General features: G+C 41.5%; 1 protein-coding gene and 1 pseudogene across 3 annotated transcripts; both read left to right on the top strand.

The window, feature by feature from the left end:
* The first annotated feature begins 959 nt into the window (after nucleotides 1-959).
* Nucleotides 960-72,638, top strand: LOC117347223 (next to BRCA1 gene 1 protein-like). Of its 3 annotated transcripts, XM_033917843.1 has the most exons (22): nucleotides 1,277-1,344; nucleotides 5,277-5,374; nucleotides 7,959-8,021; nucleotides 8,786-8,804; nucleotides 13,671-13,693; nucleotides 18,654-18,872; nucleotides 21,559-21,633; nucleotides 29,787-30,004; nucleotides 30,271-30,438; nucleotides 38,412-38,621; nucleotides 46,203-46,362; nucleotides 53,641-53,928; nucleotides 55,769-55,918; nucleotides 56,055-56,130; nucleotides 56,705-56,815; nucleotides 57,057-57,203; nucleotides 57,668-57,817; nucleotides 63,357-63,729; nucleotides 65,084-65,178; nucleotides 65,785-65,839; nucleotides 67,248-67,350; nucleotides 72,222-72,638. In XM_033917843.1, the coding sequence occupies exons 3-22, from the start codon at nucleotides 8,001-8,003 to the stop codon at nucleotides 72,399-72,401; spliced, it is 2,841 nt and encodes a 946-aa protein (XP_033773734.1). In that variant the 5' UTR covers nucleotides 1,277-1,344; nucleotides 5,277-5,374; nucleotides 7,959-8,000; the 3' UTR covers nucleotides 72,402-72,638. The 3 variants fall into 3 exon arrangements, with proteins under 3 accessions (XP_033773733.1, XP_033773735.1, XP_033773734.1); XM_033917842.1 differs by lacking the exon at nucleotides 5,277-5,374 and having other exon boundaries at nucleotides 960-1,344; XM_033917844.1 differs by lacking the exons at nucleotides 5,277-5,374; nucleotides 38,412-38,621 and having other exon boundaries at nucleotides 960-1,344.
* Nucleotides 28,201-28,353, top strand: LOC117347924 (annotated as a pseudogene).
* Nucleotides 72,639-114,573: the final 41,935 nt, after the last annotated feature.

Below are 114,573 nucleotides of genomic sequence, written 5' to 3'. Positions count from 1 at the left end.
CTTCCTAGCATTGGTTCTGAATCTGTCCCCTCTTAATTTTTCCGAATGCCCTCTCGTTCTTAATGCATGATATTTTGAAGTTAATTTGAGCCGGATTAGGCAACCAGTGAAGGCTTTTATAATAAGCCGATATGGAGTCAGATTTTCTTAACCGGACCCAGAGCCATTTAGGGACAGTGAAATTGCTTTGAATATCAACCCCCCCCCCCATTTAGGGACAGTGAAATTGCTTTGAATATCAACCCCCCCCCCATTTAGGGACAGTGAAATTGCTTTGAATATCAACCCCCCCCCTCCCATTTAGGGACAGTGAAATTGCTTTGAATATCAACCCCCCCCTCCCATTTAGGGACACTGAAATTGCTTTGAATATCAAATCCCCCCTCCCATTTAGGGACAGTGAAATTGCTTTGAATATCAAACCCCCCCCCCCCATTTAGGGACACTGAAATTGCTTTGAATATCAAACCCCCCCCATTTAGGGACACTGAAATTGCTTTGAATATCAAACCCCCCCCCTCCCATTTAGGGACAGTGAAATTGCTTTGAATATCAAATCCCCCCTCCCATTTAGGGACAGTGAAATTGCTTTGAATATCAAACCCTCCCCCCCCCATTTAGGGACACTGAAATTGCTTTGAATATTAACCCCCCCCCCCCATCCCATTTAGGGACACTGAAATTGCTTTGAATATCAACAACTCTTCCCTCCCCAAGACAATCCTCTCTGGTGCTTATAATCTTTATAAAACCACGAGCTTTGGAAATGCTTAAAAATCACTGAACTTGGCCCCGAAAGTTAAAGAAAAAAGCAAAACCCAGGATTTCAAATTGAAAGGCGCATTTCCCTCTTCAAGCTCCTCCATCTCGCTCCGACCGCCGCAATGCTAACGGCTTTGGCATCCCTGAGGCAATAAGCCCCGCCCCCCGGTCGCGCTCCTCCGCAGTGTTTCCGTCCACAGGAATTTGCGTCATTGGAGGCGGGGCGTCAGAGGGGAAGGCTGCGGGCCGGAGCGCTGCACGGGAGGCGAGAGGAAAGCGCCAAATGCAGGCTCTAAGGAGCCGGCAAGAGGGCGCGAGCGCGTGAGGGGAGGGCTGTGCGTCGGCTGAGCTGGAATAGGCCTACGGCGGCCGAGAAGGCCTCGGGGAATCGGCGTTCGCGACGCGGAAGTGCCGCCGTTGTTTATCAACTGGAAGTGCAAACGGGACAAGAGCTGCTTTCTGTCGCTCCAGCTCCGCACTATGGAGGCGCAGGTGAATCTGAGCGTGAATTTCAACGGGGAAACGCAGAATTTCTGCGTGGCCGATTCACAGAAGACAACCTGGGCGGATGTCGAAGCCATGGTAAGAAACTTGGTTGCCCTTATGAGCTCGTTTAGTTGTAACAGTTGAAACAGCAAAAACATTCTCGAGAGGTTTCTTAAACAACCCCAAATCCAAGAAAACATAGGTCAGTTGTTTACCATTCTGAACCAGGATAGAAAGTGGTCTATTAAAGCTAGGTGAATAAATGAGTTCTAGTTAAAAAAAAAAAAAAGATTTCATAAGACATAGGGGCCTTTTATCAAGCTGCAGTAGGGGTTTAACACGCGTAATACTGCGCAAGCCGCTAACGCCTGCATTGAGCAGGCCGCGGGGGTTAGCGCATGATGAAATGTCTGACACGCTAACCCTGCTAGCGCGGCTTGATAAAAGGAGCCCATAGTTGTACAGTACAGTCTCTCCTTGTTATTATTCATGGAAAAGACTGCAAAATCACAAATGATGAAATGTAGTGCTTATGGGAAAATAATAATAATAATAATTTTATTCTTATATACCGCCATGCCCATCGAGTTCTAGGCGGTTCACAACAATTACATTAGGATCCGCATTGACATGCCGATTTACAAACAATGTATTGGATTTACAACAGCTTCCGCCGAACATGGCTGAAGAAGCGGAAGAGGGAAGGAGAGAAGGAGGAAAGCGGTCAATAGAGGGGGGGGGGCAGGGCCAAACGGGCTGATTTACCACAATTTATTGGATTTACAACAACTTTAGCCGAACTTGGCTGATGAGGAAGGAGGCGGAAGTCAGCGATCAATAAAGGGGGGAAAAGGGTCGAACGTGTGGCCGGGTGATTCCGGGGAGGGGGCGTTATGGGGCTTGTTTGTTGAATAAATAAGTTTTGAGTGTTTTTCTGAAGTCGAGGTAGGTGGGAGCCTCAAGAATCATTTGGGCGATCCATGGGTTCATCTTGGCTGCTTGGAAGGCGAAGGTTAGGTTCTAGCAGTACATTTTGCACCTCAAAACTGTGTAAAGTGAATAATGGCTCCTATAGGATAAATAGGGTTAGGTTCCTGTATGGGACAGCATTTGAAAAAAAACCCAGTAAAACGTTTAGAATGTTGCAAACATATTTTTTTATTTGCAGTATTGCTTATAGAAATAACATTATTAAACAAAATAATTGCACAGAACAGTGCTAGAAAATAAATGTATGACAACCATAGTAAGCAATAACATGTAAATAAAATAAATATATATAAGAACTACATCGTAAATAAAAGCTAATAAAAGCAGGCTTAAAACACATTCAAATGCCAATGTTAAAAAATGGACAATGGTATCGAAGAAAAACAAGGAAAAAACAGGCGTAAATGGAAATGTGACATTTAAAGAAACAATATTAAACCTAACATGATGTCTAAATAAACTGCAGCATGACTGTAAGAAACCATGAAGAATCCAGGTTTAGCATTAAGAAACATTAAAATACATTATAAAAGGCTTTAAACATAATAGGCATATGGAACCTTTGGGAATGGTACATAAATGAATAAAGTCCCATCATAAAAATTTCAGAGCCAATATTGACCTAAAAAAAATCATAAATCACATTGTGAGTGGTAATTTATAGAACACCATGAAATAAAAAGATGTGAGAGGGCAGTTGTGGCTGCTACAGAAAGTGACTCACTCCAATAAAGAAGAGCGACCAGGATGATAAAAAATAATAATAATAACTTTATTCTTCTATACTGCCATAGTCGTGAGACTTCTAGGCGGTTCACATTGAAGAGAGCTGGACAGTCAGCGAGTTACAATATGCAGAAGTCAGAGAATTACAGAATCTTAAAAAGGCAGTGAAATATAATATACAGATTGTTAGCAAATGTTAGAAGTTTTAGACTTATATGTAGGAATGGACATATTTAGTGTTTGGTGTAGATACTTTTTCGGTGATATTTCTGTCGAGGGGATGGAACTCTTCTCGTATGAGGAAAGACTAAAAAGGTTAAAGCTCTTCAGCTTGGAAAAAAGATGGCTGAGGGGGAGATATGATTGAAGTCTACAAAATCCTGAGTGGAGTAGAATGGGTACAAGTGGATCAATTTTGCACTCCCATGAAAAATTACAAAGACTAGGGAACACTCTATGAAATACATTTAAAGCCAATAGGAGGACATTTTTTTTCACTCAGAGAATAGTTAAGCTCTGGTATGAGCGGACAGCGTAGCTGGTTTTAAGAAAGGTTTGGACAAATTCCTGGAGCCACTGCTTGCCCTGGATCAGTAACATGGAATGTTGGTACTCTTTGGATTTTTGTCAGGTACTGGTGACCTGGATTGACCACTGTAAGAACGGGCTACTGGGCTTGAAAGACCATTGGTCTGACCCAGTAAGGCTATTCTTATGTTTAGTGAATCTGTGAGGCAGATCTCTTTTCTCTTTGTTCCAGCTGAGTTTCTGTGCTGAAGCAGTCGGGCACCACATGGCACAGTGAATAAAGCTATATAGCCTATGGAGAAAATCAGAGTGGGGAGTGTCTTAAAAATTTGCATCCAGCGCCTAGGTTCCCTTCCTCTAAAACCCCTTTCCCTGTGTTTTTTGTCCATTGTGAGGTCTCCACAGGCTATTTGTGGTGTGACTTTCTTAATTTGGATCCTTTTTCCATTTTTTAAAGGATGGGTTTTTTTTGGCTCTAATAACCTCTTTCATGTCATTCTTTAACCATGTTGACTGGCGTTTGCTGCTCTTTCCATCTTTGTTAATACATGGGATATATTGAGTCTGGACTTCAACATGGTATTTCTAAACATCCATGTCTGATTTAAAGTTCTAGGGCGACTTTTAATCACGCGCTACCTCCACGCTAGCCGAAAAACTATCGCCTGCTCAAGAGGAGGCGGTAGCGGCTAGCATGTCCAGCGGATTAGTAAACCGCTACCGCTGCTTCGTAAAAGGAGCCCCTAATCTTTTTGGCTGATCCTTTTAGTTTCTTTTTAACCATTTTCCTCATTTTATTAGAGTTGCCGTTTTGAAAATTAAATGCTGCTACAATAGATTTCCTTTATCGCTTCACTTACGATATATCTTTTAAATTTATTTATGAATTTTCAACTCTTTACAAGAATACTCTTGCTTTAGAAAAACAGAAAAAAACCCATAATAGATTTATGAAAAAGGCAAAACAAAGGACCTATTATCTTCCTTAGACAACAAATATAAGGGCAGTGGATTTAAAAGGATAAAGAGATCCTAGATATTAGCTAAAAAATTTGATCATGTTATGATCACCAGTTCCCAATGGACCCAACACCGTTTCCATTTATACTATGTTCTGCGTTCCACTATGAACTAGACTGGTAATTGGGCGCTAAAAGTTGTAATTACTTCAAAATCAGTAAACAACTGATAACTGCAGTTTATTGTACAGTTTTCCAGGGCTTATGGTTTCTTGACCAGCGTTTCTAAGAACATGTTATGCACGTTGCCTTGGGTGTCCCTAGATGTGACACCCCTTTTTGTTAGTGCAGGCTGTGGCTCCTTATAGTCTTCAAGTTAGTTTAAGTTTAATAAAGGTTTGATTATAATCGTATTATAAAAAAAAAAAAAATTCAAAGCGATGTACAAAATTAAAATTAAATAGTATATGAGAAAACAATATGCTACGATGGACAAAAGACTTAAGAATAGACAAATCCTTTATCACAGGAAACATTAGGATAGTGGGAAGAACTACAATAAGTTTGGATAGGAAACATAAAGGGAAAAAAACCCACTAGGTTAGATCATATCTAAAATTAATGGTCTCGTAGCTTTTTATGTATCGAATGTGTCCTTGCTTTCTTTCAGGTTTTTACTGTTTGGTAACCTGCTTCAGTTGTTCATGATTGTTATGAAATTTCATGTTCTGAGCAGATTAGACTTGTTTGTCGGGGACTTTCCCTGTACCCTTCCTTGTCTGTATCCTCTACAAATATGACTGTCTGTTTTTGCATGAACTGGAGACAAGAGGACAGTCCTTTCAAGCAGTCTCGTGACATGGGATGCGTAACCCACTTGTCCAGGAATAAGAGTGGATTTAAAAGAAGGAAAATTAGCAAAGGTAAGAAACTAATCTTTCATTAGTACTTCAGCATTAGAGAGACATATACTCCCCAGTGATTGTTCATGGTTCTTACATAAGGGTATGGAGGAGGCTGGCAAGAGTTCTAACACCAAAATCCACTAATTAAAATGATACAATAGTGAATAAAATCCTTAGAACATGTTCCTTTATTTTTCAAGCTCATGCTTCCCATCATATATACTATTTTTTGCTCTTTGATTTATTCTAAAATAGCATAAATTTGTACAAATTCAGTAGACATTCTTACTCTGAGGTTGGCAACCAAACTTGAAAGATTAAAAAGACAAACCCTTCCTTTCCTCCAAATATGTCACCAGGATTGCAAGGGCTGCACATCAGCACTCATCCATATCCAGTGCCTTGTCTTAAATTCTGTTACCTCCTGCTCCGGGCTCGTCATCTTCAGAGGAAAAAGGAAGGCTAAGCATCGTTGCAAAGTCTCCTGCAACTGCCAGTCGGCAAGAAGAGGCTTCAGCTTTATTTTCTGGATGGGAATAGCAAGCGCCCGACTTGTGTAATTGTCCTGACAGATGACGTGCTTCTGAGCGGAGGTGCTCCCTGAATGACCCATTCTTTGATAGCAGACAATGTCCTCCTTCCACTGCTCTTTGATTTATAGTGTAAATTCAACCTTGTCATGTGATTTTTGCCCAACCCGTCTTCTCTCTTTTGACTCACATTGTTATTTGCCTGCTAAGAATCGGGTGCCATCCCTCTGTACATAAAGTCAGCTGCAGATCTTGTTTTCCTGGTGCCTTTTTTTCCTCTTCCCATCCCCCTCCTGCGCTCCTGTAATGAAATTGACCTTTGGAGTCAGGTGTTTGTAGAGCATGTGGATGTTATGAAAGCATTTCTTAACTGATTTCTGCCAAAATGTCTTCTGTTCATTTGGCTCAGATTTCTTCTGTAACATCTGATATTACACGTCTGCACATATGTAGATTCTTACATTGAGATGTGGTTTGAACGTGTTACATAAGATGTGTAACTTCAGTGTTAATCCAAAAGGAAAACAGAGTGTGGAAAAACACAATGCTCTTGACTTTCCTTTATTTCTTAAAGATATCTTCGGAAAATGGTAAAATTAGATGACATCAAACTTGAAAAAACTACTATGACCCGACACGGGCCGTGTTTCGGCTGACAAGCCTTCTTCAAGGGTCCTAAAGTTACTCTGCATCAGTCACATTTAGCCAGGTGCCTGAACTCCCATTGCAAAATAGCTCTGAGTATCACATGGAAGGGGCAGTGGTGGTTAATAAAAAATTTTAATATTTATACACCACCTATAGCCTAAGCAGTTTACATTATTTCTCCCTATCTCTCCTGGAGGGCTCACAATCTGACTAACGTACCTGGAGCGATGGAATGCTAAGTGAATTTGAATTTTGAAAAAGTTTTTTTTCTGTCTTTAGATATTTCTAGTTGAAATGTTTATATAATGAGGCAAAATGTTGTGTGATCATGGCACTGAGGTACCCCCCCTTTTCAAACCCAGCAAGCACCCAAAAAGAGGGATAAAAAACCTCAGACTAATGTAGCAGTATAGAACCAAAAGGTACAAATCAAAACTGCTTTAAATACTTTCACTGGCAAAAAACTCCCTCACAGAACAGCTTAGAAAAGGGCATGTGGGTTTGAAGAGGGGGGAGTACCTCGGTGCCTTGATCACACAACATTTTCACTCATTATATGAACATACATAGTAACATAGTAGATGACAGCAGATAAAGACCCGAATGGTCCATCCAGTCTACCCAAATTGATTCAATTTAAATTTTTAAATTTTTTTCTTCTTAGCTCTTTGTGAGCAAGAATCCAAAGCTCTACCTGGTACTGTGCTTGGGTTGCAACTGCCGAAATCTCCATCAAAACCTACTCCAGCCCATCTGCACCCTTCTAGCCATTGAAGTCCTCCCCAGCCCATCCTCTCCCAAATGGCCATATACAGACACAGGCTGTGCAAGTCTGCCCAGTACTGGCCTTAGTTCAATACTGGAAACCCGGATTTCCCGTATCCCCCGATGTGATTTGCAAGAAGGTATGAATCCAACTTGCGCTTGAAACCCAGAACAGTAGTCTCTGCCACAACCTCCTCTGGGAGAGCATTCCAAGCACCCACCACTCGTTGTGTGAAGCAGAACTTCCCGACATTTGTCCTGAACCTGCTGCCGCTCAGTTTCAGGCTATGACCTCTTGTCCATGTCACATCTGAAAATGTCAGTAATGCTGTTTCCTGGTCAATTTTATCAAATCCTTTTAATATTTTAAAATTTTAAAATGCTATTCTCAGCCAGATCTGTCCCATGTAAAAAGCAGGTACAAAACCCATGGGCCAGTTAGATTTGTGGGCAGTTTTCTTAGGAAAAAGTGTGCACTACGGATTTCCTTTTGAAAATTCGTACAAAGTCTATGAGTGCAAAGCATCGTTGGCTTTTCAACTTGGGCGGGCTATTGTAAAAATTGCTTCGTAGACATTTCTTTTTCAAATGGTGTGAGGAAAACTGGATTGCATGGCTTCTCCCTCTTTCTCACCATGTCTTTGCTTTTTGTCTTTCAGGTGATCGTTTCATTTGATCTGAACAACATTCAGATAAAGTATATGGATGAGGAAAATGAAGAGGTGAGTTGGTTGAGTTTGTGTTGCTTCGAGGATGCTGGTGCTCTGCCATTTCCTGCCCCACTGGCACCTTTGGTGATGTTTCTGCTATTTGCTACTATCATTGGAATTCTTATTCCTTTTATTCAGTGTTCATAGCAACCCAACAGGTTGTTCTGGACATGATGAGCCCAAGAATTTTGTTGTGTTCCAAGCAATGGTAACATGTTCACTCAGGTGAACTCCCAGGTGGTTTCTAGTTCGTTCATGTCTTGACTCTGGCACCTGTTCCCTGAACTTAGCTGGGGTTGGCAGTGGCAGGAAGTTTTAGAAGCTTGAGCCCAAAAGTTAGGTCAGAATATTCCAGTTGTGATTAAAAGCTAAAACTATTGGCATTTTGGTGACTTCACTTCTGTGTTATATCTTGTTGTCCTCCTTCCTGCTGAATTGATTTGAATTTGGATTTCAGATTGAATTACTTGCCTTTTCCTAGTGCATGCTCAAGGCACTTTACAAATAGGTATAGAGGCTTATTTATTTTAAATAATTTCCTTGCTGAGGCGGACGTACGGTTGTTTGTAGCTGAGTCAGAGGAGGGTGAAGTGACTTTCACGAGATAAAGCAGGCTTTGAACCCCAGTTTCCATGGTTCCCAGTGTAATGCTCTAACCATTGGGCTGTCCTCCACTCTGTTTACCAAAAAGACAGTTAAAAGAATAGCTCTTTTGAAAGTGAAATTCGGAAATCCAAGACTAATGATATTTACTATTGTTTTGCTTTTTATTACAGGTGTCTGTGAATAGCCAAGGTAAGGTGATGTGAGTTTGGAGGAGTGATAATAAACAGTAACATGGTTATTTGCGGTTGCCTCTGTCTCTCTTAGCAGAGAAGGGGTTTGTGTGCTCTTTCACTGGCTCATTGATTTCCTTTTCGAGTCTGCAATTTCTGCTCATTCCTTTTGGGCTTTCTGCTGAATGGTAACTATGGCTGGAATCCCACACCAGGAACCTTCATTCATAACTATCTACCTGGGCCAGTGATTGTCAGTGCAAGGCCCATGGGCTGGTGATCCCTTCCCCCCCTGACCATTAGTGCATCTTCCCACCGTCCTCCTTTCTTGGGAGGGGGGAGTTGTTCTTGTTTTTGCAAGTGGTCTCATAGCAGTATTGCAGAGAGCTCTAAATCCTACCCCACGCCTTTCAGTATCACTCACTAGGAACAGAGCATTGCAGCATAAAGACAGGTTGCGGTGGGAGCCTATATCCCTGTGGTGGTGCTGTTTCTGTGTTTTCTAGTGGCAAGATCAAGTGCAGAGATCTGTCCACAGCCTTGTCGTTAGGACCATTAGCAGAACGCATGAATTGTTACCGGAGGCTGATTCTCAGTGGGAAAGCCAATGCCACTGTGTGCTTGCAGGTAAGCTGTTAGCCCTGTGCTTCCACAGATTGCCCCCACCATTCTGGCTACCTGCATAATTTAAAATGTATTTGAGGCCGATAGGGTTCTGTGATTATGGGGATTAATCTTCAACAGGCTCTCGGTTGTGTGCATAGTTATGGCTGGGCCCAGGTTTCCATCTTTTCTGGAGGGTCCAGCAGGGAGTGATCCATCTCTGGAACTCCAAGGTCAAGGGAAAAGACACAAGTTTTAAAAGTTTGTGCTGCAAATACTGAGAAACTAATATGTTTTAATGTTCATGTTTAAATGTTAATTGAACATTGAATTTAGGATGATTGTAATATGTGCTAATTTCAGTTTTAAGTGTATAGTTGTGGTTTAATCATTAGCTATTGGACGGGTGGGACTTATGAAATAGCAGATTAAAAATAAAATTGGTAAAGATATGGAGAGAATGTAAGGAAGGAGAGATGATGATGAGATGCAAAAAGATGATTTGAAGGGGAGGAATGAAGGAATAGGGTTTGGATAATTTCCTAAAAGAAAAGTCTGTAAGCCATCATTAAGATGGACTTGGGAGAATCCACTGCTTATTTCTAGGATAATCAGCATAAAATCTGCTTTAATCTTTTGGAATCTTTCCATGTACTCATGACCTGATTTGGCCACTGTTGGAAACACGATATTCACTTCTCCATTCTTTACCTATACTTAAGTTGCTGTATAGTCTTTGTATTGTCCAAATGTATTCCACTGTGAATGTTCGCTTGTAACCCATTCTGAGCTACTGGGAGGACGGGATAGAAATAGAAATCGAATTAAAGAAATAAATTCAGTCAGTCACAATATGGACTACTCTTATGTTTTTTGTAGGGTTGAGGTTTGAGAGAGAGGGGTGGCACAAGGTAATGTGTGTTCTGAGACCAGAATCTGAATATCAAGTTACACTGTTGTAATGACTCCCTTCCCCTTTCACCAAGGCTATGAACCCTACCTGCCTTTTTGACATCACTGGTCCTCTGCGTCATTGGTTCACAGCACTGCCAGTGAGACACTGAGCTAGCCTCCATAGGCTCATTTCTGACCAGCATGCACGCTGCAACATATTTCTGGCACCCATCCTTTGACTATTTCTGTTATCTCTCACCTTGATATTGGTATCAAAACTCAACTGAATAAATTGATTTGTCCATGGAACAGAAATAAATTCTTGTGCATTATGTTTAAACTAGGAGAAAACTGGATTCTCTGAGGACAAACAGGCATAATATTCTCACATGTGGGTGATGTCATCCACAGAATCTGGTATGGACACTAGCAAGTGCACTGTCACTTTAAATTTTTTGGGCAGTGCCCTCCTGTCTGTTGTCAGCTCGCGGGACCATCAGTTCTTCATTTTCTGTGGAGCTGAGAAGCTGCATCTTCAGTTTGTTTATTTATTTATTGAGGACTTTCTATACCACCTTTAACTACATAGCAGAGCAAGGCAGTGCACATTTTATAACAAAAGTATTCAAAAAATACAATTGCAAATTGGACTCAAGTTCACTCATAATCAACAGGCTAAGCTAAAAAGCAAAAGTAACGGGACTGATTGCAACCGAAACCCATGAGATCTAGAATGCTTGTTGTAAATAACTAGGTTGTAACTGCAATTTTGAAATGTTTTTAACAGGGATTCATTACAGATATACAATGGCAGAGGGTTACATAATGCTGGGCCAAATTCCAAATCGGCATTGCATGGGGGAGGTAGGACTAAACAATGATTGTCTAGAGAGTGGAGATTACGGAACTGTATATATAGAATGGTCAGACAATGGCAATATTCTGGTAGGCCATATAAGGCCTTAAAGGTGAGAAAAAGGATCATAAATTGAATTCTTTCCTTTATGGAAGCCAATGTTTTTCTTTTAATAAGGGAGAGACATAACTTGAATCTGTTAACTCGGCATAACAAATGGATGGTGCAAATTTGAAAGATCTGTAGTTTATGCAGTAGGGCATGAGAGATGCCAGCATAGACTATATTACAACAGTCAAGTTCAGTTGTAAAAAGAGAGAGTATAAAGGTGGAAAAAGTAACTGGATTAAACAGATCTCTAACCGTACGTAAGTGCCATAAGTTGGTAAAACAAGATTTACTTACCAATGAAACTTGTAGCCCTAAGAATAGTACAGCAAGATAATGAAAAGTGTTGACGGGGCTAACTTTGGATCCTAGTAATGAAAGATCACACACTGGGTATTGTAGATGGCCAGAAAGCCAACATGCCACAGTTTTGTCTGGATTTAAGAGTAATGTTCAAACAGCCAGCCAGAAATTTTATCAAGGAATTCCTGGAGTGGTTGAGAATTAGAATTAGTAGATGTAGTAGGACAGAGAAGAATATTATCGGCGTACATGTGAAATGAAAGGATATCAAATTCCTGTATAAGCAGGGCTAGAGGGCTAAGTAACATTGAACAGCATAAGCAAAAGTATCAACCCCTTAGGGACGCTATATTGGAGATGTCTAATTGATAAGAAATGAGACCTAGAGGGGGTTTGGACCCTTGTAGACCATTCTGAGCTACTGGGAGGACGGGATAAAAATATAAATAAATAAAATGATATTTGTCAGGGATGCAAGGCTAAAGTCTGTCTTTTTTTTTTTAACAATCTTTATTTATAAATAAAACGTACAAAATAGAACAAGACAGGTACAAGTAACCAATGTTGTTAATAATAGCAATCCTATTGTTCCACATTATCTCTTAATAACATAAGAATAGCCTTACTGGGTCATACCAATGGTCTATAAAGCCCACTAGCCCATTCTCACGGTGGCCAATCCAGGTCACTGGTACCTTGCCAAAACCCAAGGAGTAGCAACATTCCATGTTACCGATCCAGGGCAAGAAGTGGCTTCCCCCCATGTCTTTCTCAATAACAGACTGGACTTTTCCTCCAGGAACTTGTCTAAACCTTTCTTAAAACCAGCTACGCTATCCATTCTTACCACATCCTCTGGTAACGCGTTCCAGAACTTAACTATTCTCTGAGTGAAAAAAAAATTTTTTAAATGGGCTTTTAGCTGCACACATTGGCCTGCAAATGTGCTCCCTAGAACGCACTAAACCTCTTAGAGAATCTTCCGAGCTCTTTGTAGCTTTTGACCCTGACTTGGGGCTTCTGTTTCCAAGAGAAACATCTTCACTTAGCAGGCAGATTATATCTCCTTCGCATATACTCTAATAGCCCACGATATATGAGCTCTGGTTGCTTTGTTAGCTCATTTCCGTTCATTGAGGACATTTGCAAAGCAGCCATTTGGTCTTCAAGCCATACCTTTACTTCTCACTACTGTTTGGAGCAAAGCTCCAGAAGAGACAGTCAATTTGGACAAGCAGTTCTGTATGTTATTTTTACTTCCTGAGTACCAAATTTTCTTCCTACCCACTTGGGTTTCACCATGTTGAGGTATATACATCTTTTATCCTCGTCCAAAGTCATGATCTTGGCAGCTTAGGAATCCCATACATGAGAATATTGTGCCTTCTTGTCCTCGGAGAAAGCAGGCATATGTTCTCTTAGGATAGCAGGCATATATTCTCACAACCTGCCCACTTTCTAGTTGACTTCTTAGCTTTTTTACTGAATTGTTGGTCCCACAAGCTGGCGTCAGATGGGAAGGCGCTGGCACCTGAGCTGTATGGAAGCTGCTAAAAAATTTTAAGTGACAGTTCACTTGGCAGAGTTCATATAAGTTCAGTGGATGACATCACCTACATGTGAGAATATGTGTCTGCTGTCCTTGGAGAACACCTGCTACAGGTATCGTTTTGCTTTCTCTACAAGCAGTGAAACTTTTATTGGGCTTGCATAGCACATATCCACAAATGGCAATCTGCATGACCTGTCCAAACCCCATGTGAAGTGATCTACCTGGTCTTGGAAGCTCATGTTCATTGTTTATGAATAATGTCAGCCAAATAAATGGAATTGTAGTCTGTGTAGAGTCGGATTGAGTTTTCTTGAGTCCCCAAGGCTCCCAGTGTCATCTCCTTAATCACCAGTTCATGGATGACAAAAGTGATTCTTTGCTGCTCTCTAGAAACTTCCAGCTTGCCTTCATTATTGTATACTAACTCCTGGCACTGTATGTAAAGTTCTTCAGTCTCATCATGAATGAACTGTGTTTTCAGTAGTCTGTTAAAACATGTTTCTCTTTATTCCTGCTACTATGTCCTGGTTGATGAATAGAAGTACTGATCCATTTCTTTTTCATTTCAGAGGAATATGAAGAAGCTCTTAAGGTATTGGCTTTTCACTGTCTGAACCTTATATATTTGGTTTTTTTTTTTTTACATACTGTCTTTCTGGTGAAAAACCCAACTTGAGCACTATGATTAAAGACCTGTATGTGAATATCACAGATTTGCCTTGCTTTATTCCTTCCTTTCTTCCCCATGGGGCACACACTTCTTCGGTCTCTCCGTCCCTAATTACCTCTCCCATTACTCTTATTCTCCAGACCTCTGACCCTATGTACAATTGCCCATATTTGGGCCATGTCACATGCTCGTCCCTCACGTGACATCCTTGGGCTAGTCTTTTAAACAATAACCCTTATGGTTAGTTATGCTGAGCCATCAGTATCGAGTACTGTCCCAGGAATGCCCCCTCCCTTCTTATGCTGTAGGCATCCAGTGTTAAACAAATTCCCTCTACTGGAATTATGTTATTACAAGTTTATTAAAAATTTGATTGAACGCCTATCTTGGATTCTAGGCGTTTTACATTAATAAAAATGGGTTACAAAATTTATAATTTATAAACAAGGGCAATACAAGATACCCAGACTTGACACACAGTTAAGCAAAATGGATGAGGGAGAACTACAATATAGCAAAGGAAAGAAAACATCTAATATTTTTTTTCAATATTTTATTCAATTCTCACAACCATACTTTATTAATGGATCCTTGTACTTATACGTATATGTTATATTACCTTTTTCTTAAAAGACATGTTAACACCTTTATGACATTCTGCAATAATTAACACCATTAGAAATAGGGAGTATTCCAGTTTAATTCTACATCTGGTTACTTTTGCAAGACATGGAGCCTCGGTCATGGGGCAAGATATCGGTGCTGGAATCAATGGCACTATCCATAAATTTAATCTCCTGTCCTCTTGATTCACACAAAGTCTAATTAGGGAATTATCTGTTTTTACTGATTGCTATAAGCATAGTCTGCCTTTGGATTGCCTAGTGTGGTGCAGTGTTATGTTTCAAAAGATCAGCCTTTAAGTTCCCATTTGGATAGAAATCATGTCAGATACCAGCCTGTTGACATGGATGCTCTCTATCAGGATAAGCTTTAGCCCAAGTACCAGTAAATTAAATATGCTACCAACCCTCTATCAGGATAAGGCAGCATAAGGAACTTTGGTCTTGATTCATAGTATCATTCAACTATGTGGAGCCTTCTGCAATTCCGCTAAGGGCCTTCTACTTTCCTCATCACAAAAGAGCACTACTACTATTAATTATTTCTATAGCGCTACCAGACGCACGCAACACTGCACAAAGTCACAAAGAAGAAGAAAACAGTCCCTGATTGAAAGAGCATACAATCTAAACAGCCAAGACAGACAAACAGGATGTCATGGATACATTTAAGGGGAACGATTAATCAGCTGGCTGGGTTGTAGGGCAGAGGAGTAGGGTTAAGGATTGAAAACTATATCAAAAAGGTGGGTTTTCAGTCTGCTTTTAAACAAGGGAAGAGGAGGGGTTTGACGGACAAGCTCGGATAATTTATTCTAGGCAGCTAGATGAAAGGAACAAAGTCTTGAATTGGCAGTGGAGGAGAAGGGTAAAGCTAAGAGCAGCTTATCTGAGGAATGGAGTTCTCTAGGAGGTGTATAAGGAGAAAGACGTGAGAGATATTGAGGGGCAGCAGAATGAACACACTTTTAGGTCAACAATAAGATTTTGAACTGTATGCGATGGCAGATAGGGAGCCAGTGAAGTGACTTAGGGGTGACATAAAACGTAGTGAGGTTGGTCATGCAGCAGTGTTTTGCACAGATTGCAAAAGGGAGAGGTGACACTGCGGAATACCAGTTAAAAGTAGATTGCAGTTATCTAAGTGTGAGTTTACGAGAGCGTGAACAAGGGTTCGGGTAGTGTGCTCAGAGAGGAAGGTGCGAATCTTGGTGATATTGAAGAGATAGAAGCAACCGGTCTTAGCAGCTTGTTGGATATGCGTAGAAAATGAGAGGTCAGAATCGAAGACCACTCCAAGGTTGCGAGTAGAGGAGACTGGAACAATGACAGTATTATTTACTGAGATGGAGAAAGGAGGAGGAGGAGCAGAGGGTTTAGGAGGAAAGAGTGCAGCTCAGTCTTGGACATGTTTAGTTTCAGATGACAGCAGGATATCCAGGCAGCAATGTCAGCCAAACAGGCAGAGACTTTTTCTTGGACTTTAGGTGAAATTTCGGGTGTAAAGCGGTAGATGTAGGAGTCATCGGCATATAGGTGATACTGGAAGCCTTGGGAGGAGATCAGGGCACCGAGGGAAGAGGTGGAGAGAAGAGGTCCTAAGACAGAACCCTGGGGTACGCCAACTGCTAGCGGGGTAGCAGCAGAAGAGGACCCACCAACACATACACTAAAGGTGTTTTGGGAAAGGTAGGAAGCAAACCAGAAAAGGATTGATTCATGGAATTCAAACAAGAACAGTGTATCGAGGAGTAAGCTGTGATTAACAGTACCAAAGGCAGCAGACAGGTCAAGAAGGATGAGGATAGAGTAAAGGCCCTTCTGGCCATGTACAAGTCACTGCAGACCTTAGAGCACTGAGCGCTTTTTCTTCCCAAGAACTTACTGCAGTGGCTTAAGTCAATAGTTAAGGAGGTATGAGAAGCTTTTCTTCCGTTTGCAGCATTTATTGCCAAAATACAAAATATTGAATCAGAATTTGTTTCAGCATACACCTCGGTCCATAGGAATGTTGCCTGTTTCCTTGACGACAAGGGCCAACAACAAGGCTTAGTACTTCATTTACCGGAATTAGATTGTTTCCAAAGATCTGGAACTGTTTCTGCAGCCCTGGCTACATGGAGAACTGTGGTATGTATTCCAGTTACCTCCAATGTTAGTTTGGATGCCCTAGAGGTTTACATCTCTCTCTGCCAGTTTTCTGATGGCACCAAACTAAGCTGAGAAGCTTTGGTTAGTTGACTTATTTGTCTAAGACATTTCAGCATCCTTAGATTTCCCAGTAAAAGAGAAATTGCTGCTCCATTTTTCTCTTATGTCCTAAGTCTTGAGCAGCTGCGCTTCTGGCACTGAAGTTTTTGAGGAGCACGACTTTGCGTCCCCTCTTTAGCATACTTGAGAGCTTGGTGAAACTTGACAAGTGGTATACAGTGCAGAGGAGGCAGTTCACCCTTTGCTGAATCTTTCTTTTTTTTTTTAATAATTTTTTATTAGATTTTAAAATTAAATTTTACAACACTTTCAAAGTATCATCATCGGAAAATAAGAACAAATATTAAGCGTATACAGAAAGATCTCTCCAAACTAAAGTAGATAATACCAAAATAATCGACTCTTCTTATACAGTATATCATGCATGAAGTAAAATCCAAAAATAAAATGGTCAAACATAAGAAAGGAAGACTAATAAATAAATGAAAGACTAATAACTAAATAAACATAATCTAGAAAAGTCAAGAAGAGGAAGTGAATCTTGCACATACATCTCTTTCTTCAGGTTCAAATTGCATGTTAGGCAGCGGTAGGTACTCTACTGCTGCTTAACTTAATTGTTTTAATTGGCTTTAATCGGTGCAGTAATTGACTGTGTTGTTTAATACCAATTAAAAACTTATTTTAAAAAAGTAGGCACCGGTAATGCATCAACAACAGGACATCTAATGGCACCTTATGCCTAAGTGGGCATGGTTAAGGGTGATGTAGGACTTAAGCGGTCATTAAGCACTAAAGAACTTAGATGCCTGCAATGTAGGCCAGTAAAACGCTGGCCTACATTGCAGGCGTCTAAGATTTTTTTCTTGGGCGTCCTTAGCTGTGATTCTGTTAATGGCGCCTAAGCATGATTGACACACAGCCGGCATCCAGTTTTTTAGACGCCACTGATTTAGGTGTTGTTTACAGAATCAGGCCCTAGATGTCCTGTGCATTTCTCTTGTCCTTATTGGAGTTTGATTCTGCTGTTTAAGGCACTGGGATGTCTGTCTTTTGACCGCCTTAAGGAGCATCTTGGAAGAATTTTGCCCTTATGTAGATATTCTTGGTTTCTGTCTCTTCTAAGATAATTTTGAGCTACCTTTCTCTGGTCTGCAAAAGCAAGAATGCACTGTATTTTCTTCCAAAGGTGGTTTCCTCATTTCAAGTAGATAAAAATCTTTACTTTTGCTCATTACGTACTTTATATTGAAGTGACCAACCAGTTTCTAAGGTTGTGGAGATTAAAATCAATTTTTGCAGGTTTCAGGTAAGGTGAACCAGTTTTAAAACTATTATTGCTTGGTAACTGTGCTCTATTGGTGTTTTGTTGCAACTGTAAACTGGTGATTTGAGTTCCACCCATCTTGGGAACTGGTTTGATACATCACACAAGTTCTAGACTGGTCTGGTGAGGACACTAAGAAAAGAGAAATTAGGTCTTGCCTGCTAGTTTTCTTTTCTTTATTAGTAACAGACCATTCTAGAGGCCCTCCCTAATATATTTCCAGTTATTAAACCACTGTAGTATACTTTAATATTGTTCCTTTCATTCTTTTATAATCAAACTGTCTTTTCAGGCTCAACGTTCTGTTTTCTTGAACAATTTTAATCTTTTTTTTTTTTTTTTTAAACCATCTCTGTTATAAGTATTAGTACACCAACTCAAGTGAAATGAAAAATAGATGGTCCAGTGCTTTGTCATTCATAATACTGAACATCTATATTTGCATCTTATTGGGTGAAGCATGCAGGACCTTTTTATTTTTTAAAATCTGTTTACATATGTTGGTTGAGCATAAACCACAGGTTCTGGGATAAGAAAAGAAAGAAAATTAGCAGGTAAGATCTAATTTCTCCATTTTATTGTCATTTTTTTCCTAAAGACACAGTATCAAGTCTCATCCCCAGCTATCCCCTGCTCCTTGTTGTAATTCAGTCAAGCACTGTGCCTTTGCAAACGTTAGTAGTGTCTGTTGTGGAGTGTTACAGGTTTGTCTCTGTCCTAGGTTGCCAACAAGCAGGGGAACCAACTGCAAATTAATGTATATGAGGGGAGCCATTCAAGAGCTGAAGCACAGCATCCCACTCGCAGGCAGGTGTACAACAAAGCAAAATCAGAGAAGATACCAGCAATAAAGAATGGGAAGAAACCCCTTGCGCACTATTCCAACCTCGCAAAATCCTTGAGACAAGGTGGAAGGATTGAAATGGCATCTCCAAGCAAGGTATTCTGCAGTGGAAATCTGTGTGATGTCTTTGAAACCATGATGAGTAAAGCCTTAAATGTGATTTCTCTCTGGTTTTAATTTATGTGGAATTAGAAGGAACTCATTAAGGGAGAAAAATGGCAGTCTTCATCCTGCTTGGAAAGTAGAGAACAAACAGCGAAGGAGACTTCTGGTGTTCAGTGCCTTTTATTGTGTATTAATAATAATAATAATAATTTTATTCTTATATACCGCCATACCCAACGAGTTCTAGGCGGTTTACATCAATTAGGTTAGGATCCGCATTGACATACAGATTTACAACAATATATCAGGCTTAAAACATAATTAGCCGAGTTTGGCAGATGAAGAAGGAGGAGGGTAGAAGAGAGGGGGGAAAGAAGTGATCAAGAAGGAGGAGCTGAGCCGGGCAAAGGTCAGGCGATTACCGGAAGGGGGCAGTTAGGGGTCTTATTTGCTGAATAGGTGGGTTTTGAGTAGTTTTCTAAAGCCGAGGTAGGTGGGGGCCTCCAGTATCATTTGGGCTAGCCATGGGTTCAGCTTGGCTGCTTGGAAGGCGAAAGTTTTGTCTAGGAATCTTTTGAGGTGACACAGCTTTAGCGAAGGGAAGGCGAACAGCTGAATTCTGCGGGATTTCTTGTAGGAGCAGTAGAGGTTAAAGTGGGGATTGATGTATCTTGGTGAATAGCCATTTACCGATTTGTAACAGAAGCATGCGAACTTGAAGAGCACTCTGGATTCGAAAGGCAGCCAGTGGAGTTGGTGGTAGAACGGGGTGATATGTTCCCATTTCTTTAGGCCATAGATGAGGCGAACGGCGGTGTTCTGGATCATTTTTAGTCTCCTGGTAATTTTCTTCGTGGAGTTCAGGTAGATAATATTGCAGTAGTCTAGGATGCTTAGAATGGAGGCTTGCACTAGAAGGCGGAACGAGGTGTCATCGAAGTATTTTTTTATAGTGCGGAGTTTCCAGAGTGCCGAGAAGCATTTCTTGACTATGAGGTCGGTGTGATATTCTAGGGATAAATTTTTGTTAAATGTGACTCCCAAGATTTTTAAGGTATGTTCGAGGGGGAAAGTCATTCCTTTCAGTTGTATTGTAGTGTCCCTGATTTTATCTTTGGGGGTGGCTAGAACAAATTTTGTTTTATCAGGGTTTAGTTTCAGTCTGAATGATAGCATCCAGAGTTAAATCTGGTTGAGGATGTATTCGAGTAATTCTGGTAAAAAACTGGTTAGAGGGATGGCTATTGTGATGTCATCTGCGTAGATGAAAAATTTCAGCTTGAGGGTATGTAGGAGGTTACCTAGGGAGGCCAGGTAGATATTGAACAGAGTGGGGGATAGGGGGGAGCCCTGCGGGACACCGCAGATGTTGTCCCAGCTATAAGAGAAAGAGTTATTCTTGAGTACCTTGTAGGATCTATTTATTAGGAACCCCTGAAACCAGTTGAGGACCTGATCGGAGATGCCAATGTGTGCCAGGCATTCCAGGAGAATGGTGTGGTCGACCAGGTCAAAGGCACTGCTCAAATCTAGTTGTATGATTAAGGCACTAGAGCCTTGACTAAAGAGCGTGTGGAGATGGTCAAGAAGGGCGGCTATGATGGTTTCAGTGCTGTGATCCGCGCGGAAGCCAGATTGGTTGTCGCTTAGGATGTTGAATTTCTCTAGGTATGCGGAGAACTCAGCTTGTACCATCCCTTCTGCTATTTTGGTGAATAAGGGGATGCTTGCAATCGGTCTGTAGTTTGATGGGGAATTTGGTGATTCTTTTGTGTTTTTTATGATAGGGGTAATCATAATGTGGCCTTGCTCTGGCGGGAAGTTTCCTGTGGACAGTAGGGAGTTAACCCATCTCATCATGTTTGTTTTGAAGAGGCTCGGGGCGGTTTTCATGATATTTGGTGGGCATGTGTCCAATTTGCAGAAGGAGTGGGTGTATTTGTTGTAGTAAGTATTAAAGGTTTGCCAGTCTATTGTTGAGAATTGTTTCCAGCTTAGGTCGGTTTTGGATCCTGGGTCTGGGTTAGGTAAACCAGGGTCTGGGAGAATGGGAGACTCGACACGATCGTGTTTCGGCCCAAATGGGCCTGCCTCAGGAGTCTATATAAACATGTATGAAGATAAACATAAATATAATAAAAATTTAATATAAAAATAAATAAATAACTGGACTAAAGTGTCATGATCCATGGGGTATATAAATTTTACAGCAACAGTGAAAAAACTTTAAAAACAGAAACATAACTAAATAACAACACAAATAGATCAGTCTGACACTTAAAAGTGAATAAAATTGTTTGCGTACATACTGTGACTGATATAAAATGAAGGTATATAGACTCCATTTGAGAAAAATGACCATTTTACCCTACCAAAACTAAATTTTGCCACCTATCCTGTGACTCTTTAATTTTCTCAGGAGCTTCTCACAAGGAACTTTGTCAAAATCTTGGTTTTTATTTGTCTGGGGGAGGAACAAAATTCTTTGCATCTACTCTTTATAGCCCACCTTTCCTTTATTTTTCAGTGGGACAAACATAATTTTCATTCAGGGGATGCAATCGGCATTTTTATTTTTGCCACCATCACCATTCAGACAATTTGTGGTATTTGAGTGGATGACTACTAAGAAATTTCATCTGTTTTTAAGAGTTGACTTTTTTTTCTCTCTCTACAGGACAAGCCAGTTATGGACCGGGATAACCACCCTAGTGAAAAGCCCCCTGATTGGTTCACCAGTTACATGACAAAGGTAGGTTGTCTTAGTTCTTTGTAAAATAGACTGGTTATTGTTGCTAACTGCTGTTCTCTCCCATTTGAAAAGTTTTTATTAAGGAGAAGAGAGCTTGGAAACTATGGGAAATTGGCATGTATGAGCCTTCTCTCACCTACCCCTACCCTACTCCCCCTGCTCATATGCTCTTCTTTCTTCCCCTTCCCTCTCACTAATACCAAAAGAGCAGTTTTTATCTCCTCTGCTGCTGGTTTCAGTCTGAACTCCAAATATTCAATACTAGCAGGTCTTGTAGGATTGCAAGGCTCCATACATTCAGATTTTAGATCAAAGTCACAAGGAGGAGCTAGATACAAGTAAGAAGTGCTACTTTATTATTCCTGATGACAAGAGATAAGGAGAACATCAAAACCTGGTCAGCCACTTCAGTGATGGAGGAATCTTCAGTGGCAATGCTGGCCCTGGAAAAGGCCACTCGGTATCACCTTTTTGAAAAATAAATGGGAAATGAGGAGATATTAGGATGAGGTTGGTGAAGGGATGGATGGGTTTTCAACTTAGTTTCTTGACCTCATGAGCAGACACATTCTGTTGTAAGACTTTATAGCATGTCATATTTTCTCAGCATTGCATGACATGTTTTCTTTTTTCTAATGTGACAATAAGGATCAAAAAAAGCTTAATATAGATAGATAGAAGGGAAATTTGATTGAATATTGATTGCCTAGAGGGGAGGAGAATGTTCGGGTTACAGTTCCAATGTGTATCCTTAAGCAGCCATTATATTGGGTGGGAAAGGGAGGGAAAATGAGAGTATTTACTAAAATGATTAAGGAAAAAATATACAAGGGATTAGATATTTTAGGGGTAAATATGTGTGTCGTGAAAAACATTTTTTGGATTCTAAAAATGAAAGAAGAGGAGAGAAAGATTATAATGAGAAATATTAAAATGTATAATGTCTTTTAAAATATATTCTATTAATGTCAATGGCCTAAATCACGTAATCAAAAGGAAAAAAGTATTAACATTTCTAAAAAAGCAAAATGCGGATATTTACTGTCTACAGGAGACCCATCTTAGTATAAAGGAATCACAGAAACTATCGGGAGGGTGGGTAAAGGAATGTTTTTTTGCTCCAGCAGAGGGTAAAAAAGCAGGGGTAGCAATACTTATAAATAAAAAATGTATGGCCAAGATTAAGGTAAAAAATTCAGATCCACATGGAAGATGGATACATATTGATATAGGTATGGGAAATGATACCCTGACGTTGTTCAATATATATGCCCCTAATTCGAATCAATCAGAATTTTTTAAAAAATTACAGAATATGTTGTTACCACTGGCTGCTTCTAATTTAGTAGTGGCTGGAGATTTTAATGCTGTAATGGATCCATTATTGGATAAAAAACCAGGTAAAAATATAAAATCTTTAGGTTTAGATAATTTGGTTCAATCATGTGATTTGAAAGATATATGGCGTATTCTTCATTTTAATGATCAGGAATTTTCATTTTGTTCACAGGTTCATAAATCATTTTCAAGAATAGATTATATTTTTGTTTCAACAAATAAAGTGCAACAGGTGATTAAAGCTTCCATAGATCCTATTATTATTTCGGATCATGCGGGAGTATGGATAGAATTACAATTAGATCAATTAGAGAATGGTAGACCTCTTTGGAGATTTGATAATGCATTGCTTGTGGATGACAAATTTTTGGAAAATTTTAAAACACAAATTAACGATTTCTTTCAAATAAATTTAATGGAGGATACATCTATAGAGAACGTATGGGATGCATTTAAAGCAACTATGAGGGGTAATATTATATCATATTCAGCTTTTATTAGGAAACAGATTAAAATACAATATATAGAATTAGAAAAAGAAATAAAAATATTAGAAGCTAAATTGGTAAGTAAATGGGAATATGAAGTTTTGCAAGCTCTTTTGAAAGCAAAAGGTAAATATAATGAATTAACTTCAAAAATGATAAGAAGAGATTTGTTTTCCAAACAAACAATGTATTATGGAAATTCTAATAAGGCGGGGAGATTATTGGCAAATTATCTTAAAGCAAAAAAAAGAAGAACTAATATTAATGGAATAAAAGACGATAACGGGATAATAACAAATCAAACAAATATAATATTAAAACAATTTTTAAAATTTTATAAGGACCTGTATTCTTCTGAACCTTATTTGGAGAGACAAAAAGATGGAAAAAAATTTTTAGATTTAATTAATGGACCTAAGGTTCCTGATCATATAAAACGGAGTTTAGATGAACCTATATCATTAAAAGAATTAGAAACAGCATTGAGATCTCTTAGAGTTGGATCCGCTCCAGGTGGTGATGGTTATACAGTAGAATTTTATAAAACATTTCAAAATATCCTTTCCCCACATCTACTAAATTTATATCAGACACAACTTATAAAAGGTAATATTAAAGGTACTATGGCTGAATCAATAATAATTGTTTTGCCTAAGCCAAATAAAGATCCTACTTTGGTTTCGGACTACAGGCCTATATCTTTGATAAATGTTGATAATAAACTTTTGGCAAAAATTTTGGCTTTGAGATTAGCCAAAGCTCTCCCACATATTATAGACATGCATCAAACGGGTTTCGTTACTAAAAGACATTCTTCTAATAACTCTAGACTATTATTTCACATGCTAAACTTATCAAAAAAAATGGATGAACCGGCTTTTTCAGTTTCATTAGATGCTGAAAAAGCATTTGATAGGGTAGAATGGAATTTTATGTATCAGGCTTTAGAATGGTTTGGTATAGGTTCCGGATTTATACAAATGGTAAAAACATTGTATAGCTTCCCGATTGCAAGACTAAATATTAATAATAAGATATCTGATGGTTTTCAATTGCAGAGGGGAGTTAAACAAGGTTGTCCTTTATCTCCTTTGTTATTTGATGTTGTATTAGAACCCTTATTGTTAGCAATACAGCAAACAAGGGAGATACAAGGTATTCCATATTCAGATATGGAATATAAAATTTCGGCTTATGCTGATGATATTTTACTTTATTTGAGAAATCCAGAGTCAACCTTATCTTCTTTATTGGAATTAATTGATAAGTTTGGTAAATTCTCAGGATATAAAATTAATTGGAATAAGTCTGAAATTATACCCTTGAATGTTCATTGTGTAAAAGGATTATTTGATACTTTTCCATTCATATGGAAAGAAGAAGGATTTAAATATCTTGGCATACAAGTTAAAAATACAATTGAAGATACTGTAAAAGAGAATGAAAAATATGTATTAAAAAAAGTTACGGAGTTATGTGAACAATGGAACCCATTACATATTTCTTGGTGGGGAAGAGTTCAAACTATTAAAATGATGATATTACCTGTAGTTTGCTACCAAATGAGTATGATACCTATGTATTTTCAGGGGTCCTTTTATAAAAAGCTTAATAGCATTTTAACAAAATTTCTTTGGCTTGGTAAAACACCTAGAATAGCTTTAGTAACTTTGCAAAAATCAATTAAGGAGGGAGGGGTAAATTTTCCAAATTTCTATAGGTACCATCAAGCCTATATTCTACGTCAGGGTATGTATTGGATCCTCCCAGAACTTATGGATAATGCACCGGATTGGTTATATTTGGAATGGCGCCTTATGTTTCCCCTAAATTTAGTTCATCTGCCAAGTATTAACATACCTAGAAGATACAGAGAAAATAAAATATTAATGGATACTTGGAAAACGTTAAGATTTATTGATAAATTAACACCTATCCCAATAAACAAATCAACTAATCAATCTATATGGATAAACTCCAAGATCAAAATTGGCGGAGCTCAAATCCTTTGGAAGAACTGGATTATTGCAGGCATTAGATCTCTAGACGATGTTATTTCAGAAGGTAAACTGCTGGATTTTTCACAATTGCAAAATAGATTTGGTTTTAATAAAACACAAAGTTTTAAATGGTTGCAATTGAAGCAGGCCATTCAGGTTGGGTTCCCTGAATGGAAAACATTATCAATATAGTTTAAAGTTCTTATGTTTTCAAGCAGACTTCCTAGGACATCAAGCCGCATTGTGGTATAAATTAATATCTGGATATTTGAACAAAAAACCAAAAAATGGTCTAAGAGATATTTGGAGCATTGAGATTGGACATCAGATTAATGCATCTCAATGGCCACTAATTTGGTCTTGGAGAATGGGATGTACAGTGTCAGCATCTATGAGACAAACTTGGTTCTTCTTATTACATAGAGCTTTTTGGACCCCTACACGTTTGCAAAAATTAGACAGTTCTAAGTCAAATAAATGCTGGCACTGTAATCTAGAACCAGGGACACTAGATCATTTATTGTATCATTGTCCCTATATTAAAACTTTTTGGAATTCAATTTGGCCACAAATTAATAAATTGATGGAAAATCATATTGCAATATCATATGACACAATATTATTTGGAATGATGATGAGGAAAAAAAGTCAAATTTCACCAGAAAATAACAAGCTTTTATTAATTATGACAGGGGTTGCCATTCAGCATATAACTAATAACTGGAAGAATTACAACAACCTAAATTATACATTTTGGTGGAATACAATATGTCATATATTCAAAATGGAAAGAACAATAGCAATACAAAGGGGGACATATACTAAATTTATAAAAATATGGGGGCCATTGGCAAAATACTGTAATGAATAAATAGTAGAATTTTTCTTCTTCTTTTCTTCTTTTAGGGATCTTTTTTATGACACACATAGAGGGGGGGTAAAGAAAATAATTTCTACATAATATGTTATAATATATTATATAATATGCAATGTATGAATGAAAAGTAATAGAAGGGTGGGGGGAGGGAGAAGGGATAAAATATATTTAGAATATATTGTATTAGATATAAAATGTTATTGAATATTCATCAATTGTATTCTAACATGTTGTACACTTTCTATAAAATTTGAAAATTAAAAATATTATATATTAAAGTAATAAAAGGGTGGGGGGAGGGTGAGGGGGAAAATCAAATTTAGATATATAATGTATTAGATATAAAAGTGATACTATGTATTTATCAATTGTATTTTAATATTTTGTACACTTTATGTAAAATTTGAAAATAAAAAATAATGGAAAAAAAAAAGGATCAAAAAACAAGTTCTATGTGATACCTTTTAACTGGGCTACAGTTTTCAAGTGTTATCCTCTCCATCAGGTCAGCAAAGAAGGAATGGAAAAGGTCAAAAACAGATGAAAACTGGAAAAAGCACAAACAACATCAAAGCAGGTGCCATAAGGCGGTAAGAGGGGCCAAAAGAGACCAAAAGGAAAAAATAGCCAAGGAGGCAAAAAACTTCAAGCAGTTCTTTCGATTATATTAAGGGGAAACAACCCGCGAAGGAAGCGGTGGGGCCGTTGGATGACCATGGAATAAAGGGAGTGCTAAAGGAGGACAAAGTCATAGCTGACAAACTGAACACATTTTTTGCGTCTGTATTTACTGAAGAGGAAGTACACAACATACCGGAAGCCGACAGGCTATACGCAGGAAATGAAGATGGGAAACCGACAGGGTTGATGGTCAGTCTAGAAGAGGTATGCAGGCAGATTGATAGGCTTAAAAACTATAAATCCCCTGGACCGGATAGCATCCATACGAGGGTAATCAAGGAACTGAAAGGGGCTATAGCTGAATTGCTTCAACTAATAGTCAATCTGTCGATCAAATCAGGAAGGATTCCGGAAGACTGGAAAGTGGCGAATGTTACGCCGATCTTCAAGAAAGCTTCGAAGGGAGATCCGGGAAACTACAGACCAGTGAGTGTGACCTCGCTACCCGGAAAGATGGTAGAGGCGCTGATAAAGGACCGTATCATTGATCACCTTGATGGACACAATCTGAGGACCAGCCAGCACGGCTTCAGCAAAGAAAGATCTTGCTTGACGAACTTGCTGCACTTCTTTGAGAGAGTAAACAGGCAGATAAACAAGGGTGACCCGGTCGACATTGTATATCTGGATTTTCAGAAGGCGTTCGACAAGGTTCTGCATGAATGACTACTTCAAAAAATTGCGAGCCATGGAATCAAGGGTGAAATACGTGGATTAAAAACTGGCTGGCGGATAGGAAACAGAGAGAGGGAGTAAATGGACAATACTGGGACTGGAAAAGCGTCACATCAGGGTTCGGTGCTTGGACCCGTGCTCTTCGACATATTTATAAACGACCTGGAAATTGGTACGACGAGTGATGTGATTAAATTTGAAGACGATACGAAGTTATTCAGAGTAGTGAAGATGCAGGAGAATTGCGAAGACCTGCAACTTGACATAAACATGCTAGAGAAATGGGCTGCGACATGGCAAATGAGGTTTAACGTAGATAAGTGTAAGGTGATGCATGTCGGTAACAAAAATCTTATACACGAATACAGGATGTCTGGTGCAATACTTGGAGAGACCCCCAGGAAAGAGACTTGGGAGTACTGGTCGACAAGTCAATGAATCCGTCCCCAAGCCGACTTGCCACCAATTCCTCCTTCCCCAGTCCGCCACCACCCTCCGCCAGCTCCATTTAATTGCGCAGTGGCAGTATCGTAGCCAATGAGGTTTATCCGAGGCGTGATTATTGCTAATTGAAAACTTTTCCCAATACCCCGCCGTGACGACTTGAAATATAGTCGAAAAAAAAAAAAAAAAAAAGAACATAAGAATAGCCTTATTGGGTCAGACCAAAGGTCCATCAAGCCCAGTAACCCATTCTCAAGGTGGCCAATCCAGGTCACTAGTACCTGGCCAAAACCCAAAGAGTAACAACATTCCATGCTACCAATCCAGTGGCTTGTTCCATGTCTTTCTCAATAACAGACTATATGGACTTTTTCTCCAGGAATTTGTCCAAACCTTTCTTAAAACCAGCTACGCTATCCGCTCTTACCATAACCTCTGGCAACGCGTTCCAGAGCTTAACTATTCTCTGAGTGAAAAAAAAAAATGTCCCCCTATTGGTTTTAAATGTATTTCCTTGTAACTTCATCGAGTGTCCCCTAGTCTTTGTCATTTTTGACAGAGTGAAAAATCGATCCACTTGTACCCGTTCTACTCCACTCAGGATTTTGTGGGCTTCAATCCTATCTTCCCTCAGCCGTCTCTTTTCCAAGCTGAAGAGCCCTAACCATTTTAGTCTTTCCTCATACGAGAGGAGTTCCATCCCCTTTATCATCTTGGTCGCTCTTCTTTGAACCTTTTCTAGCGCCACTATATCTTTCTTGAGATAAGGAGACCAGAATTGAATGCAACTGTCCAGGTGAGGTTGCACCATGGAGCGATACAGGGGCATTATAACATCCTTCGTCTTGTTAACCATCCCTTTTTTAATAATTCCTAGCATCTTGTTTGCTGTTTTGTCCGCTGCTATACATTGGGCAGAAGGTTTCATCTTATTGTCTACAATGATGCCCAGATCCTTTTCTTGGGTGCTAACCCCTAAGGTGGACCCTAGCATCCGTTAACCAAATATATTTTTTGAAAAGTGCTTTTGGAGGTGAACTTTGATGCTGTTATTTATGGAAAAAACAGTTTTTTAACTGAAGATATCACATATCATTTTCTCTGTTTGGTTTTCAGACTCTGGAATAATGTCATAATTGCACAGAGGGGTATGTGTGTGTAGAGGAGGAGAGGTGTAGAACAGAGGTACTGGGGAATAGCATTATTAAAACAGGTTGAAGGGATAAAACACCCTGGAATCTTTTTTTTATTTTAAGAAAGAGTGGGTTCACTTTCAGAAAAGATTATCAGTAAGGCCCTCTTTTAAATTGCATTGGAGACCACGTAATGCAGGATCTGTAGTGTCACAAAACTGCAATTTAGGGAAAACTGTACTGATCAACTGTTTTTCTTTATTTCTTCTGCACATCCCAAACTCTTTTGAAGTTCATTCTGCAAATTACCTAACATCCTTGTTATATAATATTTGCAGTGATAATAAAACTGTGAAATAATATTAAATGAGTGAGGTTGGTTAAACTGTTGAATGAACAGAAATATTTTGTTTTTGAGAACTTGAAACACTTGAGAGGATGCGTGGGGAATGAAGTGAAATGTTTTTGTGTTCTATCTTTGGCTTATTTCTTGATCCTCTCACTTCCTTGTTATCAGTTTTGGGAGGAGGTGATGCAGGACACAGTGGAAAAACTGGTTGGGAGATTCAGCAAAGTGCCCGACTTCCAGAATCGGCCAGAGGATACGTCCAGCAGCACTACATTAGTGTCCGTTCAGGCTCCAGACTCCCGGTCCATACAGAGCAACCCCTACGACTGGCTTCTAGTCTGCAGTAACTGTCAAAAACCAGTGATTGGAATACGCTACCAGTGCAGGTATGCATGGGCGTGTTGTAAGGGGCTCTTTTCACAGATAAAAAAAACAACAGAAACACGAGTGACTGATCTATAACCTCTATTTCCCATCAAATTCAGGTCCTGTGTCACTGGGTGTTTGGGTCAGCCACATAAAAATAGCTGAAAATACTTAGTTAATTCACTGGAATAATTGATCAGTGTATTAAGGAACCTTACACATTATTTGTTGGGAATATCTTTAGAGAATGTAGAACTGATATTTTTTTAAATATTTCTCCCGTCAGCATGTGTCCTATGTACAATATCTGTGAGACATGTGAAGGTGGAGTTTATGCCCATGACTTGAACCACAGCTTCCTGAAGCTGCGCAGACCTCTGCAGAGCACATCCAGTTCCTGCAGTCTCAGGCAGTGTCCTGCTCCCCGTCCTCCATCAAACCTGGAGCAAGTCAGGTAAGTGGCAAGAGCATCTTTTCTGCTGTGCTCAGGTGGGTGACTCAACACTGTGCTGAGTTTTCAAAAACCTATAAGGCTGGGAAGGACACTAGCTGAAGTCTGGGGCCCTATAGTATTTATGAAAAGTTTGTGAAAAAGAACAGCAAATGATGCCCTGAAACATGAAATTTAGTGGGTGCTAGCCTCCAGTATTAATTTACAAGGCAGTCTGTTAAAGAATGGTTTATGACCCCGAGATTCCATTCAGCTACTTTCCAGTGGCTTTGGGAAATCATAGAGGAAAGGATAGGATGTGATGACAGAGAAGAACCACTTGACCCATCCAGTCGGCTCATTCTCCTTACCTTCTGTTATACTTGATCACCAGCTTTTCTTGTCCTAACCCCACTTCCTTCCTCTTTCTGTACTTGTCTCAGGCTTTTTTGAGCTCCTGTGTTTTTTTTTGCTTTCCCATCACGTTTTCCATATGTTTATTGCCCTTTTCCAGAAATAGATTTTCTTGTTTTTCACATTAATTTCCAGATTTCACAACTTAGAGAACTTTTCTGTGGACACATAGGTCTTCACCTCAACTGTTCATCTCTTTTGATCCTAATAGATTGTAACCAAATGAACTATTTCCACGTGTTTAGCGGCCTGCATTTCCTTCTGGTATGCTTGGGCTGGGCTGGGCTGCACCTCGAGGGACGTGTCATTGCACACAAGGTCCGAGCTATGGCAGCATCAGTGGCTTTTTTGCATTCCACTTCCATTGAAGATATCTGCAAAGCAGCTACTTGTGCTCAATTCACATCTCACTACTGTCTAGAATCCTATTCCAGATGAGATAGTCATTTCGGCCAAGCGGTTTTGCAGAATTTATTTTCTTCCTAAAGGCCAACTCTCCCACCAATACCGTTCAGTAAGCTAGGGAGTCCCATATGCTGCCTGCTTGTCCAAGGATAAAGCACAGTTACTTTACCGTAAAAGGTGTTATCTGGGGACAGCAGGCAGATATTCTCACATCCGTCCCACCTCCCCTGGTTGGCTTCTTAGCTTGCTTACGGAACTGAGCAGACGTCTGATGGGAAGGCACTTATGCATGAGCAATGTGGGCAGTCTCAAAACTTTTTAAGAAGTTAGTGATGAGGGGCGTGGCTTCGCGGGGTACTGGGATGGTCGGGTGAATGAGTGGCTCCGCGGTGAAAGGCTAATTTTGTTAATATAAGTTAATTAAAATTTGTGTAAGTCATGTTGAAAGATTGGATTTATTGTTAAAATGGCTTCGGGCAAACATAATAAAAGCAGTTCTGTGGGATTAGGTGCGGGAAGTGTAAAGAGGTTGAAGCTGGAATCGGTCTCCCCGTCAACGGTCCCTTTGCCATCGAAGGAAATTGAAAATAGAGATTTAATGAAAGAGCTGAAGAAAATTAAAGAAATTGTGCTAGATAGTGCTAAGAACATAAAGGAGGTTAAAGAGGAAGTGGAGAATCTGACAAAAAGAATGTAGGCGGTTGATTTTAAGATGGAGCAGTTAGAGAAGCGCGCTGAAAAGTCAGAGGCAGAATTGATGACATATAAAAAGGATCATAAAGAAATAGACATATTAAGAAAACAAACTGGAGGATTTGTCGAACCAAGAAAGGCGAAATAATTTACATTTGATTGGGATGCCAGAAGGTGTTGAAAAGAACGATCCTATAGCGTTTTTGATGAACTTCATACCAAAAATTTACCGTTGAAAAGTTCTTTTCCGTTAGAAATTGAAAGGATGTACCGGATCCCATCAAAAAGATCAAATAATCAAAAGGGTCCCCATCCACTGATTTTCAAGCTGCTTCGGCACCAGCAGGTCGCAGAAATTATAAAATTAGCTAAAGATAACAAAAATCTCAAGTGCCAGGATTCAAAAATCTTTATAGTTCCAGACTTCGCAAAAGCTACTGCTTATAGAAGGAAGCAGCTTTTGGATTTGCATCCTCAGCTAAGAGCATTAGGTGCAAGGTATATGGTCTAGTATACCCGGCAACTATGAGGGTGACCTATAAAAACAAAACTTTTAATTTTGAAAAGGCAGTTAAATTGAAGGAATTTTTAGATCAATATGATCTGCCTATGGATTCTTGAAGGATATCTTGGTATCTGTATTTCTTTTTCTTTTTATTATTGTTTCTGTTTATTTATTTTGTATCGATACCTTTAAACATTTTTCTCTGAGGAATTGATTATAACAAGATTAATAATCCTTCAACATTGAATCGATATAGTTAATTTTGAAAAGGGCTCAACATTCTGGCAAAGACACATGCTCATTTATAACAGTTGTTTGCTGCAGTGATATACTGGAAAGTTAGTCATTCTTTGGTTCCTGTTTCTATTATAAAAAGGTCGGTGGAAGTTTAAAAGGATAAACAATAATGGAAGATTTGTGAAAGGATATGGCAATATGGAGAGAGATGTGAGGCATGATGTGCAGTACTGAGACTGTGAGGGTCACTTGTATGATACGGCTAGATCCTCACTTTGCCTTATACTTTAAATCTGACCTTTGCCCAATTTAAAGAATGGTGCTGCATAGGAAATTAAATGGAGTTCTGTGGATGCTGCACCTTGGATTTAAAAGAACTTGAAGATAGTTTTCAGAAGATCGGATGAATCGCTGCATTGAGAGTGCCTGGAGATGTTGAAAATGGAAGGTTATTATATGCTACGCTTTGGAAAAGTTTGCTGGCTTGCTATATTCTATGTGTAGCATAATTAATTTTTTGGTGTTCTGTCAAAATACTGGCAAAGAGTGATTTTGTCATATACCATATTATGAATCTTCCATGGTGGTATGAGCCTGAAGTTTCATAGAAAATGGGGTATTTTGGTTGAAAAAAAAAAAAAAGTATAAATAAATAAAACAACATTACATTAGTCACATGTTGAAAGTGAAAGAATGTAATGGCTTTGTGTTTATTTAAGATTACATGGTATCATTATAATAGAATATAGATTCTTTAATTGCCTTTGTAACAAAATTTATTTTCAAAATTTATTTTGTGATGAGCTCGACATGTTTTTATTTTGGGGTATAATCTCTTACTTGTTTTCAAGTCTATGTGTGGAAGGATGTCTTGTAGTCTGAGTGAATGTGGAAGTAAGCATTATGAGGGGTAGTATGTTGGATTTTGTATGTTAATGAGTGGTGATTTGAGTGCATGGTGATTGGAGTATGTTGTTTTTGGAATGGAAGGGGTAAAGGGGAATATTTATAGGGTTTAATTTCGCTAATTGAGTCATTCTTATGTTCTTATGGAGATTTAACTATATTGTTAAATAGAAGAAGAATATTCTTTGTATGAATATAGCAAATATCTTCTTATGTTAATCATTAGGGAAAAAAAGTGGAAAACTACTGATTGAGAATAGAATTTAAGTGATTTTTGGTTAATAAATGACTTACATTATATTATTTAGGATGATTAATGTATTTATGAGAATTATTATGAGCTTGGCCTGGAGGGAGTTTTTCATTCACCTGATCTAGTATGTGCGTTTCAAAGTTGGCACTGTTATATTGCCGGGGGGGGGGGGGGAGTGGGTTGGGGGAGTAGTGGAAGGGTTTTTGGAAAAGGGGTGGGGATTAATTTAGATTTTCAGAGTGGGGGAAAAGATTATTTAATAATTATTATGTGGATATATGTAATTATTATGTTTCATTTTGTATAATGGATTTCAAAATTTTTTCTTTAAATGTTAATGGCCTTAATCATCCGATAAAAAGAAAAAAGACACTATTATATTTAAAACAGCAGAATGCGGATGTTTGTTTTATACAGGAGACTCACCTTACTGGAGATGAATCAAAGAAATTAATTGGTAATTGGGTGAAGGATTGTTTCTTTGCACCTGCGGTAGGGAAGAAAGCTGGTGTAGCTATTCTGATTAACAAAAAGTGCTCTGCAGTGTTTAATATGGTGGCTGCAGATCAACTAGGAAGATGGGTGCATGTGAACTGTGGCGCTTTTTAATGTGTATGCCCCTAATTCGAATCAAATTGAATTTTTTAAAACTCTGCAACAAATAGTTCTACCACTGGCTGCTAGTAATTTGATAGTGGCAGGAGATTTTAATGCTGTTATGGACCCTTTATTAGATTAAAAAAAAACCTAGTAAAATTTTAAAGTCATTAGGTTTGGATAATTTTGTAAATTCCTGTAATTTAAAGGATATTTGGCGAATTCTTCATTTTAGTGATTGAGAATTTTCATTTTGTTCACATGTTCATAAATCTTTTTCTAGAATTGATTATATTTTCATTTCAGATAAGTTAGTACAAAATGTTATTCAAGCTTCTATAGATCCAATAATTTTATCAGATCATGGTGGTATGTGGATTAGCTTAAATTTTACTGATCAAGATAATGTTAGGCCTGTTTGGAGGTTTGATAATGCACTGCTTGCATACCCAAAATTTTGTGAAGATTTTCAACTAAAAATTAATGAAGATTTTCAAATTAGCAGTACAGGAGAAGTCTCTATAGAAACCTTGTGGGATGCCTTTAAGGCAACCATGAGAGGACAAATTATATCATTCTCAGCTTATACTAAAAAACAACTAAAAAAGCAATTTTTCAAGTTAGAGCAAGAAATTAAGTTCTTGGAGTCAAAATTGATTGGAAAATGGGAAAATTCTACATTGCAAGCTCTTTTAAAAGTTAAGTGTAAGTATAATAAGATTTCTTCTAAATTGGTTAGGAAAGATATTCTTTGTCAGCAAGCTTTGTATTATGGTAATTCAAATAAGGCGGGAAGATTATTGGCTAATTATCTTAAAGTAAAAAAAAGGAAGACGAAAATAAGTGCAATTAAAGATGAAAAAGGAGATACTCATTTTCAAATTGGACCTATTTTAAAGCAGTTTTTAAAATTTTATAAAGACCTGTATTCTTCTGAGCCTTATTTAGATAAAGAAAAGGATGGTTTAGAGTTTTTAAATTTTATTGAAGGACCGAAGGTTCCTGATCATATAAAAAGAAGTCTGGAAGTACCGATATCACTAAAAGAATTACAAACAGCATTGAAATATCTTAGAGTAGGGACCGCTCCAGGTGGTGATGGTTTTACGGTAGAGTTTTATAAAGCATTTCAAATTACCCTATTACCTCATTTATTAAATTTGTATCAGAATCAACTAAATAAAGGTTGTATTTCAGGCACTATGGAAGAATCGTTGACCATTGTCTTGCCAAAGCCAAATAAAGATCCCATGTTGGTTTCAAACTACAGGCCTATTTCTTTGATTAATGTTGATGGTAAATTATTGGCCAAACTTTTGGCCATGCGCTTGGCAAAGGCTCTTCCTTATATAGTTGGTATGCACCAAACAGGGTTTGTTGCTCAGAGACACTCTTCCAATAATACTAGATAGAGCACTGTGTACCCCTGTTCGTTTACAAAAATTGGACTGCTCTAAGTCTAATAGATGTTGGCATTGTCATCTTGAGGCTGGAACTTTAGATCATTTATTATTTTACTGTCCTTTTATTAATGCTTTTTGGAAATCGATCTGGGATCAAATAAATTGTACGCTAGAGAATCCTGTAGCATTGTCATATGACACAATTTTATTTGGCATGTCTATGAGAGCTAAAAGTCAGTTATCCTCTAATAATAATAAACTTTTAATGATTTTAACAGGAGTTGCTATTCAACAAATAACTTATAACTGGAAAGATTGTAAAAGATTAAATTATTGTTTTTGGTGGAATTCGGTGTGTCACGTGTATAAAATGGAAAGAACATTAGCTGTTAAAAAATGATATTTTAATAAATTTAAGGATGTATGGGGGCCATTAATAAATTATAATGAATAATTAGTATTTTCCCCCAATTAATATATGTGTTTGGGTGGGAGGGTGGGTTTTTAGTTTTCAATGATAAATAAAAATGAATGATATAGTTATTATACTATGTGATATTTATCTATAAAATATGTTTCATGTGGGATGGGTTGGGGTAAATTCTTTTTGTGTGAAAATTGTAGAATTTCAAGTGGAATTGTATATTAGTTAATGGATTTTTGAACACTTGCTGTAAAATTTAAAATGAATAAAGATTTATTAAAAAAAAAAAAAAAAAATTAGTGACAGTACACTTTTAGCTCTGTCCATACTGGGCTCCGTGGATGGCATCACCCACATGTCTGCTGTCCCCGGATAACATCTGTTATGGTAAGTATGTATATCTCTCTCACATATTTGCTTTCTTATACAGTCCTATTTTGCTGATTTTTGATGATTCAGTTATTAGTACACTTCCCCCTCCGTATTCGTGGGGGTTAGGGGCAGAGCTGGCCTGCGAATATTGAATATTCGCAAATAACTTTTGGGCCGGCTGTGACCCACCTCCGCCTCCCTCCTGCCTCCCTCCCAGCATCCCAGACCTTACCTGGTGGTCTAGCGGGGCAGGAGCGATCTTCCTACGCTCCTGCCCCATGCAGATCACTCATAGCAAATGGCTGCCGTGAGTTCCTGTAGTCTCTTGACTCCCCACAGCCATTTGCTATACCAGGTAAGGTCTGGGATGCCGGGAGGAAGGTCCGGAATGCAGCTTTATTTTAAAAAATTTTGTTTTAAAATCGCAAATAACCGAATCCGCGGATACTGAAACCGCGGATTCGGAGGGCTCACTGTACTCCTTTTTTTTTTAAATCAGTAAATAATCATGTTTTACTTAATTTTATTTTTGTTTTTCTGCTTTTTATTCAGAGGCTACTGTTTTTAGCAGCTGTTTTTTTTCTACTGTGTTCTCATCTTGCACATTGTGCTACATGAGATATACAAGTGTTCTGTATGTCACTATATTTAATATAGTTTTTTATTTGAAAGATTTAGGTTATTTGGCAATTTATGATTGTATATGAGTTCACGTTCTCATATATTTTTTATATATAACTTTTTTATATGTTTTATTATATCTTTTATGTATTTTATTATATATCTTTGTTTTTGCTTATTTACTTATGTTTGTTATTTACACCATTGATTTTATGGACATATGATTGATAGGTTTATTTTATGTTTGTTGGAATAATTTGTTTTTAAATTCCCGATAGAGGCCTAACAGCTGAAACATGGCTCGTGCTGAGTTTAATTAAAGACTTTTGTATGTTTGGCTCCTTAAGAATTATTCCTGGCCATTAGTGGGCTGTCCTCTCTGCTGTTTTGTTATGTTGTAAAAATATTGCTACCATGTTAGGTGAAAAATTGCAAAGAGATGGAAAATATGCTTGACTTCTGGCATTCCTTTATTAGGGAGGGCATTTTAGGATGCCTACTAACTTAGTAAACTTATGGGCATTAAATATAGGTGAGTAGCAAAATTTGAATTCTATGTCCCTTTCTTAACCTGGTATGAGCAAACTGGATCATGTTAGACTTTTCTGTTATGGACAGGAGGTGTTTGGTTATGCAACATTACAAGAAAAAATATCAATCAGCTATTTTAGTCTTTATATTTGTTACTATGTTCAGTGTTGTTTGCATACCCCTCAATAAAATTATGTCATTATAAAAGGTTCCTTGAGAGAACCTTTTCTTTTCAAGCGGCCAAATTGAATTTATGGCTAGCCAAAATTGTGTTAGAAGCTTCTTCTTATCTCAATTTTAGAAAACAGGTTAAAAACTCAATTATTTAACAGGTTGGGTTTTTAATGTATCTTATTCTTTTAACGTTTACTTTATTTTAACATTGTTGTATTCTTCCTATAATGCATGTATTTCTTTTTATATTGTATGCACTTAATCTGTCGAATTTCAAACGATTTGCATTGTTTGTATTATGCTTAACTGTTGTGAACCGCCTAGAACTCACGGGTATGGCGGTATATAAAAATAAATTATTATTATTTTTAATATTTGTGTGGTTCAATATTTTCTAGTTGTCCATGTATATTTTAATATTTTTCTTACCTTTCCTCCCTCTCCTCTGCCTTTTGATCACAGGCTTCAGAAACAGATGGACAAATCATTCCTGAAAGCTGAAAAGCAGAGGCTGCGAGCGGAGAAGAAACAACACAAGGCAGAAGTGAAAGAGCTGAAGAAACAGCTGAAACTGCACCGAAAGATGCGCCTCTGGGACTCCTTTAACTGCCCGGAGCAAGCATTAGAACTGGCTGCAGCCAAACCTGAGAACCAGCAGCCTGCAATGCTGGCGTAAGGACCAAAAGGATGGAAGCCACAGACATGCATGCATATGTTTGGGTACTTTATGGTGGCTTTACAGAAAGATGTAGCCCATAACATGTGAATCTGGGTTGCCCTTTGCAGTCATAAGAACATAAGGATAGCCATATTGGGTCAGACAGTGATCCCATCTAGCCCAGTATCTGTTTCCACAGTGGCCAATCCAAGTCACAAGTACCTGGCAGAAACCTAAATAGTAGCAACATTCCATGCTTCCCCCATGTCTTTCTCACTAGCAGAGTATGGACTTTTCCTCTAGGAGTGTGACTAAACTTTTTTTAAACCCTGCTACACTAACCACTGTTACCACCAGGGCTGTGGAGTCGGTAGATAAATGTTCCGACTCCTCAGTTTTTTGTACCTCCGACTCCTCGACTCTGACTCCACAGCACTGGTTAATTTTCAGATCGTTAAAATGGAATGTCAAGTTGAGAGAAATGAGCATTTTCGACACCACCTTCTTTTTGCTTTTAATCAAGGTTCTAAGGCCGCAGAAGCTGCTCGCAACATTTGTGCTGTGTATATAGTGGGTGCTATAGCTGAAAGAATCGCTCGTGATTGGTATGCCAAGTTCAAAAATGGAGTCGGTAGATAAATGTTCCGACTCCGACTTCTCAGTTTTTTGTACTTCTGACTCCGACTCCAGGTACCCGAAATTTCCTCCGACTCCGACTCCTCGACTCCGACTCCACAGCCCTGGTTACCACATCATCTTCTGTTACCACTGCTCTTGACAACGAGTTCCAGAGCTTAACTATATGTTCAGTGAAAAAATATATCCACCTATTTGTTTTCAAGGTATTTCCATATAACTTCACTGAGTATCCCCTAGTCTTTGTAATCTTCCCAAGAGTAAAAATTGATTCACTTTTACTTGTTCTACACCACTCAGGATTTTGTAGACCTTGATCATATCTCCCCTAAGCCTTCTCTTATCTAGCCTGAAGAGCCCTAACCTCTTTAGCCTTTCTTCATATGAGAGGAGTTCCATCCCCTTTATCATTTTGGTCGCTCTTTGAACCGTTTCTAATTCCACTATTTTTGAGATCCAGCAAACAGATCTGAACACAGTACTCAAGGGAAGGTTGCACCATGGAGTGATATAGAGGCATTATAATATTTTTGGTCTTATTTACCATCCCTTTCCTAAAAATTTATTTGCTTTTTTGGCTGCAAACTGGGCAGAAGATTTTTGTATATTGTCTATGATGAGAGAATGACACGGTGACAAATTTGTCCCCGTAGGAACTCAATTTCCCCGTCCCCATGAGTTTTGTGGCTATCCCCACCCCATTCCTGTAAGCTCTGCCTTAACCGCAGAAACCTCGAACATGTATGATATTAAAGTGTTTGAGGCTTGTGCAGATGAGGATGGAGCTTGCAGGAATGGGGTAGGGACAGGAAAAGAACTCACTGGGACAGGAAAATGAGTTCCTGCAGGGACGGGAAAAAATTTGTCCCCGTGTCATTCTCTGTCTATGATGACTCTTGGATGCTGACACCGAATGTGGGACGCTAGCATCTGGTAACTATGATTTCGATTGTTCTTCTCAAAATGAATCGTAGGTTCAACAAGCAGTTTTGCAAGTACTAACTTGGTACTGTGGAAATTTCCTCACTAGAGCCTCAGTCTTCTCTTTTTGAAGACCACCAATTGATTTGTTGATCACAGTCTGCAGAACAGAATGAAAGCTAGGGCTCTTCAGCTTGAGTATAGTAAACAGAATTAGAATAAATTAGGATGAGTGTAACTAGAATTATCTAGGATGAGAGTAAAAAGGACGAATAAAGTACACATTGCTAGAGCTATTTAGGATGCATGTAAATATAGATTATTTAGTTGTAACAGTTAACCTATTTAGAAGAGTGTAAATATAGCATATTTAGAATGGTTAACTAATCTTGTGTGAACATACAATACATACATATATAATAGTGTAATAATGCAAATGCAAACATGATACACTAGCCAAGCAGCTAGAAGGCTGGCAACAGTCTGTATTTAAAATCCATTATAGAAGTCTTTGAAAACCGCTCTGAACTGACTCCAGTCATTAGTAGTGATATAGAAGCTTCCAATAAAGACAAACAGGGGGATGCACAAAACTTACTGATCGCCTTATTGATCAGATTGGATTCCCAAACTGATGCACAAAACTGCTGTCTGAGCGTTTTTCCTCTTGATCGCCCATTTTCCTGTCAATCCAATCCATGCAGATTAGTAAAGCCCCATGCAAAATAGCCAAGCAATTGATGCACTAACATTGCTTGTTTTGATTTTTAATGTAAAGTTGTAATTCCTGGTGATGGCTATAGATTCCTGGTGAAAGGGGCTATAGATGAACTGCTTCAACTAATAGCCAATCTATTGATCAAATCAGGAAGGATTCCGGAAGACTAGAAAGTAGCGAATGGTACGCTGATCTCCAAGAAAGGTTCGAAGGGAGATCCGGGAAATTACAGACTGGTGAGTCTGACCTCGGTAACGGGAAAGATGGTAGAGGCGCTGATAAAGGACCACATCATTGATCACCTTGACAGACATAATCTGATGAGGACCAGCCAGCCCGGCTTCAGCAAAGGAAGATCTTGCTTGACGAACTTGTTGCACTTCTTTGAGGGAGTAAACAGGCAGATAGACAAAGGTGACCCGGTCGACATTGTATATCTGGATTTTCAGAAGGCGTTCGACTTGAATGACTACTTTGAAAAATTGCGAGCCTTGGAATTGAGGGTGAAATACTCACGTGGATTAAAAACTGGCTGGTAGATAGGAAACAGAGAGTGGGGGTAAATGGACAATGCTTGGACTGGAAAAGCATCATGAGTGGAGTGCCACAGGATTCGGTGCTTGGACCTGTGCTCTTCAACATATTTATAAACGACCTGGAAATTAGTACAAGTGAGTGATTAAGTTTGCAGACGATATAAAGTTATTCAGAGTAGTGAAGACGCAGGAGGATTACGAAGACCTGCAATGGGACATAAGCACACTTGAGAAATAGGCCGTGACATGGCAAATGAGGTTTAACATGGGTAAGTGTAAGGTGATGCATGTCGGTAACAAAAATCTTATACACGTATATAGGATGTCCAGTGCAGTACTTGGAGAGACCCCCCAGGAAAGAGACTTGGGAGTACTGGTCGACAAGTCAATGAAGCCATCCGCGCAATGTGCGGCAGCGGCGAAAAGGGCAAACAAAATGCTAGGAATGATTAAGAAGGGGATCACGAACAGATTGGAGAAGGTTATCATGCCGCTGTAACGGGCCATGGTACGCCCTCACCTTGAATACTGCATCCAGCACTGGTCGCTGTACATAAAGGACACAGTACTACTCGAAAAGGTCCAGAGAAGAACAACTAAATTGGTTAAGGGGGCTGGAGGATTTGCTGTACAGTGAGAGATTAGAGAAACTTTTCCCTTGAAAAGAGGAGACAGAGGGGAAATGATCGAAACATTCAAGATAATGAAGGGAATAGACTTAGTAGATAAAGAGAGATTGTTCACCCTCTCCAAGGTAGAGAGAACGAGAGGGCACACTAAAGTTAAAAGGGGCTAGATTTCGTACGAACATAAGGAAGTTCTTCTTCACCCAGAGAGTGGTAAAAAACTGGAACGCTCTTCCGGAGGCTGTTATAGGGGAAAACACCCTCCAGGGATTGAAGACAAAGTTAGATAAATTCCTGCTGAACCAGAACATATGCAGGTAGGGCTAGACTCTGTTAGGGCACTGTTCTTTGACCTAAGGGCTGCTGTGGGAGCGGACTGCTGGGCACAATGGATCACTGGTCTGACCCAGCAGCAGCAATTCTTATGTTCTTATGTTGAGCTCTTATTGAGGTATATTAGCAATTCATAAATATTAATGTAATGAATGGGTAGATGTAATTGCATATTTACGTTTTCCAAAAACTACTAGGATTAGGGGGCATGCAATGAAGCTATTAAGTAGTAAATTTAAAACAAATTGAAAGACATGTTTGTTCACTCTTTGCATAATTAGACTTGAATTTATTGTCAGAGAATATGGTAAAAGCAGTTAGCAGGGTTTAAAAAAAGGATTAGGTAATTTCCTAAAAGAAGTATCCACAGGCCATTCTATTGGAGCACAGACATTAAGGAACTAGCACAGGTGACCTTTGGAAGGAATGCTGACCTAGTGCCTAACCCTCAGTAAGCCTGGTTCTAAGAGAGAGATTGTAGAGGCTCAACAACCTGTGAACTACTGTATGGGAAAGGTAAACTTGAGTTTCAGTAGGTTATATCATTGTAGTTCTTTTTTAGCTCAGCAAAATCAGGCAATAATGTAGCCTTTGAGATCTGTTAGGGTTTAATACAAAACAGTGTTTTAGTCTAGACTAGTGTTTTAGGTTGCATTTCAGGGTATAATATCAGATTAGGGCACATATAGCTATTGAGGAAAGGCTCTAGTGTTCATTTAATTTCCTCTCACCCACCCCAACGCAGAGCTGCTTTTTTTTTTTTAATTCTTTATTCATTTTAAAACACATTCAATAAGTGAAAACAGAATGAATTAATCATTTTACACTGTAGACATCGGGAACTCACGACAGCCATTTTGATGACGGTTCTGCACAGGGCAGGAGGGAGGAAGATCGCTCCTGCTCCACATCACCGCTAGACCACCAGGTAAGGTTGGGGAGGTGGGGGTGGGTCAGAGCCGGCCCCAAAAATTATTCACGATTTTCCCTATTCGTGGGCCGGCTCTGCCCCTAACCCTCACAAATATTGAGGGTCTGCTGTACTTCTGCGCCACATTATGGCTGGGAAACATCATATCACCAAAGCTGCTGCTCAGGTTACAACTTTTGTCTCTGTGCAGACAGAAAATGTTACCCAGGCAGAGGGAGTAGTTCCGTGTACAAGCCTTCTTGAGCTTGAATCCCTCATGAAGGAAGTAAAAGAACTGAGAGAGAAAGTGACCAGAGTGAGAAGCATCCGTGAGAATGAGAGGTACATTGATGAAATGGTTCATGAGGCGTCAAAAGATTTCCAGCAGTGGGGAAGAAGAGGCTGTGCTGAGGGAAGACAGCTGGACTCAGATTACAGATTCTCACTGCAAGCTTGGTACTGTGACTCCCTCCACCTTTGCACTGAAGAATTGATATGCTGTCCTGGAAGTTGAGGAGATGACAGCATCCCAAGGAGAAGGAAGGACCAAAGCTTGAAATCCCCAAAATTACTGGATCCTGTGACCACAAAGAGGCATAAGGTAGTGGTGGTTGGTGATTCCCTTCTTAGGGGTACAGAAGCATCCATTTGTAGACCAGACATGATGTCATAAGAGGTATGCTATCTGCCTGGTGCCAAAATCCAAGATGTTACAGAGAGCTTGCCAAGACTCATCAAGCCTGATGCTGCTCAACCACATTGGCACTAACGATACTGCCAGGTACCCCTGCAAATGTATCAAAAGTGACTTTGTAGCTCTGGGAGAGAGGGTGAAGAAGGTGGTATTCTTATCCATCCTCCCTGTTGAGGGTAAAGGCCAATGCAGACAAGCTTGAATCCTGGAAATAAATGCATGGCTACGTGGATGGTGTTGTCTACCTGGACCATGGGATGCTAGGATGCATAGGGAGAGATATGGCCAGTAGAAAAAAAGGAGGTATTGATGCCCCTTTATAAGACTCTGGTGAGATCTCATTTAGAATATTGTGTACAATTCTGGAGGCCGCACCTTCAAAATATATAAAAAGGATGGTGTCGGTCCAGAGGAAGGCTACTAAAATGGTGTGTAGTCTTTGTCATAAGGTGTTTGGGGACAGACTTAAAGATCTCAATCTGTATACTTTGGAGGAAAGGCGGGAGAGGGGAGATATGATAGAGACGTTTAAATACCTACGTGATACAAATGCACATGAGCCGAGTCTCTTTCATTTGAAAGGATGCTCTGGAGTGAGAGGGCATAGGATGAAGTTAAGAGGTGAAAGCTCAGGAATAATCAAAGGAAATACTTTTTTACAGAAACGGTGCTAGATTCATGGAAGTCTCCTGGAAGAGGTGATGGAGACAGAGGCTGTGTCTGAATTCAAGAAAGCCTGGGATAGGCACATAGAATCTCTTAGAGAGAGGAAGAGATAATGGTTACTGCGGATGGGCAGACTGGATGAGCCATTTGGTCTTTATCTGCCATCATGTTTCTCTGTTTCTGTGTGTCCAACTAGGATTGACAGGTGTGCGATTTAGTGTAACTGTAGTGGGCTTGCCTGGTGGTTCAGTGCTGTGCTGTGCATTGCCATGCAAAGAATTCAATTCATTTCCTGGACTGAGTTAGCTGCTACGCAGATCGGCTGAGATTTGCGATGCTGCATTCATAGGTCCTGGTGAGGAGTTGTGTTTGTTGTTAAGGGTGACACCTAGTGTCTAGATTCAGAAGCCAGGTACCTAACTCCCAAAGTCAGGACCATGGGTCTGCAACATCCAGACAAGGAAGATTGGAAGGAACGACCTGATAAAATTGGAGCAAAATCCCCAGGTGTTTATGAATAAGGCAGAACCTTAACCTTGATTCTATTGACATGGAAGAAACAAGAGAAAGGAGGAACTATCAGGTTAGAGGTAGGGAAGCAAAACTGCAATTTTGTGTCTCGACTATTGCAACGCCTAGTCAAAGGCATAACCCAAAAGGAAATAAGATGCTTGTAATTTGTACAAAATACTTCAATTAAAGTTATAGCTAATTTGATCAAATGACTCCATTATTAATTAAAGCTCACTGGCTTCCGATAGAACACAGAATTATCTACAAAATTCTATTACTAACATTTAAAACGCGTGCCGCCAATCTCCCTGATTTCATAAACTTCTGCCTCCCCTCCCCCCAAAAGGTCCCTCCGTTCTACCTTCCAAAACTTGCTCTCAATTCCATCCCTAAGGCACATCAATACGATGCATACAACACCTTCCCTCTGGAACTCCATACCAAATCATCTATGGGAAGAAACTTCAGTAACTTGTTCCAAATCCAAACTAAAAATCTTTCTGTTTAAAGACGCTTTCAATCTATAATCATTCTTTTCAGGACACTACCTTTTTAATTTTAACTTTCCCAGATTTGTATTTCTCTTGACGTCCTTTCCTGTAGTTCATGGATTTCTCGCCTCTTCCCTTTTGTTCCAGTTCATCTACATATCTAGTTTGTCTCTCGTTTAGGTGATCTTCTAAGTTTTGTACCAATTATTGTATTTTATTTCTTCCTTTATTTTTTACTATCATCTTATATACACCACCTAGAAGTCTGAATAGGCGGTATAGCAAATTTTAATAGAACTTGATATTGAAACTTAGAATATAAAGTAGCTATAATTGTGTCTTTTATGAAATATATTATTGTTCTGTCAAAATTCATATGGTTACAGAATTATACCAAAAATGGGGGGAAATACAAGGTGGAATCACTCTTTCATGACTACTGTGAGCACTGATTAATGGGAAATTTGGGGGATCTTTGAGCTATCATTACTTTTTAGACTGCTGAGTAGTAGAGAGTAACCTTGCTCTTTTCTACTTTGCCATTTCTCTAGGCACCCCCTAGAGCCCTCAACTCCCATCATCCCCACACTAGGGGCGGTGTTTGTGGATGAGAACTTGCCTGATGGGACCCACCTGCAGCCAGGCACAAAGTTCATCAAGCACTGGCGGATGAAGAACACGGGCAACGTGACCTGGAGCTCTGACACCAAGGTAAAAAATGGGCAGCATATTACGCACACACCAGCCAACAAAGTGGGGCAGTGACAGCATAAATCTCCCATTTCAGTGGGGTTTGAAGTAAGATGTAATGGCCATAATAATTCATTAGCATCACCAATAGATCAGCCCAGATCTGGGACTAAAGGAAAGAAAATGATTAGGTAATACTGTTTCTCCTTCATTAGCATCCATATCAGAACAGAGGTGTCCAACCTGCGGACCAAGGGCCGCATGTGGCCCAGTGAAGTATTTTGTGCGGCCCTGGTCGAGGGTGATGCAGTGTTTTTCACTGCTGCCCCCGGGTGTTTACCATCTTGCCGGCTCCCTCCTCTGTCTTGCCCTGTGGACCAGCAGAAAATTTCTGCGGACCGGTGGTTGAAGAACACTGATATAGATTATTACTAAAATAGGATAAAGGAGTCCAAACACAGGTCTACCCTGTGGTAATTATATCAGTCTGATTCCCAGACTGGAATTAAAAAAAAGCATATTGACACTCAAGGTCATGTCAGCTGATTTGAGAACAGAGCCAGCAGGGGCAGGAGCAACTGAGGATCATTCTTGCCTTGACTATACTCTCTAGACCACAAGGGGATTGTAAGATAGGTCCGAGGGGGGGGGGGGGGGGCCTTACAGTTGGGCAGAGGAGAAAGGCGACTTCTGTTCGGAGGGGAGGGAGACAAACAGGACAAAGCACAGAATTTGGCTTCCACTGAAAACACATGGTTGGTTTCTACCAAAACTAGACAGAGAAAGGATTTTGGGCCAGTTTCAGCACCCAAAACTTGTTTCAGTAGCTAACCAGTCATTTTCAACAGGTTAATTAGTTATCTAGCGCTGAAACTCTGGCTAGCATTCCAGAAGCATTTCAGGGATGTGTCCGATATTAGGCCCTGATTTTCATCACTAACATAAATAGGTCCATATAAATAACAGTCCTGTCAAGTTTTGTTTTTTTCAAATTGTTTTTATTAGGTGTTTATATACCACCTATCAAGATTTATCTAAGCGGGTTTTTTTTTTTACAATCAGGTACTCAAACCACTAGCCGATAGTGCTGAATATTGCCTAGCCAACATTTAGAAAAATCCAGATACTCAATGCTGGTAACTGGAAATGGCCTGACTCTGAATATATGTAGTCGGCGTCCTATAAGCACTGTACCAGCTAAATATTTGCCCCATTGTATTTATCTTTACCATTGCAATGGGAAGATTGTTGCTTCCTAATTTTTTGGGAGTGTTGCCTCTGTGTATAGGGCATTTTCTCTCTCATAGCCTAAGGCTCCTTTAATTGGGGTGGGGGAAGAATAATGAACCATATTTTATCGGGAAACTGTTAACTCAAAAAATGATGGCACTGCAATCTTCCCACTTAATTCCCCCCCCCCCCCCCGATATCCACTGTCATTGCCGTTTCCTACTCAGTCCCCCCTCAAAGACCAACGTTACTGCTACCCTCCACTCCAACACCCCCCAAGGACCACCATCTTGGCTAAATCCTTCACTCCTAACCCCCCCCAGATCACTGGTGTTGCTCTCCTCCCTACTGCACCCAAGACAATTGGCGCTGCTGTCCAACTTCTTCCCCTCCACCAAATGGCACTGTATTTGCACGGATGCTAAAGGTCCCGCCCTGGCTCAGCATAAAACATCAGCATCTTTCAGCTCTAGCACGCATATGGTAAGCGCAGTACTATTGGGGGGAGGGAGGAGATGGACAGTAGCACCGATCATCTTGAGTGTAGTAGGGAGGAGAGGAGCGTCAGTGACTTTGAGGGGGGTTAGAGTACAGGATAGGAGTGCTGGTGGTCTTCGGGGGCGGGGGGGGAGATGAGCAGGAGGACAGCAATGACAATGGTCTTCAGGGGTACTCAAATATAAATAAAGAGTTTGGCTTTGGTGCAGCGTTTGCTTTCAGGTAACAGTTTAGCGACGGCGCTCCCCTCAGTTATGGCAGGAAGTGCGTCCATTTTGCCCACAGCCTCAGGTGACCTTCCTCCTGTCTTGGAATGATAGGAACACATCTTAATGTGTCTTCTGCTCCTACTATGATTTCTGGCTTGCTGTCGGGGTTGTTCAGCCCTGATTTTATGTGGGTCATGTGCAAGGCTTATTTACAGGTGGCTGGGGGTCCTGCTGGGTGGTTTTTCCTTCCATGGCCACCCCTGTTCAGTCTCTTGCTATGGCTGCCTCCTTCCAGCCCTCTCAGCCGTTGTCCAAGCAGCCGCGGGTATCTTGGGACAAGGATTCCTTTTTGGCTGATCCATTTTCTCTGGATGAGGACATGGATCTTGGGGTGGATTTTTCAGATCCATTAGGGGGTTCAGATGTTTTGGATGGAGATTTTTCAGAGGCGCCGGTTGGTGAGGATGTGTCTGTTGTGCGCATTTTTCACTGGGAAAAGTTGCAGGAGCTCATACTTTAAGTGTCTTCTGTTTTACACTTTGAAGAGGAAGCTAAGGACCTCCCTCGTGTGGTGGACACTCTTCCTAGAGGTTATCCAGTCAGCATCTCACTCTTTCCCCATGCATCAGGATATTTGGGATATAGTGCACGCTCAGTGGAAAGTTCCGGATGCCACGGTTTTCATTTGCCATAGTTCATGGCCAGACTCTACCCCATTCCTGATGGTGATAGAGAATCTTTAATTCTGTACCACCTGGTAGACTGGTATAGTCCTTACAAATGGTCTCTTAGGAGCATAAGTTGGAGACCATTCTTAAGCAGAATTTTGATGCCTCTGCCTTGGGGATCCAGGTGGCTATTTGTGTGTGTGGAGGGGGGCTGGTGGCTCGCGCCATGTTTTGGTGGGCCAAGCGTGTCCTGCATCGTGAGTCTGATGACTGGTCCTTGGTGGATCAGGAGGTGGCAAAGATTGAGATGGCTGCCTCGTTCCTCTTGAATGCTCTCTATGACTTGGTGCGGACATCTGCCAAGTCTATGGCTTTTGGAAAGGATTTAGATAAGTTGGTTCAGACTCTTGACGGACTCTAAAGTGCCCCACCTGCCTGAGGACCGTGCCCGCCCGACATCTCGGGGAGTACTACCCGGGGGCGTCTGCAGGAGTTCTGCAAATACCACCCTGGGTGTGGGGCTGCTACTTTCCAGGCTTCGGGGTTTTCTCGGGGTCATTTTTATCAGTGCATGCAGTCCTTTCGGGGGGCTGGACTCCCTTCGCCGGTTCCCCCTCTTCCTGTCCTGCTCAATGACTCCTTGCCGGCACTCCCTTTAGTTACGGTGGGTGCCCAGCTGGGTGAGTTTTTTCCCAAGTGGGCCAAGATCACGTCCGAGGATGGTGCGGGTCGATTATGCTCTGGAGTTTGCCTGCTCTCTGCCAGATCATTTTCTAGCCTCTCTGTGTCAGGCGGCATGGAAGACGCAGGCCTTTCGCAAGACCCTTCAACACTTGCTGGACCTCAAAGCAGTTTTCCAGTACCCCCTCAGGGGTGCGGCAGAGAGTGGGGGGGGTGAATGGACAATATTCGGACTGGAAAAGCATCAAGCGTCACGAGTGGAGTGTTACAGGGTTTGATGCTTGGGCCTGTGCTCTTCAACATATTTATAAACGACCTAGAACTTGGTACGATGAGTGAGGTGATTAAATTCATGGACAATACAAAGTTATTTAGAGTAGTAAAGACAGAAGGATCGCAAAGACCTACAAAGAGACATAAATGCGCTCAATGAATGGGCCGCAAAATGGTAAATGAAGTTCAATGTGGATAAGTGCAAGATGATACATGTCGGTTACAAAAATCGTATGCACAAATACAGGATGTCCGGAGCTATACTCAGAGAGAGCCCCCAGGAAAGAGATTTGGGAGTACTTGTAGACAAGTCAATGAAACCGTCCGCGCAATGTGTGGCAGCGGCGAAAAGAGCTAACAGAATACTAGGAATGATTAAGAAGGGGATCACAAACAGATCTGAAAAGATTATCATGCCTTTATACGGGGCCATGGTACGCCCCCACATGGAATACTGCGCCCAACACTGGTTGCCGTACATGAAAAAAGACATAGTACTACTGAAAAGGGTCCAGAGAAGAGCAATAAAAATGGTTATGGGACTGGGGGAGTTGCTGTACAATGAGAGTCTAGAGAAACTGAGCTTCTCCCTTGAGAAGAGAAGACTGAGAGAAAAGGACTTGGGGGTACTGGTGGACAAGACAATGAAGCCGTCGGCACAGTGCACAGCGGCCTCTAAGAAGATGAACAGGATGCTAGGTATTATCAAGAAAGGTATTACAGCCAGAACGAAAGAAGTTATCCTGCCGTTGTATCGGGCGATGGTGCGCCCGCATCTGGAGTATTGCGTCCAATATTGGTCGCTGTACCTTAAGAAGGATATGGCGATACTCGAGAGGGTCCAGAAAAGAGCTACACGATTGATAAAAGGTATGGAAAACCTTTCATATGCTGAAAGATTAGAGAAACAGGCTCTTTTCCCTGGAAAAGTGGAGACTTAGAGGGGACATGATAGAGACTTACAAGATCATGAAGGGCATAGAGAAAGTGGAGAGGGACAGATTCTTCAAACTTTCGAAAACTACAAGAACGAGAGGGCATTTGGAAAAATTAAAAGGGGACAGATTCAGAACCAATGCCAGGAAGTTCTTCTTCACCCAACGGGTGGTGGACACTTGGAATGCGCTTCCAGAGGATGTGATAGGACAAAGTACGGTATTGGGATTCAAGAAGGGATTAGATAATTTCCTGAAGGAAAAGTGGATAGAAGGGTATAGATAGAGGATTACTATACAGGTCCTGGACCTGATGGGCCGCCGCATGAGCAGACTGCTGGGCATGATGGACCTCTGGTCTGACCTAGCAGAGGCACTGCTTATGTTCTTATGAGAGACTGTTCACCCTCTCCAAGGTGAAGAGAACTAGAGGGCACTCGCTGAAGTTAGAAGGGAAAAGATTCCGTACAAACATAAGGAAGTTTTTCTTCACCCAAAGAGTGATAGAAACCTGGAATGCTCTTCCGGAGGCTGTTATAGGGGAAAACAACCTTCAGGGATTCAAGACAAGGTTGGATAAGTTCCTACTGGAACAGAGCATATGCAAGTAAGTCTAAACTCTATTGGGGCACTGGCCTTTGACCTAAGGGCTGCCGCATGAGCGGACTTCTGGGCACGATGGACCACTGGTCTGACCCAGCAGCGGCAATTCTTATGTTCTTATGCTCTGCTGCAGGCTTTGCCAATGGATGCCCTGCTGTATGTCTTTCCTCCGTGGCCTCTGGTGGGCAGAGTTCTTCTTTGGATTGCCTGGCATGCAGGCCGCGTGATTCTCATGTCTCCAGACGGGCCCAGACGCCCGTGGTACGCGGATCTGGTTCATCTGCTAGTGGCAGATCCTCTCCCGCTGCCCCTCTCGCCCGATCTTCTGACTCGGGGTTCAATTCCAGTGTTTGATTCCTGGTCCCTTTTGTCTTATGGCTTGGCTCTTGACAGGGCTCGCCTAAAGAAGAAGGGATATTCGGATAAGGTGATCTCCACTCTCTTAGGGTCTCAGAGACTTTCCATCTTTCAGGCTTATGTCTGCATTTGGTATCTTTTTGAGGACTGTTCTGCATGTGGTGTGGTTCCCCTTTGAGCTGCTTTGCCTCATATCCTGGAGTTTCTGTAGGATGGCCTGGAGCGAGGCCTTGCCTGGTCTTCACTTCGGGTGCAGATTGCTGCGTTGTCTTCCTTTCACAGTCTGTATGCGTTTGGCCTCTTCCCCAGATGTGATTCAATTCTTAAGAGCTACAAAATTGCTGTGGCCTCTAATTTGGCTGTCGTTTCCTGCTTGGGATCTCAATCTAGTTATCTCCATGCTAGTTCGTCCTCCATTTGAGCCTCTTGGCACCTGTACATTGAAATACCTTACTCTTGAGGCGTTTTTCTTGATGGCCATTACTTCCGTGAGATGCATTTCAGAACTGCAGGCCTTTTTGTGTGGGTCATGGGAGTGGGTCATGCTGCGGCCGGTTACTTTCTTTCTTCCAAAGGTGGTCTCGCCGTTTCATGTCAATCAGTCTGTGGTCCTCCTGGTCTTGGGTAGTCGGGAGGGCTTATTGGAGCAGAGACAGTTGCGCAAGGTTCATAGGGTCTTTCACTCTTACGTTCAGTGGATCCAGGAGTTTCGTAAGTCGGACCATCTTTTTGTCCTCTTTTTGGGTCCATGCAAGGAGGACGGTTCTTACAAGGCTACCATTGCGTGCTGGATCAAGGAGACTATCGCTTCAGCGTACCTTCTCCAAAAGAAGCCTGTTCCGGAATTTCTTAAAGCTCATTTCACTCGGGGTCAAGCAGCTTTTTGGGCTGCATTTTCTCTTGTACCTCCAGTAGATATCTGTAAAACTGCGGTTTGGTCTGATCTCCATTCATTTGTTCGACACTACCATGTGGATATTCAGGCATGCCGGGACACAGTGTTTGGTGAGCGTGTTCTTGTGACAGTCCTTCAGGGTTCCCACCCATGATGGGTACTATTTTGGTACGTCTGATCTGTTTCCGTGCCGGTCTTGAGGGACACTAAAGAAGGAGAAATTAGGTCCTTACCTGCTACTTTTCTTTTAGTCCCTCCAGACCAGCACAGATCCCGCCCTGTGATTTTTGTTTGGTGTTTTTGCAACGAGTATGGGGGTTTTCTGTGGGTTTGTTTGGTTTGGGGGGGAGTTTAAAGAGCAGCATTTGGTTCGGCTTGTTTATCTGGTGAACTGTGGGGCGTTCTGAAAAGTTCTTGTTTTAATCTGTATCCAACAGTGTTTCCTGATCTAATTTTGGACTATTCCTTTGTATTCTCCATGTAAGTGTGGAGTTGTTCATGCTTGTTCAACCTAGTTGTTTTTGCTTGGTTATTTGTAAAGACTGAGTGTAAGAGGGACTACAGAGCCCACTTGTACTGTAGTCAAAAGTTAGTGTTTCAGTCTCCACCTGCTGGCAGAGAACTGTAAACCCATCCGTTTCTGTGCTGGTCTGGAAGGACTAAAAGAAAGAAAATGAGCAGGTAAGGATCTAATTTCTCCTTGGCAAGCAATGGAAGGTTCTCAGTACATTGCAGGAGGGATGTGCACAGGATCAAAAAGATTTATTTAACTCTTTAACATTCCTGTCTTTTTTTTTTTTTTTTGTTTAGTGTAACATATATGTTTTTGTTTAGTGTAACATATATGCTTGATTGTGTGTTTGAAAAAAAACACTGAACACAAATCCCATTATCAGTGTCTGAATTCAGTTTTGTAGTGTTTGCCTTCTGTATTTTTTTATTTACTGCAGCTGAAATTTATGTGGGGGAATTTGACGCTGGCTTCCTCTGCTAGAAAGGACGTGTGTGTCCCATCTCTGCACCCCGGGCAAGTGGGTATCCTGTCGGTGGAGTTCATCGCACCTGCCCTTGAAGGGACCTACACGTCCCACTGGCGTCTTGCACACATGGGGGAACAGTTTGGCCCCCGCATCTGGTGTAGCATCGTTGTGGATTCTTTTCCTTCGGACCGTCTGGAATTGAATGAAGAATCTTTGTTTAATTCAAGGAAAACAGACAACACATCTTGCAATCAAACTGTAAGCATTGCCTTTGTATCTCCTTGTAACATTCTATTACCACTAATCCCAGAGTGTGGTGGTGTCCATTGGTATTTTTATATAGCACCTTTAAATCAGAGTTGTTTACAATTAAATTGCATACCAAGAAATTAAAACTGAATTGCATACCTGAGACTTTGGGAGACTGAGGCCCAGATTCTCAAAACTTTAACGCCTTCGCTAAACTGTTTACCGATGATTTAGCCTATATGCATTTTAGCAGCGGATTTTCAAAGCGGATTATCTCTTGTCAATAGCGAGCTTTCTAGCAGTCACCGACAATGACATGCAAATGGGCTCTTCAACATTGAAATGAGCCCTCCAGTGCGTTCTTAAAAAATGCCGAGCCATTTTCAAAAAGTGGCATCGGCTTTTGGTGACAAAAATAAGTGACTGGTCCAGGGGTGCTGGTACAGGCATGACAGTGTCAGAGACTGCTAGAAAGCTGGGGAGAGATGCTCATTCCCCTTGCATCACAACACCCCTCCCCAAGCAGCGGCAGCGAACATCCCTCCCATGCAATGGCAGCGACACCACCCCTGCAGCGGGAGAGATGCCAATTCTCTCCAGTTGCCAAGAAATGCCTGCCACCGCCTGACTGAATGCATCTCCCACAGCGGAAGAGATGCCAACTCTTTCCCACTGCCAAGTGACCCCCCCCTGTATACAACACCTCCTTCCCCCATCCCCCGCCTCTAACATTGTGGGAGGGATGTGCACAGGATCAAAAAGATCTCTTTAACCCCTTACCTCTAAGTAGATGACTTGAGGGATGTGAATTCCCTCTCAGCTGACGTCTGTCATCCAAAATGGGCCTTCCCCTCCCCGGTGCATCTTGGGATGCACCAGAGAGGGGCCTGAGGCTCTGATTGTCCTAAGTTGTTTACAGCCCCTCCCATGGGAGGGGCCTTATACAACCTGGGCCAATCAGAGCCTCAGGCCCCTCCCCGGATGCACCATGAAGGGCTTTAGACTCTGATTGGCCCAGATGCCTATAAGAGGTGCCTTAAGCGTCCGGGATGCACCGGGGAGGGCAAGGCCCATTTTGGACGATGCAGGCCAACTGGGATTAGGGAATCCGCGTTCCTTAGGTCATCTACTTAGAGGTAAGGAAGGGTGAATGGGCATCAGAGGCGGGGGGGAGGTGTTGTATGGCAGGGGGGTCACATGGCAGCAGGAGAGAGAGGGCATCTCTCCCGCTGCAGGGGGTGCATGCGGCAGGCTGATGGCAGGCATTTTTTGGCAGCGGGAGAGAATCAGCATCTCTTCGCTTCCGGGGGGAGGAGGGGGTGGAGAGTTGTTAGTTGGCAGTGGGAGAGATTGAACATCTCTCCGGCTGTTATGTTTTTGGCTTGGGTTTTTTTTTTAACGCTTTTTTTCTGCACATGTGTCCATTGCTTTTACCAGCGTTGGGCACATGCAAATTTAGTGAATCTTCGCTGCCACCCGCCAACCTCATTTGCATGCGTTATTTTTTTGAGAATGTCTCGCTTTTTTCAATTCGCTATCAAAACGGCTGTATTAGCAGACCGTCGCTTTTTAGTGCATTTTTTTTTTTTTTTTTTAGAATCTTGGCCTGAGTGCCTTCAAAAGTTAGGAATATGGGTATCAGCAGCTAGATCTTATTCCAGATTTCTTGGTTCCTAGTTTAATTCATATTAACAGTTCACTTATTCTTTCTCAGACTAAGCTTCCTAAATTTTTTAATGTAACTAGGCTTCCTTTTGAAATATCCAAGCATTGGTGGTACATGTTCAGCTGAAGTATCCATGATGTGATCCTGCCAGTCATCCTGTTTTTCTTTTTGAATCTGATACAGGAGGCTTCTGAGTCCGAAGCAGGAAAGCAGCCAGTGGATGATGGAATCAATGGGCTGAAGCTGCCCTTGGCACCCATCCCCTTTAAGATTAACGATATTCTTAGTGATGTGGAGATGTATATCCCATCGGTAGATCTGCTTACTGCTCAGGTATGAGATAGCTTTCTGTTTCACCTTCCCTGAATGCGCTGACATGGGAATATTTTATAGGCTTTGTAATAAATGTGTATGTCTGTGTGGGTTTTTTTTTTTCTTTTAGCTGTGATCTGTGTCTTTGTTTTTTTAGGACTTGCTTTCATTTGAGCTGCTGGACATCAACATTGTTCAGGAATTGGAGCGGGTGCCTCACAACACACCCGTTGGTAAGAAAGAACTTGCACCCTTGGCACCAGATGTTACTCTTGCTGGCTCTGCACCACCTACCTCCCACTCCATGCATAAACCCAGTCCAGCTCTTGTATTCTGTGTTCTAATGCTGATATTCAAACAGAGATAAGAGGATATCCCAACTAAGGAGTGACATGGTTTAATGATTGCTCTAAGAACTGGAATAGATATTTATTTCTGAATAAATGTGATTGCGGCCTGTTCAAAAAGGACTTTCTTCTGTTATGCTGTGGAAAAAATCTCTATAATGAATAAGGTGTTAAAATTACATTGAAAAATTGTTTACCATATTATGTACTAGTTTATTGACAGCAGCCTGATGTGGTGACTTGTTACATTTGCTGAGGCAGGAAATGGGATTTTTTAAAATTTTGCTTCTAAATAACAACAAAACCAATTTCTAGACCGCATAACCTCACAGTTCTATGTGGTTTACAAAAGACTAGAAAATATAACAATTGGGAATGAGGATGAGCAGTTTGTTGCTGACAGTTGCTATAGGACTTCTCCCATCCTTCCTGCCCTTTTAACGCTTTTTCCTTTCTTTAGATATGACTCCTTGTATATCCCCTCTACCACATGACAGTCCTGTGATTGAAAAGTCGGAGCTGAATCAGATTGAAGAGGAGACTGAGGGACCTGGGTTTAAACCTCTGTCTGGTAAGGAGGTGCCTTGTCAGGTGTATGGGAATGTATAAGCTAAGCCAGTCCTGATTTTTCTCTATTCCATGTCGGTCCTGCTTATCTTACAGATATCTGTATGGAAATCTCAACTGTATCACTCTTGGAGAGATTTCCTCCTTTAAATATATAAATCCATCCCGTGATATTTTAGAAGGAGAAGAACTGCCCTTCCTCTGAAGTAAAATTCATGGGGGGGGGGCATAATTTGCTTTTGCAGATTTTCCTGTAGCCAAAGCAGCCGTACAGGAAGAGGGGGAGGAGGACATCAGCAGCACCCAGTTTGTGTGTGAAACCGTGATCCGTTCCCTGACTCTAGATGCAGCACCTGATCACAAACCCCCGCAGAAGATTAAGTGCCAGCAGAGTGAGTATTAACACAGTCGTGTGGCCCCCATTTCTTCCCTGAGCTGGAAGGTGTCCTCCTCTGACTGAGATTAGGCCAGTCTACAAAGTACAATAGAGGTGAGGGACATCTCGGGAATGTATTTAAACTTCACCCCTTTTAGTTTGGCCAAATTGCCTTACTTTCTTTGTAGTTCTGTTGTATTCTTTCTGCATGGGATCTCAGTATATATAATTTTTTGTCCTTTTTATTGTCCTCCAGCTTTGATGCTCTCTTCCAATCCAGATGGCATACCCAGGTGACTCAGAATCCCCCTGACCTCCCAGGATATGCCATTCACCCTGTCCATTGGCTGGAAAAGGCCCTTTTGCTTTCCTCACAAGGTCTAGGTGCCTTCCCTCCAAATGCAAATCCCTCCTCCCCACCCACAATCAGTCACAGGAAACTAAAGGGAATAGTTGGAAACCATTGTGTTTCTCTCTCAGACTCCCTGGAGACATCCGAGAGCATCAGCTGTAACGTAAAGCGTGAAGACGTCTCAAGCACTAGACCTCACCCAGTTCTGGAATGGGCAAAGACACACAATGCTGAGACCTGTGTCCATGGCTCAGAAGGAGAGGAGTTGGGTGCATCAGGTAATAGCCCCAGGGAAGATTAATCTAATGCACAATTTATGAATCACACTATACCAACAGGGTTCAAGGCAATTTGCATCTAAGAAGCCATACAGTCTACAGGAAAATACAGAGGCAATAAGAATTATACCGAATCTTAGAAAAAAGTTTTCAGTTTTTTATAAAACCTTTTGTAATGAACTTCAGTCCTTATTTGAACAGGTAAGTTATTCCAGATTGTAATAACAGCATAAACAAATGAGGAGTTAAACTATTATTTATAGAAGTGGTTCCCAACCCTGTCCTGGAGGACCACCAGGCCAATCGGATTTCCAGGCTAGCCCTAATGAATATGCATGGAGCAGATTGACTTCCATGATATGCAAATCTCTCTCATGCATATTCATTAGGGCTAGCCTGAAAACCTGATTGGCCTGGTGGTCCTCCAGGACAGGGTTGGGAACCACTGGTTTATACCATATTCCTCTATTCTGAGGATAATGTCTAATAAAGTGCCACATGGTCTAGTGGAAGAATAATGCAAATGATCTGAAGAATCAGTTTGTAATATACTATGAACTATACAAGCAGATTTAAACTTAATTTGTCTCTCAACCGTAATCAATGAAAATTATTTTATGCTGTATCTTTGTAGACCAAATATTAACCTCACCGCAGTATATTTGAGCAACTGCAGTTTTTTAACCAATTTTGATGTTGAGTTCAAATATAATGAATTACAGTGATCGAGTTGAGGCAACACTAACATCAGGACCAAAACTGTAAAATGATGTTCCAAAAAACAAGTATCACTAATCTGAGTTTCCTTATAATATATAAAGTCTTCCTCCATAAATGGGAAATTTGATCTTCAAGTGTAAGAGAGGAGTCTAAAAGAATACATTTATCTACTTGCAAAGTAAAACCTGATTGTAAACTGATAGATGAAGGAACAGAAAAAGAGTTACGAAACCAAAAGAACCTTTGTCTTACTCGCATTTAATTTCAGCTTATTAGTAAAAGCCCAATCCACAACGCCTCCGATCAAAACATTTGGTTGTAACTTACATAAAGCTTAAAAATTCCCCGCAAAGATCTTACACTGGTAGAGGTCACGAGACTAGAGAGAGGTGGAGGAAAGGAAAAATGAAATGTTTAATGCTTCCTGCTATGAGTTGGAGACATGGCTCTGAAGTTATCAAAGTAAGAACCTAATCTTTCCTTAACTGCATAAGACTGTCCACCTATTAGCCAGTTTTGACTTGGGCGCTAACTGCAAATATTCAGCAGCATTAACCAGTTAAATGCCACTGAATATCCTGAACAAGTGATTTAAGCACCAAGAACTTTGATATGACAATAGTTTTAAAATGCAGGCTATAGTTGTTAAAGAACATAATGAATCTTTCCTTTTCATCCTAACAAGACCAGTCTAGACAAATTGGTTATGCTCTTGAGCTAGCAAATGGAGATAGAGAAATCGAAACAACTTAGTTGTGCTTAAGCAGCAAATCCAGTAGTGAAGTGAGAGATTAGAGAAACTGGGCTTCTTCTCCCTTGAAAAGAGGAGACTGAGAGGGGACATGATCGAAACATTCAAGATAATGAAGGGAATAGACTTAGTAGATAAAGACAGGTTGTTCATCCTCTCCAAGTAGAGAGAACGAGAGGGAACTCTCTAAAGTTAAAAGGGGATAGATTCCGTACAAACATAAGGCAGTTCTTCTTCACCCAGAGAGTGGTAGAAATCTGGAACGCTCTTCCAGAATCTGTTATAGGGGAAAACACTCTCCAGGGATTCAAGGCAAGGTTGGACAAGTTCCTGCTGAACCGGAACAAACGCAGGTAGGGCTTGTCTCAGTTAGGACACTGGTCTTTGACCTAAGGGCCGCCGCGTGAGCGGACTGCTGGGCTCTGACCTAGCAGCGGCAATTCTTATGTTCTTATGCAGGCAGACTTCTGCGGTCTGTGTCACAATTATGACTAGATAGCTATGGTTGGGCTGGAGCAGGCATTGAGGGCAACTCCTGTAGTTGAAAATTAAGTTTGCGCTGGACAGACTTATACAGCCTATGTCATGAAAATGGCAAGGACAGCTCAAGACTAAGTATGCAAATGTTGGGCAGACTGGATGGATCGTATAGGTCTTTATATACTGACACTTGCTGTTTTACTGTGTTAGTATCCAGTCTGCCCATCCAAGCCAACTACTATCCTTTCCTTTCCCTTAGAGATCCTATGTACTTGTCCCAAACTTTCTTGAATTTAGATACAATTTTTGTCTTCACCAGGAGGCCATTCCACAAAATCACCATCCTCTCCATGAAGAAGTATTTAATCAGATTACGTCTGAGTCTATCCCTCATTTCAAAGATTTATTTCAATTGAAAGAGGGTTGTCTTATGCCACATAGGTATGTAAACATCTCTGTCTTCTATTTGGATGAACTTGACCTCAGAAGCTTCACTTTGGAACAACGAGAGAAGCTTAATAGACCTGTACAAGAGGGACAGGTAAAGTTGGCTATTGCACAGAGTTCTACTTTGAAAGCTCCAGGCTTGGATGGCTATTGAGCTGAGTTCTATAGACTTCTGAAATATGAAATTGTGCAACTGATTACTAACATTTTTAATGTGATGATCGACACTGAAGCCATGCTGGAACATCTTAACATAGTTCCGTTAAATAGTTCTTCCGAAGTCGTGAAGGGACCCTACCTGTCCAGAATCTTATCGGCCCATTTCTTTGCTTAACTTTGAAGTCAAGCTGTTGGCTAAAATATTGGCCAACCGCTCGGCAAGAATTATTCCACAACTCCTCCATGATTCTCAGGTTGGATTCATTCGAGGCTGCTCTGTGGCCAAAAACTTAAGGAAAATCCTGATTTCCCTCGAGTATTGTTCTAGGGAAGGCGCGCCTTCTCTACTCATCAAATTTGATGCTGAGAAGACATTCGGTTGGGTTCACTGGGATTTCTTGTTTGCTACTCTGATTTGATTAAATACGGATTTACACGCCACTTTGTCTTGGCCATTCATGCACTCTGTGTGTCACCACAAGCACTTCTCTGGGTTAATGATTGTAGATCTTCTTTATTTGAGATCTTTTGGGAAACCAGACAGTGATGTCCCCTTTCTCCTTTACTGTTTATTTTCACTTTAGATCCTCTTATTAGAGATGTCCACGCCAATCCTGACATTAAAGGACATTACTGGCCCAAATTACTGAGCCTCGCTGGTCCCTGGAGGCCTTATTGGAAAATATAACAGATTATAGTGATTTTGCAGGCTTTTGTTTGAACTTTGATAAGCCTGAAGCCTTGCCCTTATCGTTAGAGCTGCAAAATCAGTGGGGTGCCTCTTTTTCGCTTTGCTGGGCATCAGATTCTTTTCGGTATCTTGGAGTATATCTTCAGGTTTCTATGTCTCCTCTATATTTGGTTACTGTTCCTAGCCTTCTCACACAAACACAAATCCAACTTGAAGCTTTGCAGAACTTGCCTCTGACTCTTTTAGGGTGTGTGACTTTGGTTCGTATGGTGATCTTTCCTCAATGGCTCTATGTTCTGCAGACACTTCCCCTGAAATTGTTGAAGAAGGATCTCCACTGCTTAGATCGCCTGTTGACACGGTTTTGCTGGAATCGCTGCAAACCACAGTTCTGCTATGCTTATTTGGTGGGGGATGGGTACAGGGTAGCTTGGGTCTCCCCAATTTTGAACTTTATAATGAGGCTTGTTTATTGAGACATTTAAAGGACTAGCTGTTGGGACTCTATCGGTATATACCCTCCCCTTACGAATTGGCTTTTTATGCTCCTCATTCTTCACATAGCTTATTACATCTGTCGAGTTTCACCCTCCCTTCTCATCTGTATCCTAGTGTTTTATTGAAATCCATGCATGTAGTTTGGGGAAACCTAGTGCACTGCTTAGGGAGGGGATCCTAGAGTCACTAATCAATTGCCCTTGAGAGGGAATCCAGCTTTTCCATCACGGCAAGAAAATCTTACTTTTTCGGATTGGGAGAGACATGGCTTCTATTTGGTGGAACATTTTCTGACTGCAGAGGGCAGTTTGAGACCTTTGGCAGAGTTTGAAGATCAACTAGGGGCTCGCTGAGGGGACACCTTTGCCTATTGTCAAGTTAAACATTATATTTGGGGAAGGGTCTCCATGACTTCCTCGCAGGGTTGTGCTGGCTAATTCCTCAGTGTCGGCATTGCATAAGGCCCTTTCTCACTTTGAGCACCCTAAAGATACTTCAAGTTTCAAGTTTATTTAAATTTGATAAATCGCTTATTGCATACTAAGTGAGTAACAATAAAATGTAAGATAGATCTAGAGTTCGTAGTACATCTTATAAGGGGTTAAAAAAAAATCAAAATAACAGACTTACAAAACAGACAAACTCAGATACATAAGGGAAGGAAGAAGTTACAAATTGCTATTTATTCAGTTGAGGAGAAAAAGAAAAGCCAAATAGGGAGGGATGGAATGGGAGGGATGGGAAAAGGAATTGCACAAGGACTTGGGTCACAGGGATATCTTGCATGCTATCAAAGGAACACCTAAATTGGTCACAAGAGTGGAGTTCCGGGTATGTTATGCTCGGATGATATTTAGGGCCTACATTACACAGGTACTACTGCATAAACTTGGGGGTTTTGACTTTCCTCTTTGTCTTAAATGTGGTAGAGAACCTAATGCCTTTGCCCATTCCTTTTAGGATTGTTGGGTTGTGCGTTCCTTTTGGTCCTCTATAGCACAATACCTGCGGGGCTTACTGTATGTACACTTGTGGGCACTGGGGAACAATCGGAGCTCAATATGCCTAAGACTTTTTAGGGCATGCATAAGAGGGGCTTGTTGTTGTGTCATAAGGTATGTTTCTTGGCCCGCAAATGTATATTGCAGTCTTGGACTTCCTCGGACCCTCCATCTATTTGGAGGTGGCGGGCGTTAGTCCACACTTTGGCTGCTTGGGTGGCCCAAGAGGTGACAGGACATGCAAAAAGGCATAAGCAGGTCTTGTCAGATAGATTTGATAAATTTCTTTGACCTGGTCACCAGAGAGTTTATGTTCATTGTAATTTGTGGGGTAGAGGTGGCAGCTCTTTCAATTTTCCCCAAGCTACCATTTTACTACTCTGGGGCACTGAATTTTCTCTTTGGTTCTTAGTATAATGAATATTTCCTTTGGATAGTCCACCTTAACTTTGTTATAGGAATACTGGTGGACTGTAGCTGCACAATGTCTCTGTCTCCATCTGCTGGATGATGGGCATAACATGTATTTTGGACTAATCTGGTTGGACTCAAAGAAAGAAAATTAGTAAGTAAGAACAATTTTTCCTTTCCTTGCTTCTATGTTTACTGACATCATATTTTCTGGCCATAGTCTGTGTTACTGAGAGATATTTCTTTTTCTGCAAACCAGTCCCATCCTGGGGCAGATTTGCTGAAATAATACTTCTGACGGTATTTTGGTTGGCAGGGATGCTGGTTTTACTTACAGGAAAATCCAGTTGCTGAGGTGTTTCATATGGTTTCTTTAACTAGGTGAGAACATAAACCTCTTAGCCTTGAAGACGTCTGAACATGGTGTAGAACTGGGACAAGAAGAGGATGAGGACAACGTGAAGGACGAAGTTCAAAGCCAAGGATCTTCTGCCTCTTCCGAGGATTACGTCATCATCCTTCCGGAGTGCTTTGACACCAGCCGCCCCTTGGGCGAATCTATGTACAGCTCTGCCCTGTCTGAGGCAGGCACAGTAGAAGCGGGACAGGCTGTGGAAGGTGCTAAGGTCACTGCAGCAGTAGCAGGCAGCCGGCCTGAGGCTCACAGCATCAATGATATCCTCATGACTTCTCAGACCTTGGATCAAGTGCCTCTCACACCAGAGGTGGTCACCCCATCACCTCAGCTACAGCAGTAAGTTTTCCTCTGCCTGCTGCTTATGAAGGGCAAGTCCATTCCTTCACTGTCACGTGTCCTTTTCATACACACAGAACACATTCAAAGCCAGAAAGCCCAAATTAGCCAGTATCCCACGAGAAATGTCTGTCTGAACATAGAAATACAGACCCAAAAATCAAATCCTCCCAGCCTAACGTCCAGGAAGGAGCATCCCCAAGCGGGCTGCAGGAACTATCCCCAATACCATAGCCCATACCAAAAACAACCCCTCTCCCCTCGTACCCCCCTTCCATCCCATCCCATTGGCTCTGGCTGTTGGAGGAGTGACTAATGCAAGCATCTAAATGTTGTCTCTCCCTTTAAAAGAGAGACTTCTGATAACTGTATTGGTAAACATTTTCTTAGTCAAAATCCTTTCCACCTTTACCTAAAAAGACCCCAGCAACACAAAGAAATCTCCATCATCCTAAAATTTCTTTGGCTACTTCAGCATATACAGTACAGATTAGTGGCTGTGTCCTGCATTGTGCATAGGTTGAAGTACATATGGAATTGATCTATAACACCTACACAGGTCTTTAAAGCTTCCTGCATTCTGTAGGCAATAGTTCTGTCCTCGGTATTTGGCCGACACCCAGTTGCATCAAACTTGTATCACTTAATATCATATTGAAAGTTAAATGTCTTCAGATTAGCTGAGAATTGTATCTGACTTGCAGCTCAGTCAATAGTCTGTGTATAACAAAAAGCAAGCACTGGGGCTAATGTCGGGGGAGGGAGATAACAAGGGCAATTTGCTGGGACCTACCCTCCACAAGAACACACATAGGTGTTTTGCTGTTGGCCTGAAAAAAAAAATGCAACCTAGCAAAGGACTTTAGATGGCAGCAAAATCCAGAAAAGTCAACACAAAGCCCATCAGAGGACAGCGCTCATAGACTCTGCAGCAATCTTGTCCTCATCTCCAGGATGACTTCCTGTTACTATGAATACTGATGTGAGAGGCAGGGCCTGTGAACAAGTGTTACCCCAATCCCCACACTGACTTTTTTTGGTATCACTTCCACGGGTTTAATGACCTCTGCCAGGCCTGGGACCTTCAAAATGAGGGTACAAGAGAAGGAAAGGGATTGTGTAGAAGGAGAAGAGAGTTCAAGAGCTGAGGTCAAAATGGAGAAGGGAGATGAGGTAGAGGAGGCAGTGGCAGTCTCGCCCTGTGAGAGGGGGAAGAGAGAGGACCCAGATGAGCTCAGTGCCTTTCAAGTGCATTCATCTGATCAGTATCATGCATGAAGCAAATGCAAAATAAGTGTCCCTTTCTATTCTTGAGTAGCTCTTGCCAGGTCTTGACATGTTTCTCTTTCTGAAGGAACTTGACGCCTCTTCTGGATTTCCCTCCTTCTGAACCAGAATTGCCAGTTGTGGAAGAGATCCAACCTTGTGCTGGGCAGCTGCCAAAAGAAGGTAGAAGCTTCTATTTGGAGTTCCTGAAAAGATTTTTGGTATAGGGGGTCTTGGCCACATTGCAGGGCAGTAGGGGAGATCCATGCGACATGGAGTCTCTTGCAGCAGAAGAGAGTGCTGAAGGATTTTGGCCTGTGGAAGAAGCTTCCTTCCCAACTGCTGGCCAGAAGGATACCAGTTCTTTGGTGATGCCACTATAGCCGACACTAAGGTCACTATCTGGCAAAATAAGGCCCAGTTTGGTTGGAAAGAAGCCATCAGAGTGGAGGAATAGCCTAATGGTAACCCTGGTTCAAATCTCCCTTTGGCTCTGTGATTTTGATTGGAAAAAGGCAGATGTCTCTCTCCACAAAAGTAGTTGGGAATTACAGGCCAGTAATGAATGTTTGCAACTCTGCTCTATGTTCATGGTGGAAGAATCGGCGTGAGTCCTTATAATAGCTATTTTGATACTTTTGAACAGATGGATATTTATTTTGGCTAAACAAACATTCTTGGAAAAGAAGTGATAGATTTTAAGGCCATATATATATATTTATTAAATTTTTTTGACATTGGAGGTGTGTTGACTTGTTTGCCAAGACTAACCTTTTATTTCTTTCATAGACTCCAATAGGGAGGAAGATCATGGATCAGAACAGACCTGCTTTGAACATTCAAGGTAACTTTTTTTTTTTTTCTCTTGAGTTTTATATCCGTTGTCTCCAGAACTTGTAATAAAAGAACAGTAGGATTTTTGCCTCCCCAAATAAAATATGAATTGGGTAAAAAGGGCTGGGACTGGTTCTCTATACTGTGATGCCCCCTAATATCTTGCCCAGATTGACTGAAATATTAGGTAGATCTGTGGACCAACATAATTCTTAACAACCTGACCTTATCATTCCCAGCTCTGAAAGATATAAAATGTAAGACATCTCACAGTAAATCATTCAGCGACCAAAAAGCAAGTTACTCCTGACGGAATTCTGTGCTACTGTGCAATGCAGAATTTGTGCAGAATTCCCCAGGGTCTGCATAGAATTTGGTATCAGAACGCACTCCTTTTCTGAATCGTACCAGCAACAAATTTGAGCAGCTTGTTTTGACATTGCTGGCTTCCCTCTACCGCAATGTCACTTTGTCTTTCTTTGGCAGAATCACGGTAGAGGGTAGCCTGCAGAGCTGGCGAAAGACTGCCATTGATTGGAAACGGCATCACTGAGGTAGTGGACATTGGGGAGAGAGTGAGAGATGCTGACTGGGGAGGATGGGGTGTGAGAGATGCCGACTGGGGGGAAGGGACCGGGGGGGAGGAGAATAGGGGAGATAGCGTGAGAGATGCAGACTTCAGAGGCACAGGGAGATGCACAGAAACAGAGAGAACAGATGGGGACTGAGTGTAGAGACAGGGACACTGAAGCAATGCTGGCCACAAAGAGGGACAGACATGGAAAAGAATACTTGATGGAAAGAGTGCATTGAGACGGGTATAGAAGGATTGCTAGACACAGAGACATTGCTTGAAAAGGGATGATTCTGAGAGAGGGATTTAATTTACTTGAAACACTTTTTTATTGTTATAAACAGGAAGTACAAAACAACATGACAGTCTTGTAACAAAATATGTAATCATGCATACAAGTAAGCTGTGCTTTCATGGTATATAGTCATGAAACCCTCCAACAACCTTCCAATGTCACTAGGACATCCCCTAATAATCTTCTATCTAATACAAAACAATCCCCCTATCCTTATACTCCCCCCCCCCAAATGAACAGGAAAACAGAAAAGATTTCTGCAGTAGGCAGAGGATTTGTTTATTTTATCCATTCTAGTTTTCCGATACTCTATGTACTAACACTAGGGACCCCTGAGGAAGTAGTGTTTCTTCGAAACACGGACCATGTTGGGTCTGGTCCACATGACTATTAGGGCCAGTTGTTTTGGATATCTTTTTATGTGGTTTGTGTACTTGTTTTAAGATTTTTGGTTTTGTCATCTCAATACATTTCTGCACCCTGTACATTTTCTTGCAGTATTGGTTTTGTTTTCCTTGTGTGTTCATGCATTCTAAATAACTTCAACAGGCCCCAAGGGAACAGCCTTGCCGGAGGCCTGGTGAAAGGGGCCTTATCTGTCGCTACCTCTGCCTACAAAGCATTATTCGCTGGACCACCAGTGACAGCTCAGGTAAGCTGGTCTAATTCTGAGGCCAGTAATGAGCTATTCTTTTAGCATAGTGGTTTACTTTAGCTTTTCACTCTTGATGCAATAAGGATTTTAATGCAAATCTGTAGTAAAACCTTTGCTTTAGAGTAGCAGGGTTAGCATGAATCCAGAATTGTTCTCAAAGTAAAAATAAAAAAAGGCTAAAAGCTACATTTTGATGGTTTGGTTTGTTTTTTTCAAACTCATTAGTACACAATTTTTACTTCAACCCTGGATTGACTTAAAGATCCTACACAGGAGCAGCAGAATTATCTAAGATGAATGCAGTTCTTCATCTCAGAGCAGTGATTCTCAAACTGGGTTTCTGGGAACATTAGGGTTCCTCCAACTCTCTTCAGGGGTTCTTCCAGAAATTAGATTCTTAAATTCATATAAACAATATGTTTATATAACTTGAGGGTTCCTCAATGTATGAAAAATAATTTTAGGGTTTTTTCCTTTCAAGCAGGGATTTGGATCAACACCTTAAGCGACCTAATCCTGAACGCACCAACATACCATTCATTCAGAAAATCACAAAAAAACCACTTATTCGACAAATTTATCTGATCCTTCAATTCCGCCCATCTCTTACTTCTTCCTTCCCTACCACCCCATTCACTCAACTGTCTTCCATATCTTCCCAAATCTAACTGATGTAACCTCGCTGTCCTTACACCATCTCTTGTTCTTGTTGTATACCATCTTGAACTGAAAAGGTATGATGGGATATAAATAAAGTTATTAGTAGTAGTAAAAAGTTTGGTAATCACTACCTCAGAGGATTTATGGCCCAGATAAGCCTGGTGGCCACTGCAGCCCTGAGATTATATGGTCCAGGGTCTCTGGCATAGGAAGGCCCATGAGCAGAGAGCCTCTTTCTGCAGTATTCCCTACACCAGTTATCTACCTGGTCTGGGGAGGCATCCAGCAGCATCCTTCTTGTCCTACCACCATCTGAAAATTAATGGTGCCTCATCCCTGATGATTCATCACAGATCACAGACCCCCACAAAGGACCAAGTTCCTTCCTAGACCAGAAGTGTCATTGGTGCAGAGGTGTTTGGCACCATAGAGGCTCTTTGATTCCCTGGCTGAGGGTGCCTGAGACCAATAGCCATGGAACCACCATGGATTTGTTTTTACTCATCCTACAAGACCAGTCCAAAAAAAAGGTTTATCACCTTGCCAACGGACAAGAGAGACAGAATACAGCTTTTTTTGACATCAGTACTGATAATAGCTTTGCCTACAGGATATTTCTTGATGTTCTCTACCTCAAGCAGCCAGTTGATATATTCTGCACTTTTTTTTTAAGCAAGATTGAAGCGCCTAGGAATTGCAGGTCAAGCAACCTGCAGACCATGTCTCCTGGTCAAGGGAACTGCTGAGGCTTTCGGGTTAGTGGGTTCCCTGTTCCTCTGCTTGAGCATGTCCATGTGCTCCATCTATTCACTCCTCTACCTCTCTGAATAGTGGTCATTTATCATCCCCCCAACAAGTCCTCTTCCTCACCAAATTTGACTCCTGGCTTGCTGGCTTCCTTGATTCATTTTCTCCCTCACTCCTTGGGGATTTTAACATTCATGCTGACGATTCCTCAGACACTTATGCCTCTAAGTTTCTTGCCTTAACCTCCTCATTCGACCTCTAACTGTGCTCCACTACCCCCACTCACCGGTATGACCGCTGCTTTGATCTTGTCTTCTCCAACTGCTCTCTCTCTAACTTCTCTACCTCACTGCTCCCCATCTCTGATCATCATCTGATAACCTTCACAATTACTCAACCAGATCCAGTCACCACCAACAGGTGTGGCTCTAAGCTCAGGAAAGGAGATTAGTGTGGAGGTGGGGCAGGACCATGTGCCCTCTTTTTCACTTATACAAATATGTATACATACTTGTATGTATGTGGTGATGGGTCTATTCTGCTGAACTGGATTAAATTTGCAGAGAGTGAAAATTGATTTAGAGAGAACTTCCTGCCTTATTATTGCTGTCTAATAGGAGAGATCGATAGGAAGAGGGGAGTTAGAAGGCACAAGTGAGTGATCAGGTGATCTTTCTACCAAAGTCTAACAAGTTCTTGTTCCCTTACAACTAGCACTTCTGTCACAGTTCCATAAGCCCCTGCTCCGTGTGTATCCTTTTGAGAAATATGGATGTCATCAATACAGAGAAAAGAAAATGAAGAATTCATTTGGATTGAATCTGGAAATCCCTCAGAGCAGTGGTTGTTAAACCTAAGACAGGTTTAACAACCACTGCTCTGAGGGATTTCCAGATTCAATCCAAATGAATTCTTCATTTTCTTTTCTCTGTATTGATGACATCCATATTTCCTCAGTCAGTTGGGTTCTTGAGATATTCTTAATGGATATGCATGAGATAGATTCACATATAATAGGAAGTGACAGGCATGTAAATCTGCCTCATGCATATTCATAAGGGATATCTTGAAAACCTGACTGACTGGGAGTCCCCAGGATTGTGTCTGCACACTAGGCAATTTGCTTATTCAGAACACTAGCCGGATTCTCTTTAGCCTGCTATACTCTTACTCCTTGGTCTCCTAACCATCATCTCCCAACCTTATAAAAATACCTAGACCAGTGCGTCTCAACCCAGTCCTCAGGACACACCCAGCCAATCAAGTTTTCAGGATATGCATATGAGAGATTTGCATGCCAAGGAGGCAGTGCATCCAAATGTATCTCAATCTTATTCAATTGTGAATATCTTGAAAACCCAACTGACTGGTTGTGTCCCGAGGACTGGGTTGAAGAGCACATATTAGTGTGCTGGGTATAGAGCAGCATTCTGATTTATTTACGATCAGAAGCAGCAATAGATAAGCTTCCTTCTCTGTGCTCCTTGTTTGTAACCAGTCGTGTCCTTAAATTTACTCTGGATAGAAATTGAAATAAATAAAACCTTTAGACTAGAGAGCTGCACGGGAACGGGGATGACGGGAATCCCGCGGGACCCCCCCTTTGGGTCACGGGGATCCTGTGGGGACGCCCCCTAGGGTCGCGGGGATCCCGTGGGGACGCCCCCTAGGGTCGCGGGGTTCCTGCGGGGTTGGATCGCAGTGCACTCGAGCCGCGAGGGTAGTCTCCTTCTCCTTACCTGCCCTGTCGCAGCACACAGCCGACCGGAAATCTTCCCGATGTCAGCGCTGACGTCGGAGGGAGGGCTTAAGCAAAGCCCTCCCTTCCTCCGACGTCAGCGCTGACATCAGGAAGACTTCCGGTCGGCTGTGTGCGGCAGGACAGGTAGGGAGAAGGCAATGGCGTACGAAAGAGGGGGGAAGGGGCGGTCCGCCCCGGAGAATGTGCACAGCCAGTCAGGTCCCCCGATCGACCGACAACAGGCCCGGCCGACAAATCTCCCTGCCCTGTAGCCGCTAATCTAAATTACCTCTTACAGCAGCTTCACTACTCCAGCTGCTGTAAGAAGGTAATTTAGATTTGCGGCTACAGGACAGGGAGATTTGTCCGACCGGGCCTGTTCTGTTGTCGGTCGGGTGCAAAAGCGCCACAAAGGTGGAGGCAGGGAGGGAGGAAAGGTGGAGTGGAGAAGAAAAGACGCTTAAGGGGGGAGAAGGCCGCTGAAAGCACTGGGGAAGACAAAGGGGTGGAAAAGAACGCTGAAAGGACATGGGGTAAACGGGAGGAGGGGGGGGAAGGACCCTGAAAGCACTGGGGAAGACAAAGGGGTGGAGAATGCCACTGAAAGGACATGGGGAAAACAGGGGTGGAGAAGGCCGCTGGAAGGACATGGGGAAGACAGAGGGGGGGAGAAGGACGCTGAAAGGACATGGGGAAGGCAGAGGGGGGAGAAGGATGCTGCCTCCCAGGACATGGGAAAGATGGTGGGGGAGAAGGACACTGAAAGGAAATGGGGAAGAGGGAATGGGAAGAAGACGCTGGCAGGGAAGAAGACAGAGGTGCCAGACTATGGGGGGAGCGGAGGGAAAAAGATGGGTGCCAGACCAATTTGGGAGGGGGGAGAAAGGGAGAGGCACAGTAACAGAGCAAATGGAAGACACAGAGAGAAGAGAGGCAGTGGATGGAAGGAATTGAATGAGAACATGAAGAAAGCAGAAACCAGGCAATAAAGGTAGGAAAAAAAATTCTTTTTTTTTTTTTGCTTAAGGATAAAGTAGTATATTAGTTGTGTTGATAAAAATTTATAAACATTAGAGGCTCTGGTAGAAACCCGTTTACAAAGTATGTATTCTTCCCAATTAATATTTCCAAATTAATAAAGTCTTTTTGCTTATTTTTAAATGGGTTTCTACCAGAGCCTTTAATTCAGTAGCATAATTAAATGAAATAACTATTTCTGTAGTTTATAGGGACGGGCGGGGACGTAGGGGATTCCTCGCGGGGACGTAGGGGATTCCTCGCGGGGCGGGTGGGGACGGAGGGGATTCCTCGCGGGGACGGAGGGATTCCTCGTGGGGACGGGTGGGACTTTGGCAGGGACGGGTGGGATTTCTGTCCCCGCGCAACTCTCTACTTTAGATCACATTTCTAAGATGCAATAAAGTATTTTGGATGCCATTCCAGATGTAGGAGGCTAGGGTTATGAACTGTCTCCTTTTTGGCAGGACTGGCTCATCCAGTCCTGGTTTTACCTTCCCCCTGCACATACATGGCCTATAATGTTGGAACATTCCTTGGAGAAATCAAAACTACACTGGGAGCATATGCAGGGGGTAAAACTAAGACAGATAGCTGTTGTTTGACTCTACAAAATGGCCTTTGTAAATCTGGATTTTAAATAATTTTTGAAGAAACGTTTTACCAGCACTGGGTTTTTAAAGGATTCTCTTGTCCTGTATAGGTCCAACCTGCAGGTTCAGAAGACCAGGCGGCCACAATGCTCTCTGTCCTCTTCGAAATGGGGTTCTGCGACCGGCAGCTGAACCTGCAACTGCTCAAGAAACATAACTACAACCTGATGGACGTAGTGACAGAGCTGATCCAAATTAATGATAATGACTGGTACGCCACAAGATACTGACCAGGGAGCCAACAGGCCCAAGCCATCATTAAACAGTTGAGCAAGAAAACAGAATGACTTTTTTATTCTGCTAATTGAGGCTTGGGGGAGGGGGGATATCCCATAACTTTGATCTCCTTCACTTTCTGTCCTTCTACCCCACCTCCTCTTCCATTCCCTCTTTCTGAGAAGTTTGATAACTGTGTTTGCTGGATCTTAGCAAGCCCTGCAGTTTTATGAATCCCCCTCAATCCTACAGAATCAAAGCAAATTGAAAATGAGATGGATGCAGCTGAAAAGTGAGGATGCCTGGAAACCGTCCCCGCTCTTTCGGTAGGAGACTAGGAACTGGGAAGTTGGAGCCTTTGTTGGGGTGGGGAAGTGTTTGATCACCACTGGATTTGTGATACTCTTAAAAATTTGGTGCAGTGAAAGAACCCATCTTCTCGACCCTGATCCTTCAGCAGAAAATTCATGGGTTGGATTTAATTTTGTTATTCATGCAAAATTTTGATTTTTTTTTTTTTTTTAATTAGAACAAGAACTTGACTAACAGTAATCATCCCAGTTTTGATGTACAGGCTGATGGTTCAAATGCACGTCTGATGTGAAATGTCTGACTAAAAGATTTCATGCAGGATCTTCAACAAAGGATTGTCCCTTTCCCCATCACTGTTGAGTAAATCAAGAGTTATTAATGCAACCCAGTTCAGAAACAAGCAGATAGTCTGTGACAGAGAGTATTTGAACTCTGGCTGTCTGATGTTCTCTTGGACACCTCTCTCTCTCAGTCCCTATATATGGCTGTAGTAATCACCAGCTTATACCAATTCTCCATGGCAGGACCTGGGTGCACCTCATTCCTACCAATGCATGAAGCCAAAGGCTTATTGGGGCTACCACCTAAAACTGAAGTTCAATAATTTATGCCATCTTCTACTTAGCACTACAGTTGGTTGTATCACCTGTCTGTGTTTCAATAGACACCTGAAAAGCCTGAGTGTCAGGGCAGATACCACTGTCTATCTCTTGTACTGGGGGGTGTCTAGGGCCAGCCCATCAAGAGCTGTGCAAGACAGCACTGGAAATGCCTAGCCTCCCCAGGAAGAAAACTCTAACTTGGGGGTCAATCATGTCCGTCTTAAACCTATTTCAGTTGTTCTGATTGGTAGCTGGGGCTCTAAACTAGGTATTTGAGGGGTTCAGTTCGGGGCATCAGAAAGTCAGACAGGAGAACAGTTAATAGAACTGGACAGAAAGATGATGGAGGGGGACGTGTCATGCTGTGATAGAAAATGTCACATTAATTGCAATTTTGGGGAACGCTAACAGAGTGAATGGTCCTTATATGTTCATTTAAAAATCTGGAAACAAATTTTGGCGAGTTCAGCAAACCTTTCATAGAGATGTTGTTGGATGCAGCCTGATCATCCCCATATAGTATTAACCAATAAAGACAGGAGAGGGCAGGGAGGCGATACGCTAGAGGCCCTGCAGGATTCATAAGATCGTAAATTGACACAGGTATAAGAATAGGGTTGGGAGAAAAGACAGAGGGTGGAAATGAATGCCACCAGGAGATTATGCAGTGCTTGCTGATGCCCTGATCTACACTTGGCTTATATATGTTCTGGGTTTTCCTACTGTTCACCCCTCTCCCCCCCCAGCCTTTTTGCTGTTTTGGTCCTTGTCCATGTCTCTCGACACCAGGTTCTGAGCTTGGGGTTACCGATTCTGAGCGGGTTTGGTTCTGGGATTCCAGCTGCCATCAGGGCCAGTTCCATGTGTCTTAGTGGCTGGAAGCCATTTGTTACCCACTGATTGAAATGCATACCTCTGATTTTTTTATGGTGAAAATTGAGTACAAAATTGTTAGCTTGCTCCCCCCCTCCCCAAACACAAACACTCATTGTTTTCCAAGGGTGAAATGTTTCTTTTCTCTTCTAAAACGAATCCAGATGAGAAGGTAATCCTTGGTTTCCTTTACCCACATCTGCATGTTTTCACAGGACTAGAAACCCAAATGTTTGTAGACAGAAGGTCTTTGTACTCGGATCTGAAGGTGACATGAGAGAGGGATTTAAACCAATAGAAGTGAGAAGCAGCTGTTAATTGAGCATAAATTAAGAATTAAGAGTACAGGAAGTAGGGCTAGATGCACTAAAGTCAGCGTTCGTTCGTCACTAAACCTGGTTTCACCACTTTAGCAATGATCGCTTTTACCGGCCCACTGCATGATTTTCCCTTGATCACTCATTTTCTGATCCAGCCATGCAAATTAGCTAAAATCCCATGCAAAGTAGCCAAGCGATTGATGCACTAACATTGCTTGGCTTTCCCCCCCACACACACAAGAAAAGGGTCTGCCTGGTATTTTTATTTTTCAGTGGCACAGATATTTTGCGTGTGTTACACAGGGGCAAAGTATCTGTCCCATAAAAAAACAAAAAAAAAAAGTCATGAGAGAAAATTTGCAGGATGGGGGGTTGGGGAGGGCCATCGGTGCAGGGGGGGGCTTTATTTTTTTTATAGGGCAGTTTATGCGTGTGTAACACGCACAACATCTGTGCCATAAAAAAAAAAATGAAGCCCTAACAGTGACAGGAGGTTGCTTCCTCTGTCTTTGCTGTTAGGGCTCTGTATATGTTTTAATCGCTCACCTCCATGCAAATCATTTGCATGCAAACTTGGTAGTGCATCGATTTGCTCCTGGAAAATCGGCCAGAGAATCGACCAACAGCAATCCAGTCGGTTTCTTTAGTGCATCCAGGCTGTAGCCTAGCTGTGCCAATGGTGTTTGCAAATTAGTCTTTTTTTTTTTCTTATGATAGAAATTAAATGTTATAGGTAAACTCAACTGCTGAAAGCACTTTTAAAAATATATTTTATCAACCTAAGAACAAAATTATAGAAAAGTTATTTTTAAAAAAAAGTACAATTTAAAACTCACTTTTTAAAGTTCAAAGTATAGCCAACAAATATAAGGAATTTGTATTTGTAAACTGACAGTGGTGGTAAAAAGTTAAAATCACAGAATAAGTGTGTGTGAGTGCCCTGAGACTCCCTCTTTTCACTGGATGTTTTCCCTAGGGCCAGCTTAAAATGGAAAATGTGTTACAAAAAAGATGATGCTTAAATTACTTAATTCACTTTGTTAGCACATTACAGATTTTTTTTCTGCCCCTAAAATGGGGGTTGTTGCATCTTGTGTTAATCTGCATGTGTTTTACAATCCCTTGACAGAATGACTTTGTTTATAAAAATAAAAAATGTGTATATAAAAAGTATTGAACAATAAAAAGATAGTTTGGAAGGACATGAAGCATCTTTGCTTTAGGATCATACAAATGGATTGGTTTTGAAAGTCATAGGTTGGTACTTTTGGTTTAGAAATAATGGTGATACTGTATGGGGAGGAGGCCCCTCGTACTCCAGGATGAAGAGGAAGAGGGAACCTCATACCCCAGGATAAGAAGGAAGAGGGGTGGGGGAGCATTCTTATACCCCAGGATAAGAAGGAGAAAGAGTAAGGTTGGGGGGAGCATCCTCATATCCCAAGATGAGGAGGGATGGGGGAGTGTTCTCATACCCCAGGATAAGAAGGAGAAAGAGGAAGTGGGGGGGAGCATCCTCGTATCCTAAGATGAGGAGGAGTGGGGGAAGCATCCTCATCCCCCAGGGTAAGGAGGAGTGGGGGGAGTGTTCTCATCCCAGGAGGAGGAGGGAGGGGTAGAGGGGAAGATCCTCATACACCAGGAGGAGGAGGATGTGGTGGGGGTCAGGATCATCATACTTCAGAAGGAGGAGGAGGATCCCTAAACCAGAGGAGGAGGGGCAAGGGGGAAGATCCTCATACTTTTGGATAAGTAGTAAGGAGGTGGGAGGAGGGGATTCCAGGGTAAGGTGTAGGCAGAGTATCCATCTGCCATCTTTTTTTACCTTTATGTAAACTAGGCTTATCTGTTCATAGTTTTATCTGATTTCTTGCAGGGATACTGCACTTGGATTTTGAATTTAATAAGAATAGCCTTTCTGGGTCAGACAAAAGGTCTATCAAGCCCAGTAGCCCATTCTCACGGTGGCTAATCCAGGTCCCTAGTACCTGGCCTATCCACTCTTACCACAACCTCTGGCAATGCGTTCCAGAGTTTAACTATTCTCTGAATGAAAAATATTTATTCTTATTGGTTTTAAAAGTATTTCCCTGTAACTTCATTGAGTGTCCCCCTAGACTTGTCATTTTTGATGGAATCTAATCTAATCTCCATCTTATATACAGGATCATTCCGGTTAACAAAGTTTTAAAGAATATAATATAGAACAATAAAGAAGGTAATAGAAAAATTTTCAATAAATTAGATCAGTCCTCAGTTAAGAATCTCTGAAAGAGATGTTTTCAGATTTTTCCTAAATAGTGATAGAGATAATGATCCACTTGTACCCGTTCTACTCCTCAGGATGTAGACTTCAATCCTATCTCCCCTCATCCGTCTCTTTTCCAACCTGAAGAGCCCTAACCTTTTTAGTCTTTCCTCATACAAGAGGAGTTCCATCCCCTTTATCATCTTGGTCGCTCTTCTTTGAACTTTTTGTGTGCCGCTATATCTTTCTTGAGAAAATGAGACCAGAATTGAACGTAACACTCCAGGTGATGTTACACCATGGAGCGATACAGAAGCATTATAAAATTCTTAGTCTTGTTTAACCATTCCTTTTTTAATAATTCCTAGCATCTTTCTTGCCATTTTGGCCGCCACCGCACATTGGTCGGAAGGTTTCATTGTATTGTCTATGACACCCAGATCCTTGTCTTGAGTGCTAACCCCCAAGGTGGACCTTAGTATCCAATAACTGTGATTTAGGTTATTCTTCCCAATGTGCATCACTTTGCATTTGTCCACATTAAATTTCATCTGCCACTTGGATGCCCAGTCTTCCAATTTCCTAAGGTCTGCCTGCAATTTTTCACAATCTGCATGTGTTTTAACAACTTCAAAGTTTAGTGTCATCTGCAAATTTAATCTCCTCATTCGTCGTTCCAATTTCCAGGTCATTTATAAATAAGTTAAATAGCATTGGTCCCAGTACAGATCCATGCGGCACTCTACTGTTTACTCTCCTCCATTGAGAAAATTGACCATTTAACCCTACCCTCTGTTTTCTATCCAATAACCAATTCCTAATCCACAACTGAACTTTGCCACCTATCCCATGAGTGTTTAATTTTCTCAGGAGCCTTTCATGAAGAACTTTGTCAAAAGCTTTCTGAAAATCTGGATACACTACATCAACCTGGTTCACCTTTATCTACATGTTTATTCACACCTTCAAAGAAGTCAAGCAAATTGGTGAGGAAAGATCTCTCTCAGCTGAACCCATTCTGACTGTCTCATTAAATCATATTTGTCTATGTGTTACCACAATTTGTTGAGGACAGTGAGTGTGAGGATCATGTGATGTGTTCGATGTGTCCCCTGATGATTGAGACCCTGGAGTGTGAGCACCAGTACCCAGCAAGTGTTTGCTTTGAGACATAGTACTTCTTGCACGACTGTGGGTGTTATATATATGATTCAATGCCACTTTCGTGGGTCAGATGTCTCGTGCATTGAAGACCCGGCTCTTGGAACATCGCTCCTGCCTGCTGTGTTCAGAAGTAGACGGCTACTAACCTGAACAATGTGCTGTGTTTACAGTTAGATTGTCACTGACATGTTTTTGTCTCATCCCCTGACACAGCCTCAGACGGGGCGAAACATGGACAACTTGGGCAATTGAGAATTGTCGCTGTTCATTGCAATAAAATAATTTATTTATATATTTTTATTCTGGTCTGCTGTTTGTTTTTTGGACTGGAGAACCATATCCATATCTTTTTTACTTGATACTTGATTTCACAAAACAATTCTGGATCTACAGCTATGGGCTTTGGGGCATTTACAGCGGCATCACTACTACCGTGGCTTTTTAGAAGATCCCGAAGGTGATTTCAGGACACCACTCTTTACATATACAGACACAGAAGTGACTGCCTACTCTCCCACACTCCTTCCACTCATGTGCCTACTTGACACAGTGTATACTTGTGTATGTGTGGTAATTATGTACAGTAGAGTCTTGGTTAACCGGCTCTCAGTTAACAGAGACTATCTCACAACCGGCCAAAAAATTGCCAGTGTAAACAAACAAACAAAAATGTCTCCCAGAGCACTAGTGGCAGCATTCTGAGCTGTAAATCCTCCCTCAAGCCCTAAAGTGGCAGAAGCAGGCGGCAGTCCTGAGCCATGAACTCCCTCCCTCTTTTTCTCTTCCTTACCTGAAGTGCAGCGGTCAGCAGGAGGCACAGGCTGCTTGAAAATGAAAATGTCACTTTCAATTTATCTGTGACAAAAAATTCTAATATTCAAAACAAAATTTAAAATAACCCCACCTCCTCCACCCCAAATAATACTTGTAACATGTCTCTAAAATTTGTTTCCAGTACAAAGGATACAGTTGTCTGAACAGATGGGTTATATTCCAGTACTTGTGAATATCTTTCAGCTCCACCTCCTTCTGCAGTGGGCTGTACGCTCTCTCCTCAGTTTTTCCTTTTGCAAGTGAGTTGAGAAGGTGTCTTTTTCTGATCTGTTCTGAATCTATATTATTTTTGGGCATTTTATCCGAATTGCGAGGCTTTTGGTGCTCAAGAGGACCCCAGTAGCTCTTGGGTATTTGCCTGGGAAGAAGCAAACTCACTGAACAGAAGCCTGTAGCTAATAAGGCAACCTGTTTTGGGAACCTGTTTAGCCAGCCTGCATTTTATTTGTGAAGCTTGGGGACCTTCCCCCTGGATGCTAGGCTTGCCACTGATTTATCAGGCACTTTTAAGTCTAATGATGTTTCTCCCTTCCTCATCCCCATTTATAAACTCAGTAAATTATTTTAATGCCTTATATTGAGCAAAATTAAAGATAAGTCACATATCTGGACTTCAGTCTTGACAGTTTTGTTTTTATTTTCACTTTCTTTTTAATTTATGATATATATTTTTTAATCTCATTCATTGTTTTGCTACTTGTTTTGTTTTTATTTTATTATTTAAATTTCCCAGAATTCCATTGTTTCAACGGTTCTCCTTCTGCATCTATTCCTATCTCCCCTCTTTTCAACCTTTCAAAGTCCTTTAGATCATTGTAGTCTTATTAGAATGTTTTTTTTTCTTATTTTTCTCCTCTATCTCTAATTGTCATTTTTCCAGGTACTTTAGTTAGATTGTGAGCCTTCGGGACAGTAAGGGAATTTCTAAGTACCTATCTTACTTCTAATTTTAATGCACCATAATGTATATTTTCTGTAAACCGCTTAGAACTTAACGGAATTAGCGGTATATAAGAAATAAATTACATTACATTACATTACTTGAGCTTAGACTGGCCCTTAGACAGGCTATATTGGGTGCTGGCTGCATTTTCCCTCCCCCCATTGTGGCAGTGGTTTTGTGGGGGTCTAAGATCTCAGTCTGACTTCGGTCCAACTGGCAGCCCGAAGATCACAGCTGTATGGATGCTTGAGAGGCAAATTGAATCTCTAGATACCAGCTGCAGTCCACTGGGACAGACTAGGAAAAATGTTTGAATACCTCAATTAATTCATGTAAACTGTTCTGAGATCCCTGGGCAAACAGTATAGAAAATTGAATGAATAAATAAGACTTGGTACCTTTTCTTACATCGTGACACATTTCTGTTCAAATGCTTAACCTCATAGTTCTAAAAGCAAATGTAGAAACCTGACCCTAAACTAGATTGATGGTTTTATCAAAGCTAATTATCTTGAGATTTCCTCAGAATAAGAACCAGTGCACTTGGAGTACATTACACTATGGTCATTTAATTGTATAGCATTATGGAAATAGGATTTTAAGTTATTACCATGGCACTGAAGGGAGGGAAGCTGTGGTGCCTCCTCAAACCAGCCATTAGCAAAAGACTGAAGGTTGAAAAGCCCAGTTCAAAACCCCAGGGCAGCCATATGACATCTTGCTCCCACCTTCTGCAGTTGGGACCAGGCAGCCTGAAGGGTTGTTTTTTTTTTTCTTACTCCATGTGTAATGGGAAGATGGTTAGTGCAGGCATCCTCTGTATCTCTTGGTGCTGGACCCAAGTAAAGCCCTTCCTCACATATGGACCCTTCCTTCCTTTTCCATAGTCCTAAAAGTAAAGACTTTGGCTTTGGCCATACTGCTCCCAGGAGTTGTTTTATGGCCATTTGTAGTAATTTAATTAGGAAAGAACTTGGGCAAGTGTTGTTTCTGATGCATTTAATAAGAAGTGGCACACAGGTTCACCCTTCTTAGCGAGTATTTAGGATTTATTTGATTGTCAAAGGCTTCTTGAGGGTGGAGATGAGATGAGATGTCTAGTAAGGTTTCACGCTTGTTGGTATGTTCCTAACCATCAGTGATTGAGATACTTGGGTTGGGCATTAGCCCATGTTGCAGAGGTCTGGTAGGGCCTAGTCCATTCACCACTGCTGGTTGTAATTCATAATCTAGAATAATTAAAAGAGAAAGCTCCAGCCATTATATTTCTTAGAGCAATACAAGGAGACTTACCACTATGCCACAATATCACTGCTGACCTTATTAAAATGTGTCCTGATAGGTTTGAGAGATGACTCACTAAAGATCTGTGTGAAAATCTGCTCTTAGGCTGATTTCTCTGTTACTATGGGGCTGAAGTTCTTGTCCTAAGATGCTGGTGAACTTTGCACAAAAAAGATGACCCCCACATTCTTATACTAACCTCCATAAATTTTACTGGAGCAGAAACCTGAATGTGAGTACAGATCTACTACATGACTCGTTATTGGAGAGAGGATTTGGGCCAGTCCTTGTTTTTGAACTTGTAAACCTTATGTACTGCAGCAGTTGGGGTACTCGGTGCGAGTGGAAAAACCAGCACCAATGGAATATAAAAAGAACTGGCTCAAGTCTTCCTCCAAACTAGCTACTCTGAGGTTGGCTATTTCATATTGCTATTAAAATGATGACTCTGCTCTTTCAGTGTAAACGGTGTGTGAAACCCTTTCCCCATTATCTTAGATGATATCTTCCTTCAGCTTTTAGTGTTGTCAACTGGCTTCATATTTAATTTTCCCTTGGCACGGATCCTGTCTCGGTCCTCTATATCAGAAGTCTCCAACCTTTTTTGCACCAGGGACTGGTTTCATGCAAGACCATTTTTCCACAGGCCAGGGTGGGTGGGAGGGGATTTCAAGCACATAATTAAAGTGCATAATATAGAATCTTCACTGTACTGTACACACAATATAATGGAAGATTAGGTTTATACCTTTGATAATCTTTCTGTTAGTCCCTGGAGAATTCCATACGTTAGGTGTTCAATTCCAACCCGCAGTCCGGGTATTGCAGAAATCCACAACTTTTATGAGCACATGCTCTACCCCTTAGCCTGAGAGTTAGTAAACAATCCCAGTTAAGTCCCAAAGCCAAGCACACTCCTGAACAAATCCATGATAAGGGGGTATGGGGGAGAATCACCATCAACAGAAGTAATTCATGAACTGTTTTGCTCTGCAAAATATTAACAAGTGATAACAGGCACAAAGGCAACTCAGAAAAAAAAAACGTTGAACAATGTAGCACTAACCTGCTGGAAAAGCTTCAAACCTGTAATGAGAGTGACCGAGGCAAAAAGGAGCAGGCTACTCCAAACAACTGAATGAAGACAGAGAGGGTGAGTCATATGAAATCCTCCACGAACCAACAGAAAGAAGATTATTGAAGGTATAAACCTAACCTTCCATTCTGTTTCGTCCCTTCTGGATTCCATACGCTAGATGATGTACCAAAGCCATGGTAGCTAGGGAAAGACAGAAGAGCCTGCCCTCAAACCTGAGGTCCCAAAAACGGCATCAGAATACGCTGCCACAACAACTCAGTAAAACCATGCAAAAGTATGAAGAGAGTACCAAGAAGCTGTCCCACAAAATTTATCAAGATGAATCATGCAAGATTCCCCCATGATGCAGCCACCAGTCCCATCGAACAGGCTATAAGCGAGATCAGTGGCTTCTTGCGGGTGAAGGAAATCACTGAAATGGCCATTCTAATCCATTGAGAGATCAAGGACTTGAACCTACCACAATGAGGCACAGCAGTGGAAACAAAAAAGTGATCAGACAGTTTGAATTCAATAGTCACTGATCTGGCACAATCAATGTCCAAATTCAATAGATTAGGGGCTGGGGTGTCCATCCCAATTGATTTTGAGTCAAATCGAGGGAGTTTTGAGGCAGAAATAGAAGTTAGAAAAAAAGATCAATTTTAAAATCTAAGATGGCTACCGTCACAAATTCATGGCAAAAATAAAAAAATAGCAATTTGGGGTCTGGGGAGGTAGGGGACCTGAACCCTACCCAGAGAAACTGTGAAAATGAAGTTTAAATCGATCCACAAGCCACCCCCGAAGTTCCCATAGGAAATAATGGAGTTACTTACATGTCTGTAGTGCCTTTGCCTGTGGACGTTTTTAAAGCAGCTGAGTGGAGAAAAAGGATTTTCTGCCTCAGAAATAGCTCCAAATGCACAGAATCAAAGATCTTCGGACTGCCCACCAGCTAGAGACTGACCACAATCTGTGCCCTCAAGAATCTTTTGCCATGCGGTTGGGGTCGGGAAAGGCAGCCTGCGCCTTGAAACTCAGGTGGGTTTTCTGTCCAGACGCACACAGCCTGAGCTAGAAACCTGTGACAGTCACAGGCCAGCAGACTCCCACGTGACGGGACCCCAGGTACTTGAAGAAGGTGGCACACAGCAGGCTAGCTCCACAGATCCACCAGACTTTCTCTGTGAAGCTGCAGTCTGGCACTGCAGGACTGTATCCTTTTCTCCGACAGGGACCACCGGAGAGGGGTCTCAAGGCACTGAAGCTACCAACATGAACTTTAAGTGAAAAAATAAGAAACAGAAGCAGAGCAACTGCAAAAAACTTCTGCAGGGACTGCTTGCAGAAATTGAAACTGGAATTGTTTACTAACACTCAGGCTAAGGGGGTGGAGCATGTATTCAGAAAAGATGTGGATTTTTGCAACACCCAGACTGCGGGTTGATATTGAACACCTAGCGTATGAAATCCGGAAGGGACATAACAGAATCTTACTAATACATTATGGTAACCACAAAATCAAACTACACAAAGCACACTTTTTCCCTCCCAGGGTACATCTCTTCTACCACCTGGACTGCCACATCCAACATGTCTCCTTCTGTCATCACCCGGACCATGTGCAGCATCTTTTATCCTTGCCCACCAGCCCCATACCCACCATTTCTCCTTGAATTGCCTCTCCAACATCATGCCACATCTCTCCCTCTGTTGCCTCCACCACCATGTTCAACATTCTTCCCTCCCAACACCGTGCCCACAGCTAACACGGAAGCCTTCCCTCTGAGCAACTCTTATTTCCCTCTCAAATTCTGATCCTAGTATTCTTCCCACCTAGTATTCTTCTCCACCTCTTTGAGGCCTCTCTTGCATCCATCCCACTGTTCCCTTTCCACCACCACATCCAACATTTCTCCCTCTCATATCTCTCTTTCCTATGCATCGCTACCTCACTCCCACCACCATGTCAATAATTCTCTCTCCATCGCTAAGCTCAACAGTTCTTCTCTTTCTTCATTTCCCCATGTGCACCATCTCTTTCCCTCTCATTCACACACCCAGTTCTCCCTTTCTGTTCCGTCCCCCACCTCAGCATCTCTTTTACTCCCTCCATTTTTCTATCCTTTATCTATTGTCCCAAGTCCATTCTCCCCTCACTCCTTCCTTCTATCCTTTGTCCAAAGTTTGTGCTTCCTCCTTTCCTTTTGTATCCCAACATGCCCCTCTTTCTCCCTTCCATGTCCCAATGCATCCCAAGTTCACAAGTTTGTGCCTCCCTCCCACGGGTGTTTATTTGTTCTGGCTGGCTCCCTCCTCCCAGCCACACTTTTCTTCACAAAACCGCAACCACAGTTCCCACAGTCTGAGGCTGACCTGGAAGCCTAGAGGGAAGGCTTCTGGGTCAGTCGTGAGCAGCGTTTAGAAAACGCTACTCGCGGAAGTGCAACTGGGAGGAGGGAGCTGGCCAGAACCCGGGGACTGCCTGTAATGTAAAGAGCATAAAAATTTCTATGCAGCCTACTTGGGCACAGCCCTTGGCTCGGTACTGGTCCGCAGCCCAGCGGTTGGGGACCCCTGCTCTATATGTTCCCACTTTTTCAATCACATATGCAATGGGGCTCAGCCTGCTAAACTAGCAGCCAGCTGTTGGGCCAAGGCGATAGTGAAAAACCCTTTTGATGATCTATTTCAATGGTACTGAAAGTCACTGCCTGAGGGGGTCTGTACTTACTTTGAATCTGTTACGTATCTTTGCAGTATACTCTTCTTGTGCCTCTGGGCCTCTAGGTCCTTGTTTGCCTCTATCATCTGACTTCATCTCACGGCTAGAGAATGAAAGTGGTGGAGCACTTACCGAACCCATGTCTGATCCTGAGGGCAGAAAACAGTTTTCATTGGCGGTTAAAGGATGAGAGAAGAGAGGATCTTGCATGCAAAAACCACAACCACAAGCTCAAACTTTGCAACTACAAATCCCTCCCCCCTCCCAAAATATCATCTTTCATTTTTTATGTTTTACTTTGATGGGGCTGTTTTGACATCCACAAATATAAAAAAAAATCCCACAGTAGAGCAAGGAGGATAAAGGATCTCCGAAACCTACTTGGATCAGGACATTCAATCCAATACCAAGTTTTTAACGGTTCATAGTTTCTATCACTGACCCATATAACCTCCACCTCCTTTTTTTGTGTTCAACTTAATTCTTACTGTGTTCTAAATTATTTTTAGGTACTATTTTTGCTTTAATATCAAACAGCAGTAAATGTTTCTTATCTCTAGTGTGCAGAGTTTCTGACAAGCCTGACGGGGATCCGTTTCGCCAAAATGGTGGCTTTTTCAAGGGTATGCAGGACACTCTGCCAATATTTTATTAGGCGTCTCGTCTTATTTAGGGCTAGTTTCTTCTGCGTTGACATTCTCAATTCAAACAATCAAAGCTACTGAACCAAAAGTATCTGCTGCTCCTATTAAATCCAATATAAATTAGTGCTCCATGTCTGTCAGTCCCTAACCTGAGGAGAACAAAATCTTGATAGGTTTAAAAGCTCCCTGAAGTCCTTCCTATGCAAAGACGCCTTTGAAAACTCGTTTCAAGTTTATTTAAAATTTCTTATACCGCTTAATCAAACTTCTAGGTGGTATACAGTAAAAATACCATAAAATCTAATTAAAAATTAGCAGTGCTAAACAAAACCAGGGTATATTAGTACAATAAATGACATGACATACAGACTTACTTCAAACAAATGAGAAATGGGCAAGAACTACAATCTTTGGAGAAAAGAACACAGAGAAGGGAAAAAAGAATAGGTAGGATAAGAACATAAGAAAAGCCGCTGCTGGGTCAGACCAGTGGTCCATCGCACCCTGCAGTCCGCTCACGCGGCAGCCCCCAGGTCAAAGACCAGTGCCCTAACCGAGACCAGCCCTACTTGGGTTCGTTCTGATTCAGCAGTAACTTTTCCAACCTTGTCTTGAATCCCTGGAGAGTGTTTTCCCTTATAACAGACTCTGGAAGAACATTCCAGTCCTCTACCACTCTGGGTGAAAAAGAACTTCTTTACATTTGTCCAGAATCTATCCCCTTTTAACTTTAGAGAGTGCCCTTTTGTTCTCCCTACCTTGGAGAGGGTGAACAACCTGTCTTTATCTACTAAGTCTATTCCCTTCATCATCCTGAACATTGTGATCATGTCCCCTCTCAGTCTCCTCTTTTCAAGGGAGAAGAGGCCCAGTTTCTCTAATCTCTCGCTGAACGGCAACTCCTCCAACCCCTTAACCATCTTAGTTGCTCTTCTCTGGACCCTTTCGAGTAGTACCGTGTCCTTCTTCATGTGTGGTGACCAGTGCTGGATGCAATATTCCAGGTGAGGGCGTACCATGGCCCAGTACAGCGGCATGGTAACCTCCAATCTGCTCGTGATCCCCTTTTTAATCATTCCTAGCATTCTGTTCACCCTTTTCACCGCCGCCACACATTGCGCAGATGGCTTAATTGACTTGTCGACCAGTACTCCCAAGTCTCTTTCCTGGAGGGTCTCTCCAAGTACCACCCCAGACATCTTGTATTCTTGTATGGGATTTTTAATACCGACATGCATTACCTTAAACTTATCCACATTGAACCTCATTTGCCATGTCGCTGCCCATTTCTCGAGCGTGTTTATGTCCTGTTGCAAGTCTTCACAATCCCCCTGCATCTTCACTACTATGAATAACTTTGTATCATCTGCAAATTTAATCAGCTCACTCGTCGTACCCATTTCCAGATCGTTTATGAATATGTTGAAGAGCACCGAGCCCTGCAGCACCCCACTGGCAACATTCTGCCAGTCCGATTATTGTCCATTTACCCCCCCCCCCTCTCAGTTTCCTATCCGCTAGCCAGTTTTTAATCCACGTGAGTATTTCACCCTGTATTCCATGGCTCTCAATTTTCCGAAGTGGTCATTCATGCGGAACCTTGTCAAACGCCTTCTGAATATCCAGATATATAATGTTGACTGGGTCTCCCTTGTCTATCTGCCTGTTTACTCCCTCGAAGAAGTGCAGCAAATTTGTCCAGCAAGATTATCCTTTGCCGAAGCCATGCTAACTGGTTCTCATCAGATTGTGTCCGTCAAGGTGATCAATGTTGCGGTCTTTTATCAGCGCCTCTACCATCTTATAAGGATAGTTATTGTCCAAATGCATCCTGGAACAAGAAGGTTTTTAGCATAAATTGGGCAGCGAGTTCCAGAGGGAAGGTGCGGTGACAGCAAAATTATTAGATCTCAGCTTTAAAGAGATTCTATGACATGGAACGGAGTGATTTAGATGGACTATAAGGGATTAGAAGTCTATCAATGAACTCTGGCTGGTTACTCAAATGGATTTTAAAGGTTAAAAGTAGGATTTTGTAGCTGATTCTATGTTCCAACGGGTAGCCAGTGTGCTTTGAATAAAAGAGGTGAAACGTGATCATATTTTTTAGCGTTATAGATAATTTTGATGGTTGTGTTCTGCACAATCTGAAGGCGTCTTTATTTCCTTTTTTGTTATGCCCTTTTAAAGGGCGTTACAGTAGTCTATGCAGGAAATCACAAAAGAGTGGATCAAAGTATTCAAGTGAAGTAAGCCGCTGTCTAGGCCTACCTCGGAATGGAGACCTCACACACTATATACTGGTTTCAATAGGTATATATTTATTAGCAAATCAGTAACAGCTTACAAGAATAAATCATTCTGCATATAGAGTAACAGAATGTGATCTTCAGGCCTGAGGATCCTCTGATGTCTGTTCTACCTACTTCCTCTTACATGCCTGTTTTTATACATTTCTTGGTGGCCAGCACCACGTTGGTCTAAATCACATGATAAATCTTTATTGGTTATTTTCTTACACGTCATTACATTTGTTAATTCATTAATTGGTTCATAATATCTGTGTCATACCATATGCATGTCCTGTTTACCAGAAAACCTATCCTTTTCCCGCATATGTCCCTTTCATTTACCATATAAGCAATTCCGAGTCTCAAACTCCCTCCCTGCTGTGGTATCACATGATATATCTTGCTAAATAATATTCTTGAGAATTCTATTTTTCTGACCATGAGCTGTGTTCCTCTTTGCATAATATCCGGCCAGGTGCCATGCATTGGAATTAAGTCTTGTTTCTTACAAGTTTTTGCTTACCATAGCTAACTCAGAAACAGGATATTTCCAAATCACTATAGGCCAGCTGGCAAGTGGGTTTTGAAATGTCTTTTACAGTTAATATACTGATTTATTAGAGCAAGAGGGAGGGTTTTTTTTTCTCCTGTGAGGTCTGGTTACTTCACCTTTAATGTTATCCAAAGGACTTATCCTGCTTCACCTGTGTCACACAAGGACTTACAAGGATTTTATACCAGAACTTTCCATGATTTTCTTCTTCTTTCCATCTTCCTTTCTCTCTCACAAGGAAGCAGGTTCAAGTAGTTTTTAAAGAGAGTGAATCATTCTAAGTCGATGAAAGCATTTTTGTAGTAATATGAGCGTGGTATATAAATTTAATGTCAAAGGTGACTCCTAGCAACTTCAAAGTGGGTACAATTTTGATTGGTAGGGACTCAAGTTTTAAGGGGGCCTGTAAGGCTAATCCATCTTTGAAGGGAAATCTTCAATTGAATAACGTCTTTTTCTTAAAACATAAATTAAAGGAGGCTCCAGACAACTTCCACTGTTGACCCAATTTGTACATCCCATACCCGTTTCTGTCCTATAATTATTGTAGTTCTACCCCTGACCCTTTTTCTATCATGTTGGTCTTTATTTGATCTTGTCTGTGTTCTTAATTTGTAATATTGTACCCCTGTTTTTAAAATGTACATCACTTAGAAGAATTATCAAATTTTAAATAAACCTGAAGCCTGTATCTGAGCAGCTTTCTCCAGGAACGTTCCACAAGTTGAATTCGGGGGACAGACTGGCGATGGGTTCACTGTGAATTGAGGAAATGGGTTTCAAACAGTGTTGTCACAGGATAAGCTGACTCTTGTTGCAATATGGATTTGGTAAGTACTATCAGCTGTTTTATGCATTCAGGGAGTAAGTTAGGATATTGAAAATTATAAAATCAATTTTTAAGGAATTACAACAGATTGCAAGTATCCTTTTTTTCCAATGCCCCTTGTCAATATTTTCCTAAAAATCTTGAGGAATTTGTCCCTCATTTATAAGGAATCTAGGTTATCATCCTTTGGCATTAACTCTATGATGGCGGTGGTGGGTTATGTATTTTGTTTTAACTGCCAGCCAGTGGTCACCCAAAATGTGTGTGTAGCCAGTGCTCATTACTCCTACTATAGGGATGCTCTGGGCCTGCTTAACCATTAGGCAAGACTAGACAGTAGCCTATTGTGGTTGCTTTGGAGGGGAGGGTGTGATAAAGAGTAGCTGAAATAACACAATAGATTTGACAGCCATAGCCATCAGCACATATGGTTTCCTAGAAGAAGAATGACTAATGTCAAATACCTATTTATGTGCACACACAGGGCAATGGAACATCTTTTTGGACAGATGGGCCAAACACACTAATCTTTGCTCCTGTACCCAAGCACTTGATTTAATGATGCTGTGTTGGGAAAAGGCTGGTAGGGCAGCAGCCTTAGTGGCCCATCCCATTCTCTTCATAGAAACAGATATAATAGGGCTGCACAATTAGGGTTAGCAGATGTCTGGATTTAGCTGGACATGTCCTCATTTTAGAGGACTGTATGGGATATGGCTCTCACTTGCTCCCCCCCCCCCCCCCAACACACATACCTACCTCCTCTGCCGAAATTTAAACTTCAGGCTGGCCAGCAACATCAGTGAGGTGAGCCTGCTGCCATCGACCTGCCCTAGAAGCCGCCTCTCTGCAGCATCCTACCTAGGCAGGAACAGGAAGCTGCTGCAAAGAGAGCTTCTAGGGCAGGTTGACAGCAGCAGGCTCACCTCGCTGATGTTGATAGATGGCCCACAGATTAAACTTTAGCAGAGGAGGTAAGTGGGGGACAGGGGAGAGCCATATCTGACTCTGGGGTGGACCAAGGCTGGATCCTGTTGGAGGGGAGAGAGAAGTACCTGTGAGAGGGGAGATTAGAGGGAGGGAGGGAGGGAGAGAGAGAGAATCACCCAGAGGAGGAGGGTTGGAGAGAGAGAGAAAAGCACCCATGGGAGGGAGGAGGGATAGAGAGAGAGAAGCACCCATGGGAGATGAGATTGGAGGGAGGGGGAGAGAGAAAAAAAACACCTGTGGGAGGAAGGGAGAGAGAGAAAGAAGCATGCTGCTGTGACTTTGGAAGGAGCAGTGTTCTGTTGTCGCCACCGCTGAACCCTCAAGTTGCTGATGAGTCCCCCACATTTGAAAGAGAATATGACGCCCAGGGCAGAGATTGTGGGCCTGAGCCATAATGATGGATCCCAAATGGTGCTGCACCTGTGACCCCTTTACTTTTATCCTTAAAGTCACTGAAATTGAAAGCAGGTAGGAGCAAGAGGCAGTCATGAATCTGGTCTGAACCCCAATCCTCTGCAGGATGCCAACTTGGGATTTGGCTAGGTACTAGGGACTGGATTGTCTGTGAGAACGGGCTAATGGGCTTGAGGTACCATTGGTCTGACCCAGTAAGGCTATTCTTATGTTCCTGTCCGGCATGCAGCTGTGAGTATTTCACCTTCCTGTCTACCTGCATTCAATTTCAGCAGCTCTGGTGCTGAGGTGTTCAGCTTGCTACTTGCACATTTCTGATCAAATTCCAAGCCATTGCAAGTTCATTCATACCAGAGGTGGACTGACCATTGGGACAACAGGATCCATCTAGTTTAATCACTTTTGATAGATGGTTATGGGCCTATGTCTCTTATTGCCAGGGGCCCAGATTACTGTCAGTCTGCCTCTGATTCATGCTAATATTTTTAACAAAGAAATAATTGGCTGTCCCCTCTTTTACTGTATTGGTGTGAAGCAAAGTTTTTCTTTTAAAGAAGAGAACATAAAAATAAAAGTTATTTTAAGTAGCCATTTTCCCTAGATAGACTACCCTAGAAAGAGTTGGGTTTTTGTTTTGTTTTTTTAATATTACTCTATGTTCTAAAATCAATGCTGTGTGACTGAGGACTTTATGAAGTTCTGGTATTTTATTTTGGGTTGGAGAAGGGGAAAACCCCCTAGGGGTACTTATGCGTATAAGAAAGAAGCACAATCACGACAAATGGATCTATGTCATGAGAGGTAACTTTAGAGCAGAGAAAGCTTGAGCATCATGTTCCTTAATAGAATGCAGAGAGGCAGAGGCCAAGCATGGACTGATATTAATAAATTCAGAGAAAACGTAACCATTTGTACCAATGTCAAGTGTATTTAATTTGGGTAACGTTCTTTTTTCATCTGAACCTCTAATTGCACTAGGGTTACCAGATGTCTGGATTTACCCGGACATGTCCTCTTTTTAGAGGATTGGGTGTCTGAATGGATTTAGAAAACCCTACACTTTGGCCGGGTTTTGGACAGCCCCGGCTCTGCCAGAGCTTGGGGCCACGTTTGGCGGGCCTCCAAGCATGTGCGGATGTGACGCGATGACATCCGCATATATGCGGCATTATCATGTCACATCTGCACATGCTCGGAGGCCTTCCAGACGTGGTCCCAAGCTCCGGGAAGAAGAGGGGATGAGGTTTATGTGTGGATGGGGCTGGAGAGAGGCTAGGGGCGAAACAGGGCAGGGCTATGTGTCCCCTTTTTTCCCCATAAAAAATATGGTACAGTATAATCTCGTTATAACGGACTTCAAGGGACCTGGCAAAGCAGTCCATTATATCCAGAGTCCGTTGCATTTTTAAAAAACTTTATTTAGGTCAACTTGAAACAACGTACAATCAATGAACAACAGTCACTGCACAAGCATATCAGCAACATCAATAACAAAACTCAGCAAAACATTGGTATGGCATAAAATGATTAGAATTATTCCAACGAGAGTTATTTAGATTTGTGTGGGGTAAGGGATCCCATAGATTGCCTAGATCACTAATGTGGCAAGGACTTGAGTGGTGGGAAGAGGAATGCCTAATATAACATGGTATTATTGGGCAGCTCAAATTAAACAAATATTCGATTGGGAATATTTCCCTGATAAACCAGGAGTACTGGTACAACAAACTACGGTAGTTCTCCAAATTTCCCTGTGTGTCATTTGATCTGGGCATCCCATTTACAAATATTATTATTACATTAGTGATTTCTATTCAAGGCGGATTACATAAAGAGTTCTCATGAAGTTACAAAATATATAGGCGGATTACATAAGAATTGTCGTGAAATTAGGTAATACATGTTGGGCAATTTGAACATTTTAGATTTGATAAGAAGTAGACAGTGTAGTAGGTGGAACTTGGGAAGGAACTGGTCGTGTTAAATAGGTTTTATGTAGTTTTTGAAGAGTATTATTAAGGAGAAGCATCTCAAATCCATTTGTTGCCCATCTGTTGGAACTTTGGTATAGGATAAAATGTTCTTGTGGCAATAATTAAATCTTTTCTTCTTCAGCCATCAGATTTGAACTAGCTTTTCAAGCAGGAAGAGAAGGGAGAGAGTTTATTAGATGGGAACATCAGGGATTAATCTAATCTAATCCTTAGGTTTGTATACCGCATCATCTCAACGTTCGTAGAGCTTGACGCGGTTTACAGTAGGAGAAATAGGAAGGAACTACAACAGAGGGTTAGAGGTAGAAGTGTGAAGAAAATTTAGAGGACTTGGGATGCCAAGATATAAGAGTTTCCTTGATTCCTAAGTTGGAGGGAGACTTACATTTTTTGAGAAAAGCCAGGTTTTCAGATGTTTGCGGAAAACTTGGAGAGAGCTCACGTTCCGAAGAGGGGAGGTAAGGTTGTTCTAGAGCTCAGTGATTTTGAAGTGGAGGGAGGTCCCTAGCTTTCCTGTGTGGGAAATGCCTTTTAGCGAGGGGAAGGATAGTTTTAATTTGTGGGAGGATCTGGTGGTATTAGGGTTTGATAATAAGGTTTAGTCAGATTATTGATAATGGAGAAATGATCCCTTTTCCAGATTTACAAAAAATTTACTATCTGGAGATATCGTTCCATATTTACAGGCAAAACATTTCATTCAGAATCAAGGATGGCTGGAGAATAAACAAAGAGAATCTAAGAGCTTAGAAAAATTGTATTCAGAGTTTCAAATAACACAAAGATCAATTACAGTATTCTATAGATTTTTCAACAATTATGAATTTACTAGATATAAATTTATGCAATCTTGGGAAGCTGATATAGGGCTTCAATTAACTAAGGGCTCCTATTACTAAGCCGCGTTAGGGCTTTAACGCACAGATTAGCACGCGCTTGACCTTAACGCCAGCATTGAGCTGGCGTTCTAGAAGCGTAGCACGCGGTAATTTCCTGCATGCGCTAAAAACGCTAGCGCACCTTAGTAAAAGGAGCCCTAAATTTGAATGGAAAATTTTTATGGTGGTATCCAAGTCATCAAGGTGTGTGTTGATTAAGGAAAATGCATTTAAAGTTCTCCCACGCTGGTACTATACTCCTGACCAAATCTGTGCTATGTATCCCCAGGTTGCAACTGATGTATGGTTGTGATTTAATACGCTGGTTTTGGTCCTCTGTCACCAAATATATGTCCAGGGATTTGGGGTTACTCCAGTGGTCTCCAACTCAAACCCTTTTCAGGGCCACATTTTAGATTTGCAGGTACTTGGAGGGCTCAGAAAAATAGTTAATGTCTTATTAAAGAAATGACAATTTTGCATGAGGTAAAAGTCTTTATAGTTTCTAAATCTTTCCTTTTGGCTAAGTCTTAATAATAATAATAATATTGTCATTTATAGCTAAAGAGACATATGATTAAGAAACTATTTTATCTTACTTTTGTGATTATGATAAACATACCAAGGGCCTCAAAATAGTACCTGGCGGGACACATGTGGCCCCCGAGCCGCAAGTTTGAGACCACTGGGTTACTCTGTACAATTAGATCCAAAGGCTTGTTGATTAGGTCTTTATAATAGTAATTAAATGCTTATGCTATGCTGCAGCTAAATGTGTGATTGCCTTAAAGTGGAAACAAACAGTAGGCCCTAGTATGCAAGATTGGCGTATGAAATTAATTGCATTGAAAACACTAGAACAACTAACTGATAAACATCATGGTCGATACGATCCTACAAGTGAGTTTTGGACTCGATTGGACATGATATTACAGGTCTCTAGTCAGGAGAATTGAAATATATATCTACATGTAAAGATAAAAAGTTGATAACTTAAGAATTGTGACAATAATATGATTATACTGGGAAGATGATTACGCACCTCAGTGAATAGGGAAGGATAGTGAGGGCTTGGGGATAGAGAGGGAGGGGCTAGTATGTGATTGTTTATTATGTAAAAACTTGATGTATTATGTTGGTTCAAATAGCCCAATTACATTACATTACATTACATTACATTAGTGATTTCTATTCCGCCATTACCTTGCGGTTCAAGGCGGATTACATTCCAACTAAAAAACAGGAATTACATACAAATTAAAAGGAATAGAATAAGCGATGACATAGAATTTTTTTTTTTCGGTAATAAACATTGGATAAAGAGTTACCAAAGGGAAGTGGAGGTCTTTAGGAGGTAAGAATATGGTGAAATTATGGGTTTTAGATAGCATTTGATAGGTAAATGTCTTGTTAAGAGTAAGAGGTTTTAAGAGTGGGTGTGGTTAGGACTGTTTCAGGGCTTTCTTGAAGAGTATAGTTTTTATTTGTTTTCTGAAAATCTTGAAGTCTGGGGTGGTTAACAGTAGGTTGGAGATTTGGTTATCCATTCTTGCAGCTTGAGTGGCTAGGAGGCCGTCGTATTGTTTTGACCGTTTTACTTCCTTGATCGGGGGAGGTGTGAAAGGGGAGTGCGTTTTTCTATGTCTGGTTGAGGTTGCTTGGATGAGGCGATTGTTTAGGTAGGCTGGGCTGTATCCATTTAGGGTTTTGAATATCATGCAGTAGAATTTAAGGCTTAGAAATGGTTTAATTTTGGATCATTGTATTTTAAAGAAAATTTTCCAATAAAAATATATTTTAAACAACTAAAAAAAGAAATTGGTGTTTTATTTTGTTAATTTTTAGCAACAATAAATTTAAACTGCTTAGCCTAAATGCTAAATTGATTTTGACTTTTTATTTGTGATTAATTACATGATGTGCAGCCCACATTTAGAATATATATCTATTATGTAAAGTATGATGTACATTTGTGTATTTTTATGGGATCATTCTGGAAGGGGGTGATATGAGCGACAATCAACAGTTGCACCAATAGGAGAAAGTTAATGGGGGGAAGGAGTGCAAGGCTGAAGGTTGGCTTAGGGTGCTTAATATTGTTCCACCAGCTTTGGGGTGTAGGCATGTCTTTGTTACCCCGCTGCCCACCCTCCCCACACAGTTTAGCTAGAGACTCGTAAACCTTGGCCCCCTCCCCAAGGAGCTAGAGCCTTATGGTTAGATATTGGTTAAAAAAATGCATACCTGGCTGAAGTTCTCTTGGATCCTTGGCTACATTTGTTATTTTGGAGGGAAGGTGAAGAGCCTGGGCTTCCTGTAGCTGCCAACCAATGACAAAAAAACCAAACACCATAAGTCAGTCTTTTTGTTTGTGGTGGCCAGCAAAACTGATGCAGAAGCGTGTTGGAGCCCAGATAAAGGCAGCGGTTGCATTGGGCTATTGAGGACCAGATATACTGAAGAGAATTTCCCAATTTACGTACATGGGGAAATTGCCTCATTCATTGGATGTGATTTGGAGATCTTATTTTTGCACATTGATCTAGACTTTATGCTGTAACAAGACTGAGTCCATCGAAGGACTCTTAAACTTCAGGAAAGCAATAAAAAGCTACCTCTAGACCTAATCCCCTGCCTATTGCTGTATGAGCAATAATGAAGAAGGAATGTCCTTTTACTAAGGCGCATCCATTATATTCTATGGCCGCCTTCGTAAAAGGACCCCTATGGGAGTAAAAATGAAGAAATAAATGTATATTGTAATTAGATCCCTGTGTTGTAAACCAATCGATTTCAGCCGACTTGACCGTACATTGTATCCTTTGTATGTTAACCGTCTTGACTGTATTCTATGTAAGTTGACCTATCTTGACTGTATCATATGTATGTTAACTTGTAACCCGTTCTAGGCTCGTTGGGGAGAACGGGACAGAAAATGAATTAAATCAATCAATCAATCAATAAATAGTCATGAAAGGGAGCAAATGTACAGTGATGAATGAAATGAATCAAAACTGAGTTAAGACCTTTATCATTAAGTAATCAGATCGACTGCACAGCCTGAAAGGTAGTTATCAACCCTGATGGAAGTTAAGAATCGTGATGCTACCGCTGGTCTGCAGGGCCAAAGACTGAATTTAAAAGTAGGCGGTGGGCGGGCTGCAGACAGCAGCCGCATTGGGTCAGGGGGAGAGAGAGAGGTGATGCTGGACAATGTGGGGGGGAGGGGTTTGTAACAGCAGCCACATTGGGTCAGGGGAGAGAGAGGTAATGCCATACTGTGTGGGTGGGAGGGAATTAAAAGTAATGGGGCAGGGCCAAGATGGGAAGGAGGGAGAGAGGAAGGAAATAAGAGTTGGACCTGATTGTGGGGGCAGGGAGTGAAAGAGTTGGACCTCAGGGTAGAGGGAGGGAGGAAGAAAAAGCATTAGATCTGGAGGTAGAGGGAAGGAAAGTGAGAGAGAGAGAGTATTGGGCCTTAGGCTGAGGGCAGGAAGGGGAGAGAGGAAAACAGATATTACAAGACCTGTTAAATTCAGGATTGAAATGGGAAACAAACTATGGAGATGGTGTGGGGTTGGTATCATTATGATGGGATGGAAAAGAATTGATCAGGGATGGGGACCAAAATATGTCCCTGTTCGCACCTCTAGTGACTAGTCTCACTCTGGCTCCTTCATAGGTGGTCAAAGAGAAAATTGCCAGAACGGTGATTATAAAAGTATTGGTTCTAAGCAATTATTCTGCGATTCAAGAAGAGAAAGAGAAAATCCTCAAAATACCAAGCAATGCAGTCAGAGATCAAAAAAACATGCCAGAAAAATACATATTTTTTCTTCCATTATATTTGGTGCAATAGACTTCATAGAAAGAATTTCCTTGATAAATTGCCTATACAGATTTCATCTTATGAACTCCAGAGGGAAACTCTCTTTGACACGATGCAAGTACTGCAGGCAAATATTAGCAGTAAATTTGAGACTGAGCTCCTACACACAAAGCTAAACTATTTGGAGATATATCTTTGTAGGAAACGCAATGGAAGAAGAAATCTGAGCTCCGAATGACACAGTGACAAAATTCATTACCATTCCCATCCCCATGGATAACCACAGGAAAACATCTCCATGTCATTCTTTAAGGAGAGAGGGAAGAATCAGAGTAGGAATGGGCCCAGTCACTGACCCTCATCTTGCACTGAAGAATGCTGATGTAGAAGGACTAAGGCTGAGGTAGACACTAAAGACTGACAGTCTCTGGTGATGTCATAATGCCTCCTTCCACCAATGCTTACGAGCCAACCTCATCATTGATGTCACAATGGCCTGACTGCCCTATACTTGGCTCACATAAGAGTCAGAGTATGAATGGGCCCAGCCACTGACGCTCGAGCCTTGCACTGAAGAATGCTGGTGTAGAAGGACTGACACGGGATTGTTTCCTGCGGTTATCCGAAGGGACGGGAACAGTAATGAATTTTGTCACCGTGTCATACTCTACCTAAATTTGTATTCTGCTTTCAGATAACCTTAGAACCATAAGTTTTCAGCTGAAAATTAATCTTTCCTGAATATCTTAAAAGTTCACGCTTGTAAGTTGAGGGCTGCCATTCATTTGCATACATTAATGAGCCTACTTTATGAAACTAGTGCTGAAACCCATTGCTACACTAACATTTTCCCCACATTAAATCCACCCCTGTTGCCACTCGCTTTTTATGCTCTAGTGCAATTTTGAGTCCTAATAAATTTTCAGAGAGCCCAAATTAGAATCCTAACTCTGAAGTTAAGGAGCCTAAATCCTTTGACTATCAAACCTTTAGTTTTACAGATTTTATTCTGCCTAAGTTAATTCCCAAATTTGTAACTCACTTCTTTCAATTGGTTATAACGTCTTCTGTCTAAGATGTGCTGTCGGTGGATGGTTTCCCAGTGAAAGGCCGACATGCCTCCAATCTTCCTGGAAAACACAATAGTTTAAAATTGGGCCCAAAAAAGATTAATTTGCTAGGAAGGCAAAGAAATATCAGGTACAAATTTCCCTATATGAGGTTTCCACACGGAACCTAATCCATGTCAGCTGGCTGTAGGGTCCTGGGACATCTGATACCCCCAGTAAAAAGAGAAAAGTTGCAGAAGGCAGCACAGGGCTTCCTAGTTCATTGTACCAACCCCTTGCTAGCTGCAGTTCTGTTGAATTAACATCACAAAGAGGTAACCTAGCAACATGATGTGTTAACATTTTAACCAGGGCAGGTAACCAGAGCCAGCAGCTACATTCTGAAGCTGAAGGATCCCACCGTGCAAAGAAAAAGATGGAACTTGGAGCAAAATGTTAATCTGGAGGGATTTTCTGCAGGGTTAGCCCCTTCACCGAGGTTAATCTTAAGTCAAGAGGACTAATTCTGATGCAGAACAAGAAACAGGAACCTGCTCTGCAGTACAGCACTAGAGAAAGAAATGTTTCCCCTTATACCACTAAAACTCAAACTCTTTGCAGGGCCACATTTGGGATTTGGAGGGCTGCAGAAAAAATAGTTAATGTCTTATTAAAGAAATGACAATTTTGCATGAGGTAAAACTCTTTATAGTTTATAAATCTAACCCCCTCCCGAAGGCCTGCATGTTCCCCCCTTCTTTGCAGCGTCCTTCAGCTTCCTCCCTGGCCTCCCAGTCTTAGTTTCAGCTAATTACCGCAGCCTGCAGAGAGGATCACCGGTGCTGTAGCGTTCCTTGCAGGCTGCCACCGGCCTCCGCAGCATGTTCCCTCTGCCGCAGTCCCGCCCCTCCTCTGACATCAGGGGCAGGATCACGGCAGAGGGAGCATGCTGCTGAGGATGACAGCAGCCTGGAACGCCACAGCACCGACGATCCTCTCTGCAGGCTGCAGTAATTATCTGAAGGTAAGTGCGGGAGGCCAGGGGGGAAGCCGGAGGACGCTGCAAAGAGCAGGCAGCACTAGTATAGACTACGGGCCGCAAAATAGTACTTGGCGGGCCGCATGTAGCCCCCGGGCTGCTAGTTTGAGACCACTGATCTAATGTATTGACCTGATGTTTGGCTTTCTGTGTGCAATGCAGAACTCAGCCTGACTCAGAAGCTGTAGTTTATTGATGTCCAAAGTAAAAGTTAGACCCCCCCCCCCCCAACTAGAGGCTTAAAATGTTTATTTGCAGGGGTAGGCATTTCCGGTCCTCAAGAGCCACAGCCAGGTCAGGTTTTCAGGATATCCACAATGAATATGTATGAGATGGATTTTCATGCACTGCCTCCTTGAGATGCAAATCTATCTCATGCATATTCATTGTGGATATCCTGAAAACCTGACCTGGCTGTGGCTCTCGAGGACCGGAATTGCCTATCCCTGCCTTAGACCTATAGAACTGTATAAAATCATCTTTCTGCTTTGAGTGAGGAGATGGGATAAAAATGAAGACTGTGGGGACTGGGATGGAACAGGGAGGAAAGTGCCTGGTCAGGGGTGGGACAGGGAGGAACCTTTGTCCCCACGTCATTCTCTACGGCAAACTATGCACTGTGAGGTTCAAAATGAGACCCCTCCTGTGCAAGAATCTTAGCCATTCCCTACACATAAAACAGGGGTGTCAAAGTCCCTCCTCGAGGGCCGCAATCCAGTTGGGTTTTCAGGACTTCCCCAATGAATATGCACGAGATCTATTTGCATGCACAGCTTTCATTGTATGCTAATAGATCTAATGCATATTCATTGGGGAAATCCTGAAAACCCAACTGGATTGCGGCCCTCGAGGAGAGACTTTAACACCCCTGACATAAAAGAAGACACTGCAGAGAGAGAGAGAGAGAGAAAATGGGGGGGGGGGGGGGGGGAACTGAACTGGTAAGGTGCCCTGTTGATTTTATATTCCTGGATCCCAGCAGCCGGCAAAATTTTACAGCCCACTCAAATTGTGCAGGAAGGGAGAATTCTACACAAATTCTGCAATTGCACAGAATTCCTCCAGGAGTAATCTTTGGTTTAAGGCTTGAATATTACATAGTATTCCGTAGATGTTGATGGTTCTTTGAAACAAAACACTTGACTGTAAATGTCTTTTGCTGGTGATATTTTCTTAGCATGGCCATAAATCCAAAGCCAACTGTAACATGACCAAAACCAGAATACCACTGTGGTTTGCCTAGGGTTACCAGACAGAAGACCGTCCGGGTGGATTTGGTAAACCTGACTATCCATGTGCTCAGGGCTGCATTTAGAGGGCCTCCATGTGACACAATGATGTCACATAATAATATTAGAAGCATTTAATGCCATAATTGCATGATCCATTTTGGAAGACTTTAGTCTCAGAAATACATAATAACATATAAATCACTCGCTGTATGCTCCAACCACCTCTTCCTGCTTTGATAAGCAGCTCCTGATTGGTAAGGCCCGACTTTAGTGCAGGAAGAGGCGGTCGGAGCATATAGCGAGTGATTTCCTTCACTCGCTGGCGCTGCCCTCTCCAGTCCCCCCCACGAAAAACCGTATTCACGGTTTTTCAAGATTTGCGGGGGTTCCTGGAACGGGGGGAGTAATGTATTATTATTAAGACTTAGCCAAAAGGAAAGATTTATAAACTATAGAGTTTTACCTCATGCAAAATTGTCATTAACTCTTTTTTTTCTGAGGCCCTCCAAGTACCGTCAAATCCATTAGATAGAGTGGGAGCCCACTGAGACAGTTAAGGAAAAATGCTTGAGTACTGTCAGCCTAGCTATCGCTACCATTCAGCATTTTTAGTTGGCATTACTTATGCCTATGGGAAATTATATCAATCTGACTCTGGCATGGGAATGCAGATAGACCCTGAGGGCAGGGAGACGGTTTTAAGTAGCCCTGATTGAATCATGACTAGCTAAAAGGTGTTAATGTCTGTTTAAGAAGGTGCTTAGGACAATGGGTCCAGGTGCACAGATCAAGAAAACAGGCTGCTTGAATGGGACAAAGAAGCCAGAGACTAATCCCATCTACTTTCTTCACTGGAACAGGTCAGGTTATTCACGGTTTGTGTCTTTTTTTTGGGGTTTTTTAACAGAAAACCCGCAAATAACATCCAAAAAGTTATTTGCGGGTTTTCTCTATTCGCTGCCTTGCCGTTCCCCTATCACTGCGAATGCGAAGGGGGAAGTGTATTCTGGAAATATATGCCGGTACTTTAACATTTGGCTCTTAGTCAACGTAACTCCCCAGTCCAGCATCTTTCTGTTGGCCAAGTGAATAGTTCAGCAGTACAGGAACAGAAAGTGTGAGGTTACTGGCAACCATAAAATCGTTTACCTGTCCATGGAACCAGGCTTCACCTCTGCCAGCCTTTAATTTTCTGTTGAGTTAGCGAACATTAGGTATTAGCTGTATCTAATGGTGAGCGCAGCAGGCAGAGAATCAGGGTTCAATTCCGACTGATGCTCCTTGCCATCTTGGACAAGTCACATAACCATCTGTTGTGCCTGAATGTAACTTGCTTTGAGCTATTACTGAGAAAGGTTTGGTGTAAATACAATACAATACAAAGGTGAAATTGTAAACCCTGTAGGGACAGAAGTATACCTACTGCACCTGAATATGACTTGCCTGGAGTTGAATTCTGCCTCTACCTAGATTAAATTCTTTATCTTGTCACAGTGTCACCCCTGTGCCTTTAAAGGAAACACTGCAGCGCTCAGAAACCAGGGATAAAGATATGGACAAGACTTTGATGGGTGAAACACCAATCTTTAAAGATAGGCCCAGAGCACTGCAGGACCAAGATAATCCTTTAAATGCCAATTCTAAAACTGTCAAAATGCCTAAAACCTGTTCAGATTTTCAAAGGAAATTGGCGGGAAAGGCAAGGAACTACAAGTCCCAGCATGCCCCAGGGTGGGAACCAGGGCTGGAACTGCTAGGACAATCAGCCCAGGTGGGAATGGTTGATGTGAGTTCTAATCAGAACAGAGTGGAAGAAAAGGGAACGGCTGCTAGGGAGCAAGAGAGGCCCACACGATCTCCCAGAGCAAGACTGACTGATGTAGAGAGGAGTTTACTGCAGATCAAGGCTGGGAAGCAGCAAGCCGCCCACTCTCAAGACTCCCTTGTAAAGCCTCTAATGCTGAATTTCCTAATGATATTGGAGACATTGAAATGGAGCAAGATTCTATGGAGGAGGAGGAAGTAAATGCCTGGGAAATGGAGTTTAAAAGATAGTGCATGATTACCATCGATGGCTTTATGGCATCTAGAGCAATTTTGAACAGGGATCTTGGACTCTCTGCCACCATTTACCCCTTCAGCAACTATGTTAGATAAAGGATATACCACCAGAATGATTTTGTTGCTTGTGAAAAGAGTTCTAGATGAAGACATGTGGTTGACCCCACAAAATAAAGAACAATGGACACTTGTAATAGTTGTATTCAAAAGAAAACATGTCCTATATCTGGACTCATTACACCAAGTCGATATTGGTTTCATAGGAAAGGTTATTTGATGCCTCTGTGTCTGGACGAGTGGTCATTTTTTGCCCCCCCCCCCTCCCCTGATATACCAAAACAATAACAATGACTGTGGGGCATTTGTATGCATGATCACATATATCAAAGCCTCTGGGGACTACTTTGAATACAGGACAAAAGATATGAAGAAAGTTTGAGCATGGATTGGAGGAGAATTAAGATGATTTGATAAATGGACTTTTTTTTTTTTTTTTAGAAAAAAACAGACTTACCTACAGATGCCACAATGGAGACATGTTACAGCATATAATTACGCCTCTCTTAACTCACACAAAGTGATGTCAGCATGTTCAGAAATGTTTGAGACACTTGCTTTTACGCTTGTTCTGTACATATGTCTCTCTTTGCAAGAACCAACAATAGTCTCCCATCATACTGGGACTGAACTTTCCCTGATATCTGCTTTCCATCACCCTGATATCTTGATGAAATCTTTCCCCATGCTCATCGCCAACATCACCAAGATTGGGTGGGAAGAAGTCGAGGTGCGAATGGAAGAAGTGCATTTTAAGTGACATTCTGGAACCCATTAGATGATATGCTGTCAGCACGTTCTCCACAAGCTCAGCATAATTCTCTGATCTTTGCTACTAAGAACCTAAGCAGTGTTCTTAGTTAATTTAATGACGCTGATTTCAGATCGTTAATTGAAATTCAGCTAGTATGTCAGGTTTCTGAGATACATGTTACTGATTTTTTTTAGACAGTTTGCCATATCGGCACAATATTGCGAGTTTGAACTGTGTCCCACCAAAACTGGTGTTAAGGAGTTTACTCTGAAAACAAACATGAAGACAATAAGGAGACATGTTACAGCATATATTTACGCCTGTCTTAACTCACACAAAAGTGATGTCAGCATGTTCAGAAATGTTTGACACACTTGCTTTTACACTTGTACTGTACATTTGTCTCTCTTTACAAGAACCAACAATAGTCTCCCATCATACTGGGACTGAACTTTCCCTGAAACCTGCTTTCCATCACCCTGATATCTTGATGAAATCTTTCCCCATGCTCATCGCCAACATCACCAAGATTGGGTGGGAAGAAGTCGAGGTGCGAATGGAAGAAGTGTATTTTAAGTGACATTCTGGAACCCATTAGATGATATGCTGTCAGCACGTTCTCCACAAGTTCAGCATAATTCTCTGATCTTTGCTACTAAGAACCTAAGCAGTGTTCTTAGTTAATTTAATGACGCTGATTTCAGATCGTTAATTGAAATTCAGCTAGTATGTCAGGTTTCTGAGATACATGTTACTGATTTTTTTTAGACAGTTTGCCATATCGGCACAATATTGCGAGTATGAACTGTATCCCACTAAAACTTGTGTTAAGGAGTTTACTCTGAAAACAAACATGAAGACAATAAGGAGACATAGAAACATGATGGCAGATAAAGGCCAAATGGCCCATTTAGTCTTCCCATCCACAGTAACCATTATCTCGTTCTCTCTCCTCATCAATTTTGCACATAGTTTTGAGATTTGGGACTTAGATACCAAGTCGAATGAGTGCCAGAAACAATAATAATAATAATAATAATCATTTATTTTCTTGTCTACCGCCCTGCCAGTAGTTCTGGGCAGTTCACAGCAAGAGAAACTGAGACATTTCAGTGAAAAAATACAATACAGAAAACATTAAATACAACATCAGTAAAAAACAATTCAATTAAAATACAAATTCCTAGATAAAATAGACCATCCTTGATATGCTATTGAAAAGTTAACATTCTTGCTTATCAAATAGGTAAATTTTCAATAATTTCCTAAATTTAAGGTAAAAGTGGGATTGGGCAATCAGAGGGCACATCCAGGAATGCTTGATATATAAGTTGAAACTTATAAATAAAAAAAAAAATGAAAGAAGCAAGCAGAAGAGCAAATGGTTAGAAATATAAAAAAGGGAGACAACATTTTTTCAAGTATATTAGTGAAAGAAGAAAGACGAACAATGGAATTGCAAGACTGAAAGAAGCTATGAACTGCTACGTGGAAAGTGATGAGGTGCTAAACAAATGTTTCTGTTCTATTTCCAGGGAAGAAAACCCTGGGGAAGGACTGCAGTTGGCTGACAAAGTTGCACGCGAGAATGGAGTGGACACCACGCTGTTCACGGAAGGAAGTGTTTATGAACGACTTGAAAAATTGAAGGTGGACAAAGCCATGGGACTGGACGGGATCCATCCTAGGCTATTGAGGGAGCTCAGAGAACTGCTGGTGTCAGCATTAAACGACCCTTGAAGTTGGAGAAAAGACCAAAGTCCACTGTAGAGAAAGAATTCCTAACGGTATTGATTTTATCTTCTAAAAAAGAAGCAAGAGAATCTGCAGAAGGTGGTGAAACCTGAAGAGATTTATGGTCATGACTTATTAATTGGCATGGTAATTGATCATGCCATTAAAAACCAATTAATTAAAGTTATGCATTGAATCCCACACAGCGCCTAGCAACGCCTAAGGTATGCCTACCGGTGCCTAATAATGCCTACCTAAAAATAGGCGTGGTTATGGGTGGAGAATAGGCGTGGTATGACTTAGGCATTGCTATGCATTTGTAGTAGCTGCCAGGAAATTAGGCCAGTCAAGTTAGGCATCACTAGGTATGATTCGGAAAATGGCATTTGATTGGCAACCGAACCAAAAGGCGCCTAGAACTTAGGTTTATAGAATCAGGCCATAGGTAGCAACTTTATAACGTGGAAAAACTGTGAGCTAGGATGGATAGAGCTGAGAAAATTTTGAAAAGGTTTACGATTTTGGGCAGATGTGATGTTTTGGGGTATGTTCACAGGTTATGTTAAAAAGTTTGAAAGGATAAATGTGTGATCTAAGTATTCAATATGCCCAATTAATAAAGAATTCTTGTCATTGTCACGCCAGCCTTGAAAACCATACATAGGTCCGTTCCTGAAAATGTTTGCCATCCATGAAATCACGAATAACAAAACATTGGGTCTAGGCTATGAATTAACCTGTTAGGCAGACTGGATGGACCGTATCTGCTGTCATCTACAAAAAAGCATTCCAATGACAGTCTCACAGGGAAAGGTAGGGGCGTGGAGAAGAGAAACGGAAAGCTGTGTGATTTTATACGCTTTACCAATACAATAGGAAACCTTCATCTATTAAGTCCTGTCTGGCTGCCCACTAGATGGTGATGTTGCACTGTATAGTTTGAATTTTGACTTCATGGCACCTGTAGGTTATATTATAAGTTAGAACTACAACCTCAGCACCCTGAGGTTGTGGGTTCAAATCCCCTGTTGCTCCTTGTGACCCTGGACAAGTCATTTAATCCCCCATGAGCCCACCGGGACAGAGAGGAAAAAAAAGCTTGAGTACCTGATTTTAATTCTTTATTTATAAATTTTAACATTTGACAATCTTACAAGTCAAAAAAGAAAAAAAAAAATACAATGTAAAGTCAAAATAACACTTCCATTCCATTCCAAGGAAATGACATCATATTACAGAGCATAATTAGTCCACGTGAGGACAGAGCTGAAAATTTCTAGCAAATAAAAGCAAACGTAAAATTAAAGATGAGGCCTGACTGCCCTTGAATTTACAATCTGAAAAACAGCAAGGCACATATTACAATTACAGATTACTCTTGGCAGAAATCAATTTGGACAGCTGCTGTGGCTGGTAGAAAGCATGCCTGCTTGCTCTATATTCCAAAACCCACAAGTATCTCTAAGCAAAGGTTGCCCCCAACTGAGGTCTCAAAATGAGAAACGGTTTCTTTCTCTTCTGGGTAGGACGAGCCACATCTGGGTACATTCTAATAATATTAGTCAAAAAGGGAACATCTTTATTCTTAACATCCATTCCCTGAGTCAAAAGCAAACTGAACTAATCTAATCTTCCATTTGTGAGTCGCTCAAGGCGATATTATCAAAGAGGGAGGGGAAGAGGACGTGGAGAGATAAGAGGAGGGACTTAGAGGTAAGGGATGCTATACAGATACTGAGATAGTTAGTAATCAAAAAGGTGAGTCTTCAGGTTTTTTCTGAATCTAGTGTAGTTTGTCTCTTTCCTGATAGCTTCTGGTAGGTCATTCCAGATTTTTACACCCAGATAGCTTAGCATAGAGTGGAAAATAATGTAGCAGAGACCTGAACCTCGCTATCCGACCTCTCTAGGAAATTGGATAAATCCAAGCTATCAGCAGATGAATTCTGCGGATTAGGATTCTGAGACTTAACTCGTCTAGGAAGGTAATACGAAGATTCCGGTACCTTCAAAATTTCATTTAAATATCTTTTGAACATAGCTAGCGCTGTTATGGGAAAAACTTTTGGAAAATTGATAATGAGAAGATTACACTTCCTAATAGCGTTTTCCAGTATTTCTTGTTTAAAATGTAAGCTAGCACTGCTCTTAAGGGGAGTGTGTGGCACAGTGGTTAAAGCTACAGCCTCAGCACCCTGATCCTTGTGACCCTGGGCAAGTCACTTAATCCCCCCATTGCCCCAGGTACATTAGGTAGATTGTGAGACAGGGAAAAATGCTTGAGTACCTGAATAGATTCATGTAAACCGTTCTGAACTCCCCTGGGAGAACGGTATAGAAAAATTGAATAAATTAAATTAAATTAACCCAGGTTAAAGCTTGTACTTCCCGATTTTTTTAATCCGGGTTTCAAAGTCACCAGATTTCTTCTCCAGGGTTGTTACTTTCTTTTTAAAGTTCCAAATTTTTCTGAAAGTACCATAGTACACCGTGAGAAAAGTTGCTGCATTTGGTTCCCCAGCAAGATTTGTCAATTGGATACGGCATTCCAAATTGTCTCCAGGTTAAAGACCTTAGGCCTCTGCAGGGGAGCAAACTCAGTTCCGGACCCCCCCTGCATCAACCAAAGTATCTGTAGCTGCAGTGGTTATCAAGGCGACTTCATGGGCTTGCTGTACTTTCACCGCCGGTTGTTGAGATGGTAGATTTGAAAGCTCCTCCTGTCCCCGTTCAGGGTTGGTCTTCCCGCTCTGTTGGGTTGGGAAGAGAACGGCCCTAGCCGGTACCACCACCAACGATTCCTCCGTCGCCTCAGGTCGAATTGGCGGGCTACACTCTTTCAGGGACACCCAATTTCAGACCCATAGCAAGCATTCCCCTCTTCACAAAGATACAGGAAGGATTGGTCAACCTTCAACTAGTCAATTACCTAGACAAATTTAACCTCCTTAACGATCACCAATCAGGATTCAGAAAAGGATACAACACAGAAACTGTCCTAGCATCCTTGCTGAACCACCTTTATGATCTCTTTAGCAAGGGCAAAAGCGCACTGATCCTACAATTAGATCTCAGCAGCGCGTTCGACCTGGTAGACCACGAAATCATGCTACTGTGCCTTGAAGCAATGGGAATCTCGGGAAAGGCAAAGAAATGGTTCCAAGAGTTCCTAACAAATAGATCCTACCGAGTAATCAGCAATGGAAACTACTCTAAACCATGGAAAAACCCTTCAGGCGTACCTCAAGGTTCCCCCCTATCCCCCACACTTTTCAATATCTATATCGCCTCCTTAGGTCACCTACTACAAAAACTAAATTTAATATACTACATTTATGCGGATGACATATCCATCCTCATACCCTTAAACGACATCACAAAAGAAATTGTGGATAATCTCTCAAACACAATGACCGAAATCGATAAATGGACCACTAATTTCAAACTAAAACTAAACGCAGAAAAAACAAAAGTCTTTCTGGCCAGTCCCAATGACAAAATTACGAGAACATCGATAAAAATAAATAATCACGAATACGCAATTTCCAAAAACATAAAAATACTGGGCATCACTCTTGACACTCACCTAACTATGACCGACCACACAAACTCACTAGTGAAAAAATGCTTTTACACGCTATGGAAACTAAGAACCATAAAAAAATACTTTGACCCTTCTTCATTCAGATTGCTGGTACAGGCACTGATCCTATCCCTCCTTGACTACTGCAACATCATCTACCTAGGCATCCCACAAAAAACAATAATAAAACTGAGATTAATACAAAACACCGCCGTTCGCCTAATTTTCGGACTAAGAAAAAACGATCACATCAGCCCCTACTATAAAAAGCTACACTGGCTTCCAATAGAAGCGCGAATTCTATTCAAATTCGCTTGCACCTGTTTCAAACAAGCCTGGGGACTAGCACCTTCATACCTACAAACTCACTTCACCCTACACAACCCCACAAGAACGACCAGAAACAAAAACATCTTTGCATACCCAAAGATTACAGGCTGCAGATACAAATCCTTCTTGGATAGAACTTTCCAGTTCCAAGCGAACAGACAGCAAACCTGGCTGAAAAACCACATAAACGAACCAAACATGACTTATAATACTTTCCGCAAATCGATCAAAACCACCCTATTCGCTAAATTCATTGGCTAAAACGGTCCCCTCCCCACTAAGACCCCTCTCACGGATGTTCTAAACCTTTCAGACACTCATTACCCTTAGATCTCCAATTAATATGTAAGTTACCATTTAGACTATTGTACTGCATCTAGACTCTTTATTCGGTACTGTATTTAAACTTATTGTATGTTTTGAATTTGGACTCACTCTACTGTATTATATGTGGATTTATTGTATTGTATTAGTATTGCACTGTACTTGTTATTCGCTGAATGTCCAGCCTTCTTACAATGTAAACCGCCTAGAAGTCGCCTGACTATGGCGGTATAGAAAAATAAAGTTATTATTATTATTATTATTAGTTCTAAAAGCAAATGTAGAAACCTGACCCTAAACTAGATTGATGGTTTTATCAAAGCTAATTATCTTGAGATTTCCTCAGAATAAGAACCAGTGCACTTGGAGTACATTACACTATGGTCATTTAATTGTATAGCATTATGGAAATAGGATTTTAAGTTATTACCATGGCACTGAAGGGAGGGAAGCTGTGGTGCCTCCTCAAACCAGCCATTAGCAAAAGACTGAAGGTTGAAAAGCCCAGTTCAAAACCCCAGGGCAGCCATATGACATCTTGCTCCCACCTTCTGCAGTTGGGACCAGGCAGCCTGAAGGGTTGTTTTTTTTTTTTCTTACTCCATGTGTAATGGGAAGATGGTTAGTGCAGGCATCCTCTGTATCTCTTGGTGCTGGACCCAAGTAAAGCCCTTCCTCACATATGGACCCTTCCTTCCTTTTCCATAGTCCTAAAAGTAAAGACTTTGGCTTTGGCCATACTGCTCCCAGGAGTTGTTTTATGGCCATTTGTAGTAATTTATTTAGGAAAGAACTTGGGCAAGTGTTGTTTCTGATGCATTTAATAAGAAGTGGCACACAGGTTCACCCTTCTTAGGCTTCTTGAGGGTGGGGATGAGATGAGATGTCTAGTAAGGTTTCACGCTTGTTGGTATGTTCCTAACCATCAGTGATTGAGATACTTGGGTTGGGCATTAGCCCATGTTGCAGAGGTCTGGTAGGGCCTAGTCCATTCACCACTGCTGGTTGTAATTCATAACCTAGAATAATTAAAAGAGAAAGCTCCAGCCATTATATTTCTTAGAGCAATACAAGGAGACTTACCACTATGCCACAATATCACTGCTGACCTTATTAAAATGTGTCCTGATAGGTTTGAGAGATGACTCACTAAAGATCTGTGTGAAAATCTGCTCTTAGGCTGATTTCTCTGTTACTGTGGGGCTGAAGTTCTTGTCCTAAGATGCTGGTGAACTTTGCACAAAAAAGATGACCCCCACATTCTTATACTAACCTCCATAAATTTTACTGGAGCAGAAACCTGAATGTGAGTACAGATCTACTACATGACTCGTTATTGGAGAGAGGATTTGGGCCAGTCCTTGTTTTTGAACTTGTAAACCTTATGTACTGCAGCAGTTGGGGTACTCGGTGCGAGTGGAAAAACCAGCACCAATGGAATATAAAAAGAACTGGCTCAAGTCTTCCTCCAAACTAGCTACTCTGAGGTTGGCTATTTCATATTGCTATTAAAATGATGACTCTGCTCTTTCAGTGTAAACGGTGTGTGAAACCCTTTCCCTATTATCTTAGATGATATCTTCCTTCAGCTTTTAGTGTTGTCAACTGGCTTCATATTTAATTTTCCCTTGGCACGGATCCTGTCTCGGTCCTCTATATCAGAAGTCTCCAACCTTTTTTGCACCAGGGACTGGTTTCATGCAAGACCATTTTTCCACAGGCCAGGGTGGGTGGGAGGGGATTTCAAGCACATAATTAAAGTGCATAATATAGAATCTTCACTGTACTGTACACACAATATAATGGAAGATTAGGTTTATACCTTTGATAATCTTTCTGTTAGTCCCTGGAGAATTCCATACGTTAGGTGTTCAATTCCAACCCGCAGTCCGGGTATTGCAGAAATCCACAACTTTTATGAGCACATGCTCTACCCCTTAGCCTGAGAGTTAGTAAACAATCCCAGTTAAGTCCCAAAGCCAAGCACACTCCTGAACAAATCCATGACAAGGGGGTATGGGGGAGAATCACCATCAACAGAAGTAATTCATGAACTGTTTTGCTCTGCAAAATATTAACAAGTGATAACAGGCACAAAGGCAACTCAGAAAAAAAAAAACGTTGAACAATGTAGCACTAACCTGCTGGAAAAGCTTCAAACCTGTAATGAGAGTGACCGAGGCAAAAAGGAGCAGGCTACTCCAAACAACTGAGTGAAGACAGAGAGGGTGAGTCATATGAAATCCTCCACGAACCAACAGAAAGAAGATTATTGAAGGTATAAACCTAACCTTCCATTCTGTTTCGTCCCTTCTGGATTCCATACGCTAGATGATGTACCAAAGCCATGGTAGCTAGGGAAAGACAGAAGAGCCTGCCCTCAAACCTGAGGTCCCAAAAACGGCATCAGAATACGCTGCCACAACAACTCAGTAAAACCATGCAAAAGTATGAAGAGAGTACCAAGAAGCTGTCCCACAAAATTTATCAAGATGAATCATGCAAGATTCCCCCATGATGCAGCCACCAGTCCCATCGAACAGGCTATAAGTGAGATCAGTGGCTTCTTGCGGGTGAAGGAAATCACGGAAATGGCCATTCTAATCCATTGAGAGATCAAGGACTTGAACCTACCACAATGAGGCACAGCAGTGGAAACAAAAAAGTGATCAGACAGTTTGAATTCAATAGTCACTGATCTGGCACAATCAATGTCCAAATTCAATAGATTAGGGGCTGGGGTGTCCATCCCAATTGATTTTGAGTCAAATCGAGGGAGTTTTGAGGCAGAAATAGAAGTTAGAAAAAAAGATCAATTTTAAAATCTAAGATGGCTACCGTCACAAATTCATGGCAAAAATAAAAAAAATAGCAATTTGGGGTCTGGGGAGGTAGGGGACCTGAACCCTACCCAGAGAAACTGTGAAAATGAAGTTTAAATCGATCCACAAGCCACCCCCGAAGTTCCCATAGGAAATAATGGAGTTACTTACATGTCTGTAGTGCCTTTGCCTGTGGACGTTTTTAAAGCAGCTGAGTGGAGAAAAAGGATTTTCTGCCTCAGAAATAGCTCCAAATGCACAGAATCAAAGATCTTCGGACTGCCCACCAGCTAGAGACTGACCACAATCTGTGCCCTCAAGAATCTTTTGCCATGCGGTTGGGGTCGGGAAAGGCAGCCTGCGCCTTGAAACTCAGGTGGGTTTTCTGTCCAGACGCACACAGCCTGAGCTAGAAACCTGTGACAGTCACAGGCCAGCAGACTCCCACGTGACGGGACCCCAGGTACTTGAAGAAGGTGGCACACAGCAGGCTAGCTCCACAGATCCACCAGACTTTCTCTGTGAAGCTGCAGTCTGGCACTGCAGGACTGTATCCTTTTCTCCGACAGGGACCACCGGAGAGGGGTCTCAAGGCACTGAAGCTACCAACATGAACTTTAAGTGAAAAAATAAGAAACAGAAGCAGAGCAACTGCAAAAAACTTCTGCAGGGACTGCTTGCAGAAATTGAAACTGGAATTGTTTACTAACACTCAGGCTAAGGGGGTGGAGCATGTATTCAGAAAAGATGTGGATTTTTGCAACACCCAGACTGCGGGTTGATATTGAACACCTAGCGTATGAAATCCGGAAGGGACATAACAGAATCTTACTAATACATTATGGTAACCACAAAATCAAACTACACAAAGCACACTTTTTCCCTCCCAGGGTACATCTCTTCTACCACCTGTACTGCCACATCCAACATGTCTCCTTCTGTCATCACCCGGACCATGTGCAGCATCTTTTATCCTTGCCCACCAGCCCCATACCCACCATTTCTCCTTGAATTGCCTCTCCAACATCATGCCACATCTCTCCCTCTGTTGCCTCCACCACCATGTTCAACATTCTTCCCTCCCAACACCGTGCCCACAGCTAACACGGAAGCCTTCCCTCTGAGCAACTCTTATTTCCCTCTCAAATTCTGATCCTAGTATTCTTCCCACCTAGTATTCTTCTCCACCTCTTTGAGGCCTCTCTTGCATCCATCCCACTGTTCCCTTTCCACCACCACATCCAACATTTCTCCCTCTCATATCTCTCTTTCCTATGCATCGCTACCTCACTTCCACCACCATGTCAATAATTCTCTCTCCATCGCTAAGCTCAACAGTTCTTCTCTTTCTTCATTTCCCCATGTGCACCATCTCTTTCCCTCTCATTCACACACCCAGTTCTCCCTTTCTGTTCCGTCCCCCACCTCAGCATCTCTTTTACTCCCTCCATTTTTCTATCCTTTATCTATTGTCCCAAGTCCATTCTCCCCTCACTCCTTCCTTCTATCCTTTGTCCAAAGTTTGTGCTTTCTCCTTTCCTTTTGTATCCCAACATGCCCCTCTTTCTCCCTTCCATGTCCCAGTGCATCCCAAGTTCACAAGTTTGTGCCTCCCTCCCACGGGTGTTTATTTGTTCTGGCTGGCTCCCTCCTCCCAGCCACACTTTTCTTCACAAAACCGCAACCACAGTTCCCACAGTCTGAGGCTGACCTGGAAGCCTAGAGGGAAGGCTTCTGGGTCAGTCGTGAGCAGCGTTTAGAAAACGCTACTCGCGGAAGTGCAACTGGGAGGAGGGAGCTGGCCAGAACCCGGGGACTGCCTGTAATGTAAAGAGCATAAAAATTTCTATGCAGCCTACTTGGGCACAGCCCTTGGCTCGGTACTGGTCCGCAGCCCAGCGGACATATGCAATGGGGCTCAGCCTGCTAAACTAGCAGCCAGCTGTTGGGCCAAGGCGATAGTGAAAAACCCTTTTGATGATCTATTTCAATGGTACTGAAAGTCACTGCCTGAGGGGGTCTGTACTTACTTTGAATCTGTTAGGTATCTTTGCAGTATACTCTTCTTGTGCCTCTGGGCCTCTAGGTCCTTGTTTGCCTCTATCATCTGACTTCATCTCACGGCTAGAGAATGAAAGTGGTGGAGCACTTACCGAACCCATGTCTGATCCTGAGGGCAGAAAACAGTTTTCATTGGCGGTTAAAGGATGAGAGAAGAGAGGATCTTGCATGCAAAAACCACAACCACAAGCTCAAACTTTGCAACTACAAATCCCTCCCCCCTCCCAAAATATCATCTTTCATTTTTTATGTTTTACTTTGATGGGGCTGTTTTGACATCCACAAATATAAAAAAAAATCCCACAGTAGAGCAAGGAGGATAAAGGATCTCC

Source organism: Geotrypetes seraphini, chromosome 13 (genome assembly GCF_902459505.1).
Source record: "Geotrypetes seraphini chromosome 13, aGeoSer1.1, whole genome shotgun sequence".
Taxonomy (NCBI): Eukaryota; Metazoa; Chordata; class Amphibia; order Gymnophiona; family Dermophiidae; genus Geotrypetes; species Geotrypetes seraphini.
The sequence above is the reverse complement of the archived record's forward strand: the minus strand, read 5'-3'. Positions and strand labels throughout refer to the sequence as shown.

Excerpts from the sequence above, each read along its gene's own strand:
- LOC117347223 (XM_033917842.1), top strand. The coding sequence starts at position 1,243 with ATGGAGGCGCAGGTGAATCTGAGCGTGAATTTCAACGGGGAAACGCAG. Across the intron at positions 55,919-56,054 it reads TAGATCTGCTTACTGCTCAG|GACTTGCTTTCATTTGAGCT; the intron begins GTATGAGATAGC and ends TTGTTTTTTTAG. Across the intron at positions 65,179-65,784 it reads TGGGCAGCTGCCAAAAGAAG|ACTCCAATAGGGAGGAAGAT; the intron begins GTAGAAGCTTCT and ends TTTCTTTCATAG.